We start from the raw sequence: 113,868 nt of genomic DNA, 5'->3' as shown, positions 1-113,868 counted from the left end.
AAACAGTCAATAAACAAATGTCTTAAGAGCACCCCTTAACCGAGTCATTTATTTATTTGTATTATTGTTTTCTTTCTTTCTCTTTTTATTTTCAATTCTTTAAAACTGCATGATGGTCTGCTGTGGGCATTGAATCCATATGTCTTACTTGCTTTGATGGGTTATCAATCTAGATGAAAGAATTTAAGAGGTACTAATCTTCCAAGGAAAATCGATACTAGTCTATCTCTTGTACTTGAAGATGCATTTTAAGGTGGATTTGAAAAAGAAATGCAAAGAATTAGTTGAGATGTATGTGTCAAATAACTTCTTTGGCCAAACCGAAGAGTTCAGGTTTTTCTAGATACAATTAATAAGTATTACAAGTAAACTAAAAAATTATTTCAATAATAAAATAGATGGTAAAAAGAAGAGAAAAAAAAAGTTATATGAAAAAATACACTTGATTTAAGTCCAAGAGTTTATTGAAAAGCCAAATATGATAATAGATTATACAATAATTTTAAAGAAGTGATTAAACTTCTTTTAAATATCATTAAAATTTTGATAATTGTGTTTCAATAATTTTAATTTTAATTTTTTTTAAAAACCCTTGGTAAAATTTTCACTTAAAGCAAATTGTGTTAATAATTTAAATGTAGTCCTAATGAGTCACATGACAAAATTATGTTATACAATTTGTAATACATATTGTGGGGGGACGAGGATCCGAGAATACAAACAGATGGATTAAGGACAATGCCGAGAGTACGAACCTCGGAAAGCACCGATAGAATGTCCATGAGAAAACACAAGTGACCTTATGCAAGTGCAGAAAGACTACAATGCCTGAGAACTCCGAGGATGCCAACATGCCCTCGAGAAACCAAGAACCAAGGCTAAAGGCTGTTGGGTGCAAACTGAGGGCGAAAAGAAAGATTTGTCTTCAAGCTAGGAAGAAAGGAAAGAGGATGGACAGAGCATTCATCACCTTCACATTCAATACTCTGCAACCACTTAGCTGGCCGCATTAATGGGAAAATAACTTATGAACAGTGTCAACCCAGCTCATATTCCAGTGTGGAAAACTTCTAGTAAAGTCTTGATGGGACAAGTATTAGAAAAATTTGACCCTGACCTTCCAAATGTAGGGTTCAGATATATCTTAGCTGACTATATAAAGCTGAGAAGCCCTTGGAGGAAATGGACTTTTTGAGACTTGAAAACCATTTGTAATCACTATCTCGGATTAAACCCGAGGACCCCAATATAAACTTTTCAAGGCTATTTCTTATCTGATATCATTAACTTACACTTGGAATTAATTCAAACACACCCACTTTAATCATTTCATCTTGTTAAGGGTATTTAAGGTTGATTAAGCATCCTACCTCTTAAAAAATTAATTGTGTGAGTAAAAGTAGTAAGTTTGTACCTGACATAAACCTGACTTACTTTTTGCTTGCCACACATGTATTAAGCCGGATGGTGTGAGCAAAATATGTATGTTTCTCCCTTTTATAGTTAAAACTAAAAAAATTATGGTTAGTTATTAATATAATATAAAATTAATAATGAAAATTATTTAAAATTTTCTAAAAACTCTTGGTAGTAGAATTTTAATCAGGGTATTATTCTTTGAAATTATGGCAACAGAGCTTCACTTAGAGTAGATGTGTTAAATATTTTAATACACTTTTATTGCATCACTGCCACGGCCTAGGTAGCTTGCCCACAGGAGCTGCCATGACCTTGGCTGTGTGCCCATGCTGCATTGACATTGCTTTGGCGGTGAGCACACAAGAAGAAAAAATGGAAAAAATAATAATAAAGAAATGAGATAGTGTCCACTTGGTGCAATCACCACATATAGCATAAAGTTTTTAACTTTTTGTTATATAATACATGATACAATATTATAAGATTTGGATGTTAACTGACATAATATGTAACTTTATTATGAATATTTTATTTACACTAAATGATTGGTTAATAAATAATTTCATAACTTGAAGCGTAGCAAATGTTTTATAATTTAACATAGATATTTTTTTCTTTCTTTGTTTTTGGATAGATGATATCAGCTCTATGATGGTACCCTTTACCTTCTTGTAACATTATTGATGGATTTCATTTTGATTTAGGTGATATTCAAACCAAAGTTTCTTATTAGTAACAACTTATATGAATTTCTATTAATAATTTATTTATTAGAGACTCGTTGAGAGTGTGAATTGAAACTATTGAAAGTTAGTGATTTTAATTTAATACTATAATTTATTTTTAAAAATTTTGAACTATCTTAGACCATTAGAAAAATTATGAAATTTATTTAAAATTTTAATTTAATAAAGGAGATTGTACCAATGTATTGCATAAAAATGATGAATTCTTGGCATAGTTATGATTTATAGTACTCAACTTACATTATATGTTCCCTCAAAAAAAAAAAAAAAACTTACATTATATTATATACAATATTAATTTATTGCTCTACATTGCATCATGTCAAGATTGTCATTCTCAAAAAAAAAAAAAAAGGATAATTTAATAGTTGGAAGGAGAGATTTGAATTTTGACGTAATCTTTGAAAATATTAGAAAATGTTGGTTTAGTTATAAGACTCTTAACACCAGTTGCGACAGTCAATACAACAGTTAATGCAAATTGTGCTTTAACGCAGCAGTCTGTGCTCTCTAACTAAGTTTCCATTTTCTTTTTCAGTTATTTGAGGTGATGTGATGAACCAGTCTTGAATTGACGCAATTGCTATACTCTGAAACATCCTGGCCAATTAAAGAAAAAAAATTCCATATATTTTTATCAAATTATTATTCGTTCATTTTTCACCGATTGAGACGAGAAGGGAAGAATGCAAGATTGTATACACATACTGACATACACAAGCTGCTCTGCTTCTCATTCTTTAATATATATAATCTCTGTGCAGGCTTGCGTGTATGTTTCTGAAATTTGGATCTCGTGGGGTTGTTAAGAAACTAGTAGAAAGAAAATTATTCAGATAAGATTTTGTCTAAGTCTGCAATTACTTCCATCAAGAAGAAACTATATTGAACGAAGAATCTTTCCCAACTGTTGGACCAATTCTGGGCAATTTTAATTAGCAGAATTTCTGATTAAACAATCTCAATAATGAAACCTTAATAAATTGCCATTGCACACTACATGAGCTTAGATTATCGCAAAATGTGCATGAAATAGATGATAGGTGGTACTAGTACTCCTCAGTTTCCACTAACAATTTTTTGGTTTTCTCTTTTTGAAAATAGGAGCCAAACAAAAATCTTGTCAAAATTGTGTTTTGAAAACTAGTTCCAAATACAATTTTAAAAAACAGTTTTCTAAGTTTTTGGAAAACAAAAATTGGATGACCAAACAGGGCCACAAGCTCTTATATTAATGTTTTAGTCTTTGTTGGCATTTGGGTTGGCCCAAGCCCAATGGGACAGGGTTTGATAAGATCCTAGCTCAAAAATTCTTTGCATTAATTTATAGGATAAAGTTTGTATGCAAACCAAATGGAGGAATTCTTCCAAACTAGGTTAGGTGACATCTTATAAAATTGACATGTGTTTTGATCCAAAATTTTCTAACCCACTAAAGTGTGCGAACTATGGTTAAGTGAGTTAACCAGTTATGTAATTTTTAGTCAAGACATATGTCAGTTTTATAAGGTGCCACCTAACCCAGTTGGAGGAATTTTTCTAAATTCTTCCAAATTGAGTTGCATACAAACTATGTATTATTTGACAAGAGAGGTATAAAGGGACCATAGGAAAGAAAACAAAGGTAAAGGGGAGAAACTAGTGTAACACCAGGATTCCTCTTGGCTCCCCCTCAAAAAAAAAAAAAGGATTCCTCTTGGCTTTGATCCCTTGGGTTGGCAACACAAGTTGTTATACATGGATGTGTTTTGTACATTCATTTCGCATTAATTGGGGTGTTGGTGGATAAAATTAGCTATGTTTACCCAATCATGATCTGAATCTATTTAATCTCAACTTATGACCTGTTTATAAACAGGCTAGTCATGTCAAGTTTGTAAGTGTCAAATTTTGCCACCATAAGTAAAATAAGGATTCATTATTAATTATCTGAATTCTAAGATGTGATTGTGCTTTTTTATTATTATTATTATTATTATTATTATTATTTATTTTCAGTTCTTTAAAACTGCATGACGGTCTGCTGTGGGCATTGAATCCATATGTCTTACTCGCTTTGATGGGTTATCGATCCAGACAAAAGAATTTAATACTAATCTTCCAAGGAAAATCGATACTAGTCTATCTCTTGTACTTGAAGATGCATTTAAATGTGGATTTGAAAAAGAAACGCAAAGAATTAGTTGAGATGTATGTGTCAATAATTTCTTTGGCCAAACCGAAGAGTTCAGGTTTTTCTAGATACAATTAATAAGTATTACAAGTAAACTAAAAAAATATTTCAATAATAAAATAGATGGTAAAAAGAAGAGAAAAAAAAGTTATATGAAAAAAATACACTTGATGTGAGGCCAAGAGTTTATTGAAAAGCCCAAAATGATAATAGATTATACAATAATTTTAAATAAGTGATTAAACTTCTTCTAAATATCTTTAAAATTTTGATAATTGTGTTTTAATAATTTTAATTTATTTAAAAAAACCCTTTGTAATATTTTCACGTAAAGTAAATTGTGTTAATAATTTAAATGTAGTCCTATTGAGTCTTGTGAAAAAATTATATTGTACAACTTGTAATACATATTGTGGGGGGACGAGGATCCGAGAATACAAACAGATGGATTGAGGACAATGTCGAGGGTACGAACCTCGGAAAGCACCGATAGAATGTCCACGGGAAAATACAAGTGACCTTATGCAAGTACAGAAAGACTACAACGTCTGAGGACTCCAAAGATGCCAACATGCCCTCAGGAAACCGAGAACCAAGGCTAAAGGCTATTGAGTGCAAATCGAGGGCAAAAAGAAAGATTTGTCTTCAAGCTAGGAAGAAAGGGAAGATGATGGACAAAGCATTTATCACCTCCGCATTCAATACTTTGCAACTACTTAGCTGGCTGCATTAATGAGGAAATGACCTATGAACAGTGTCAACCCAACTCATATCCCAGTGTGGAAAACTTCTAGAAAAGTCTTGATGGGACAAGTATCAGAAGAATATGATCTGACCTTCCAAATGCAGGGCTCAAATACATCTTAGTTGACTATATAAAGCAGAGAAGCCCCTAGAGGAAAGGATGGACTTTCTGAGACTTGAAAACTATTTGTAATCACTATCTCGAATTAAACCCGAGGACCTCAATATAAGCTTTTCAAGGCTATTTCTTATCTAATATCATTAACTTACACTTGGAATTAATTCAAAAACACCCACTTTAATCTTTTCATCTTGTTAAGGGTATTTAACGTTGATTAAGCATCACCACTGCATACCCTTGATGCGATGGTCACTCCACAAGTATAAGTGCTTGTGGAGTGTGGAGGGCAAGAGCCGGGGTTTAAGTCTCTAGAGGGAGTTTCACACACATATACACTTAGATTAGACTAGAGTATAAATTCTATCTTGTATATATATATATATATAATAAAATAAAAAAGGTTGATTAAGCATCCCACCTCTTAAAAAATTAATTGTGTGAGTAAAAGTAGCAAGTTTGTACCTGACATAAACCTGACTTACATTTTGCTTGTCACACATATATTAAGCCGGATGAGCAAAATATGTATGTTTCTCCCTTTTATAATTAAAACAAAAAAAATTATGGTAAGTTATTAATATAATATAAAATCAATAATGAAAATCATTTTAAATTTCTAAAACTCTTGGTGGTAGAATTTTAATCAGGTTATTATTCTTTGAAATTCTGGCAATAGAGCTTCACTTAGAGTAGATGTGTTAAATATTTTAATATACTTATATTAAAATACTTATATTTTAATATACTTATATCACTGCCACGGCCTAGGTGGCTTGCCCGTGGGAGCTGCCATGGTCTTGGCTGCATGCCCACGCTACGTTGCTATGGCTTTGGCAACGTGCACATGAGAAAAAAAAATGGAAAAAATAATAATAAAGAAATGAGATAGTGTCCACTTGGTGCAATCACTACATATAGCATTAAGTTTTTAACTTTTTGTTATATAATATATGATACAATATTATAAGATTTGGATGTTAACTGACATAATATGTAACTTTATTATGAATATTTTATTTACACTAAATGATTGGTTAATAAACAATTTCATAACTTGAAGCGTAGCAAATGTTTTATAATTTAACATAGATATTTTTTTCTTTCTTTGTTTTTGGATAGATGATGTCAGCTCTATGATGATACCCTTTTCCTTCTAGATAAACATTGATGGATTTCATTTTGATTTAGGCGATATTCAAACCAAAGTTTCTTATTAGTAACAACTTATATGAATTTCTATTAACAATTTATTTATCAGAGACTCATTGAGAGTGTGAATTGAAACTATTGAAAGTTAGTGATTTTAATTTAATACTATAATTTATTTTTTGAAATTTTGAACTATCTTAGGCCATTAGAAAAATTATGTAATTTATTTAAAATTTTAATTTATTAAAGGAGATTGTAGTGATGTATCGCATAAAAATGATGAATTCTTGGCATAGTTATGATTTATAATACTCAACTTACATTATATGTTCCCTCAAAAAAAAAAAAAAATTACATTATATTATATACAATATTAATTTATTGTTCTACATTGCATCATGTTAAGATTGTCATTCTCAAAAAAAAAAAAAAAAAAAAAAAAGTATAATTTAATAGTTGGAAGGAGAGGTTTGAATTTTGATGTTTTCTTTGAAAATATTAGAGAATGTTGGTTTAATTATAAGACTCTTTAACACCAGTTGCAGACAGTCAATACAACAGTTAATGCAAATTGTGCTTTAACGCAGCAATCTGTGCTCTCTAATTAAGTTTCCATTTTCTTTTTCAGTTATTTGAGGTGATGTGATGAACCAGTCTTGAAGTGACGCAATTGCTATACTCTGAAACATCCTGGCCAATTAAAGAAAAAAAATTCCATATATTTTTATCAAATTATTATTCGTTCATGTTTTCATCGTTTGAGACGAGAAGGAAAGAATGCAAGATTGTATACACATACTGACATACACAAGCTGCTCTGCTTCTCATTCTTTAATATATAATCTCTGTGCAGGCTTGCGTGTATGTTTCTGAAATTTGGATCTTGTGGGGTTGTTAAGAAACTAGTAGAAAGAAAATTATTCAGATAAGATTTTGTCTAAGTCTGCAATCACTTCCATCAAGAAGAAACTCTATTGAACGAAGAAACTTTCCCAACTGTTGGACCAAGTCATGGGCAATTTTAATTAGCAGACTTTCTGATTAAACAATCTAAATAATGAAACCTTAAAAAATTGCCATTGCACATTACATGAGCTTAGATTGTCGCAAAATGTGCAAGAAATAGATGATAGGTGGTACTAGTACTCCTCAGTTCTACTAACATTTTTTTGGTTTTCTCTTTTTGAAAATAGGAGCCAAACAAAAATCTTGTCAAAATTGTGTTTTGAAAACTAGTTCCAAATACAATTTTAAAAAACAGTTTTCTAAGTTTTTGGAAAACAAAAATTGGATGACCAAACAGGGCCACAAGCTCTTATATTAATGTTTTACTCTTTGTTGGCATTTGGGTTGGCCCAAGCCCAATGGGACAGAGTTTGATAAGATCCTAGCTCTAAAATTCTTTGCATTAATTTATAGGATAAAGTTTGTATGCAAACCAAATGGAGGAATTCCTCCAAACTAGGTTAGGTTACACCTTATAAAATTGACATGAGTTTTGATCCAAAATCTCCTAAGCCACTAAAGTGTGCGAATTATGGTTAAGTGGGTTAGCCGGTTAGGTGATTTTTAGTCAAGATATATGTCAGTTTTATAAGGTGCCAATTAACCCAATTGGAGAAATTATTCCAAATTGAGTTGCGTACAAACTATGTATTATTTGACAAGAGAGGTATAAAAGGACTGTAGTAAAGAAAACAAAGGTAAAAGGGAGAAACTAGTGTAACACCAGGATTCCTCTTGGCTCCCCCTCAAAAAAAGAAAAAAGAAAAAAAAAGGGATTCCTCTTGGCTTTGATCCCTTGATAAAATTAGCTTCATCAATCCGATTATGATCCGAATCCATTTAATCTCAACTTATGACCTGTTTATAAATAGGCTAGTCATGTCAAGTTTGTAAATCGTGCCAAATTTTGCTACCTTAAGTAAAATAAGGATTCATTACTAATTATCTGAATTCTAAGATGTGATTGTGCTTTCTTTTTATTTTTTATTTTATTTTTCAGTTTTTTAAAACTGCATGACGGTCTGCTGTGGGCATTGAATCCATATGTCTTACTCGCTTTGATGGGTTATCGATCCAGATAAAAGAATTTAAGAGGTACTAATCTTCCAAGGAAAATCGATACTAGTCTATCTCTTGTACTTGAAGATGCATTTAAATGTGGATTTGAAAAAGAAATGCAAAGAATTAGTTGAGATGTATGTGTCAAATAATTTCTTTGGCCAAACCGAAGAGTTCAGGTTTTACTAGATACAATTAATAAGTATTACAAGTAAACTAAAAAAATATTTTAATAATAAAATAGATGGTAAAAAGAAGAGAAAAAAAAAGTTATATGAAAAAATACACTTCATGTGAGGCCAAGAGTTTATTGAAAAGCCAAATATGATAATAGATTATACAATAATTTTAAATAAGTGATTAAACTTCTTCTAAAAATCTTTGAAATTTTGATAATTGTGTTTTAATAATTTTAATTTATTAAAAAAAAACCCTTGGTAATATTTTCACTTAAATTAAATTGTGTTAATAATTTAAATGTAGTCCTATTGAGTCACGTGACAAAATTATGTTATACAACTTGTAATACATATTGTGGGGGGACGAGGATTCGAGAATACAAACAAATGGATTAAGGACAATGTTGAGGGTACGAATCTCAAAAAGCATCGATAGAATGTCCACGGGAAAATGCAAGTGACCTTATGCAAATACAGAAAGACTACAACGCCTGAGGACTCCAAGGATGCCGACATGCCCTCGGGAAACTGAGAACCAAGGCTAAAGGCTATTGAGTGCAAACTGAGGGCAAAAAGAAAGATTTGTCTTCAAGCTGGGAAGAAAGGAAAGAGGATGGATAAAACATCTATCACATTTGCATTCAATGCACTGCAACCACTTAGCTGACTGCATTAATGAGGAAATGACCTATGAACAATGTCAACCTAGCTCATATCCCAGTGTGAAAACCTTCTAGTAAGGTCTTGATGGGACAAGTATCAGAAAAATCTGATCCTGACCTTCCAAATGTAGGGCTTAAATACATCTTAGTTGACTATATAAAGCTGAAAAGCCCCTGGAGGAAAGGATGAACTTTTTGAGACTTGAAAACCATTTGTAATCACTATCTCGGATTAAATCCGAGGACCTAAATATAAGCTTTTCAAGGCTGTTTCTTATCTGATATCATTAACTTACACTTGGAATTAATTCAAACACACCCACTTTAATCTTTTCATCTTGTTATGGGTATCTAAGGTCGATTAAGCTTTCCCACCTCTTAAAAAATTAATTGTGTGAGTAAAAGTAGCAAGTTTGTACCTGACATAAACCTGACTTACTTTTTGCTTGCCACATATATATTAAGCTGGATGGTGTGAGCAAAATATGTATGTTTCTCCCTTTTATAATTAAAACTAAAAAAATTATGGTAAGTTAATAATATAATAGAAAATCAATAATGAAAATTATTTTAAATTTCTAAAAACTCTTGGTAGTAGAATTTTAATCGGGGTATTATTCTTTGAAATTTTGGCAATAGAGCTTCACTTAGAGTAAATGTGTTAAATATTTTAATATACTTATATTGCATCACTGCCACAGCCTAGGTAGCTTGCCCACGGGAGCTGCCATGGCCTTGGCTATGTGCCCACGCTGCATTGCCATGGCTTTGGCAGCATGCACATGAGAAGAAAAAATGGAAAAAAATAATAATAAAGAAATGAGATAGTGTCCACTTGGTGCAATCACTACATATAGCATAAAGTTTTTAACTTTTTGTTATATAATATATGATACAATATTATAAGATTTGGATGTTAACTGACATAGTATGTAACTTTATTATGAATATATTATTTACACTAAATGATTGGTTAATAAACAATTTCATAACTTCTTTTTTTTTTTTTGTTGAGAAAGAACAATTTCATAACTTGAAGCGTATCAAATGTTTTATAATTTAACATAGATTTTTTTTTTCTTTCTTTGTTTTTGGATAGATGATGTCAGCTCTATGATGATACCCTTTACCTTCTAGTAACAACATTGATGGATTTCATTTTGATTTAGGCGATATTCAATCCAAAGTTTCTTATTAGTAACAACTTATATGAATTTCTATTAATAATTTTATTTATCAGAGACTCCTTGAGAGTGTGAATTAAAACTATTGAAAGTTAGTGATTTTAATTTAATACTATAATTTATTTTTAAAAAATTTTGAACTATCTTAGGCCATTAGAAAAATTATGTAATTTATTTAAAATTTTAATTTATTAAAGGAGATTGTAGTGATGTATCGCATAAAAATGATGAATTCTTGGCATAGTTATTGTGGGGGGTAAAAAGATCCTGATGGGAATATGGGCCTTTTGGGCCGTGTTAAGGAAGGCCGACCTGACCCTGGGTTTAGAAGTTGTTAATACTATGGGTCGGCCCGTGCGCCGAGGATCCGAGGACCCAGCCGAGGGTGAACTTACCCTCGGATGAGCACCGAAGAACTCGGGATTTCATAGTAAAGGTTAGGGGATGGCACAGTTAAGGCCAATGGTTAAAAGGGGGAAACCCTAGAACGCCCCAGAAGCACCGGTGTTGAAGAAATGTCAAAGATAAAGGCTGCTACCTCCACATTAAAGACCTTGCACCTACCACCCTGGCCGCATTAATGAGGAAGTGACACTTGAACAGTGGAAGGGAAGCTTCTAGTTACTGTTCAAAGGCACTAAGAAAAGAAATATCTAGGCTAAGGGAGGAAATGGGGCAACACGTGTATAAAGTATTAGAAAGAGGAGTATTTAAGGGAGGACCTGAGACAGAAAGGGGGGAGACTTCTTGGTAACCTAAAAAAGAAAAGAAACAAAGAAAGATATAATATAAGGATAGCCCTTGGCTCATGTCCGAGGAGGCCAATTTTTGCAATATTCCTTGTTGTTTCCAATTATTTACCACCCTTAGTTTGTTATTTGGTTCCCACACATTCCTAATCTAGGTTTCAAGCCCACGCTCTACAAATTCGTATTGTTTAAGGCTCATTGGGCCTGAGCCCATAACTGTTCTTGGGTCCAGGTGCAATTGTGCACTTACAATTGGCGCCGTCTGTGGGAAGCCTAGTCTAGAAGAGGTAGAGATATTATGGCAGGCTTAGGCTCTCACCATGCAGAGTCACAAGGATCACAACCGGAAGATCATTTCGAACGTCTCGAACATCGTAGGGATCGTGAAGGAAGCGTCCATACAGAATACCCAGGGGCTAGCCATGCTCATGGAGGAGGTAGCACTACTCACGATGAGGGTTCTAAATCCATGCAGAAGGAAATCAATCGTTTGAAGAGGAAGTTACGCCGTGCTAAGCGTAAGGTTTCCCCATCCTCGTCTAGTTCTTCCTCAGAGAAGGATAGGGAACTTGGCTACAATTCAAGGTCATATTCCCCCACCAAAGGCAACATCCTCTCGGTGAGGAGAACGACCAGCCAACCCGTAGACGTAAGAAGCTTCGTTCTAGGGGCTTAGGCAACGATACCATGAGTAGGCGTTGCACCAACTCTCTAAATCTCCGTTTTCACGGAGGATTGAGAAGGGAAGGCTTCCCGTGAGGTTCACCCAGCCCCACGTTTACCATCTATAATGGCCGGACTGATCCGGTGGAGCACGTAAGTCACTTCAACCAAAGGATGGCAGTGCACTCTCACAACGAGACCCTGATGTGTAAAGTCTTCCCCTCCAGCTTGGGACCGGTGGCTATGAGATGGTTTAACGGTCTCAAATCGGGGTCTGTAGGCTCGTTTGGGGAACTAACTAGGGCATTTGCTTCGCGGTTCATCACGTGTAGCAGAGTCCCTCGGCCATTGGACTCGTTGCTATCCATGGTCATGAAGGAAGGGGAGACACTGAAAGCATACTCCGACCGATACTGGGAGATGTTTAATGAGATAGATGGCGACTTTGATGAGGTGGCGCTTAATACTTTTAAGGTGGGTCTCCCTACTGACCACGACCTAAGAAAGTCCTTGACGAAGAAGCCTGTCCGCAGCGTACGCCGTCTTATGGATCGTATTGATGAGTATAAGAGGGTAGAGGAAGACCAGCAGCAGGGGAAAGGAAAGGAGAAGGTTATCCCGCAGGAGAGAAGGGATTTCAGGTCGGACAGATATCACAACAAGCCGAGGAGGGATTACTTCGGACAATCCGGCTCAAGAAGACCCCAGGCTGTAAATACTGTGTTCCGAGAACCAGTGCATCAGTTATTAGAAAAGGTTCGTAAAGAGCCCTTCTTCAGATGGCCTGGCAAGATGGCAGGGGACCCTGCTAGAAGAAATCAAAACCTTTTCTGTTAATACCATCAGGATGTGGGCCACACTACCGAGAACTGTCGGACCCTGTGGAACCATCTAGAGCAGCTCGTCGGCGAGGGAAAGTTAAAGCAGCACTTGTGTCAACCCACCGGGCAGGTTAGTCAAGTTGGTTCAAACAATCAGAGGAACAGTTCATCTCGGCCAGCATTGGGAACAATTAATGTTATCTTCGCTACACCTGGTAGGACCGGCTCAGGTCCCACTAGGGTTATGGCGGTTTCCCATCCGCAGGCCGAGGATGTCGGTAGCAGGCCGAAGAGATTAAGGAGCACTTTACCCGTCTTGGGTTTCTCCGAGGAGGATAAGGTAGGGACTATCCAGCCCTATGACGATGCTTTTGTGGTTACCCTCAGAATAGGCAACTATGATGTGAGAAGGGTGATGATAGATCAGGGTAGCGGTGCAGATATCATGTACCCTGATCTGTTTAAAGGGCTAAGATTGGAGTTGGAAGATTTAACCCCTTATGACTCCCCACTTATAAGCTTCGAAGGAAGGGCCGTTATGCCGAAAGGACAGATCCGTTTGCCTGTTCAATCCGGCACCGAAACGGTTGAGGTAGATTTCATTGTGGTTGATGCGTACTCTCCATATACCGCCATCCTCGCCAGGCCATGGTTGCACGCCTTGGGAGCTGTCTCCTCTACCTTACATGTTAAGGTGAAATTCCCCTCGGGGAGTATGTTGAGGAAATCCTCGGCCGTGTGGTGGCTAGGCAATGCATATCCGCCGCGGTGCTTCGTCGCCGAAATCGAGTCATCAACCTTGCCCATCCAGAGTCATAGCAATTAACGGCCCGGAGGCACTCGGAGCGATGGCAGGAGACGAGGCTACTTGTGAGGATTTAGAGAAGTTTGTAATAACAGATGATCCAGAGAGGTTTTTCCAAGTTGGCGTACTTTTGCCACACCAAGAGAAGATGGAGTTGTTGAAATTTCTGAAAGATAATTTAGATGTTTTCACGTGGGACCCCTATGAGGCTCCAGGTGTAGATCCGAGCTTTATTTGTCATCGTTTAAACGTCAATCCTGCCATTGTTCCGAGGAGGCAGCCACCTCGGCGATCTTCCCGAGAACATTCTGAAGCTGTGAAGGAAGAGGTTCTTAAACTGAAAAGGGCGGGGGCTATCAAAGAAGTTTTCTACCCTGAATGGTTGGCTCATACAGTTGTTGTTAAAAAGAAGAGCGGTAACTGGAGAGTATGTGTGGACTTTACTGATCTGAACAAGGCCTGTCCTAAAGATTCGTTTCCAATGCCACGGATTGATCAACTGGTAGATGCCACTGTTGGACATCCTCGGATGAGTTTCTTGGACGCCTTCCAGGGTTACCACCAAATTCCCTTGGCGTTGGAGGATCAGAGAAGATCGCTTTCATTACTCCAACCGGGAACTATCATTATAAGGTCATGCCGTTTGGATTAAAAACGCCGGGGCTACTTATCAAAGAATGATGACCCGAATGTTTGAACAAAGAATCGGGTAAAACCATCGAAGTATACGTGGATGATATGGTGGTGAAGAGTAAGGTAGTACCATCGCACATGACAGATCTGGCCGACACCTTCCAGATGCTAAGGAAGTATAAGTTGCGCCTTAACGCCTCCAAGTGTTCTTTTGGCGTGGGATCTGGAAAGTTCTTGGGATATATGATTACTCATAGGGGCATAGAGGTAAACCCGGTGCAGGTTAAGGCTATTCAGAATTTGCAGCCGCCTAGGAACCCAAAAGAGATTCAGAAATTGACAGGGATGGTGGCTGCATTGAATAGATTTATTTCTCGGTCAGCTGACCGGTGCCGTCCGTTCTTTCAGTTGTTGCACAAGTGGAAAGGGTTTCAATGGACTGAGGACTGCGATTTGGCTTTCCAACGGCTTAAGCAATATCTTTCTTGGCCACCTATTTTATCTCGCCCTGAGGTGGACGAGGTTTTATTCGCTTATCTGGCCGTGGCTATTCACGCGGTGAGCTTAGTCCTTATAAGGAATGAAAGCGGAGTACAGAGACCGATCTACTACGTTAGTAAGTCCTTGAATGAGGCCGAGGTGCGCTACTTGCCCTTGGAAAAGGCACTTCTGGCTGTGGTCCACGCCACGCGCAAACTTCCTCATTATTTCCAATCTCATACTGTATTTGTTTTGACCCAGTTGCCTCTTAAGGCTGTGTTGCGTAGTGCTGATTACTCTGGCAGGGTGGCAAAATGGGGAACCATTTTGGGAGCCTTTGATGTTAAATACAGGCCTCGCACATCGGTAAAGGGACAGGTCCTCGCAGATTTGGTGGCAGAGTTTACTGAACCATTGATAGAAGAAACTTCAAAAGAAGCACACATGGGTGAAAAATCAGTTGGTGTGATCACAGACGTATCGCCCTCGATTTGGAGGGTTCATGTAGATGGGGCTGCTAATCAAAGAGGGTCTGGTGTTGGACTTGTTCTAATGTCCCCTGAAGGAATTGTCTTCGAAAAATCTTTGAGATTGGCATTCTCGGCTACTAATAACGAGGCCGAGTACGAGGCAGTCTTGGTAGGCATGCAAATGGTACATAAGATGGGTGGCAAGGAAATCCACGTGTTCTCGGACTCTCGCTTAGTGGTCGGCCGTGTCATGGGAACCATGGAGGCTAGAGACCCGAATGCACGTAGAATATTTGGCCTGTGTCAAACGCCATCAGGCTGAATTTGACTCCTTTTCCTTAGCTCACGTTTCTAGGAGTGGAAACACTCATGCAGATTCCTTGGCTACGTTGGCAACATCCTCGGCTCAAGGGTTACCAAGGGTTATCCTCGTTCAGGATTTGGTACAACCTTCTCTTGTAACTGCTAACGCACCTCGCATCCATCTAATAAGGCCTGGTCCTAGTTGGATGGATTCGATCATATCTTTTCTTAAAAATGACATTCTTCCCGAAGCCAAGGTTGAAGCGGAAAAGATACGTTGAAGGGCGCCGCGTTTCGGTTGTCCGAGGACTAAGTTATACAAACGATCCTTCTCAGGACCGTATTTGTTATGTGTGCACCCTGAATCAACAGAGGCATTACTGGAGGAATTGCATGAGGGAATTTGTGGGAGCTACACTGGGGGAAGGTCTTTAGCCCATAGAGCCCTGACGCAGGGTTATTGGTGGCCTAATATGCAGAGGGAAGCTCAGGACTATGCTAGAAAATGCGATCAATGTCAGAGGTTCGCCCCTAATATCCACCAACCTGGAGGGGTTCTTAACCCTCTCTCCAGCCCTTGGCCTTTCGCGCAGTGGGGCTTGGACATTGTAGGGCCATTTCCGAGGGCTGTTGGCAACAAAAGATGGCCGCCGCGGGAACAGACTACTTCACTAAATGAGTTGAAGCTGAGCCCCTAGCCAATATCCGAGATGTCGATTCGAAGAAATTTATATGGAAAAACATCGTTACCAGATTTGGTGTACCACACACACTCATCTCTGACAATGGTGTCCAGTTCGATAGTAAGGCTTTTAGGAAGTATTGTGGTGACATGGGTATCATAAACAGATATTCCACCCCTGTTTATCCTCAGGGAAATGGACAGGCCGAGGCTGTTAACAAGGTCATAGTTAACGTGCTCAAGAAGAGGTTGGACGATGCGAAAGGTAGATGGGTAGAGGAGCTCCCTCATGTCCTGTGGACGTATCGGACCACACCGCGCAGATCCACTGGAGAAAACGCCATTCTCCATGACTTATGGAGCCGAGGCGGTGATACCTTTGGAATCTGGTTTTCCTACTCTGAAGACAAGTTCTTTTAGCCCAGAGAATAACGAGGGACTTCTAGAGAAAGATCTTGATTTACTTGAGGAACGGCGTGAGGCAGCTATGGTCCAAATGGCCTATTATCAGCAGAAGCTAAAACGAGGATATGATGCCCATGTGAAGCTAAGACCACTTGCACTTGGTGATCTTGTACTAAGGAAAGTTGTAGGCACTTCTAAGAACCCGGCTTGGGGTAAGCTGGGACCTAACTGGGAAGGCCCCTATCGCATTGTTTCGCAGTGTGCATAGGGTCATATAGGCTAGCCGACCTAGACGAACGGATTGTACCACGTCCATGGAATGTAAATAATCTTAGAAGGTATTATTATTAATAAAATGAGCTTTTGTCAGTTTGTATTTCAAAGTTATGAGTAGTTCTGACGCGCGAAGTAATAATTTTTAAGAATCAAACAGAAACTTGGTTAAGTGCAGTCCTCGGATCACAAACCTTGTGGAAATTGATGTCTTGTCATTTGTTAAACAGAACCTTAGTTATGCCGGGTCTTCGGACCTCCTACTTTGGGAAAATTAACATTTGAAGTGATAATTTTTAAGAATCAAACAGAAACTTGGTTAAGTGCAGTCCTCGGATCACAAACCTTGTGGAAATTGATGTCTTGTCATTTGTTAAACAGAACCTTAGTTATGCCGGGTTTTCGGACCTCCTACTTTGGGAAAATTAACATTTGAAGTGATAATTTTTAAGAATCAAACAGAAACTTGGTTAAGTGCAGTCCTCGAATCACAAACCTTGTGGAAATTGATGTCTTGTCATTTGTTAAACAGAACCTTAGTTATGCCGGGTCTTCGGACCTCCTACTTTGGGAAAATTAACATTTGAAGTGATAATTTTTAAGAATCAAACAGAAACTTGGTTAAGTGCAGTCCTCGGATCACAAACCTTGTGGAAATTGATGTCTTGTCATTTGTTAAACAGAACCTTAGTTATGCCAGGTCTTCGGACCTCCTACTTTGGGAAAATTAACATTTGAAGTGATAATTTTTAAGAATCAAACAGAAACTTGGTTAAGTGCAGTCCTCGGATCACAAACCTTGTGGAAATTGATGTCTTGTCATTTGTTAAACAGAACCTTAGTTATGCCGGGTCTTCGGACCTCCTACTTTGGGAAAATTAACATTTGAAGTGATAATTTTTAAGAATCAAACAGAAACTTGGTTAAGTGCAGTCCTCGGATCACAAACCTTGTGGAAATTGATGTCTTGTCATTTGTTAAACAGAACCTTAGTTATGCCGGGTTTTCGGACCTCCTACTTTGGGAAAATTAACATTTGAAGTGACAATTTTTAAGAATCAAACAGGAACTTGGTTAAGTGCAGTCCTCGGATCACAAACCTTGTGGAAATTGATGTCTTGTCATTTGTTAAACAGAACCTTAGTTATGCTGGGTCCTCGGACCTCCTACTTTGGGAAAATTAACATTTACAGTTACAATTTTTAAGAGTTAAACGAAAGATTTCTTGATACATTACTGTTTATTAACTCAAATCGTAAAGTTAATTTCTGATTGTGTAAGGAATGGTCCTCGGCTCTTACATCTTACTAAAAATAGAGCTATGCATTACAAAGGTTTAATCGTTATGTGAGGCCCTCTCTTCTTCTTAATCGAGGCATTATACAAATGAATTAACCATGTCACCTTGTATTAAATCTTTAATAATATACGCATGATTATGTGGAAGTTATGATTGTGCAATCCTTGGAGTTAGATTTTTATGCTCTGAGAAACTTCTGATATGACTTAATGGGAAACTTTTGTAATAAGTACAAAAGGAATAAAGTAAAAGCAGACACAATCGAAGTGAAAAGTAAACGAAATCGTTCTTCATTAATCAAGTTGAATATACATTACAATATATAATTCAAAAACAAAAAAGAATGGAAAAAGAGAAGCCCTAAGCTAAGTCCTAAGCTGTTGGAGGAGGATCTTGCTGAGAGGTACTAGTGCCCTCGGTCTTTCTCAACTCTAGCTCAAAAGGAGTCATAACCTGCTTTCCTTTATCCGCTGTCTTTGTTGGAAGGACGTTGGGTTCCACTATCTGGTTCAAGTCCTTCTCTGCATCCACTCCTCCTTCCTTTTCTTTATTGGAACCGGAAGGTTCTGTAGGATCAGGAATTTGCTGTGTGACCACTGGAGGTAGATCAGGAAGAATTGTCTCAAGGGTAGGAGTAACAGCAGGAGTCCCTTCAATCTCCTGTATTTCTAGGGGAAGCCAAACGTTCTCGGACTTCCTCAAATCCAAAGACTGGGGAACTCCTGCTACGTTTAAAGCTTCCCCCCATACTTTTTGACAGTATTCGCGGCATAAAGCCGCGAACTCCTCTGTCAGCTGTTCCTCGGTGGTTGCTACCCCTTCGTCAAAACTTGCCTGCTTGGCAGCTTGAAGAGAGAGTTGGAAGGAGCTGGCTTCTTCCTTCATCGCCGCTGCTTCTTCAGATCCGAGCACTCCTTTTGAGTTTGGGAGAGCTCTTCATCTCTTTCACGAAGGAGCTTGCGCTGTCCTTCTATCTGGGTCTTCATAGTCTTCAAGTTTGACTCGACCCCATTCTTCTCTCTCCTCAGATCTGCCACCTCTGAGGTCAACTTCTCATTCGCAGAAAGGGCTTTGCCCAAAGACTTCTCGGTTTCCATCCTGATTTCGAGCTCAGTCCTCTCTACTTTCCGAGCGTCTTCAATAAACTTTTCAGCTACGAAGACCTCCTGAATAGCCTGTAACAAAGTATGATGAAGTTAGGAATAATAAAAAAGGAAACTTGCCTATAAACATTGTTAAAAGTGGAATCTACCTAAAAAAGGGAGGAAAACTTACCAGTGCTAAGTCTCTTTTCAGTGAGAGGAATAGTTGTGGCTGGCCCATCTTTTCCAAAGTCTCCATGTCTTTGGGCAGCAGAAGAGGGCGTTCCAAGACCTCGGCCAGGTGGTGGGCATGGCCTTGTTGAACAGCCCTTATACTGGACTGGCAGGAGATGGGTACGCCGTCCAGCCTTAGATCGGGGGACCAGGTGGTCGGTGCTCGTCGCACTTCAGCCTCGTCCCTGATTTCCCCAATTTCAGCTGAACGGGCTCTACCCTTGCCCTTGTCCGCTTCTCGCCGGGCCGGTGGGAGTTGTTGGCGCGGTTTCTTGGGGTCTTTAGTAATCGTCCCCTCGTTATCCCCCTTTCTCTTCTTCTTGGGATCCTCGGCTGGCAGTTTTGGCTCAGCTAGAGGAGGAGGAGGAGGTAAAGCTGGGGGAACTTGGGACGTCCCCGTTTTCTTCTTCTCTGCGACCTTAGCAGCCCTATTAGTGAGAAAACCCTCCATTCGTCCCATGTCTTCTTCAAATTCGTCCTCGGGAAGGGCAACTACAAACCCTGCAATTCCAGAGGCCTCGGTGGCTTCTTCCTCCTCGTCGGAAAGTACCACAACCGGTTTCCGCGAGGTCTCTCGGTGTCTTCGAGGTGGAATTGGTCTATCTCGTCGTCAAGTGTGTGTGAAGAAGACACCTGCTCTTCTGGAATGACAGTCGCTTGTGAGTGCACGGCAAGTGGGACTGCTGCTATCGGCCGGTTGTACAAAATGGTGTTAGGAGCGTCTGGGAGGTCACGGTCGTCCAAAAAGTGGGGCCGAGCTACGTTTATCCTCTTTCGTCTCCGGTCGCTCGCAATTATGGCGCTCTCTATCTCCTGGAAGTCTTTGGAAAGAGGGGTGTACCCGGGAATAAGGTGAGCAGCCCGGAGTTGTAGGTCTTCACTAACGAACACCTCGGAGCGAAGTACCCGGTTTAGATCTGCGACGTTACAATGACTCAGACGAGGACGCACGTGTTGCTTATCTGCAAAAAAACATCAATACAAACAAACTTGGTCAGATTTACATAGATGTTTAACAAATTTAAGCAAGTATGAATACGGTTTTGTGTGTGTGTTAGGAGAAGTGGTGTTGTGGGGAGGTTAATCCTACGGCGTCGCACCTGGATCTCCCCACTCAACCGGCGGGCGGTGGAAGCCGTCGTGCCGGTTCCGGACACGATCAAGTAGTCGTCCTTCATGCCTTTGTTTGATTTGGGCAGACAGGAGATTAGCCTAACGGTGCTGGACCGAGATTTAATGTAATAACCTACTTTAGAAAGTTTGTGGGACTCATATAGGAACACGACATCGTGCCATGTGAGGTTTAAACCCATCTGCTCGTTTAAAGCATCTACACTACCTAGAACTCTAAAAACGTTTGGGAGGCATTGATCGGGACACAACCGGTGGTTGCGAAGGTACTCCCTAGTTACAGGTTTCATTGGAAGGGTCATCCCACCCTCTAGAAAGGCTATCATAGGAATGATAACCTCTCCCTCTTTCCTAGAACCAGCCACGGCTGTCGCCGGGCAGTATTTTAGTCCTACATCGCTGGGAATACGGTACTTGGCTCTAAAGCCTTCCATACCAGCGGCGGTATCAACTAGACACTTTAATTTTCCCATTACAGAGGAACGATAGACTAAACTCTAAAGGGGAGGGTGTTTACGAAGACAGCCGAGGACTGTATCCGAGGAGAAAGGGTTAAGAATAGAGAGAGAGCAAGAACTTACAAAGTTGAAGGTACAGTTTCCACGGTTTTCGTGGTAAAGAATAATTGTTGTTGTTTTGATGGGATTGATCCCCGAAGACTTAAATGAAGGCGCGAGGTTCCGAAGCGTCACGACGTGCGAAAAGGCGGCCTCGAAATTATATTTGTCCCGCCTAAAATTTCGTGGAGTGATGAGGGCCGTTGGATGTCCATCTCACCGTTAAACGTGAGGGACAAATGTAACTGGCAGTAATAAATACGCGCGTTGTTCAAAATAAAACCGCCAAATGGCATACTTTGGGAGGCGAAACGATTTCCACACGTGCCATTACTCGCAAAGTGAGTAGAGCAGGTTCTCGTCGGATCAAAACCCTATTTTTCTCCTCGGACGTTGAAAATTAGAGTTTTGAGGGGCTATTGTGGGAGGTAAAAAGATCCTGATGGGAACATGGGCCTTTTGGGCCGTGTTAAGGAAGGCCGACCTGACCCTGGGTTTAGAAGTTGTTAATACTATGGGTCGGCCCGTGCGCCGAGGATCCGAGGACCCAGCCGAGGGTGAACTTACCCTCGGATGAGCACCGAAGAACTCGGTATTTCATAGTAAAGGTTAGGGGATGGCACAGTTAAGACCAATGGTTAAAAGGGGGAAACCCTAGAACGCCCCAGAAGCACCGGTGTTGAAGAAATGTCAAAGATAAAGGCTGCTACCTCCACATTAAAGACCCTGCACCTACCACCCTGGCCGCATTAATGAGGAAGTGACACTTGAACAGTGGAAGGGAAGCTTCTAGTTACTGTTCAAAGGCACTAAGAAAAGAAATATCTAGGCTAAGGGAGGAAATGGGGCAACACGTGTATAAAGTATTAGAAAGAGGAGTATTTAAGGGAGGACCTGAGACAGAAAGGGGGGAGACTTCTTGGTAACCTAAAAAAGAAAAGAAACAAAGAAAGATATAATATAAGGATAGCCCTTGGCTCACGTCCGAGGAGGCCAATTTTTGCAATATTCCTTGTTGTTTCCAATTATTTACCACCCTTAGTTTGTTATTTGGTTCCCACCCATTCCTAATCTAGGTTTCAAGCCCACGCTCTACAAATTCGTATTGTTTAAGGCTCATTGGGCCTGAGCCCATAACTGTTCTTGGGTCCAGGTGCAATTGTGCACTTACAGTTATGATTTATAATACTCAACTTACATTATATGTTCCCTCAAAAAAAAAAAAAAAAAACTTACATTATATTTTATACAATATTAATTTATTGTTCTACATTGCATCATGTTAAAATTGTCATTCTAAAAAAAAATGTTGAGATTTCAATCACCCACTCTATCTAAAAAAAACCACAAAAACAATCTCCCTTTCTCACACGAGGCTATGTCATTTTAGGGATTGAGGCACTCTTCTTGATACTTCATTGATCTTTCCATCTTAAATGGTGCAAACAACATACATTTTTTGTGGATAATTTAATAGTTTTTTTTTAATAGTTGAGAGGAGAGATTTGAATTTTAACGTAACTTTGAAAATATTAGAAAATGTCAATTTAGTTATAAGACTTTTAACACCAATTGCAACAATTAATACAACAGTTAATGCAAATTGGGCTTTCACGCGGCAGTTTGTGCTCTCTAATTAAGTTTCCATTTTCTTTTCAGTTATTTGAGGTGATGAACTAGTCTTGAAGTGACGCAATTGCTGTATAAAATTTCATATATTTTTATCAAGTTATTATTAGGTGATGAACTAGTCTTGAAGTGACGCAATTGCTGTATAACATTTCATATATATATTTTTATCAAGTTATTATTCGTTCATGTTTTCACCGATTGAAACGTGAAGGAAAGAACGCAAGATTGTATACACATATTGTCATACACAAGTTGCCCTGCTTCTCATTCTTTAATATATATATATATATATATATATATATATCTATAATCTCTGTGCAGGCTTGCGTGTATGTTTCTGAAATTTGGATCTCGTGGGGTTGTTAAGAAAGTAGAAAGAAAATTATTCAGATAAGATTTTGTCTAAGTCTGCAATCACTTCCATCAAGAAGAAACTATATTGAACGAAGAAACTTTCCCAACCGTTGGACCAAATCATGGGCAATTTTAATTAGCAGAATTTCTGATTAAACAATCTCAATAATGAAACCTTAAAAAATGGCCATTGCACACTACATGAACTTAGATCATCGCGAAATGTGCAAGAAATAGATGATAGGTGGTACTGGTACTACTCAGTTCCACTGACATTTTTTGGTTTTCTCTTTTTGAAAATAGGAGCCAAACGCAAATCATGTCAAAATTGTGTTTTGAAAACTAGTTCCAAATACAATTTTTTTAAAAACAGTTTTCTAAGTTTTTGGAAAATAAAAATTGGATGACCAACCAGGGCCACAGGCTCTTATATTAATTTTTTACTCTTTGTTGGCATTTGGGTTGGCCCAAGCCCAATGGGACAGAGTTTGATAAGATCCTTCTCTAAAATTCTTTGCATTAACTTATAGGATAAAGTTTGTATGCAAACCAAATGGAGGAAATCCTCCAAACTAGGTTATGTGACACCTTATAAAATTGACATGTACTTTGATCCAAAATATCTTAACCCACTAAAGTGTGTGAACTATGGTTAAGTGGGTTAGCTGCTTAGGATATTTTTAGTCAAGACACATGTCAGTTTTATAAGGTGTTGCCTAACTCAGTTGGAGGAATTCTTTCAAATTGAGTTATATACAAACTATGTATTGTTTGACAAGAGAGATATAAAGGGACCATAGGAAAGTAAACAAAAGAAAAAGGGAGACACTTGTGCAACACTAGGATTCCTCTTAGCTTTGATCCCTTGGGTTGGCAACACATGTTGTTATGCTTGGATATTTTTTGTACATTCATTTCCTATTAATTGGGGTGTTGGTGGATAAAATTAGCCACATTTATTAAACGAATTAGCTGTATCAACCCAAACATGATCCAAATTCATTTAATCTCAACTCATGACTTGTTTATAAACAAATTAGTTATGTCAAGTTTGTGGATCGTGTTAAATTTTGCCACCCTAAATAAAATAAGGATTCATTACTAATTATCAGAATTCTAAGATGTAATTGTGCCTTTTGATTTTATTATCAATTTTAAGTTCTTTTAGGATGGATAAAATCAGATCTAGATCAAAAAAAAAAAAAGTGACATGGCAGTTAGGATGGTGTTGAATGCTGATTGCAACCTGTGATGATGTGCCATAGCTAATGCGGTACCCAGGGTTGACGTGTTGGAATCTGGTGTCGACATGTGGCAGAGCAATGTGTTTAGCTCATATAGATGAGTTTGACAGGGCACATGTTGATTTGTGCCTCGAAGTTTGTGGCATGTGAGGCATTTATCTTTAAGAGACAAAACTTTAGGCGGTGCATGTAGGCACATAGTTGGTCTATTTGCAATGATTTCTTCGACGTTTTGTATATCGATGATGAGAGATCTTACAAGTGATGATGTAGGAAGAGCATAGGAAAAAGGGAGAAATGTGATAGAGTTTTATAATCTTGGCTTTAATAACAAGTAAAAACCATAAATATTTGAATGAATATAATACTATTTTTTTTTTATAGAAATGTTTATATTTTTATTTTTCTGAATAAAAAAATAAATATTTATCACTCCATGATAAATATTCTTTTTTATCATTAGGCTAAAACTAAAATTAGTTTTTGTTAGGTAGAGTTAAATTTTTTTTTTTTTTTTTTTGGAGAAGAAGTTAGAATTTTAACCTAAAATACCTTGTTTGACGACAAATTTTTTCCAATTGGAGTCGGCGGCTTTCCGAGGGATCCCGTGAATTAATTAGAACGTACAACTAAATACTCCTATATTAGTGAATGATATAGAATATTGTATAATGGTGTAACACTTTTTTGGTAAATAGATATAGTTCGGATTTTTTTTTGGAGAAGAGGATATAGTACAGAATTAAATTTCGATTCTTAAACATGCATTAATTCTAGAAATCACCACATTGGATGTAGATATAAACAGACCCAAACTTGAATCGTAGAGATCATCCCAAAAAATAATCAGTCTCAATCAAAGCTCAATATAAAAAGTATAAACCTTTAACGAAATCAAGGACTCGTACACATTATTGGCATATAGGCAAAATGATTTAGTACTGTCACGACATATGTGTTTCTTAAATAAATCTGGTAACAACATCTAAATAAATATGAATTTCAATAAGATAGTAGCTAGTAATATATAATCAGAAGAATACTGGAAGAAATGCAATTGCTAAGCCAGCAGTAAAAGCTAGGGTGAACCCTAAATTGCTTGAAGCTCCATTTTTCCCTGATATGGGGTTGGTTGCTGGTTCCATTCCTGGTGATAATCCTTTTTTTTTTTCCAGGAAAAAATAAAGTTAGGACATTGTTAAGCCAATGAAAGTAAAAGCATATAAGCAGCTCAGTGCCCAAGAATGAATTAGAGATTGGACTGAGTTTTATGATCTCAATTAAACGGCCCAATAATTAAGGATCTAGACAAATAAGCCCATGTAATTAAAACAAGAAAAACATAATGCAAGTAAAGAGAAGTGATGCATTAATAATATTTTACACAATAAATCATACGTGGTAAGATGTTATTGATTCTAATTTGAATCAACCACCTAAATTACTTTTTTGACAACCTAATAACAGTCAATAGCAATTTGCTATTAGGATTTGTTATAAAAATGTTGTGTACATTTTTTGTAAGTAAAATAGGAGAAACATTATGTATATGGTATTTACATAAATAGTTTTGTATCAATTTTAGGTGGCAAGCTATTATTGATGGAGTAAAAAAATGATATTAATGATATGCCCAGTTTAAAATCAGTAAAAACTTATCACTTAAAATTTGTTGTAAAATTATCATAAAAAATATATAGTAAAAGTAGCATTGCTAGTTTAATAACTATTTTGACAGTCATGGTATTAAAAACCGGATAAGGGGTAAAACCAATTTGCCTCCGGTTCCCAATTTTGACTGATTTTTAATATTTTTATCGAACCGAATTGGTATCCAGTTTCCGGTTAGACTGGTCGGACAGACCAATCCGATTCAGTTTTTAAAACCATACTAAAAGCTATCGTGCTGCCCATTTGTAGTAGGGTCAAAATAAAATGCTGAATGTTGGAAGAGGTCCACAATGGTGTTTGTTTCTTTTGTTCTAGAAACAGCTTGTACATTATTTATATAGATCCAACAGTCCTCTGTATCCAACTACGAAAGTGCAAATTTGGCAGAAATACAACCGAAAAATAGAATAAAAGAAAGTCCTTAATTATACTGAATTTCAAGCTTTTTAGACATATACTACATACAAGTCGAATTAGCACAAATTTTGCAATGAAATCCTTTCAGGCCATCTTAAACTTTAGAGTGCGTTTGCCATCCTCATTTTTTAGTCAACTTATTTGCTTAAATTTACTTTTGAGTGCTGTATATTTATACATACAATTTATGTGCAAAATGCATTGAAATCATATTTGAAAGTCATTATTCTTTCTCCATTTCATAATTTTAGTGCATTTGGCATGTACGTGTAAGTTTGTGTGAAATAAGTGTGTGCATACATAATAGTATTTACCTTTTACTTTTTATTGAGATTAGTTTAACAACTATAAATTATTCTACAATTTTTTTGTTAAAATTTTGACATAGCAGAATGTGAGTGATTAATTATTACTTACACATAGACTAATCATACCCTATCACGTTACAGTTGTAGAAAAGAATGGTGAAAAATTATGTGATCCTAGACTTTTTCCTTTTTATTTCACATTTTAACAAATAAACTATTTCTTTAAAGCCAATTTTTTTGCTAACCTTTCAACAAATAAACTGAGATTTTTCCTGTAACACATAAGAAAACAAACAAAAAGTTTAAAAAGATGGAGGAATTACCTGGTGACTCACTCGGTGATGGACCTCCTACAGGGCCAGGCACTGGGTATCCCACAGCTGTCAAACACAACACAAAAATTAATTTTAGTATTTATATCATTTCAAAGCCTTTAATGCACTAATTTTAGTATCTACCTACACTGAATGCCAATCACCATTCACCAACCTAGAAAGAAAAAAGGGTGGTTCGTATGGACAAAAGTTGGACACATTAAAAGTACAGGCACGTCAGTGTACTTAACAACTCGTTGTCTTGAAAAAAAAAGTAGGAACAGAGTCTATTCTGCCACAATTTTACCCTGATTCTATTGAGGTATATGCCGGGTACAAGATATAAAAATTGATTGAGGTAGAGGCAATATAATTTCACATTAAAAAATGTTAATAAAATATTGATTTACTTTATATCGAATTAGAATTTTACTTAAAGAAACTAAATTAAATTAATAACACATTAAAGTTTTACTTAAAACAAACTATATTAATAATTTTAAGAGTAAAATAATGTTATGGTCTTTAAACTTTATTAAAAGTATGTTTTTTATCCATCAATTTTAAAAATTTTTATTTTTCATTCTTAGTTTCTCAACTATTAATTGTGTCAATTTAGTCTATCAACTATAAAAAACAAATCAATTTGATTATTGGATCTCCTCTCCATTTAATTTTAACCAAAATAATTGATGTGGAAAATGTAACACCCACTATAGGGTTAATATGGAAAAATTAAAAGATCAAAATCAAGTTAATTTCAATTATTAATTCCATTAAAATATAACTAGGGAGGAGATACAAAAATGATGTGTAATTTTCACTAAATTGAACTTTATCCAATAAATGGAAGACTACATTAACAATTTAGACACTCATATAAGGTGGTATTATATGATGTGACTGAATAACCAACAAAATCTAAACCACCATGGCATGAATGACACTTATTATTTATCTACATAATTTAACTTTCTCATGACTTTCTTATGCACAAAAAGAACAATCAACTTCCAAAGAATCAAAGGTGTGGACTGTGAAGTGTACCTGAGCAAGTGCTAACTGGGAGTGTTTGAAGACCACAAAGAGAAGGAAGCTTGAGAGCCCTTTTGACATCAATGTTGATTCCATAACTTTCAGTAATGTTGCTCCCAAGCAACTCACACAAGCAAATAGGGTTGCTTTCAAGCAGCCCAGCAAGTTCAGGGCAGCAAGCCTTATCAGGCTTTGTAGCATTACTTGCAGCCTCCACAAAAGTCAGGCAGTCACTCATGTTCAGCAAATTATTAAGGCAAGGATCCATTGCTGGTGCTGAAGCTGAAGCTGGTGATGAACCTGGTGCCTCTGCCTGAGCTGAAACACTAAGAAAAAATGCAGAAAACAATATGACTGAGGCTGCAACCATGGCAAAAACTTTGGCAGTGGCCATGGTCATTTTTTTGTGATCTATTCTTGTGTCTCTCTTAGCTCAAATTTCTCTCTGTTTTTCTACTTTGCAATACAACCACTAATAAAAGTTGTGTGTGTAGAGGGTAGAGAGTAGAGAGTTGTTGTAGGAGTTAAAATAGAGGCCTTGGGAAAGGGGGTTCCCCATCTCTTTTTGGTAGCCGAAATTATTGATTGTAACTACCAACTAAATATGTTATGCAAATAATAAATTGAACTTGAAAGCTCTCTCTCTCTCTCTCTCTCTCTCTCATTTTCCTACCTGGATGTGAAATAATATAATAGGTCAATGTTAACAGGTGCTCTTAGAGCAATTGTTAATAAATCATATTAGAAAAATTTTAGCATAATTTTTATGAGAAGAAAAGAATTATAAAAAAATCAACAAAAAATTAATTGTTTTATCATATTCCCATAAAAGATTTCTAAAAATAATTCCTAAAACAATGCTCTTAGAGTGTCCGTTAACATTTCCCTAATATAATCAAATGTCCACTGCAATTAGGCAAATGGAACCGCTGTGATATCAATTTTTCGGATGAGCATGCATGATAAGCTATCTATTTTCTATTCTCTATCATACAATTTCCGAAGGACATATTGTGGGGACTAGGCACCTTAACTCTTTCAAATAAATAAATAAATTTAGCTTAGTCATGCACAATTTTCTTATTATAGAGCACAAAAAATCCTGTATATGTGATGCACAATTGTCTCGAATCCTGTATATGTGATGTTTGAGTTTTCTGGCTATATTTATTGGATGAGTCAATATCAAGTTACATTCGTTGTATGTAAAGTTATGATCAATTTAATGTGATTTACTACCTTATACTTGTAAAATAATTTCTAACCAAAAAATTCATGGGTTCAAATATCCATAACCAACGATGTTTGATTATAGTTATTTTTTAAATTGGAATATCTCATGTACTTCGTAGTTTTTTGGCCAATGGGTTTTAGGCTTGTGAGAGAAGTGAAGTGTATGATTTTGATTTATTGGTTAGAGCTTGTGTTTGTATTTGTCTTTGTGTTTGCAAGTGTTTTGTATTTGGTGAGGTTTATGAGTGTCGTGTGTATCAAGGCATAAATGACCTATCGCATAATCAACATTAATAAGATAGCTTAGAACACTCAAAGAAAGCAATGCTGTTGGTAAGTGAAAAGTGCGATCTTTTTCTGAGTTGTATTTTTACGCGCTCAAATCCCAGTGAATTGTAGGGATTAAGAGCATTCACATCAGTTTATATAAAGATTTATATCTATTTTAACATAAGAACCTACTATTTCTATTTTATTTACTCACTTTTCAAAACACTTTACATTAAATTATTTATTTTACACTAAAAATGACAACTTAGGTACAACACTTTAGACATTGTTCATTAAGTTCTCATCTTAAAATTCAGTCATGTAGCTACTTAACTAAAACATATATTTCGATCTCATAAGAAAAAATTCACATGGCAGAATTTTAAAAGGGAACCGAAGGAACAACACCTAAGTGTTTTACCTAAGTCTTGCTAGAAATATCACATTTTCTTGATTTTTAAATTATTTATCTTTCTTAATATACAATAACCACCATCCACTTTCTTCCTTCAACCTTGAGAAACATAAAGAAAAAATAAAAAATTATATGCAAAATAAATAGTGTCATTGTAAATTTACACAACTACTGTAGCAACTTTGCAAATTTACACATTTTTAATTTGATTGATGTGGATGATTTTGGAGATTAAATATGTAAAATTGATACATTTTTCTATTTTGCATTAATTGATGCAAATGTTCTAAGTCATGCGCTTATAACAAAGCGTCCATTTTTATCTGGTTCCAACATTAAGAAAGACATACTTTTTTATATATATATTTAAAAAAAGGTAGCTAGGTATGTATCATGTATGTAGGAGAGAAAATAAAAACCCCAAAAATACAAGATCACAAAAAGGAATGACAACTGGCCCATAAGCCATGGCGATAAGAAAGACATACTGTATTATTACTTTACCGTGTTTAAAGCAACTTCATTTTTTCTATTCATTGATCAAAAGATAAAGAAAACTATTTGAGTCCCCACAGGACACAGCTCGGTAGCTAGAGTAGAAGTAATAACATACAGGCTGGCAACACCCCCTAACAAGATAAATTGATTAGAAGATCACAAAAATACATGTACCCATGTCACAAGAAAACCTAACTTCTCCACCATGTTTGTCTAAACACATGGTTATATATATATATGGATCAAAATTCTCACACGCAAGTCACAGTTCACACTTGACTTGACTTGCTTTGTTTTCTTTGGCAAAAGCCTTGGGAGACTTTTTTAATGGGTCCAATATTTCATCTATGTGGTTGGAATTAAACAAAAGATGCTGATGGAAGCTGACTTATCAAGTACTTAAGTAAGGTGCCCTCCATAATGTCCTGGATGCATGTGGTGGCTATGTGTTGGATTAGTATCCTCTATGATTTCTACAAATCTTGGGATAACTCTACACTGGGCATTAATTTTGAAAAAAAGTTAGCGGATACCCTAATGTTATGTTTGGAAGTTTTGAGAGAGAGGAGAGTAGAAGGGCGTAGAGGGAAGGAGAGTAGTGGAGAGGAGAGTAGAGGATAATGATTATCCTCCATCTTATTTGGATGTTTTTAAAATTAAGTAAGGAGAAGGAAAATAATTAGTCTTTTCATTTGTAATTTTGTTAATATGGTAAGGGTAAATTTGGTCAAGCAATTTTATGCTCCACTCTCCTTCCAAATTTCTCAAATTTGGGGGAATTAAAAATGAGAGGTTAGAAGTAGTTTAAATCCCTCCAAATTCCTCTCCCTCATTCTTTAAAAAAATCCAAACAAAGTAATTAAATTACTCTCCCTCCCTCTTCTCTACTCTCCCTCCTTCACCCAACATCCAAACATAGCATAAAAGTATTAGTTTAAAAACTATTTTTGGAAATTTTTTATGAAAAAAAAACAACTAACTTCTTTTATTATATATTTTTTAATATCTATAATGAAAATGGAATTAAAACTTTTCATAAAATGATCTATTAACAAATGTTATATGAATTAGATTTTATCATATTATCAATAATTTAAATAAATTTCAAAATATTGAGATAATCAATGCCCTTTTAAAGATAGAAATTTTAGGAATTTTGTAATAAAATTAACCCTTTTTTTTTTTTTTGAGAAAGGGTGGTTAAATTAACCTAAGAATTCTAAATGATATTAATTCTGGTGTTTTCCAAGTTTCTTATAGGAGGTTGGAAACTTTAGTATGGGTTCTTGTGGTCCAGCATCTGTCTGTTTATAACTTGCTATTAATGCTTGCATATCAAAAAAAAAAATTGCTATTAATGCTTGGGTTTGAGTAGTATGGGACACATTATTAGTATTGGCCTGTAAGCCAATGAGAGAATCCTTCGGTATATCTTGCCGTGGAGGGTGTGATTTACATCCATGATCTTCCTTTTTTTTATTCATTACACACAAAAAAAGAAAAAAAAAAAAGGAGGCACTACAAAAAACGCGGGTCTTAGGCCGCGTTTTTTTCAGTCGCGTTTGCAAAAACGCGGCCTAAGACCCTAATTGGGCCGCGTTTCTAAGAAACGCGGCCACAGCACCTGATTTATAGCAGCGTGGAATGAACGCAGCCCAAGCCCAAGTCTGTAGCTGCGTTTTTTGGGTCTTAGGCCGCGTTTTGTGATTTATGGGCTGAAGCCGCGTTTTGTGATTTAAAACGCGGCTTCAGACCCATCTGAAAATTTTGTTTATTTATGTCTTGAAGCCGCGTTTGTAAAACGCGGCTCTAGTTCTGTCCTAAGGCCGCGTTTATTGAGAAACGCGGCCATAGTTCCCCTGAAGCTGCGTTTTTTAAACGCGGCTTCAAGATTCCTGTAAATTAAAAATCTCGCTAAAAAGAACAACAAATCTCCTTAAGCTTAAACAAAAAAATCCCTTGCTCTGTCTAGCTAAAACACTTCGAACCCAATTCCCTCAAAACCCAAACCAAACTACTCTCGCTCACCTCTGAGCTAGCCACCATCCCAGTCCTCTCCTTCACCGGCGGCAAAATCGGCAAGACCCAACTCGAACTGAAGTCCGCCCCACCCGATACCGTCCGCGCCACCCTCACCCGCATCGTCACTGACCTCCAGACCAAGCGTCGCGGCACCGCCTCCACCCTCACTGCCTTGGGTCTCTCCAACTCTCAATCTCACTCAAGACACTGACAGGGCCGAGTAACAGTAAGTTTTTACAATTAATTGTTTTGATTTTTGTTTTAGGGTTTCGATTTTTGGTTTAGGGTTTTTGATTTTAGGTTTAGGGTTTTGATTTTGTGATTGTAGGGTATCGATTTTAGGTTTAGGGTTTCCATTTGGGCTTTAGGGTTTCGATTTTGGTTTAGGGTTTTGATTGCAGGGGTTGATTTCAATGGAATCCCCTCACTCTGGACCAATCAATCGACACTTAATTATTCAATTGCCCTATAGCAAATATATGAAATTGAAGGACCTGTATTACCAGAAATATATACAGCTTAAGCATGTTGAATCATGGAGATTCCTGTGCTCAAAGGAGAGATTGTGCTACCCAGTAAGCGCAAATCCATTTCCCCCAAAGGAGGGAAAAAGAAGTAGTACCAGTAATTACTAGATTGAGTTTTGGGTTTTTGTTTTTGTCAATTCTATGTTGTAGACCTTGTTCTGAATGAAATTCGTGTTATGTGTTTGTGGATATGTCTGCTTTGATATTGAGTGACAGGTTTCTAATTTTCTCAAACTTAAGACATCGTTTCGATTTGAAACACTTGTTACCTTTATATCTATGTTATTCATTTGTGAAAGTAGAGAAAACTAATGATAGAAAGTACCATCTTTGTTCAATGGCGACCAAATTGATTTATGAACTTATTTTTTGATAGGTGAAGAGTAGAGTTTGACAAATGGTTTTCAGTTTTTCTCTACTCTGTCAACATGATTGATGAAGTGTAGAAATGAGCAATGGAGATTGATAAAGGCTTTATTTAAATTTGGGATTATAACTGCCTAAATTTAAACTTGGGAATTCATCTCGAGAAATGTTATAAACTCGAGCCTTTATGTAACCTCCCTCAAAAAGAAAAAGAAAAAAATGTCTTGCCATATATGAAAATGAAATGTTTCTTTTTAGCAAGGAAAACTGAAGTACCACTGCTCAGGTGCTAAAGCTTAGGTTCCCCCTATTAAATTCATCCATATGGTTGCATTGCCCAATAAATCACATGGTAAAATTTAATTTTCCTTAGAAAAGATATCACTATCTTTGTTGCAGTGGTTAATACAACCATGATGCTAATTTCAATTGGGGAACCTAATTCAAAGCACCTAAGGAATTGTACCTAAACTGGCCCTTTATTAGCACTCAAAATTTGTCAAAATTGTTCCAGAATTCCAAAAACCAAATCCAAATAGCCCAAGTCTAGGGCCTCCAGGCTTCGGTATTATTAACCTAAATCCACTAAACTATATAAGCTAGACACTAGTGTGACGATAGAACCAAGCTCTCTCAACTCTTGAATATTGGGTACTCTTATATTCCCCCCCCCCCCCCTATAAACAGGTTTTCACTTTTCTATAACAATGACACTAAAAATTATACAATTATCACATGCAAATCTGATAGCTTAACTAATCCCACTTCACCATTTCTCTTCCAACTCCACCTGGTATGGTAACTACAAAATACATTAAAATCTCTGTTGTCTGAAAACAACGTTGTACTAATTATGTACTTTTTGCTTTTGCTATGGTGACCAACTAGGAATGAAAATAGACAAATATAGTACTTACTTTATTATTATTTTTTTTAATTTTTTTTGTTTTAATGAGAAAAGATTAGGAATTTCAAATTTAATTTGAAGTAATGGGAGTAATGTAGTTTAGTTTCTTACTTTCTTTTAATTTAATTACTTAGAAGTTGGACCTAGCAGATGCCAATGTGAAGCGGCTTCACCAAATCAAACATTTAGCGTGGACCCAGATGGTGATCTTCTTCTAACTAGGCGTAACAGTAAGTTCTTGTCTACAATACATTTATTTAATGTTAATGTTAGTATTATTATTAGTATTATTATTATTTTGTGAAGTCCAATGTAACGTCAAATTTGATATTGTTTACTGTACAATTTAAAGCCCGTTTGTTTTACGACATTCTCAAATTGGTCTACCAAATACATGCTAGCTATAATTGGTAACCCTTTATCGTATATCGTAAGTCGTATATCGTAACTTATTTCTTTTGTATTTTGTGCGTGAATTGTTTAGCTAACAATGGCCTACGTTATTTGGTTCTTGTGTGATAACAGAAACAAATGACTGAAATTTTGGCACGTGGGAGCTCACTACAAGGATCACGACGCGAAGGAATCCTATGGTCAAAGGATGATGCTTTTGCCCAAGTGATGGGGGCAGAACGCTCTGGACGTGTTCGTGGGGTGGGTTTTGGACCAACTCCATCAGGAAGAAATGGGTCCAACCGTTCATGCTACACACTTCCATCGTCGTCCATCGAAACAGCCAATAGAATGACTGAATTGGAAACTTCGCACCAAATTTTGAAAGACCAACTTGCCCAGGTAGAGCAGAGGCATCAGGAGCAAATCGCGGAGTTACATGAGCAGCATAAGGCGGAACTCACCTCAGCAATTGCCCAATCAGAAGCAAGGCATAACGAAAAAATGGCAGAGGTGATGAAAGTAATGGGAGAGATGGTACGTGATTTACGCAGTGATATAACTGCTTCACAGCTGCAATCCCAGGTACTAAAAATGTTGTGTTTAGTTTAATTTAAAGGAAATAGTGGTTTATTGCTATGAATTGTTACGTTAGAAATAACACGATGTGTTTAATGTATTCAGGGTAACACTGCATCGAATTGAAGACTCTTCGTGGATATTTTGTGATTGTATATTGTATTATCTACAGAGTGACAATATTTTGGCTGTTCATGAAGGAGTATGGTAGACATTATTATTATTTTGATATTATACACATGTCAATCATGTCATTCAAAAATGGCCAATATTTTTTGTGCACACACGGCCTTGTAGTTGTATCTTTTGTATATGTAGACAACTACATTAATGCTTTAACAACATAGAAGACCAAGAAGATTAAATAGTGAAGCCATGCATTCTCATTGTAAGTTTGAAATTTGAACAATACCATTTCATAATTTTTGGTTTGATTTGTTTTCTATATTGTTATTTTAGTACTTTTTGCTGGTTCAATTTCTGTAATTTTGTTGTATAGGAAAGTTTTCATTATCGCTCGTGTTGATAATGGCAATTCCTACCTTTGCTGACAGGCTTTTGGAGCGCACTAGGACCATTAAGACAGGACATGGTCAGCCTCAGTACTTTCGCAAGTTTCAGGTATGACGTCGCTTTTAAAAGATTTGTTGTTGTTGTTGTTTAGAAAGAATTTGACCTTTGGTATTCAAAGGAATTTGTATTGCTTTTCAAGTGGGCTAGTTTAAGAGTGATGAGTGAAATTTATACTTGTCACATTGTCTAGGAAGAGACATGCATAGGGAATGATATGAAATTATTATTGCTTTTGAGTGTATGACAACTGAGAAGTTCTGAATTTTTACTATTTACTTCGAAAAAGTGGGTAAAAAGTTGCAAATCTTGTCTAACTGCTGCCATTATATTTTTGTAGCGCCATTGAAACATAAACTGTATTCTACCTGGAAGGCAGCAAGGGTATTCACATGTAGACAAGAGCTTGGAGATGGAAGGAACCCCTAGAAGCATCTATGTAACGTTTGTAGTTGAGGATGGTTGAAAAATCATATGTTGATGCTTATTTATGTAGACAAGAGCCTGTATTCAACTGCATATTCCTTGAAGGTTGATAATTTTCCATAGTCTTTAAAGCTTGATTGAGATTGTGACAGATTTGAGATTGTTATTTTGTTGCATGTGTTGGAATTTTGAGAAGTTGGAATTGTGTATGTGACAGGTTGAATTGTGGATGACAGGTTGAATTGTGTATGTGACAGGTTTTTTATAGTAGCGTTTCTATAATTTATAGCAGCGTTTGTTGCTGCATCTGAATATGTACAAATTTAAAAAAAAAAAAAAAAAAAAAAAAAGTCTATAGCCGCGTTTTAAAAACGCGGCTATAGAAAAATTCAAAAAACGGTACAGGGCTTATAGCCGCGTTTTCAAAACGCGGCCATAGTAATGGGCTGGAGCCACGCTTTTAAAAACGTGGCTACAGGACATACTGTAGCCACGGTTTCAAAACCGTGGCCATAGGCACGTTCTATGGCCGCGTTTTTAAGAAGGCTATGGCCGCGTTTTAAACGCGGCCAATCTTGCTTCAGGGCAAGTTACCCATTGCCCTATAGCCACATTAAAAACGCGGCCATAGAACGTGCCTATGGCCGCGGTTCTGAAACCGTGGCTACAGTAGGTCCTGTAGCCACGTTTCTAAAAGTGTGGCCATTGGTCTGTCTATAGCCACGGCTACAAAAAAACGTGGCCATAGGCCTATAGTTACGCATTTTAGGCCACGGTTAAAAACGTGGCCTAAAAAAACGCGGCTATAGACCCAATGGTCCTATAGCCACGTTTTTTGGAGCTATAGCCACGTTTTAAAAACGCGGCTATAGCTCCTTTTTTTTGTAGTGAGGTAAGGTTAGAGGTTGATGCCTTTTAATGAACGCGGAAGCATTGACCACGAGTTATGGGAAAGAATTAATGAATTATACTAGTTTGTTGAAAGCAATTCTATTTAGGTTGGCCCGGTTTAGCTTTGGGCTCAGCAAAGCAAAATCTCAAAAGAAATATTAAGTTAAAAAGTTTGTATATATACATGCCTAAACAAAAATGAGCACAGTAGATTGTCGATGGACTTCAAGGATGATTTACCCATTTAGTACTAATTGCCGTTGTGTGGTTTTTCTTTATTAAAAATAAAAAATAAAAATAAAAACTTTAAGTCGGTGATAGGCATATCAAACTTGGACCCAACCTGTCAACCCGACTCAATTCAAAAGAAAATGTTTGATCTAAACTTTTACTAAAAATAAAAACAGATTGACTCATGATCCGATCCATATTTTTTGAGTTGGGTCAACTTGTTTGACACAAGGCTCAATCCATTTTTAATTTTTTAAATATGAGACGGACTCTAGACTTTTCAGACCTTTTTAGTAAGAGATTTTTAGTAGCGTTATTTAAGTTTGGTGAAAATATGTGTGGATTAAAAAGTTTTGTGGAAATACATGTTGTGGTGTTTAAAGTTTAAACACTGAAAACTGTTGTTTAAAACAACAATACCAAACGGGCTCTTACACTCCGTTTGTTTTAATGGAAAATCTTATGTAAAGATAGTTTTTTGTATTTTCTAGTATTTGATAGCATCAGAAAAAATAAGTCAAAGAAAAACTATCTTTGGTCAACGGAAAAAGTATGGCATATTTTTAAAGATTTTTTTTCCAATAATTTTTTTTTGGAAAACAACTATATCTCACAGCAAGCTAAATAAAAGAAGTTTAAAGATTGATTTTAACTCATTCAAGGTTGCTACCAAACATAGAAAAATGAGATAGTTTTATAGAAAATATTTTTTGGAAAATATTATCGCCCAAACAAACAAAGTGTTAAAATTTAAAACCATTGACCCATAAATGCATATGGAAAAGGATGTATAGACATGGACACATGTATAGGTACAATATGGCAACACAAGCAATTGATTACTGTTACATTATCTACGGCTAATAGAATACTGTTACAACACAAGATCAACATGGATACAACATCCCAAATAAAGTGTTCGTGTATCCTATCACATGGATGCTTGCGAAGCACATACCAGTCATTAGCTTGGTGGGGTCACTTTATAGTTTATAGAGAAGACTAAGCACATGTTGAGACAATTTCACAGCTGTACACTTAAGGCAGTTCGAAGGGATATTAATTTAGCAGAACATTGTCTTGCTCGTCATACTGTAAATGTGGAAGGGGAGATGATGCCCACCGTTTCTTTCTTTGACCAATAGTATTGGCTGATGTAAACCTAGACCATGCTTTGAGGTTTTTAATTTCATTAGTGAAAGTCAACTGTTTTGGATTCAAACAAAAAGAAAATAAAAGAAAAGGTTACTTTTTCTGAAAATGATTACTTTTGCGGCAAGTATGTCTACATTTGATATATGTTATATGAAGACTATAACTAGTGAAATAGGGCAAGGTACATATATGAAATAATAGGATCAATAATGCTATTATAGACTGCCAAATTTGGCACGTATGAAAGAAACAAAAATTAAAGGTGATGAAAATTTTTCTCAATTTTGTAATATATGATCCATAACATGTGCAATCTTATCTTCAACCGATTGAGACATCCCTCATGAGTAATGAGACATCTTGACATTTAGTTTTTATTTTATTTTATTTTATTTTATCATGATGATATCATTAATAAATAGTAAAATTTGAATTGTTCAAACTTAAAAACCTAAGTATTATTTAACTTTTATTTTTCTTAGTATTTTCATTATTTTTTACATTTAGTATTGTGTTCATTTTTTTTAATGTGAAAATATAAGAATCAATCCGTAGCTTGATTGATTTGAAACATTTCAGGTAATACTTTTTCACTTAAACCCGATTAACTTGACCCAACCATACCCATTTGCCATGTCTAATGGTGAATAAATCTGACACTCAAAAGAGTTCTATTGACCAGGCACCCTAAGGCTTGTGTTAGACATCATTAAGCAGCCGCAAGAATCACAAATTTGGCCATGCTTCTATTAGTTTGAAATTGCTCCAAAATCATATCAGTCATCCAAAGAAACTAACAACTAAAGTTACATCAGATTCACACACAGCCAAAATTAAAGCCAATTCAAGTCTGTTCACATCAAGGAGAAATATCGAAAGGCATATTACAACCCAAAATAGGTAAGTTTCCTAGAATTATTTACAATCTGATCATACATCATATTAGATCACAACATGAATGTGAACTCTCAACTTCAAATAGCTCCACTTCAGCCACCAAACTCATATATGTACTTCATGCCTCTTACTTGAAAATCGTTAGATGATATTTGGGTGAGCTACCACATCTTAGTAAGTAAATAACTCCATTATCTGAATGATAAGGAAACAAGGTTTCTTAACAAAAACTGAATTCATAAGACATGGTTACAAAAATTTGCAAACTCAGAATGAATCAGACACTACAAATGAACGAAGAAAACTGAAACATAACAACATAGTCCGATATGAATAAAACATCATAAAGAGAGATTTATGATTCCCCAAAATATAACCTGTCCAAGATCTAGTTGAAAGAAGATCAGAAGAGATCAACATACAAAGCTTATTAAGGTAGACTTGTGAATACACTTAATATAGGGAGTGAAGTGACCGATCGGTATTGGGCACTAACCCCATCACAGGAGAAAGCAAAGGAAAGCGAGAGCAAGGAGGATGGCGAGGCTTTGAGGAAAGAAAGAGTTCATTGGAATAGACAACGTACAAAGCTTATTTAGGTATCATAGTGCAAATGATTTAAGTTCATATTCATAGCAAAATTGAATAACAACAGACTTCAAAGGTACCAAATGTCAGGGTAGCTCACATTCCATATAGAACTAAATTTCAAAGATTATGGAGATTATATGGCTCAAGAACCAATAGGATTTCATATACCTTGGATTCATCTCAAAGTTCAAAATTTCATACTGAAATGTCCAAAGGTAACATATATGATGTAGGACAAAATCCTCAAATTAATTTATGTAATTTGTTATTTTTGGTATTTTTATGTTATTTTAGTTATTTTAGGTGTAAGGCATTTATTTCTTTATTTTTAAGTGCTTTTAAAGTTTTTTAGGTTAAATTTGGTTCATGTCTTATGGTTAGTATTAATTAAAAGTTATTTTAGCATATATTTTATTGTTTGTCAAGTTTTATAGAGTTCTTGAATAGACCCCTTAAGTCTGTAAACATTTTTCAAAAATTATTACCAATAAAATACAAACGTTTTGTCAATTTCTTTCTCTAGTGGATCCAGTTTATCACATTGTCAATTTAAAGAACTCCTCATAAATTCGAGATTTACTACTAAAAATTAACAGTTTAGTTTTTGTCCATCAAACAAAGTATCGTGTATGCTTTTTTCAAACTTTTGCGACATCAATATACCATTCACATTCTAACGAAATAAATAATGAGCAATATATTCATAAAATGATAAAAGTTATACAAATTCTCATTAGCAATCTTGGAAATGGCTCAAATATACTTGCCTCTCATTAAAAGGCAAGGTCCAAAGTTCACATATCCAAATACTGAAATACCCACGATCCATTATCAATTGGATTCCAACCCAACTGTTGGCCAGGGTTCCAAACATATCACAAATGTAGCAAAATAGCTCATCGGTAAACCGAATGAGCCAAATATATTCCCAAGATGCTTAGATTACAAAGGTGATAACAAGAAACATAGATCAAATTAGAGGAGTTTAGAATGTACGAACTTAGCATTCACAAGCAAAGCATAAGAGACATCTGCAAATCTAAGACAAACAAAAAAGGGTACTAGCTTAACAACTTCTCTTAATGAAGTAAAGTGCAAATGTGCTTTTATAGCATGTAACATAAACAACAAACATAGATGTAAAACAAGCAGCTGTGAATGCATGAGTAGAAAGTAAGATACTTAAATTCCAAAGGACGCAATGGAAAACATGTTCAAGTCTAGGTCCAAGGGTCCATTACCATTAGGATTTACAAGTTATCTATCAAATGCATGCTTAAATGAAGCTAGAGCATCAGCAACGAAAAGGCTAAATTCCAAATTTAAGCATAAAGAATCCATTTAGCCCAAAATGCTCCCTCCATTGAATGTTGTAAAAGGTAAATATTGTAAAAAAAAATATATATAATTGAGCTCCAATGCGGTTCTACATTTAGAACCGCACTGTAGCTCAATTGTAAAAAGGATATTAATATTTTATTTTTAACTTTTCTCCCTCCACGGTCTCTCATCTCTCTCTCTCTCTTATTCTGACTCTCAGTTCCTCACTCCCTCTCTCACAACAGCTCCTCCCTCCTCACTCCCTCTCTCACGTCTCTCTCATTCGAAGCTTGCACTGGTGTTGGGTTTTGGATTTTGGAGGTTGGATCGGCGTCAATCGGTGGGCTGGGTTTGGATTGGCGTCTCCGCGTAGGTCAACAAAATGTGGGAGATCGCGGTGGGCTGGGTTTGGATCGGCGTCTTAGCGGGTTGGGCTGGGTTTGGTTAGCGATGGAGATCGTGGTGGGTTAGTGTTGCGTCGTGTGGATTTTGGAGGTTGGATCGGCGTCGATCGGTGGGCTGGGTTTGAATCGGAGTCTTCGCGTGGGTCAACAAAATGTGGGAGATCGCTGCGGGCTGGGTTTGGATTGGCGTCTCGGCGGGCTGGGCTAGGTTTGGTTAGCGATGGAGATCGCGGTGGGTTAGTGTTGGGTCGTGTGGGTTGTGATCTGTGTGGGAGTGGGTTTTGGGTCGGTGGGTGGCAGTGGGTTGAATTCAATAGGTGTAATTTTGGTGGGCTACGACGTGGTCAGTGGATGCAGCGATGTTGGTCTAGTGGTGCAACGACTTGGGCAATAGGTGTGGCAGCGTGGGTCTAGTGGTGCAGTGGCGTGGGTTTGACCATGGGTTGCTGTGTTTTTTTTTTTTTTTTTTTTGTGGTGTTGATGATCGGAGAGGGTGGTGTTGATGGTTTGGTTTTTTTTTTTTTTGGTGTTGACAGTAGATTACGGGTTGCTACTGCTAATGGTGGTGGTGGTGGTGGTGGTGTCAGGTGTGTGTGGTGCAGCGGTGGTAGTGATTGTGGTTCTTGAGCAAAAAGAAAGAGAGAGAAAGAATAAATAATGTTGTGGGATATATTATTTTAATGAGTAGAATAAGAAAATAAAAGTTTGGATGCTGGATGTATTGTAAAATTGTATTGTATAATTGATAAAGTAGTTTTTTGGATGGTAAAATAGGATAGAATTAGGATAAATAAATGCCGATGCTCTAAGGAGCCTTTTTCTTGAGTTTCATGCTTGAACTAACTGAAAACAACAATGAAATAGTCATAACACAGCAACTATGATCAAGAATTACTACTTAATTTCAAGATGGTTTCTTAAGGGTACTTTCACCAAATCATTGCGCTTAGGACGCACTGACACAATTTAGAACTACCTCAAGAGATAAACCAACGTAATTAAGCTCCACAAAGTGCCTAACATTAAGTGACAATTTAGTTTAGACCAATGAAACCTTAAGGTATGGCCAACACAACTTGTGCAAAAGGTGTCACTAGGAGTCATTAACGTGACATAATACTAGAACTTACTTTACCACAACTCAAGATACTCAATAGGTTCAACACTAAGGAGTTAAAGTGTTTTTCCAAGTATTAGAAACAAAGTACATGACCAAGAGAACCTATAAAGGTGCAAAAAAACTATCATTTACATTCAATATTGATCATGAAACAAGAATCAAAACAACATATCAGTAAGTTGAAATCATTGAAATACCTCAAGGAATTCCTAAGAAATTCATACCATGACAGGAATGATGAAACATGAAGAGCGTTTCTTACCAAAAGCCCAAACCAAAACTGGCATACAGTTCAAAATCAAATTAAGGTTTTGATATATGTATAGTACGTAAAGTCTTTTTTTTTTTTTTCTAAAGTTAATTATTTAAAATTATACTCAAAAAATTATAGCATTCATCATTATTAACTACCGCTATTATTATTATCTCTATATATTAAGAGGATTAAGAAAGTCACCTCTATATATTAAGAAGATTCATAAAGTCATTTATTGCATTTTTTACTTACAAAAATACCTATAATTTAACTAACTTATCCTTATTCCTAAAACATATGAAATGAGGTTAAAACCATAAATAGAAAGGAAAAAAAAATTAAGAACAAAAAAGTGAAAAATCTACAGGGTAAAAACACTCCACTAGATAGTAGATAAACACAAATTTACTACCCAATGTTTATCAAAAAATAAATAAAAAAGAGTTATCACTACCTCATACACAGCCAAAAATACCCCACCTTTTCCTTTAAAAAATAAAAATAAAAAACTGAAAAAACTAACCTCACTTTCTATATAAAAAAAAAAAATTATTACAAAAAAAACCACCACACATTTTCTATTAAAAAAAACCTATCCCAATTTCTGTCAAAAAGAAAAACCTACCCCGCGCGCCCACCCCACGTTTTCTATTAAAGACAAACTATCCCAAGTTCTAAAAAAAAAAAAAACTCATATCACATAAAAAATCATAATAATAACTCACTAGAAAACCAATTGCAACTTCTAAAAAAAAAAAAAAAAAATTGTCTCTCATTTGTTCCTCTCTTCCCCTTTCTAAAGTTATGGTCCCTCAAACTAGAAATCCACAATATTCTTTCAATTTCTTCTTCTTTCATTCTATTCCTAATAGTCACTATTTAATTTCTTCCACACTCTTTGTTTCATATACTGAATTCTTCTCAATGGTTAAAAGGTTGTTTGGATGGGTGATTTCTATAACTCATAACTCAAAAATGGTGAAACCCACAACTGAGAAGTCTATTTGGCATCACATAACTCTGTTTCCAATTTTTTTGTTTCCCTCACTCAATTCTCTGATTTTTGAGTTATGAGTTATGGAAACTGAAAACATATTTTAGCTGTTTTCAATTTTCATAACTCTATTTTCAATGGCATTTTTGTAATTAAACACACATGGAGGGACCCACTAGTCAGGTTAGCCACACCTTTTGACCTTTTTTTTTTCCCTTTCTTCTCCCGAATTTGGTCAGTTCATTCTTCCTTTTTCTTTTCTTTTTTGGTTCTTCATCACCTCTAATTTTCGGTCTTCAGGTCTTTCTTTCTTTCTTTTTCTTCTTCTTTCACTGGGTTCAGGTTTCTTGGTTTTTTTTTTTTTGACTGGGTTCGGTGAGTTTGGGAACTGGGAAAAAAAAAAGCTACATCGAGTGATAGGTCTGGGGCCCACAAACAGTGTGAAAAATATTGAGTGATGGTGCCAAACGAGTAGTGTATTTTAAAGTGATGAGTGATGAGTGATGAGTGACCGGAATTGAGTGATGAAAAAAAAATATCCAAACAAGCCCTAAGTGTTTTCCTGTCAAAATTGGTAAGCATTTGAACAAAATTTATATTCTACTTTCTCAACTATATATATTGTGAATTGATAACTCTCTGACATGTAGAAAATTTGGTTATAAATGTAAAATTATGAGACTAAATCTAAAAAAAAAAAAAAAAAAAAAGAGTAATGCTATGATACATAAAAGGCCACAACTTTGTGTCACAATTTGCTGCATGATGGCAAGTTGTGAGTGAGAAAAGTGTGTTCTCACATGACCCACCATCACATCTCTATCACTTACAATTATCTATATGGCAAATTGTAACACAAAGTTATAACTTTTTATATGTCCACAACATTACTAAAAAAAAAAAAAAAGCCTCGTCCCATGTGATCGGATGATAAAACTAGTTATTATTAATTATTATTACGTAAAGCCGACGTAATTTTTTTTTTTTGGGTGATTTCTAGTTACACTAGGGCCAATTCTGATTTATATATTTTTTTAATTAAAAAAAATCCAAATTGGAGAATCTAATATGACATGAGTGCTTGGCTCCACAACACAACATGTCTGCCATATGTGTGATAGGCGTGCCGCACGCAGTACGTGGCATTGACAAACAACTTAAAAAGGGCCCCAAAAAAAAAAAAAAAAGGTTGAATGGTTGATTGTATTAGGTATGTGCAGTGAATCCAGATTCCCCACTTTGCTATTTCGGACTTGTTGTACTTCTGAGGCTCCTCCTCTGTCCTTCTTCCACTCCAATGTTCTCTGTGACTGTGACTCCCACTCCCACTTATCTCACAAAGTCACTACCATTATCTATTCTGAAAGCTGCTGTGAGCCGGGCCCCCCGCAGATAGTGGAGATCATCACTGATTATTCTTCTTACTACCCTTCAAGAGGTAATTAAAATTAACCATCTTTCATTTTCATTCTCTCACATAACATTATCATCATACTTATTATTATTGAGGTTGTCTTATGGGTTTAATATCTTATTAGGAAATCTCAACTAACTATGGATATACTTTGTACATTTTTTTTAATCCCCTTATGAGAGTTACTTTAAACTCTTGTCACGGATTTTAAACAGTTATCATTTGTGTGAGAAAAAATCGGATCTTCACGGTGGAGTTACAATAAGATCTACACATTATTAGTACACCCTCCTCTCAATGCTTATAAGGCAATAGTGGAATGCGTCTCTCCCCAATATGGGATTGAGCAAATTCATGTGGATGAGAGTAAGGGTCAACCCTGCTCATTTCAAAGTGGACGATACTTGATTAGGAAAAGATTCATTACTTCCATGAAAACCAATCATGTGTATATCCAGCATATTCACTATTCACGGTATTATGGCACTTGTTTAGTAAAGAAAATGAATCATGGCACTTTTTGCGTCACCTATTTATTGTTTTTTCAGCATTTCAGTTTATGGGCCTTATATTTTACTATATATATTTTAAATCCTACCCCTCTTTTTTATTTGAAAAGATATTTTAAATCCTACTTAATGTCTTTATTATACTGGAATAATTCTTAGGTACTCTTGGAGCACAAAGAATGGTGCTCCCTCCTCTCACATTCATGGTGGGATCCGCTCATTAAATTCATGGTGAGGTCCACCATGAATGTAAGAGAAGGGAGCACCATTTCACTATACTCCGGGAGTACCTAAGAATTTTTCATCATACTGTACTAAATCAATCATAGAAAAATGAAAGCTTGAATTCTACATTTTTTTTTTTTAAAGCAAACGAGGTAGAGTGAAATGTTATACAATTTTACCGGAATATTGCTATATACTCTTAATACTTATTTTCTCAATTTAATTTATGGAACCAAATTAAATGCTTAAATTTTGTATATTAAGACTAATCATTTAATTTGATTTTTAGAAATTATGAATTGGTTATTTTTGTTTCTTTATTTTAATGATATGAAATATACTTATTGAAACTATAGAGAATCTTGTGCATAACAAAGGAGGTTCAAATTGAGTTCTAAATGATGAATATGACAATTATAGTTGTTTACACTTCACAATTATTTTTTTATTAATATTGATGAATATTTTTTTGATTCTTTTTATTTTAAGGTAAATTTCATTAACCCCTTTGAAGTTTGGGCAAATACCACTCAGGTTCAAAATATTTCAAAATTAACCAATTAAGTCCCTAAAAGACATATAAGCCCCCTAACACACTTAACACCGTTATCCCTCCGTCATTTTTCTTTCCCTCACTCAGAACTCTCTCTGGTCTCTTCTCTCTTGTTCCTCTTCCTCTTTCAATCCTAGCCAAAGCCATAACAAAACAAAACAAAACAAAAAAAAACCCAAATCTTACCACAGGCATACCTGGATAGCAAGGCAGTGAAGGAGACAAAGTCTTTGATCTCAGAATTTTGCTGCTAGTTCTACAATCTTGGTTGGGTGTCTGGGACAGGTGGTAGCATCACCATCAAGGTCCACGATGACTCCATCCCTAAGCCTCACCAGTTCATCGTTATGTGACTCATGTCCCCCTCTGGTGTGTTCCTCTTCCTCAATCTTTGTTACCACTACTTTTTTGGGTTTCTGGGTAATCTTCATTCTTTGCTCGCCAACTTGTGTTCCGATTTTTTATTGGTTTTCTCGGATTGTGTTGTTCAAGCTAATTGCACACTTGGGGTTCTTCTAAATCATTTTGGTTTCTGGGTATAGATTATCCATGCTCATCCGGTAATGATGTGTAATTCAAGTTTTAAACTTGTTGTTTTGTTTGTTCTTTTGGTTGTTTCATTTCTGGGTGTTGGTAATTTATTTTTAGTCTGGATCTTTGTGTTGTTTCTTGAATTATGTTTTGCGGTAAGATTTGGGTTTTTTTGTTATGGCTTTGGTTGGGATTGAAAGAGGAAGAGGAACCAGAGAGGAGACGAGAGAGAGATCTGAGTGAGGGAAAGAAAAAATGACGGAGGGGTAACGGTGTCCAGAGTGTTAGGGGCTAATATGTTTTTTAGGGACTTAATCGGTTAATTTTGAAATGTTTTGAACCCGTAATATTTGCCTGAACCTCAGGCAGGTTAATGGAATTTACCCTTCTTTTTTTTTTTAATATTGTCTTTCAATCTTGCCCTAGACAAAAATCCAAGCTCAGCCATTCAGCACAAGCTTACACATGACAGACGCATGACCCAACACCAATCATACTATAGCCCCAAACAGGGATGTTTGCATCTGTGTTTGGAGTAAAGTCACACTTCTGGTTTTTTTTTTTTTTTACCTGTGTTATGCACTGTTCATTGGCCATGAACCGTGTATTTAGGTTAATGAACCTTGGTGAACAGTAATAAACAGTAAAAAAAAATTTTTTTATTTTTTTCAGTAAAATAAGCCGTATCTAAACGCACACTATACCTATTCCTAATTTATATAATATAAAATTAAGTTTAAATTCAGTAAGGATGGAGTATTAAAACACATGTTTTACACTATCTAATAAGAGATTGTCACATCAGTTTTTTACTTAAAACTCAATGCGTCCTACCACACCAAATAACATCTTAATAAACTCCCAAAATCCTAATTGGAGTGTGTTGTGTTTATTTTTTAATATATGATAAGTTGATATGGCATATTGGGATTTGAGAGTGTAAAACTTGAGTTTTTCATCACATCCTTATAGAATTTAATCTCTATAAAAATCTATAGTCTCATTCTTAACATTTCATTTTATACTCTACTAATCACAACTTATTACCCGTTCTTCTCTCTTTCCTTATAAGATAACCTAAGTTTTTTAAAAAGAAAATAATCACATGGCATATAATAATGAATAAAGCATAAAGTAGAACACTTTAAAGCCCGTTTGGTCCTAGAGTTCAAAAATTGTTATTTGAAAATATGTGAAAACTGTAGTTTAAAAAGTATTGTTAGAAAACGTGTTTTTGGTGTTTATAAAAAAAAAAAAAAATGTGTTTGATATCATGATTTAAATAACATATTTTATTATTTAAAAAGCATAAATATGTGTCCGGTACATGTGTTTAATTTTGTGAAAAAAAGCCGACCCCAGTACGAAATAATTGTTTTTTTAATTTTGTGAAAAGCTGACCCAAGGCAAGATGTGGGTTGCCTTGCACTTGAATTCGGCGTGAATCTTCAGAAGAGAGGAGACAAGCTGGGAAAAAAGCTGACCAGGTGGGCCCGTTTTGTTGTCCAAATAATTACTCAAATGCCACTCAAAACTTGTGTTTATGTTTTAAAATGTGGCCGGAGGTGATTTCAAAACAGGCTTTTCAAAACATGGTTTTTGAACAACGTGTTTTCAAATACTGGGTTTACAGATGGCCCACCAAACCGTGTTTTCAATTTTTGGACACTAGTGTTTAAACACTATGACCAAACGGCGCCTGAAAGTGCAATATAAGATTTTTACTTGTGTGTATACGGCAAAATTTGGGAAACAGTACAGGATGGGAAAAATTTTAGGACAAAAGCATGCGTTCGAACTTAATTAGTAAGTTGGACTCTTTTTGGAAGTCGAGTTTACTATACTCGACTTCCTACTAAAAATAGTTCTGACGTGGATTAAAAAAAGAGGAAAAAAGCCAAGTTGGAATTCTATAAAAGCGAGTAAACCATACTCGACTTATGAAGTCGAGTATAGTGTACTCGACTTCTAATGTATAAACAGCAGAACGTAGTAAAACTACTAAAATCGAGTACAAGAGCTGAAAGTTTTCTTTGCTGGGATAAAAAAAAAAAAAAAAAAAAAAAAACAGCACATCATTATAATATAACAGCCCATCAAGTTCATGTTTCTTGAATCACTATAATTTACAATGTTTTATTAAGAGAGCTGAAAGTTTTCTTTGCTGGGATCAAAAAAAAAAAAAAAAAACAGCACATCATTATAATATAACAGCCCATCAAGTTCATGTTTCTTGAATCACTATAATTTACAATGTTTTATTATTAAGAGAGCTGAAACTTTTCTTTGTTGGGATCAAAAAAAAAAAAAAAACAGCACATCATAAAAAAAACAGCACATCATAATGATAATAAACTACCATTACAAACAACACACACACACACACACACATATATATATATATATATATATATATATATATATATATATATATATATACAGCACATAAACTACCATTACTACCATTATAATAAAAAAAAAATTTCAAGAACGTTGAATAACCAAGTATTGAAGAAGAAAAGTTTAAAATGTTTGAATAATTTACCTCCCTTATTGAAGAAGAAGAAACAACCTTTTTAATTTGTAGAATGTGATGTGTGGTGAAATGGAGAATTTTGGACGTGGGAGAGAGCTGGGAGAAGTGAGAGTTGTGAGAGTAAGGGATTAAGAGTCATCAGAGTAATAATCTGAGGCAGTTGAGGTGGTTGCAGAATTAATTGGAAATCGAGTACAGTAAACTCGATTTCCATTTAAAATTTTTTTACCGTGTAGGGGTGAATACCCAGAAGTCGAGTAGGCTGTACTCGACTTTAACTGAAAGTCGAGTACAGTAAACTCGATTTTATGTGAGTTCATACACCTTCTTAAATTGGAGTTCACTGTTGACTTCTAAAAGTCGAGTTTAGTGAACTCGACTTCTACGGGAGTTTTTGACACTGTGGGGACCTTGAAGTCAAGTTTAGGATAATCGACTTATGAAAGTCGAGTTTTTTGAACTCGACTTCTACGGGGTTTTTTTTCCCTTTTTTTAATCCACGTCAGACAGAGAAATAAGCGGTGGTATGGACTGAAGTTACCCGGAAGTCGAGTATAGTAAACTCAACTTCCAAAAAGAGTCCAACTTACTAATTAAGTTTGAACGCATGCTTTCGTCCTAAAATTTTTCCCATCCTGTACTGTTTCCCAAATTTTGCCTGTGTATACACAGTTACACACACACAAGTAAAAATTTAGACTATAATAGGTGAATGTGGCGATTTTAAAATGGTATGTGCAGAGTAGTTTCCAACATGCATGAGAGCCAATAAACTCTGTGTCCCCATTAGCCAGGCAGATTATATCAAGTTTGTCATTTTCAACCCTCTCCCCCAAGCTGGCATCTGCAAAATAAGAGGGTTGCAATCTTCACCATTTGTCTTCTTTAAAAAACAATTAATCTCCATATCAAATTCAATTCGATTGTGATGCAGCATATCTAGGTATAATACCAGGCATCTACCATGTCCTTTTTGGCATTTCCAAGAGAAAGAAAACCATGCACACCCCACTTTCAGTCTTTCGCTATATGCATGCAATGCAAGCACCAACCTAGGATCAAGTTATTTGCCAACTTCAACTTCCTTCTTTAAATAGTGAAGGACAATTACACTTTACTCTTTTAAACTATATCTTTTTTTACACTTATCCTCTTAAACTATCCGAATGCATATTTACCTCCCTAAACTATACACTCTTTCACACTTATCCCCCTAAATTATCCTCATAACATGAAATGACAAATAAGTATGTGAATAAAAAACCGAACTGAAAGTTGATTTGTGTATAAAGAAACAGTGGAAATTTATTGAGCTTACTGAGAACCCAACAGGTTTGAACTTAAAAGCCATAAGAAACCAAGAGAGAATTCATCAAGGCATCCAAGCATTGCAGAAATGGAAAGCAGTGGAAAGCATGCAGCAGAAAGGTACACATTAATATATTTTTCAGTTGCTTTCACATAGCAGCTAGCTAACCTTTTCTTGACAAGAACCACACTTCTTTTTTTGTAGGTATGCGGTGGTTACAGGGTCAAACAAGGGCATCGGTCTTGAAACTGTGCGGCAACTTGCATCTCAAGGTGTGAAAGTTGTTTTGACAGCTCGAAATGAGATGAGGGGGATGGAGGCTTTGCAGTCGCTCCATGAGTTGGGTTTGTTGAATGTAGTCTTCCATCAGCTCGATGTTTTGGACCCAGTTAGTATCAACTCCTTGGCCAATTTCATTCAGGAAAAATTTGGCAGGCTTGATATCTTGGTAAGGATGAAACCTTTTTATTTTATTTTATACATCAAGTAAGGGAGAGGGATGCGAACCTTAATTCTCTTCATAAAGAGTAGTGTCACTAAAATTCTTTAAGGATGAAATTCTTTCCGATTTGACTCTTATACCAACCATTCAATTAAAATGTATAGCCAAATTATGATAAGGTACGTCGGATTTTTTGCTAAAATGAAAATGAGATGCAGTGACTTCACAGTCAATTATTGCCACCAAAAGTTACGTGATGAAACATTTTCTTCATAGATCATTCAGTATGTTGCCTCAGTTGTTATCTTTTTTTGTCCTTGCCATTAACTCTATCCCTCATGGAAGTCAAATATCATGATCAATCGGGATAGGCATACTGAAAAATAGCTCAAGATGTGAAGACCTTCAACCATATAGATCACTCACTATATATGTTAGAATTATGTAATTAGTGGAACATAAAGTGGAATGCAAAAAGTAGTAGAGAGAAATTGTGTTCTTATATAAGTACTTACAATTTGCCGATTTTAATTTTAAAATTACAATATTTTATGATTTGTTTTTCTCAGCTGTAAGTACAAGATATAGAATTATAAAATTTAAAAAAGTTTACATGAACTTCAGTTTGTGTAATGACTCACTATCCATCTTTCATTAATTAACAAATGTAATATGACCTTCGTTTGACTTATACAGGTTAATAATGCTGGAGTTTCTGGGGTTGTGGTTGATGAGGAAGGCCTAAAGGCCTTAAACATAGACCCCTCGGCCTGGGTAAGTTCATAAAAATAAACACAGTAATTTTGATGCATGCCTTGTTCAGACTGATACCCATAACTAACTACTTCAATGCAGCTCTCAGGGGAGGCTTACAAGTTGATTGAACTTCACGGAGTGATTAAAACAAATTATGAGAAAGCAGAAGAATGCTTGAATATTAATTACTATGGTGTGAAAAGAGTAACAGAGGCTCTACTGCCACTATTACAGCTTTCCCCTGCTGGTGCAAGGATAGTAAATGTGTCCTCTCTCAGGAGTGAGCTAAAGGTGAAAAGCTGATCTCCTATACCTACAAATCTATTCATTTGCTGCATAAACCCTATTCTGCATAATATGCTACTTTGGCAGCCAAAACAAAAAGAGAACAAGCTTAGAAGGTAAATATCACATTGGCTGATATTGCTTATTATGATTAGGGCAACATCACTTTCGTATGTGTCTAACATTAATATCACTTTTATTATACACTAATCACAACTATTCATATCAACTATTGTGAAAAAATAATGTGTCCCTTGACTTATTAATTTCTTTTACCCCTTCTAGGCAGAAATGAAAAAATCCATACCTTTTAAATTTTTAAGAAACTAAATTGAAACTTTTTTAAATTTGAGGGACAAAAATTGAACTTGGACCACATGAGAAAAAAAAAATTCTTCAAAAGCCTAAAATGACAGTGAAGTTCTTGTGGTCTGCTCTTTAAGCAAGTGTGTGTTACGGGATGTATGAGCCCCAATATAATAGCCTATTACTTAGATTTACCTCCAGCATCATAAGAGGAACCCGTTTCATTCACGTAAGAGTATTATAGATTATATACAAACAAGGCATGTATTAACATCTGCTATGAACACAATGATAGAGTGAGTTTAGACCAGTTCGCAGTATTTGCTTAAATCAATAAAAGGAGTTACAAGAACAATTTGTTTGGCAGCTATCTAATCCTTGGATAATCCACTAATCACTGCCACATTTTATCAATTATTTCATTGAGGTCCTAGCACCACATGGAGAAAAGATGTGTCATATTAGTAAATTATCTAACACAACTACAAGCATCACTTTATACAGAGGATACCTGGTGACCATATAAGAAAAGAACTAAGCGACATAGAGTCTCTAACCGAAAAAAGAGTGGAAGCGGTTTTAAGAAGATTTTTGCATGACTTGAAAGAAAATGCACTTGAAGACAACAGATGGCCATTGATGCTACCTGCTTATAGCATGTCCAAGGTCACCCTCAATGCCTACACTAGAATTCTGGCCAAGAAGTTCCCTAACATGTGTATCAACTGTGTTCATCCTGGCTATGTCAAGACAGATATAAACTGGAATACAGGGATAATGACTGTAGAAGAAGGAGCTAGAGGTCCGGTTATGCTGGCTCTTTTACCTGATGGAGGACCTAATGGCTGCTATTTTGATCGTACTGAAGTGGCTGAGTTTTGATTCAGCTGACAGTCAGGATTTAACTTCTGCTACTTGTTCTATGGAAAACTACAACGTTATGCTTCAAAGAAAAGATTTTGGATAAGAACTACCTTCATTTTTTCTTTATGTTGGTAAAGAATGAGATTGCTTTGGTTTTATCTTTGAAAAACAAGAAATGCATATCACTCACTTTCTTGCTATTTTGAATTGAACTTTACAACCTGTTGTGTTCCATTCTTTTACTCACACTCTGAACTGAAGACTAAAAGCTACGAATAATCAACTTCTTGTGAGAATTTCCTAATCCAATATAGCTAATTGTTTAGACCCTCAAATTTTAATTACGACTAGGTTAATTAAGGCCAATCTAAGTTTTTTTTTTATTTAAAAAAATTTTGGGGATTCCAAAATGAGTGCTGGGCTCCACCTCCATAATGTGTCCCAGGAAAGATAAAACACTTTCTATGGAGAGCTTGCTCTAATGTGCTGCCAACTAAGAGTAATCTCCACAAGCGTAAAATCATACCCGATGCTCTGTGTTCTCGCTGTTTTAAGGAACCTGAGACTGTGATGCAAGCTCTCTGGTCTGGCGAAGATGTGCAGGTGGTGTGGACAAAATATTTCGGATGGATGGACAGGAGCATTGGTGCTGTGTGTTCCTTCTCATACTTGCTAGATATGGTGAAAACTGAACCACATTTGCTGAATATTTTTGCTGTGACAGCTTGGAAACTTCGGAATGGTAGAAACAAGACCAGAGTGGGTGAGGCGGTGATCCCTATTGAGATTGAGGCAGATTCTGCTTGGGCATACAACTCTGACTACCAGAAGGTGTTTAAGCAAAGAAAACATACTTCTAGACCCCACGACGTCAAATGGAAGCCACCAGATGATAACTGTGTCAAAGTGAATTATGATGGTGCAATGTTTGACGACATAGATGAGGCTGGTTTTGGGGTTGTAATTCGTAATGCACATGGCGAAGTCATAGCCTCCCTTGCTGAGAAGATTCAGAAACCCACCTTGGTGATTGCTCTGGAGCTGCTGGCAGCCAGACGAGCTGCCCTCTTTGCTCAGGAAATTGGTCTTCACCATGTGGTATTTGAGGGTGATTCTGAGTTTGTCAACAACTCCCTGAAGTTTGCTACAAATCTCGGCTCAATGCATGGTCACTTGATTAAGGATATTCTCTCCTATGTAAACTCTTTTCAGAGTATTTCTTTAGGTTTTAGTATATTAGTTATAATTAGAATTTACAATCATCTAAAGTTCTTATCAGAAATTTATTCTTAAAATCTTATATATCCATTTTTGGAATGAGTTGATATTACTACATTTATAACATTTAAATAAGGATTAGTTTGGATTCGCTTATTTTGCTGAAGCTGAAAACTTTTTATTGAAAATACTGTAGATAAAGGTAAAAGTTAGCTAAAATAGTATGATGGGGTCTATGAATAGTATCTAAAAATGTAATGGGCCCATGAATAGTAGCAAAAATAAGCTAAATAGTAAAATAAGTTAGTAAAAAATAAACTATTCAAATAGACACTAGATATTGATAATTCATTACAAGAAAATAGCCTTATTGCAATGAAATTTTTTGTTGCAATAAGCTTCAATGCTTCATAATGTTGCAATAAACCTCTATTGCAAAAAAAAAATTGCATTGCTCATTGTTGCGCTAAAGTATGTGGCAATAGTCTATTGCAACAAAAAAATTTTGTTTGCCTTCAAAGACTCTTCTTTAATTTAAGTGCGTTTCTAAACGTTGGTACAAGCTTATGTCTGACCGGTCCTTAATCCAGAGTCAATTACAAAAGCAAAAGCCTACCGTATCGGGATTCATCTTCCAAGGGAAGTATCAATGGTGCAATGAAGACATCAGAACAGTTAGCTACATTCCTGTCATTGAATCACAAGGTGAAGGACGGTGATGAAAAAGTGCAGCAAAAAGGGTTTGATTTCCTTCCTGAGGATGTAGTGATGTTAGCATCATGCAATGAGATTGTATGTTGCCGGAGTTGCTTTCCTGATCAAGCTCAAGACCCTGCTGTCTATGTATGCAATCCAGATTTTTGCTGCAATAAGTTTGTTGCAATAAAATATTTTTATTATTATTATTAAAAAAACCTTATTGCAACAAAAAATATTGTTGCTATAATTTATTACAACAAAATTTTTGTTGTAGTAGGTTACTGTAACAATAATTTTTGTTGTAATAAAGTACCTCTGGAAATTTATTGCAACAAATCTTTTTAAAATTGGAGAAAATAAACGCTATTAGTCTATTGCAATAGTAAGTTATTGCAATAAAAAAAAAAAAATATATATATATATATATATATATATATATATATATATATATAACTCATTTACTTGCATTAAATAAGTACCTCTGAAAATTTATTGCAACAAATCTCTTTAAAATTGGAGAAAATAAACCCTATTAGTCTATTGTAATAGTAAGTAAGGATTCGGATCATCTAAATTTATTAGGGTACTCTACCAGTAGATTTCTTTAAGTCTTAACCACCCTTTTAAGATTTAAGAGTCTAAATTCTGTCATATTAGCATTCTACTAACAATACTCTTAATTGTTTTGTTTGCAACATTATTTTATTATTTTAAGAGTATTGTTAGTGGAATGCTGACATGACAGAATCTAAACCCTTAAATCATAAAAGAGTTGTTAGTATTTAAAGAAATCTACTGGTGGAATACCCTAGAAAATCTAGAGAATCTGAATCTTAGTAAGTTATTACAATAAAAAATATATATATATAAAACTCATTTACGTGCATTAAATAACATGATCATTAAATAATTAAAACAAATCAAATGACAATTAAATAAGTCATTTAACTAAAAATAAACGTTTCTCATTTATTTAAGATGCCATGTAATATAAGTTGAGGGGCAATAGAAATCCTCAAACCCAGAGTCTAAAAGAGAAAGTGAGAGTGAGAGAGAAGCAACTACTCTCATGTTACATTATAAAGTAGACAAACAACTAAAATTCCCAATATATATAGTTTAGAATCTTGTCTGAAAAGACCCTCTACTGAGCTCAAAATCCAAATGCCTCCTTAGCTATTTCATTCTCTGGTGGTGGTGGGAGTGGGTTGACGACTACATGTCTAGCCCAATTGCTCTTCATTTTGTGTGTCACCCAATGGCAGAGAAAACACACAAGAGCAATGACGAGAAGGGCAACCAATATGATGAAGATGGAGATCTCCTTTTGGGAAAGATCATCAGAGGGCGCGAATTGTGTTGATGGAGTTGGGGGAGCGATTGGTATAGGGTGAGAGTTGTTGGAGGTAGAGACTGAGAAAGGAATGTTTTGGGAAGAAGAAGAAAAAGAACTAGGTTGTGGAAGTGAGGGAGAGTGAGGAGTACTTTCTACATGTAATAGAGCAAGTCTACGTTGAAAAGCTTATATGAGGCACAAAAGGAAAGGGATACAAGAGCTATATATATAGCTCTTAGCTATACGAACTTTTTCCCAAACGACGAGCATCAGGCTACTGGTGTTGGGCTTGGGCTTGTCTCTACTTGGTTGTCTTTGCAATTTGCTGACAAGAAGCCCAAACACACCATAAAAGGGCCTCAGTTGTTTCACTTTCTAGGTTCAAGAAAGACACCTATATAAGTAAATTGCAACTTTAAAGGACCAGGTGTTAGCATGGCCGACTCACTCGCTTTGCCTGAATGAGGCCATTATAAAATGTACCCAAACCAAGTCTAGTCTAATGTTTAACCATAAGTAAAATGCAACATTTTTAATATTTCATTCATGTAGCTCAGTTTGGATAAGTTGACAATTTAGACCTAAGATTTGATCAAATAGGGTACCCAAACGCTATAACAAGTGATACATGATATTGGACTGAACTAAACATAACCCAAAAAGTCCAAAAACTTGAGGTTCCACTACAAGAATTTAGCCTTATTGCAATAAAGTATTTTGTTACAATAAGCTTCATATTGTTGCAATAAACCTCTATTGCAACAAAAAAAATTTGTTGCCCATTGTTGCGATAAAGTTTGTGGAAATAAACTATTGCAACAAAAAATTTGTTGCAATATATTTTTGTTACAATAAAAGATTTTTATTATTATTAAAAAACTTTATTGCAATAGAAAATATTATTGTTATAATTTATTGCAACAAAATTTTTGTTGCGAAAGGTTACTGCAATAGTAATTTTTGTTACAATAAAGTACCTCTAGAAACTTATTGCAACAAATCTCTTTGAAATTGGAGAAAATAAATGCTATTAGTCTATTGCAATAGTAAGTTATAGCAATAAATAAAATATTGATGCAATATATTAGTATTTTAAGTTCTTCTTGCAACAAAAAGTAATATACACACATATTTATGCTTATTGCCACTATAATGTCTTTTTGTTGCAATAACTTTGTTGCAAAAGAGCCTTTTTCTAGTAGTTTAATCACCATTTCAATATCAATTTAAATTATGGTATAGTAAAATGATCAAATTCAGTCTTATCAAAATGGATAGGACATGAATATGGATGAATCCAAATCTTGTGTCACACTCTTTTTATTCCATCCCATTCTTCACCTATCAAGATAAGCCAGTTGTCCACTTATTCTTAATTTTAATTTTACTTACCTAAAATTAATGATAAAAATAAAAGAAAAAAAAAAAAAAAAACTTGAACCATATTCATCGCATCTCCTCTTATTTGCTTCTGTATTCCTAACATGTCCTAATAACATTTTTCCACGTACAAAACTACTATGAGATTAATTACTATTAACCAAAATCATAGATGATCACAAACATACATAATATATTATTGACACCTAATGTATCTAAAAAATAAAAAATCATTTATCTTATTTGAAGTGTTCCATTTTATACTCTAGCAATCTAGCCTGCCACATGTTTTTTGTTATTTTCTTATAAAATAACCAAAGTTTTTATTTTATTTTATTTCAAAAGACACATAACATATAGTAATTGGTGAAACATAAAGTATAATACTAAATGTGGAACATAAAATTTTATATATATATATATATATATATATATATAAAAGTTTGTCATTTTCATCCTCTTTCCCCAAAACGGCACCCGCAAATAAGAGGAGTGCAATCTTCACCATTTGTCTTCTTAAAAAACACTAGTAGTTATAATAACAATCTCTCCACACATCATATAAGGCTGTGATGCGGCATATCTACTAGATATTATCTAGGAATAATACCAGGCATCTACCATATGCTTTTCGGCATTTCCAAGAGAAAGAAAACCATGCACACCCCACTTTCTGTCTTTCACTATGCATTGCATGCAATGCAAACACCAACTAGGTACTAGGCTCAAGTTACTTCCCCTTCTTTAAATAGTGAGGGTGTAATATCCTCTTTTTTCATATCTCATCACTCTTGGATCACCAGCATCTCAATATATATATGCTCGACTCAACACTAATATTGTTTCCTTTCCTAGCTGTAAATTGTAAGTATGATTGCCCTTTTCTTTTCTTTAACTGAAAGTTGGATCAATACTAGTATTTAATGGAGCATTTACGGGGTTTGGCTGCAAGTAATTAATAACACTGTGTGCATATACTGGTTGATACCTTTTGATCTTTCAAGAATAATATTGGAAAGTTATTGAGCTAACTGAGAAACCAACAGGTTGAGCTTACATAAAAGCCAAAAGAAAGCAGGAGAGAAATTTATCAAGGCATCCAAGCATTGCAGAAATGGGAAGCAATGGAAAGCATGCAGCAGAAAGGTACATTATTATATTTTTCAGTTGCTTTACACATAGCAGCTTAACTTTTCTTGACAAGAACCGCACTGTTGGTTATAGGTACGCAGTGGTTACAGGGGCAAACAAGGGCATTGGTCTTGAAACTGTTCGGCAACTTGCATCTCAAGGTGTGACAGTTGTTTTGACAGCTCGAAATGAGAAGAGGGGGATGGAGGCTTTGCTGAAGCTCCAGGAGTTGGGTTTGTCAAATATAGTCTTTCATCAGCTCGATGTTTTGGACCCAGTTAGCATCAAGCCCTTGGCCAATTTCATCCAGGAAAAATTTGACAGGCTTGATATCTTGGTAAGGATGCAATTCTTTCCATTTTTTTTTTTTTTATATTTCTAATTGTTACATCAAGTTAGAGAGGGTGTTCAAACCGTTATTCTCTTCGTAAAAAACACTGTTACTGAATTACAAGACTCTTAATAATTTTTTTCCTTAGAACCTTATACCCACCATGCAAGTAAAATGTATTGCCAAATTATTAAGTGTATGTGGGAATTTAGGATGAAATTAATTCTTTCCAATTTGAAACTTATACCAACCATTCAATTAAAGTGTATAGCTAGGCAAGTTATTTCAAGGGTACATGGGATTTTGCTGAAATCTCTTTAGGCACAGTACTTTGTGTATAGATATTTGTATGAAAATGAGATGCAGTGACTTCACAATCAGTTAATGCCTCCAAAAATTCCTTGATGAAATTTGTATGAACACTTTCTTCTCAAATCATTCAGTATGTTGCCTAGATTTTTATGAACACTTTCTTCTCATAGACATTGGATATCACGAATAATCGTGATAGGCTGATAGGCATACTTGAAAATTAGCTCGATGTGAAAACCTCTGACCATTTAGATCATTTATGAATTCTGATAATTTATAATTTTGTGATTTGACACTAATTTATAATGCCTTTATTATGAATTCTGATATTTAAAAAAGTTCACCAACTTTGGGTGTAGTGAGTGATCCATTAACTATGTACAAAATGTATAAAAAAAATAAAAAATAAAGTTTACATAAACTTTAGTTTGTGTAATGACTCATTAACCATCTTTCATTAATTAACAAATGTAATATGACTTTCCTTTGACTTTTACAGGTTAATAATGATGGAGCTTCTGGAGTTGTGGTTGATGAGGAAGGCCTAAAGGCCTTAAACATAGACCCCTCATCCTGGGTAAGTTCATAAAAATAAAGACAGTAATTTTGATGCATGCCTTGTTTAGACCGATATCCGTAACTACTACTTCAATGCAGCTCTCAGGGCAGGCTTACAAGTTGATTGAACTTCACGGAGTGATTAAAACAAATTGTGAGAAAGGAGAAGAATGCTTGAATTCTAATTACTATGGTGTGAGAAGAGTAACAGAAGCTCTCCTACCACTATTACAGCTTTCCCCTGCAGGAGCAAGGATAGTAAATGTGTCCTCCCTCAGGAGTGAGCTAAAGGTAATAGGTTAACCTTCCTCTACCTATACATATATTCAACATTTAGCCTTGTACCAATTGTCATATATCCATAAATAGATAAAAAGGAGAGTATAAGGTAAGAAGGTAACTAACACAATGGCTGGTATTGTCTGTTGTGATTAGAGCAACATTACTTTAACCTAGGTCTAACATTGACATTGTTTTTACTGAACACCAATAACAATAGTACATATCAACAATTGTGAAAAATGTTGTGTTCGAGACTTGTTAAAACCCATGTTGGTAGAAATGACAAAATTCATCCCTTGAAATTTTTAAGAAACTAATTGAAGCTTTTTTATTTTTAGGGGCAAAAATTGAACTGGGACCTAATTTGCAAGATGAAAATTGCATTTTAGGGTCCGTTTGTTTCGACAGTAAATCACTTCCGGAAAATATTTTCAGCATTTATGGGTGTTTGGCAACACCTAAAAATTTGGTCAAACGGAAAATGAAATCAGTTGACCGGAAAATAAACCCTCCCCACCCGGAAAACGTTTTCCATGTCTATTTTACCTTCAAATTGAAATTTTCCGGAAAATTATCACACAGAGTACGAAGAGAGAGAGAGAGCACGAAGAGAGAGAGAGACAGAGCACGAAGAGAGAGAGAGAGAGCACCCAGATCGCGCCGGCGAGATCGCGCCTTCGCCATCGCCATCGCCGCGCCGGCGCGATCTCCCCTTCGCCATCGCCATCGCCGGGCCGCGCGATCTCGCCTTCGCCATCGCCAGTCGCCGCGCCGCGCGATCTCGCCTTCGCCATCGCCAGTCGCCGCGCCGCGCGATCTCGCCTTCGCCATCGCCGCACCGCGCCGGCGCGATCTCGCCTTCGCCATCGCCGCACCGCGCCGGCGCGAACTCCCCTTCGCCGTCGCCAGTCGCCTCTCTCTCTCTCTGTCTTCGTTCTATCTGACCGGATTTGGTTTTTGATGATGAGCTTTTTTTTATTTTTGGGTTTTGTTGTGCTTCATTGAGAAAATTTGATGAGTTTTTTTTTTTGGGTTTTGTTGTTCTAGATCAGGAAATGATATTTGTTTGGAAGTTGAGAAAATGTGAGAAAATGTGAGCAACAAATACAAAATGTATTTTCTATAATATTTTCAAGATGACAACCAAACACCTGAAAATATTTTTCAAAGTGTTTTTTCAAATGTTACCAAACACCTAAAAATATTTTCTTTTCCCGAAAATATTTTCAGCTGAAATCATTTTACACCCGGAAACCATTTACTGCCGAACCAAACGCAGCCTTAATCCATGAGAAACAAAAATCTCCAAAAGGACAAAATGACAGTGAAGTTCTTTTGATGCACATTTTAAGCATGAGTGTGTTATGACATGAATGCTCCCCAGAATACTAGCCTATTACTTAGATTTACCTCCAACATCATAAGAGGATCTCATTTTCGTTCACATTAGAGTCTTATGCATTAGATGCAAAGAAGGCACGTGTTATCATCTGCTATGTACACAATGATAGAGTGAGTTCAGAACAGTTCACTAGGCCGTTGCCTAGGGCCCTTATTAGAGAAAGGCCCCAAATTCGCAGGGGGAGGGGGGAATTTTTTTTTTTTTCTTTTTTTTGGAGATGTTAAAAAAAAAAAATAGTTTACATTTTTTTTCACTATTAAGAAGGCCCAAAGAATTAAGTAATGCTAAATCTAGAGATAGGACAAATTTAAATAAATAGGCCTTATATATAGATGTATTACTAATCACAAGTAATTAAAATAGGAAAATATTAAAAATACTATAAATTTTATAATTTGATGTAACAATGTATATGATAGGTGAGCTTCAATAAACTATTAAATGCATTTTTGAATGAATTTTTGTGATTGGTGATATATCTTTATAATTCTCATATTGTAAATTTTATAATATCTCTAGCATTTTTGTAAGCTTCATGTCACTAATTGCATCCGTTACAACATCAGTTTGTAATAAAATTTGATATAATTTTAACATTTTCTCAAAAAAATCATATCAAAAAGTAAAAAGAATGGATTTTTTTAAACTCTTATATAAAATGCTAGATAAATATTATTTAAATAATAACATAAAGAATTGTTTGAAGACTCTGCCTTAAGCCTCCAAAATGTTTGGGCCGGCCCTTATTGAGAGTATCAATTTTTGCTTAAATCAAACAGAGGAGTTAAATGAGCAGTCTGTTTGGCAGTTATCGCATCCTTGGATTATCCACTGATCATTGCCAAATTTTATCAATAATTTCATTGAGTTCCCAGCACCACATGGAACAAATGTGTTATATTACAAATTATGTAATACAAGCATCACTTTGTGCAAAGAATTCCTGGTGAGCATATAAGAAAAGAACTAAGTGATGTAGAGACTCTAACCGAAGAAAGATTGGAAGCCGTTATAAGAAGATTTTTGCATGACTTGAAAGAAAATGCACTTGAAGGCAATGGATGGCCATTGATGGTGCATGCTTATAGCATCTCCAGGGCCACTCTCAATGCGTACACTAGAATTCTTGCCAATAAGTTCCCTAACATGTATATCAACTGTGTTCATCCTGGCTATGTCAAGACAGATATAAACTGGAACACAGGGACAATGAGTGTAGAAGAGGGAGCTAGAGGCCCAATTATGCTCTCTTTTACCTAATGGAGGCCCTACTGGCTGCATGTCAAGATTTAACTTCTGCTGCTTGGATTCTGTAAATTTTGGATAAGAACTATGTTTCTTTCTTTATTAATAAACTTAAGAAGATAAAGATGATTTTATCTTTATATTTGATAAGAATTAGATTGCATTAAGATAAAGATGATTTTATCTTTATATTTGATAAGAATTAGATTGCATTGGTTTTAGCTTTGGAAAACAAGAAATACTTTTTTTCCTTTTTTTTGATATGGTGGTGTTGAACTTCCGGCTATTCTCACCCATTTTGAAGTGAACTACACAACCTACTGTGTTTCATTCTTTTATGCACACTCTGAACTGAAGACTAAAAGCTATGAATAATCAATTTATTATATGATTTAATTGGGAATCAAGCGGATTTTTAATGTCCAGATTGACAGAAATTGAAGAGATTTTTCTTACTCTGCCACTGTCAGCATTAATGAACAGAGGATAGAGAAAGGAAAATAAAGAAACTAACGAAATGAAGAAATGGGAAATATGACAATTTTGCTGAAATGACAACTTTGCTGAAACCAATATAACATTTGGAGAGATCATTTAAAATAAATGTATTTGAAGAAAAATTACTAATATAAACTAGTATCTAGTCCGTCTATCTACACAAATACAATTAAAAATAATTATAATTATACTATTTAAATTAGCATTTTTTTAGAAGATGTTCAAATTATACCTAGTATTAGCTTATTTTTTTTTTAAATATACATATCTAAAATATACGATGATTTCTTATTATATATATAATTTAAAAATTAATTAATTTTAAACTTTTTTTATTTTTACACCAAATAATTCATTTTCTACAAAAATTAAAAACTTAGGTGGATATATGACAAGAAAATAGACTTTAATTGAAACCTAATTTAAAATCTAATTAGATTCAAACTCATCAATTTTTACACTTATTATTTCATTTGATACAAAATTAAAAATTAAATAAGACTCGTGATACAAAATTGAAATCAGTTTGGGATTTTTTTTTTTTTTCTCACAGTAACCAATTTGATTTAAAAACTATTTTAAAAAATAAATAAAAAAATTTGAGAGTCCAATATGATATGAGTGCTCGGCTCCTCAATACGATATGTCAGCCACATGTATTGATAAGCGTGCACACTCAGTTATCAAGGCAGGCCTGGCATAGAGAAAACAAGTAAAAAAGGCCAAAAAGAGGTTGACTGGTTGATGGTTTCTACAAAGGTATGTGCTGTGCGGCGGTTCCACTTTCCTCACTTTCCTTAGCTATTTCTGACTTCTTCTACTTTGAGGCTCCTCCTCTGTCCTCCCCAGTCCCATGTTCTCTGTGACGCCCAGTCCTACATATCTCACAAAGTCAATACCAATATGTAATCTAAAAGCTGCTGTCAGAGCCCCCTGCAGAGAGTGGAGATCATTACTGATTATTATACTTCTTACTACCCTTCAAGAGGTAAATTAACCATCTTTGGGAAATCTTAACTCTATGGATTCTTTGTCCATTTTTTTTTTTAGAGAAATTATATAAATTACAATATTTTTATAATAAATTTTTAGTAATGAATTATTATTAGTTGTCATGTGAGTGTAGATAAAAAAATAATTTAAATTATGAATTAAAATTAAAATCAGTAACCTAACCACTTACCATTCCTATGATTTGTTGCAGGCGTTAATCAACCTTCCTAGAGTAACTTTAAACACTTGTCAATTGTCACAGCTCTTAAAAAGCCATCACCTGTGAGAAAAATATTGGATCTTCACGGCGAAGTTACTGTAAGATCTCTAAAACAATCTTAACATATCCCGTTGTATGTTTCCTTTTCATTTCAAAAACAGATTTAATATCAATATTTTCCTTTCTCTTTAGGTTTGAGAATTAAGATGGTTTAAACTACTCACGAGAAATCCATTATAAGATTTTAAAATCTTATATACCTATTTTGAAATAAGTTGTTTAGATTTTACTATGTCACTAATATATAAATAAATATTGACTCTCACCATTTCTATATCGATTTTATAATAACATGACAAAATCCAAACTTAGTCCTACCAAAATGAAATCACAGTTCACGTACACTTTCATAGGCATAATCCAACACCAACCATACTATGTGTTTTACACCTAATGTTCAGGGGTGTGTATCAAACCCACCAAATCGAGGAAATCAACTCAACTTGATGCCTTAAGTTGGTTTATGTGGATTGATGGATTTGATTGGGTTAAAATTTTATTTTTAACATTGAGTCAAGTCAAGTTCGGATTGATAGCTTGTAAACCCATTTGACCCAGCCCGATCCTCGATGTATATAATATAAGTTTATTTTATTATTATCTTTATTTGAATTTTTTTGGTTTGATTTATTTTGGAATTTTGAGAATTAGTTTTGATTTGAAATTTTTTAATACAACTTAAGCATATTATATAAATTGTTATAATTTATTGAAAAAATATTTAAATAATTGATGACATAATTTTTAATAACAAGATATAAAATATGTATATACAACTCACCAATCTGACCGCTGCAATCCAACCATGTGGGCTGGGTTGGGAATTTTTCAACCCAATAAAGTAAAGTTGGGTTAAAAACACCCTCCAAGCCGACTTACCAACCCAACCCGATCCATTCTAATATATATAAAATAATAATTCTTTATCCTATTCTGCATCCTTTTTTGTTTCCTTATGAGATAATTAAAGTTAATATATTTTTCAGAAATGGGAAGCAATGGAAAGCATGCAGCAGAGAGGTACATTGATATATTTTTCAGTTGCTTTTACATAGCAGTTAGCTAACATGTTCTTGACAAGAACCACATTGTTGGTTATAGGTATGCAGTGGTTACAGGCGCAAACAAGGGCATCGGTCTTGAAACTGTGCGGCAACTTGCATCTCAAGGTGTGACAGTTGTTTTAACAGCTCGAAATGAGAAGAGGGGGATGGAGGCTATGCTGAAGCTCCATGAGTCAGGTTTGTCGAATGTAGTTTTCCATCAGCTCGATGTTCTCAACCCGGTTAGCATCAACTCCTTGGCCAATTTCATCCAGGAAAAATATGGCAGGCTTGATATCTTGGTAAGGATGAAACTCTTTCATCCTTTTTCTTTTTTTCAAATGTTACATCAAGTAAAGAAGGGAGAGGGATTTGAATTAGGGATGTCAATTCTAGTTAGCGTATTATGTTGAGGTAGGGATATTTGATTAAATGGCTCAACCTAAATCTGACTCATTTAATAATCGTGTCATGACTTTTCAACACTAACACAACCTGTTAATAAAGCGGGTTAACATGACATGACCTACTCGACACGCTTAAAAATCGGGTCATGTTGGGTTAACACAAATGTGATACGATCCATTTCAACCTGCCTAATATTAAACATGTTGGGTTGACATAAATTCAAGTCATTTAACCTGCTTCAAAAAAACACCTAATTAATATTATTATAAAGTTTAATAAACAACAAATTTAATACAAACTCATAACATCAAAATACCTATAAGGCATACAATTTGAAAGTCAATAATAACATCAAATACTTAAAATACATCGTCCAAAAGTTCAAAATAACATTAAAGTACTTAATAAATATTAAGTCAATAATGTAATATCATCCATCTAGAAATAAGTTCTTTACATCCCAAAATAAAGTGTATACACTTCAACCCAAATCAAAATAACATAGTTCAACAAAAATATAACATTCATCTAGAAATAAGTTCTTTACATCCAAAAAGAAGTACGTACACTTCAACCAAAATTCAAAATAACATAGTTCAACAAAGAATATAACATCTACAAAACTCGCCAAATGCTAAGTATCAATATTAAAGGAGTTAAAGTAACTAGTAGACTGATCATGACTATGACTATGAACATTATTCATAGAATTTTTTGGGTTTGTAAAGTTTGAACTTACAATTATATTACTTATAAGTTTTTGTAATTACTCACTTTTCTATTTAATTAGAATATAAAAGTTATTTGACAAATATAAAATAAAATAAATATTTATTTATTATATGAGTCACGTTGTTTGACCTGCTTATGACACATTTTTTATCGTATTGTTTTTGGGTCGATCCGTTTATGACCCTGAACCCGCTAAGGCTTTACTCTTACCTATAAATACCCATGTCATGTTCGTATCACAGACCGTGTCAAACATTGACACCCTTAATTTGAATCTTAAATTGATTCCAAACTTAACATTGTAACCATTCAATTAAAATGTATAGCCAAAATTTTATGGATGAAATTCTTTCCAATTTGAATCTTATACCAGCCATTCAATTAAAATGTGTAGCCAAATTAGATAAGGGTTATACTTCGGATTTTGCTAAAATGAAAATGAGATGCAGTAACTTTACAATCAGTTAATGCCTCCAAGAGTTACGTGATGAAATTTGTATCAACATGTTCTTCACAGATCATGCAGTTTGTTGCCTCAGTTGTTATCTTTTTTGTCCTTGCCTCTTAACTCTATCTCTCATAGCGGTTAAATATAACAAACAATAAGGTTAGAGTGTTACTATGGTCATGCCTAGGTAGATAAGTCACAATGGTCACTCCCTCTAACCATTTTTTATTTACCAAAAAAACAAAATAAAATAAAAAAGCTTGAACTTCGACCAAATAGATCATTCACTAATTATGTTAGAATTATGTTATTTGACATAATAATTTCTAGTGCCTTTATTATGAACAAATTATTAAACTTTATTTGTGAAATTATTAATTATATTTTTGTGGTATAAAATAGCGATGTCTTGAAATAAGTCTACTGGATTTAGTGGAATGAGATTTTAACTGAACTCATATATTATATATTGTTCTAGACTTGACCATGTCTATCAATAATATACACTGTTACTAATTTACTACAGATATACGTTTTAATTTGGATAACTTGGATTACGATGGAAATGAGGTGCAAGATTAACATAGTTCAGAAAGACAGAAGGGTAGTCTTCATTTTGCTGGTCAATGCATAATAATTTGGTAGGCCTTCTATAATAAGAGATCTCATGCCGCAATGGCCTTATGACCTTATTGCATGTTTACCAATTACCAAACCACAAAAACCGCACTAAAACCGCTTGTAAAATAGCATAATTGCACTGTATAGTGCAGTGTAATTTGCGGTTTTATAATAAGAAAACTGCGCAAATCACACCACACCCTCTGTATATATTAATATTTTTTTTTAATATTAAATATATTTTTAATATTTTAATAACTCTATTTTTCAAGAAAAAAAATTTTAATAATCCTAGCAAGTGTTGATTAGAAAAGCCAGCCCAAAATAAAGAAAAACTTTCTTAATAGTTTAAAACTTCACCCAAAACAAATAGAAAAATCAGTTTTGAGCTAGGTAGGAAAAGCCCAAAATTTGAAAAATATACCGGCTTCAAACCATATCTTATATACCGCACCGCACATGTGACCGCAAAAATTAAGTTCAGAGCGGTTATGGTTTTGGCTGAACTTTAAACCGCACCACCGCATCGCACCATACATGTGACCGCAAAAATGAGGTGCAGTGCAGTTATAGTTTTGACTAAACCGCACCGCAAAGTACGGTGCTAAAAATGGCCTAAAACCGCATCGCACTGCACTGCGAACACCCCTAATCATTACCCCAAGTACTTGATAATAATAAGATACAAGTACTTACAATTTGCTGCTTTTAATTTTTTTTTTTTTTAAATTACAATACCTTTTATGATTTGTTTTTCTCAGCTGCAAAAGTACAAGATATAGAATCCTAAGATTTTTAAAAAGCTTACATGAACTCTAGTTTGTGTAATGACTCATTAACCATCTTTCCTTAATTAACAGATATAGTATGGCCTTCATTTGACTTTTGCAGGTTAATAATGCTGGAGCTTCAGCGGTTGTGGTTGATATGGAAGGCCTAAAGGCCTTAAACATAGACCCTTCATCCTGGGTAAGTTCATAACATAAAGGCAGTAAATTGTTGATGCATGCCTTGTTCATACCGATACCCATGACTACTTGAATGCAGTTCTCAGGCCAGGCTGACAATATGGTTCAACTTCAAGCAGTGGTTAAAACAACTTATGAGAAAGCAGAAGAATGCTTGAATACTAATTACTATGGTGTGAGAAGAGTAACTGAGGCTCTCCTGCCACTATTACAGCTTTCCCCTGCAGGAGCAAGGATAGTAAATTTGTCCTCTCGCTGGAGTCAGCTAAAGGTGAAAAGCTAATCTCCTATATCCACACATTTATTTAACATTTAGCCTTGTACAAATTGTCATAGTGTTTGCTGCATAAACCCTATTCTAATTAATAAGCTACTTCGGCAGCCAGAACCAAAATTTGGTGGCCCACAAAAAAAATAGAAAATAAGGTTAGAAGGTAAATAACATACAGGTTGATATTGCAGTTGTGATTAGGATAACATTACTTTCATCTGTGGTTAACATTAACATCACTTTTATTATACACTAATCACAACTATCAATATCAACAATCGTAAAAAATGTTGTCCCTACGTAGAAATGACAAAATTCAAGCATTTTAACTTTTTAAGAAACTAAAATATAACTTTTTTTCAAAATTTGAGGGACAAAAATTGAACTTGGACCAAAGTCGAGATGAAAATTGCATGTGTTCTTGTGACAGTAAAGTTCTTGTGGCATGTTTTTTAAGCATGTGTGTTGCGAGATGTATGAGCCCCAAAATACCAGCCTATTACTTAGATTTACCTCCAACATCATAAGAGGACCTCGTTTTCATTCACATCAGAGTATAATAGATGATAAAAACAAGGCATGTGATATCATCTGCTCTGAACACAATGGTAGAGTGAGTTTAGACCAGTAGTTCACAGTATTTGCTTAAATCAATAAGAGGTTTTACATGAACAATCTGTTTGGCAGCTATCTCATCCTTGGATAATCCGCTAATCACTGCCACATTTTATCAATTATTTCATTGAGGTCCTAGCACCACATGGAAAAACTGTGTCGTATTAGTAAAAATTATCTAATACAACTACATGCATCACTTTATGCAGAGAATTCCTGGTGAGCATATAAGAAAAGAACTAAGCGATGTAGAGACTCTAACCGAAGAAAGAGTAGAGGGCATTATAAGAAGATTTTTGCACGACTTGAAAGAAAATGCACTTGAAGGCAATGGATGGCCATTGACGGTGGCTGCTTATGGCATGTCCAAGGTCACCCTCAATGCCTACACTAGAATTCTTGCCAAGAAGTTCCCTAACATGTGTATCAACTGTGTTCATCCTGGCTATGTCAAGACAGATATAAACTGGAACACAGGGACATTGAGTGTAGAAGAGGGAGCTAGAGGCCCAGTTATGCTGGCTCTTTTACCTGATGGAGGGCCTACTGGCTGCTATTTTGATCGTACTGAAGTGGCTGAGTTTTGATTCAGCTGTTTTCCAATTGCACCTTGTCCAGATTTAACTTCTGCTACTTGGATTCTGTAAATTTTGGATAAGAGCTACGTTTCTTTTTCTATTAATAAACTTAAGAAGACAAAGATGAACTTGTCTCTATATTTGATAAGAATTAGATTGTATTGGTTTTAGCTTTGGAAAACAAGAAATGCATAATATGGTGTTGTAGATGAACTTCCCACTATTCTCTCCAATTTTGAAGTGAACCTTACAGCCTATTTGGCCAGTTTGAATTAAGGGAGAGAAAATGGGAGTAAAGTAGAGTTAGCTGCAAATTGACTACAAATGTCCGGCCAACTCTATTCTATGCACACTTTGAACTGAAAACTAAAAGCTATGAATAATCAATTGGGAATCAAGTGGATTTTTAATGCTCAGATTGACAGAATTTGAAGAGATTTTTCTGACTCTGCCACTATCAATGGTAATGAACAGAGGATAGAAAAAGGAAAAAGAAAGAAATCAAAGAAATGAAGAAATGGGCAATATGACAGTTTTTCTGAAACCAATATTACGTTTGGAGAGATGATTTCAAATTAAGGTATTTGAAAAACAATTACTAATATAAATTATTTGATACAAATTTAACACCACATAATAGTTTGAGCCTCTGGAGATTTTTCTCAAACAAATATTCTTGTGATATTATGAATTTGAAATGACTTCTTAAACCTAACCATTTCAAACACACATTTATTCTTGTGATATTATGTATATATTTATTATTTCAGTCCAATTCGGTCCATTTATTCCACCTCAGTTCCATTTGGTCCAATTCTGTCCACTTTGGTTTCATTCGGTCCACTTAGGTCTTTTTGGTCCAATTCGATCCACTGCTGCTCAATTTGGTTCATTCAGTCCACTTTGGTCCATTTTAAACTAATTAGGTCTTAAATTGATAGAAAAAGTATTTGGAGAAAAATCTTTCAAACTTTTTCTATATTTTTTTTATTTGATACGAATTTTGAAATTCTAACCGTTGAACTCCATATCCTTATTATATCTTCACTCTTTGCAAAATTTCAAGAAAATCAATAACTATATTATCAATTAAATGTTTAAATTTCAAGTTGTGGTCTAAAATTGAGCTAAAAAATTAAGTTTATTAATCAAATAATAATATCTTATTTGAATGAAATTTGACATGCATGTTAATGACATAAAGAACACAATCCAATAGTTAAATTTTCAAAATTTACATCCAATTAATATATATATATATATGAGGAGTTTGAAGGATTTCTAAAGAGAGACCTTGTCCTTGGAGAGAAACCTTATCGTTCAAAAAATATATCAAACATCTTTTTAACTCAAAGTTAGGTCAAACATTAATTTTGAATTCACTACCATTTCTTCAATAGTTTAGGAGGGATAGTTTCTTCAGGAGGCAGTATCGTTTGCTGAAACATCAAATGAGGTTGGTGTAGTTTGCCCTAGGATATATATCATGGTAATGGGCATTAAACTTAAAGTGTACTCTCTTGCCAAACACCAACAAGGCAGTATGCTGACAATACTAAGTAAAATGCATCTGCACCGAATTTCGGTTGATACATGAACTCGCGCATACAAACATTGTAGGCAAATTGACCTAACTGCAAGTGGCAGCTTTCCAAGGAAATAAATATTTATACTATTTTTCCCAAATATTGCCAACACTTGGTTGCAAGTGGCAAGTAACATTCGTATCACCACTGGTCCCAAGTTTCTTCTACATCAGCCACAAAAGATTTATTTTTCAGGAAATAAATCCTGGATATCAAGAATATCAGCAAGAACTCCAGCTGCTGTAGTATCATTACCAGCTCCAGCACCTTGAATAACCAGTGGCTGTTCAGAATAACATCTACTGTATATCTCCAACTGCATTTACATCAAATGAAAATTAGTCTTTACATATTATGACTCAACACAAGTAACCAGGGCCATATGTAGCTAAAAGAACTTCAGAATGTAGGCTAAGTAAGATGTGAAATGAGTGTCAAAGATTTGACTAGGTATGAGCTATTTCATAGAGACATCCTGGTTGTAGATGCAGTATCTTCTGATGTGCTAAAATGCGTTTTCAGAATTATACTTACCTTCATTAGCTAACCAGCAAAAAAATAAAACAGTGAGAAGAAAGAACACAGTACTTACCACATTGTCACTTCCTCTCAGTCTTCCCAATGGAGAATCCTTGGGAAGCTCTTGAATTCCAACTTCACATCTACGAATGAAAAAAAGTAAATATATAAGGGCAATGGCAAAGCCAAGACTTTGAGTGCGTAATCATTTTAACCACATCAATGTGTGAAAATTTAACAAGGTGAGAAGAGAAAAGAGATGGAAGGAAACAGACCCCATTATCCAAAATTGGATGCTTTTGGGGAGAAGTGGAAGGTTGTGGTTATGTACAACACTTAAAGCATATTGCACAAATTAACTATAACATATTAACACAACCTCAGTGAAACTACTTTCTTTTTTTTTTACTTCTTTTCCTTCCATATTACCAAACAAAAAAAGTGTTTGAAACTTCATTCCTCATCATTACTTCTTTTGTCTGTAACAAAATTTCCAATCACACTGTTAGGCACCAAAAAATTTTCCCCCATCATGACACTTTTCACCTTCACTCATAACACCTCCTTAGATCATTATCCTAGGAACTTTAACAAAAGTGACAAGGGTTTCTACAATGATTCCATTAAGATGCATATATTCTACTGCAATATCAAAACCACCTTTGCTTTGTTCCTTAATGAAAACTTTAACATTGTGTGACTTTATGCTTCTTATACAACACACCTTCAAACATTTAGTAAAAAGTAATTTAGATAAAATTGTCCATATCTTTCTTAGAGTGAATAGAAAAATTACCTTGATCCCTCGATCACACAGACGTAACGCAGCACATTCCCATTTAAAGAAGCCTTTTTAACCCTCTCTTGGATATCTTTGTCAAGCAATAACAACCCATTGTCCAGGAAGTCTTCAACAGACATTACATTTGATCCCATTACTTCAGGGTACAAGCTCTCAATCTGAAAACATATGTAACCAAATTTATAATTAAAAATAAATAAATTAAAAGACGGCACTAATATACATCAATTGAGCATCATCATAATTATAAAATAATGATATTTCAGTCTGAAAGATTGTGATAATACAAAATAGAGCATTAACCTTAATGCTATCCAAGTTAATGCGCCAACCAAGAAGCCGAGCAAGGATCAATCCCTGCATGTGAATATAAAAGAAATAATTAGAGCAAGGGGAATAAATCATGGTTCTGCATTTCAAAAACCACGACATCTATATTCTCATCACAGAGAGATCTGCTATGTAGATGATATCTACATGACTATTACAATCACTTTACAGTTTACATCAGGAATATGATGGGGGTTGTACATAAAAATACTAATTAAATATATGTACAAAATAATTTATAAATCAATGATAACATGTCAAACTAGAACAACCATATTGATTCACATATTACACAAAAGAAACAGGACAGCTTGGAAGGTTTCATATGCTAAAACACTAACAAAATGGATGATCATTACTTTTATTTATATATATATATATATACACACACACATACATATATATATATAAGTATAACTAAAGCTTTTTCATTGAAAAATGACTACTTTCATATTCATAATGAACACAAAGAAGCCTAAAGAATTACAAAGAATAAGAAATCATGTACAGAAGTAGGAACCTGTATTTTTAGTTCGAGGGGGCAAGTGGTGATGGTATTCATTTTTGGTATGATTGCTGGTGCAGGGACATGAGTCTTAAAGGATACTTTTCCTTTCATATTCCAATTTACCAGAGATTAAAAATTTAAAAAAAAAAAAACTACGATGGCAGATTTATTGCATGAACAGAATGGGACTGTTTTTTGGAATGTGGTATTTACAAGATCCTGTCAAGACTGGGAGTTGGAACTCCTGCATTCTTTCTTCACCCATTTATATTCTGCCAAGATTGAGGGGGCCAGAGAGGATCGCTTAACATGGCTCCCGACTACAAGCAGAATTTTTGAGGTAAAATCTTAGTATAGAGCTTTGACTCCTAGGGGACATCATTCTTTTCATTGGAAGCGTATATGGAAGGTAAAGGTCCCAAACAAAGGTGGTTCTTTGGTGTGGACAGCCACTAAGGGGGAATTCTAACCATAACCTCCGTAAGTGAGGATTGTGTGTGGTAGATTGGTGTTTCATGTGTAAGCAGAGTGGTGAGTCTGTTTATCACTTGTTATTCCATTGCCCTGTTTATCACTTGTTATTCCATTGCCCTTTGCGTATGAAATTTGGTCTATGGTGTTTGGCATGTTGGGGATAGTTTGGGTGATGCCCCAGAGCATTTTGGCCTTGGTGGAGTGGACAGGTTGGTTTGGTCGGCATCAAAAAGCAGAAATTTGGGGTGCTCTACCTTAATATTATGTGGCTTATCTGGAGAGAGCATAATAATCACACACTTGAAAGGCATCAAGTGTTTACCCTTGGATCTGAAATTGTTACTTCTTCGCACTCTTTTTGATTGGATGGCTGTTCTGAGTGGCCTGCTGATTTTCAAATTGGCTAGAATTTTTGGATCTATGAACTCCTAGCTGATTTCAATTCACAGCCTCTGTACACTTCCTTTGTATAGTGGATGCACTGTTTCTTTTTCTCTCTGTTCTTAATAAAGTTTCACATTTACTGATCCAAAAAAATAAATATATAACAAAGAAGTATAGCGACTCTTTACAATCAACAATGGAATTATTATTGGTAAAACCCCACACATGACACTAGTCAAATAAGCTCTAATAAACAATGATTGCAATGAAGTCACCGAACTTTCTGCATCTTTAAAAGTATGATGATTTTGTTCCCTCCACAAAGTCCGCATCAAGCTGCAAGGAACTAGATTCCAAATATCCAAAAAAAAATGTTTTCCAAACCAATTTCTCCAACCAAACAAGAGATCCATGACTTTTCAGTAACACAATAGAATCCCGCAAGAGATTCATGAATTTTTCTGGTAATATTGTGGACCTAGGGTAATGGAATGAAGGGTTGGGATAACAAAATTGCACTAAAGGGCATAGATGTGGGTACTGAAAGCTCGATTGATTTGGTGTAGGCCACCATAAATGGTTGGACAGCTGCAGAAAGCGGTAAATAGGATGGCCGTTTAGTGGTGGTGGTGGGGCACTATGCATGGTGAAGAGTTTTAAACGGTGTCAATAGAGTTTTTCTTTAAGCTATCTTATCAGAATTTTGTCTTGTTTGTTCTTCTTCAAAAACCATGATTGTCACAATTGAAAGATTATCTCAAAAGGTAAAAGTTTCAAATCAAAATGAATTTACCAAGTCAAAATTGAAACATGCATTATGCACTACCAGTCCAATTCAAGGTCTCTGTAATAGGAAGCATGTTTTTGATACTAATGATGTTGAGCTAGAAGCCTATATAAATAAATAGAAAAAACATAACAATAATATTGGACACAAATAAAATAGACCATGTCCAAACCTTTCTTGCAACATCCATTCCACTGAGGTCATCACGTGGATCTGCAAAGTGGATATCAGGTCAGTGATAATCATAGTGTCAGACACTTCACAATTAATTTCCAAGACCTGACTTCTCATTGCAAGTCAAGAGACAAAGAAGAACAGAAGTCACTTGAAATAACAAGAATCATATAATAATAAATAAATAAATAAAAGTGAATTTCACAGGGATACCAGCATCCCTGTTTTTCCTTATAATTTATTCAAGAATTACTACGAAAAAAAAACATTACGAGGAAGAAAGGCAAAGAACACTTAGAATAAAAAACAACCAATTAAGTAATTAAAACGACTGAAAGCAAAAGTCCTAAGTATAAATACAAAAAATAAAAAATAAAAACAGCATTGAGTATTTGTTAAAATTCAAATTATTCCAAATAAAAATGTAATACATAACACAATTGAAAGCCAAAAGTCATGCAGGTCCTCACTTCCTCTATCAGATAGCAAACACAAGTTTCATAGACTATGAGTGTTTGTTTATTTTTCTTTTTTTGATAAGTAAGTGTCATAGTTGCCAAATGCAGTTTATAGGAAAGCAGAAGAATTATATGAACCTGGTTCAGTGTACCCCAGGCTTTTAGCAGCTTTAACAACTTGGCTCAATGGCTTTCCATCTTCTACCTCACTCATAACATACCCCAATGTACCTACAACAAATACAAGAGATAAAAACCATCATTCACATACATGTGATCCCCCAGAATACAAATGCAAGCAATTCTCTATGAGACATTATGTACTGTAACCATAGAACAATGACTTAAGAAAATTTCGTACCACTTAAACTCCCAACAATACGATGGACAGAGTCTCCGGATGAAAGTATACGGTTTAAGGATGCTATGACTGGAAGACCAGCACCAACCTAGCAAGAAAACTAAAATCAATTCAGTGGAAATTGCTTAAGCAAATTTCAGGTATCTTTTTTTTTTTCATATAGGTAATAAGACTTTTATTGAATGAAATGAACATCATGTTCACGATGATGAACACTCTGAACATGAATTGCAGGTATCTATATAAGCCAAAAATAATAAATCAGAATCCAAGAATGCCAGTTGCTTAGCAGGACCAAAAAGGAGGCCATTAATAATAGATCAAACAGCTGATAGTACAATATTGATCATAAAAATTCCTACTTCACAGCTAGCATGGACATACTTTTCCCATTCATAACATATCTTTCATCTTTATACTTTAGTTTTTTTTTTTTTTTTTATTGGATTGAAAAAAGGCTCCTCGCTGCATCAAGAAAAAGTGACTTACAGTTGACTCATGTCGAATGCGACGTGGATGTGAGACCAGTTTGTCATAATCCTCCTGCAGGTCAGCAAATACAGAGTTCTTTTTAGATACCTCATTTTACTAATTGGTATTTCAAAGAAAAATTTGTCATGCAGGAATGGTGAACAAGGAATAAGATGAATCAAGGACACTTTCACTTTAAATATACATATTAATTAGAATGGACCTTATTGGCAGTTTCTCCCAGTAAATACGATGGCAATCACAAAAATGATAACATAACAACAAATCCATAATAATGTTCCTTGCATCACATTTAGAAAGATAATTACTTCAATCTACCAAACCTACTAGTCTAAGTTTATTACCATTGTAGAAGTAAGAGGCTTTTTATTAGCCATGACAATGCAACAGCCCAAATCAACCACTTGTTTCATTACTCCAATAGTCTCAGAACTAGCAGAGCAATCCACTAGGGCCAAACCTACAATAAATCAAAAATACCAAATTCGAAACCAAGAGCATGAAATCAGGCCCCCAAAAAAAAACCCAATTTCTAGAATTCAGTGAAACATAAAAGAACACACACGTGCATACCACATACCCATTGATTTACCCAGAAGAGCTGCAATGTCTATAAGTTTTGTTGCTGAATCTGAACTGGTTAGTACTTGATATTCAGCTCCTTCAAAGAAAAAAAAACATACAAATAAAATTGTAAATCCATTTTAATGAGTAAAAGCAAAGACATAGATATATATAGTAATGGAATTACCAGAAGTAGTAGAGAGTGTGAGGAGAGAAGAACCATTGGACTTGAGTTGACAAAGTTCCAAAAGAAACTTGTCATCAAATTCCATGGAGAGGACATCAGACACAAAAATGGATGACTTGCTATCACATACTCCCACAACTCTCAAGTGAACACCCTGCCAGTTCCAACCAAACATGTCAGCTCAGCCCAGCACATAAAAATTAAGAATTTTGACAGTGGAGAAGAAAAAAAAAACCCATTTTGAAAAATGGGGTGAAATTTGAGAATGGAGGATGGATGAAAGAGAATGACCAGTTGGGCATGAAGAGATCGGGAGGAGACAATGTGGTGGAGGAGTTGCCGCCCAACGCCGCCGCAACCCATCAGAACCACCGGAATTGTCTTCATTTTTTTTTTTTTTTTTTTTGGGTGTGTACAGCGTTTGTTGCTGGCTGTTTCGAGTTTCTAAAGCCAAACAAACGAAACAAGCGTGTCTCAATAGACAATGATAGTCTCGATTGATAGAATATTACGTGTATTAGTATATATTCAATGAATCGGGTAATATTACCGTACTATTGTCATTGGTCCCTACATAATCCGGGTTTTTTTTTTTTTGAGAATCAGGGTTGTTTTATAAAAATATTAAGAAATCAAAGGTTTTAATTTCACTGTATAAAAAAAAAATTGAATCTTTAGAGGGAATATTATAATGTAACGGTAGATACTATAAAGAAATTGATAGATTTAGCACCAAAAGAAAAAGAGAAATTGATAGAATTTATACTCAATTAAAAATATATTTGTTAAAATAATTTCATTTTTTTATATATTACACATTATAGAATCATATATATATATATATATATGCAATGACTATAAATGAATTTGTTAAGGACATATTTTATGTAATAAGCTAATCATATGACAAAATGCACTTTTTTGTAATTGAGTAGATCTCGGATAATTTTAGTACTTCAATAAATATGTTATTCAAGCCAAATATTAAAACCATGAAGATAGGACCAAGAAACAAGTGAAGAAAAACTGTTCACTAAAGCTCGACAAATACCTCGATAGAAACAGCATTTATCGAGACTTAAGAACGAAACTCGACAGAAACTGAATCTATCGAGATCTACAAAATCAAAATTTCCAGATCTGATTTTCGGCTCATGTTAACATGTATATGTAGGATTTCTTTTCTCACAATCCTAGACATATATAAGGCTTATTTTAAAGGTCGTTATATATAGAGAACACATGCAGAAAGTGACCTAGTGCCTTATTCTCTCTGCAAAAATTACTGCATCTTTTACGCCCTTGGGTTTTGTAACCAAGTACTTCTTAATCTTCATTGTTGATGAAGTGAAGAATTTTGCAGCCAACAACATCTTCAAGTTGCTGGAGTTAGTCACGTACTGGGATCAGTGCAAAATTGTAGCGTTCATATATTGAAGAGTTTAGAGATTCTAAAACAGTAGAAGGTTTTTGTTGCAAGTTCATCTACAGGGATTGTAGAGTCTAGGGACAAAGGTTTTGTACTAGATCTGAAACTTCTCTTTACTATAGTGAATTGTTTTTCGGGAAGGTTTTCCTGCAAGTTTTTTACTGTGAAACTAGTTTATTTCATTGATTTTCTTGGGTCATCATATCTTATCTTATTTACTATTCCAATGTGCATAATATTGATGTTTATTTGTTTTAACAAGATTTATTCATAATAAATCTAATTAACAATTTGGGTTTAAAACTTGTTGATTCTATCAATCGATGTCTAAATTTCTCAACATGTGGTATCAAAGTAGGTTCACTCTGATTGGATTAATTTCCTAAGTATGATCCTTGACTCATGTTGTCATGAATCATGGACAATCTCTTTTAATTCCTCCTTTATTTGATGGCACTAATTATGAGTACTGTCAAAGTTGGTTGGATTAAGCCAAAGGAAGCACCGGTGGTTTGGGATGAAGCAACAATCAAAGCGGTAAATTTCAACAGTAGGGCCTTAAATGCTTTGTTTAGTGGAGTGACCAATGAGAAATTCAAAAAAATATCATTCACAGAAGTTGCCAATAAAGTTTGGACCATTCTTGAGACCACCTATGAAGGTACCAAGGCAGTAAAGACTGTGAAGTTTTAAAAACTCACTAGTAGTTTTGAAAAAATAAGGATGGAGGAGGATGAGACCTTTGATGAGTTTTATGCTAAACTCAAGGATATTGTGAATTCTGCCTTCAACCTTAGAGAATCTATACCAGAATCCAAAATTGTTAGGAAAATCCTTAGGTCATTACCAGAAAAATTCTATGCTAAGATCACTACCATTGAAAAAGTGAAGGATATTGATCAAATTCCTTCGACTGAGCTTGTAGGGAACCTTCAAACCTATGAGATGGGATTAGGTTTAATGGGAAAATGTGGAAAGAGTAGAAACTTTGCTCTTAAAGGTATAGATGAAGAGATTGATGACTCTGAAGATGAAGATGAAAGCGAAGATGAAAATGAAAGCAAAAATGAAGATGAAGATGATGATGAAGTTGAGGATCTAACATTCATAGCTAATGAGATTATAAAGCTTCTTCAATATAGGAAAAAGGATAAGGACAAACCTACTAGGAAATCTAAATCCTCTAAGAATGGTAAGAGTGAGAAACTTCTTATTCAGTGCCATGAGTGTAAAGGTTTTAGTCATATGAGGTTAGAGTACCTAAACTACCTTATGAAGGAAAAGACCAGGAAGTCAAAAGATAAAGGGTTGGTTGCTACCTTGAGTGCTACTAAGAATGACTCTTCTGATGAGTATGTGGATGAATGTGGTCACTTTATGGCTTTTGCTACCACAATCGATAAGGTAATTGTAGAGAGTGTTAGTGACAGTAAGGATTCTTCTGATGATGAAGTACTCAAGAAGTTGAATCTTCAAGAAGCCTATAATAAGCTATGCACTAAGTTTATAAAATCTGAAAATGAATTACATCTTTGTAGAAAAGAGTTTAATGAGTTAAAAACTGAAAAAACTGATATATTAGTCAAATTAGATGAAACTACAAGGTTGGTTGAGACTCTTGTTGTGGAGAACACCTCATTAGATGAAAAGGTCAAGAATCTTGAGGTAGAGCTCAGTCAAGCTAGAACTCAAATAAAGAGGATGCCTAGTGCAAAGCTTGATGAGGTCTTGAGTGCTCAAAAGTCTAGTTCTGATAAGGCTGGCTTAGGATATGTTGACTCTTTCGGTCCCTCATCCTCCATGGTTTCTAAATCAAAGACTGTCTTTATGCCCTAATCTGAGAAATGTGATAAAGGTATGAAATCCAAAACTAATGTTGAGGACAAATTTTTCACGCCACATGGCTTTATTTCATTGGCAATCCACACCACGTCAACATTATCATGAATTTTGGAAAAATTTCTTTTAAAACCCAAAAGAACCTATATTTACATAAAAAGGTGTCAAAGCCCATGGTTCAAGCTCATAGCACATCATCTCATTTTCAACTCATGAGTCTCATCGAAGGAATTTTAGGAGTCGTGGTTTGAAAGGCCAAGAAGTATGTTCAGTAAAGCTCCAATGGTTCAAAGTTGATAAAGGAAAACATGTTGCTTGGCATGTTTTTCACAATTTCCTGAACTCTTACGAGTCAGTGTGCAATAGGTAGTATCTGGTAAGTCTCTCATATCACATAACACTTAAAATGATAAAACTCATCATGCTCTTTATATAAAAAATTAATGTTCATCATATAATAGAAATGCAATCATATTATTTCATATAAATTATATTTTTATTTTTATTTAAATCAATCCCAAACACACGACTAAATCTATATTAATATCTCATATCTAGCATTAAATGCTCTCTTTGCTGTCCAAGATTTGGTCAAAACACAAAGAGACCATAATTACATCTCTAAAACTTCATCAAATATCAACCAACTAGTCTACTACTTAACAAAATTATATATGGACTAAACATATAATTTTTCAAAAAATGAAACTTAGCCAAAAATACCAACAATAGTTCTAGCAGAAACTGTCTTAACTTCAGTAGAAGCTGCAGCAGCTCCAGTAAAAACAGCAACAGCTCCAACAGAAGCTACAGTAGCTCCAGCAGCGGCTTAGGCAGCTACATGTCCAAAAGTAACATCATCAACCCATTAATGACCAATTTCAGCAACTTGCTACCATACCCAAAGAAGCAGGGGTTTTATAAAAGAAATTATATCATTTTAAGCTAAGATCCTTAGCCTCCAACTGCAGTACTAGAAATAGGAAGATCCCATAAAGGTTATCTTATCATTTTTAGCCAAACCCATGAATTTAATACAAAATATTTCTCTCCAGCAGAAGACCTTACACAGCTGACATCCTCCAGTTGTGTTAGGACAGCTACTGTTGTAGACCTGACAGCGGCAGTAGCAGCCACTGTTGTACTACTGCAGCAGCAGTCTTAAAGTCTCAAACTTTATTCTTTTGGCTAAAAAACAAAAACCTACTAATGAAACTACTTACTTTGTCAAAAACTTTTTCTTATTTGCTAAATTTCCCTTCAACTAATTCTAATCTAGTTACATACTTGGCTCTATATAAAGAGGACCAAGCCACACACTAAGACAAACATTCATCCCTTTCTCACCTCCTTATTCTGAAACTTCATTCATTTTGCTACCCATATCTCTAAACACTTCCATACTTCTCCATCTCTCTTACAAAAATATATTTTCTTAGATAACACCATTACAACACACCTATTACACCACACAATTATCCATTACCCATCTTTCTCACACTCTATTATTCTGAAATGTCATCATTTTGCTGCCTATAAACACATCTCCATCTCTTTTTCTATTTCTCTTACAATACCTCTCTTCTTAGAAAGCAACATAACCAATGTCATAATACAAAAAAAAAAAAAAAAAAAAACAACTCCAGTAGCAACTATAAGCTTATGTATTTACTATATTTAACATTCATATTATCTATCTTATACTCCCATATATTTTACAAATACATTCCTCACAAACTATCCATACATACTTCTCACATATATTTTTAATCTATCTTACAAACATCATATCTCACAAAACAAATATATTTCTTAGACGTAAATGCACTTTTAGTCCCTACATTTTGGCCATATTTCTATTTTGGTCCCTACATTTTCATTTTACCACTTTTAGTCTCTAATCCAATTAACGCGTGTTATCTTAGTCCCTACCGTCACCCAACTAACAGAAATTGCTGACGTGGCTAACGGAGGGATTAAAATATTAATTAAAATCCACCGTGGCTCCTGTCACCCATGCCACATGGGTTTCCCGCCCCATTTATGTCACACGTGACCCCCACGTGACCCTCACTACAACAACATCAGTACCAAAAACCCAAAATTCCCCAAATCAGTACCAGAAACCCTAAACCACCATAGCAGACCAACAAACCACCATCGCAGAGGTACAAACCATCATCCATCATCGCAGACAAACCAACCCAGAAATATATATACCTAAACCCATTTTTCTTGGAATGGCAGAGAAGAGAAAAGTAGTGAGATCTCTATCTCTGTGAAACCAAACACACATGTATTAGCTTTCTCTGTGTGTATGTCTTTATATATAGCTAGCTTTATATTATGCGTAGGGGCCACAATGTCCAATTTGTATATTCGTTGTTGGGTTTTGACTTTATTATGTTTGTTTAGTGACTTTTGACTGTTTGTTGGTCCTTGTCTGAGCATGTGTTTCTTTGTGGCTTCCAATGTGGTCCCTGTTTTCCTCTGTTGAAGATAATGGCTGATTGTATGTGTGATGTATACTGAATTAGTGGGCCAAAATGCTGAGTCATTATTAAAGTGATTTTATGATATATAATGTTAACATGTGTTTGTTTGTGGATTACTATGCATGTGTCTATATTTTATGACATTGTTGTTTACTATGTTTCAGTTTGTGCTTTCCAAACAATGTTGGAGATAATGTGCATTACCATATTATATAATTCGAAACAGCTGAGGTGGATTGTGGAATGATGAGTGCTGATTTGGCAAATAATTAATGTGTGATATTTTGTTAACGAATGAGTGCTCTTTTGGAATGTAATCAATAGTATTTAAATGGTTTATATGTGTTTTGCATGCAGCATGAGTGAGCTATTTAGCTTGTCTGTGCATCATGGTGGGTATTTCACTGATAACCCTAGAAAATATGTGGGAGTTGTAGTGGATGTAGTGGATAATTGTGACCCTGATAGGTGGTCGAAGACAGAGATTGAAGGTATATGCAGGGAATTTGGATACACCTCTGTGAGTAGGCTTTGGTATAAAATGCCTGGTAATGATCTAGAGAAAGCTAATTTCCATTTGATAGTTGATGATGATGATGCCATGTTTATGACAGATTTAGTGATAGGTCATGAAGAAATTCATGTGTTTGTAGAGCACCCTGTGGATAATCCTATACTAGTAGATGAAGGTGAGCATATTGGGGGCCGATGTGCGGCCATTGGCAGTGGAGCAAAACCTTTTACCTTATGGCGGTAATGATGATGCTGGCCATGATGAAGGTAGTGAAGATGCCGACAATAGTAATTCCGCGTTGAAGATGATGATGATATTGTTGAGGTTGATGCCGCAGGTGTATTCTAGGAGAAAGAGGTAAGGAACCCGTGACTCGTGGCCAAAATGAGAACAAGGATGTAGCTGATAGCAGTGACAGTGGAGGAGGTGATGATGAAGGAAGTGGCCTAGAGGATGAAGATGTAGTGAATCCTGATGAGAGGGAGTTTGTGGAGGATAGTAGTGATAGTTGGGATGGTTCTGATGAGGATATTACTGAACCAGTACAAATGGGGCTGGTGTAATGAACTCTGATTATGAGAGTGAGGAGTTGCACAGTCTTGAGGAATCATCATCTGATGATGATATTGGGGATGATAGTGGTGATGGCTCTGAGAATGAACTGAAAACACCTATGGAAAAGGGAAGGGGACAAAAGAGGACCTTCCCAGTGTTTAAGCCAGTTGCTAAGGCTGAACATATCAAATTTGAGAAAGATATGTTGTTCATAACAGCTAAGCAATTCAAAGAAGCTATAACTGATTATGCAGTTCATGGTGGCTGGGGGATCAAATTTGCAAAAAATGATTTGCAGAGGGTAAGAGCAATTTGCCAAGAAAGCTGCAAGTTTGTGGCATATCTAACAAAGGTGCCAAGAGAGAAAAGCTACCAACTAAGAACATTGAATCTGGAACACACATGCACTAGGAGTTATAAGAATCCAAGGTGCACTTCTTCATACATTGGGAAGAAGTTGATGAAGAAGGTGAGAAGACAACCTAACATGAAACTAAAAGACATCCAAGATGTCAGTATACATGAGAAGTTCACACTAAACATAACCGCAGGAAAAGCCAGGGGCTAGGGAGAAGGCAAGAGAGTATGTTGATGGGCTCACACACAAGAAAGATAACCGCCTTTGGGAGTATTGTGAGGAGTTGAGGAGGGCTAGCCTTGCGTACCATACCATGAAGGTACATACCTTCAATGAAGGTGATTTGGCTGCCGAAATGGACTTGGTCTGTGGGTTCCTTATTTTGAGAGCCGTACATATGCCTAGAAGGTTGCAAGAGAGGTTTATGGCGGATGCAGCCAATAATTGGTTTGGATGTCCGCCACTTGAAGACTAAGTCGGTGGGCAATTAATCACGATTGCAAGAGACCCTAATGAAGAGTACTTCCCACTTGCATATGCTGTAGTGGAGGCTGAAACTAAAGACTCCTAGACTTGGTTCATAAATTTGCTACTTGCAGACATTGGTCAGAACAGAAGGTGGACATTTATATTAGACCAGCAGAAGGTATGTATCTTTATTACCATATCTATATGCATTACCATATTGGATGTATAGAGTTACTAACACCATAATTGTTGTTGTTGTACGGAGGGGTTGGTGTGCGGACCTTCATTGATAATTGGCCACAATATGAGCATAGAATCTGCAGACACCTCTACAATAATCTCGGAAGAACCATCCCGGTATTCTCATCGAGACTTCTTTTGGAAAGCTAAAGCTACTTATAAAGCTGAGTTTGATAGGCTGATGGATGAACTGAAGGGAATTGGTGAGGATGCACACAATTGGTTGCTAGATCATTCAACCACCATATGGGCCAAACACATGTTCAGTGAGGATAGGTTGAGTGATACAGTACTGAACAACATGTGTGAGAGTTTTAACAGTAGGATTTTGAAGTTTAGATCCAAGCCTATAATTACTATGGTATGAATCTAAGCCTTTGAGTAACAGTTAGTCAGATACATTGTTTGATACATTGTTTAATTAATGTTTGTGTGTGCTTGAGTCTATCGGGTTATATCTTATGACCGGATTTCAAGAGAATAGACAAAAAAAATCAGCGAGAGTGGAATCGAGATATGCCCTAAAGTGCTTAAGAGGTTGCATAGAGAAAAGATCGCAAGCAGCAAGTGGCTTGCTTGTTGGGCATGTGTGATACACGGTTGAGGTTAAAAATGGACCGCAAAGCTTCACCGTGGACTTGGCCAAAAGACATTGTAGTTGCAGGAAATGGGATACAACATTGTGCATACCATGTGCCCATGCAGCTTTCTAGCATATTCTTCAACGGCAAGATCTTGCCGAGTATGTGCACGTTGTTTTCATGTCTCCACATATAAGGCCCGTTATGAGCCGAATTGCACCTATCAATGGGCGTAATATGGAGGCCCAAGGTGTTCAACCTCGTTGACCTCCTATCAAAAGAAGGCCACACAGCGAGCCCAAGAATAAGAGAGCAAGGAGCCTGGTGAACCAATAGGTAGGAGAGCCGGTATCTCCAAACGGTTGTAGGGCATGTGGTAAAATAGGACACAATAAAAGAAGTTGCAAGGGTGAGATTGGAGGAAACTCTTCCCTACTGTGCACCACAAACGTAACCAAAGGTACCAATAAGGTAACATTCTACCATATCCGTCAAGTAAATGTGTGAGAGTTTTTACATATTTAATGTGGATTTCTTGTTTGCAACTCAAACAGAACGAAACTCTTCCAACATCAATCAATAACAAAGGACAAGCTCAAGCTCAACCAAGCTCGGCCACCCCATTTACACCACCTCGGCCATTTGTATCATCCCAATCCAAAGGCATGCACAACTTCACTCCCGGTGCGGTGACTCAGCCATGGACAAGCTCTCCCTCCATTTCCATCATTCTAGTCCAAGATGCACAACTTCACTCCTTGTGCATTTCCTCACCTGTGCCAAGTGCACCATACTAAACCAAAGATGCACTTCTCATCCGGCCCCGAGTGCGGCATACCAAGGTACACCATGCACAAGATGCCACACCTTTTCCACCACCCCAATCCAATCCAAGTGCACACCAAACCAGCATGCACTTCTCATCCACCCCAAGTGCACCATTCCAGACCAGTATGCACTTCTCATCCACCCCAAGTGCAGCATACCAGTACACCATGCACAACTCTGCCACACCTTTTCCACCACCCCAGTCTAGTCCAAGTGCACACCAGACCCCCACAGGATCATCCAATCCAGTTTAGGCCAACTCCAATCCAATTGCACCACCCAACTTAGGCAGCAGACCAACTCCAAGACTGAGGAGGAAAAGGATGGTCACATCAGAGACCCTAAATGCTTCCAAGAATGCATCTAGATACATGGGGGCTATCAAGAATGCTGGGAGTCAGTCATCAAGGCATGCTCCAAAGAAAAAATGAATAGGATGTTGTGTTTTATATCTTTTGATGAATGGCTTGTGTTTAGGTTAAGTTTGGCAGTATGTTGGAATATGTTATCTGTTCATACCAGTTTTATTTGTTGCATGCACTTGGCAGTATATTAAGTAGTGCTTTATTGGAATATGTTATCTGTCAACAGACTATGTTACACACCAATACCAATTATGCTATTTCCAATCCACACATCCACACATTGAATGAGAAAGGTATTCATTTATTTCTCAACAGAAAGAGTACAAAATAAGTAGCAGGTGTGTCATTGCTAATAACTAATCCTACCAAAACAGAACACACTGCCAACCCTCTACACATAAACACTGCAGCCCTACATGCACTACCAACCACAGCAACCCTACCTAAGCAAACATAGAACTACAAATATCACCATTAATAATGCCACAACTACAACTAAAAACTTCTCTCTCTTCTTGCAGTGTGCAAGCTTAGCCTCAAGTTGGATGATCCTTTGCCTTTGTTGTGGGATAAGCACCTTACCACGTTCACATATCTCATCATCACGCCATTGGAAGAACCTACACTTTCGCCCTACCTGAAACACAGATAATGCTCAGAAAAATGAAAATCCATAAAACCATTGTAGTAACAAATTGAAACAACATACTGAAATTAACTAAAACCCACTCAAACAATTTACTGAAATTGACATACCCAGTAGTTTGGACAACCATAGAACCTTCTGCCAGGGTTCTCTACTGTCCACGCCACAACTAGGACAGGTTTTTTATTACAGTAGCACATCATTTGTGCTCTCCTCCTCACGCTGGAACTTGTCGAAGAGCATGCTTCCATTGGGCTTTGAAGATTGTTTGTTTTGATCGTGGTTTGGGGAGATGAGGCTTACCTGTGTGGGTGGAGGTCCAAGCTCGATTTTTGATTTGGGAGTTTAGGGTTTTCGGTACTGATTTGGGGAATTTTGGGTTTTTGGTACTGATGTTGTTGTAGTGAGGGTCACGTGGGGGTCACGTGTGACATAAATGGGGCGGGAAACCCATGTGGCATGGGTGACAGGAGCCACGGTGGATTTTAATTAATATTTTAATCCCTTCGTTAGCCACGTCAGCAATTTCTGTTAGTTGGGTGACGGTAGGGACTAAAATAACACTCGTTAATTGGATTAGGAACTAAAAGTGGTAAAATGAAAATGTATGGACCAAAATAGAATAGGGCCAAAATGTAGGGACTAAAAGTGCACTTACGCCTATTTCTTACCATCTCCACACATCTTAAAAGATATTAAACATTCTTTCAAAAACATAGTACGAAAACCCTTTCGCATGGAAGGCATATGAACATTAAAGACTAAAAATCTTTCTCTTAGAAGGCACAATGATTTCGTATTAAAGTTATTCTCAGGAAAGATATAAATTTTTAGTACTAAAAGTCCTTTTGATAGAAGGCAATAACATTTATATTTGACTAAAAACTAAAAGAGTATTATACGGGGAAAATCATTTAAGTGCATGATAAAGAAGATAAACTTAACCAACCTATGCACACAGCTGGACATGTTCTCTCTCCCTTCAGTTGCACCAATTTTTCCCCTTCAATCATGAAGTCACCATGAAAGGACTCATAATATCATATTGTACCGCTGGACTCATTTTATCATGTTGATGAGATGTTATAAGTCCACTGCTGCTATACGGCTGAAACTACAAACTGTAAAAATAAGTCATTACATTTTTATCTCCAAAATTATACTATTGAGTATATTTTAATTTATTATCATTGTACTGTTGTACTCATATTATTTGCCGCTGGAATATTATCAGTTCACTAACGCTATGCGGCTAGAGCCCCAAATCATATAAAAGAATAAAGTGATGTTGTACAGCTGGAATCAGAAATATACAAGATAAGTCAAAATCTCTCTATCTTCAAGATTACATTATTAAATCTACGTTAACTCATTACTATTGCACCGCTGGATGCAAGTTACTTTAATATCATCTCACTACTTAATAAAACATGGTCTCACTAATACTTCATTAATGAACATACATATTAATAAATTGATCTACCACTGTTAGACATATATTATTTGGACATGAATCACCGCTGGACATATATTATTCGAACATAAACCACCGCTGGACATGTATTATTTGGACATATACCACCAATGGACATATATTATTTAGACATAAAACATTGTTGGACATAACTTATTTAGACATAGACCATTGCTGGACATACCTTATTATATTGGATATGAACTATACCACAGTTGAATATGGGCTATTGGACTCATCTCATTATTGGATATATGCCACCTAATTAATTACTTTCAAATATTGGACATTACTTAATAAACATAATAATACGTTCAACTCATCATTTAATCAAATCTATTATGCTAAACATATTATTTATTTATTTCAATCATTATCACGATTCTAAGACTTTAAGCTTTTTCTATTTTGTAGGCTTAAAAATGCATCGGAAGTCATTGGTCTATGCGGCCCAATGTCGAGTTCCGGGTTGAACTCCCCGAGACAAATTCGGGTTTAGCAGAGAGTCACACCTCCAACGGAAGATACGTGGCTATGCGCAAAAATCGCCCCCGACGACTGATTTGGCTAATTCTAAATTCTTTGTTAGACCTTACTCTAGGAAGTCTAGTAGTTCAAAAACTACTCGTGTTTGTCACCATTATGGTGTTTCTGGACGCATTTATCCTAATTGCTTCAAGTTGTATCCTCATAAGCAAATGTCCAAATGGTTACAGGTTCCCTCTCAAGGTTCAACGTCTTTATTTGAAAAATTATTAAAAATTTTGAGCTTTTTAACTCAATTTTAGGAGAATTCTAATTATTTTTATGTCATTTAGTAAACATACTAGGACACGTGCCTTTTCATCTTCACAACCAAAGACTCGTGTTGTGTGGGTAAAAAAGGAGCCTGAGACTTAATTGTCTTTTCTGTTGTCCTCTGCTTTAATTCTTTCTATTTAAAGTAGGACTCTCTTTGCTTGATTTCTTATCTGCTTTTGAAATCATGCTTTCATGCATCTGCATCTTTCTTTCATACTTTCATGTTGTTTGTCTGTTTTTGTTTGGTTATTTAATTTTTGTTTTGTTTTTTAAATAAATAAAAAGAGGAAAAAATACAAAAAAAATACAAAAACAGTGTGTGTTTGTATATCTTAGTACTTGTGTACCTTGGATGGTCATTGAAATAAAATTTCTAAACTTTGTATCTCTTGTAATTTAGATGAGCATTTTAATACATAACTAAGCAAGTGAGCTTTGTGGCTCGTGTTGGTGATGAGTACGATTAAATAATCTTTTATACTTAATACTCATATCACTCTTTTTGACGGGAAGAACATGAAAATCCTAAGAGAAATACATAAATAATCATCTCATCACTAAAACCCATCAATCATGTATAACATTTGTGTACTTCGGCATAGTAAAATTGTGATGTTTTGGCATACATAATTAGGTATTTCTTTTCTCTATTATATGTCCATGCATGACATGTTCAAAAAGAAAATATGCAAAGAATATAAAAGTAAAAAGAATCAAAATGTTTTTAAAATGTTTTAGGAGATGTGGGAGTTATAGGATATACCTTGAAGGTGATAGTCCCCATCAAATAGTTATGATTGTGTGTGAGTGTATTAAATGTTCTCATATCTCAAATCGTCATAATATGAGATACTTGTGCACACCGGTCTTGTGACCATCTTATTACATACGTTGTACTTTATTTTTATATATATGATAATGATGTATATTTTCTTCACCTACCTCTACATGTGTTTTTTTTCTCCCTCTTTATACACATATTTTTTTATGTATACAATCTTTATTTCTGTTTCACACACGATGCATTGATGAATTTTGTTTAAGTATTTCAGAATGACAAATTGTGAAAGTCTATCTTACCATGAACTCTCTTTTTGCAAAGTTTTTCAGGAGTTTTTAGTAGGGATAGATTTATTTTGCAATACAACAAGTGATTATGAGTTGAGTAATTTAAGACTTCTCTCATGATTATTTGTTTTGTTGTGGTTTTGTCACGGATTGCCAAAGGGAGAGATTGTTAAGGACATATTTTATATAATTGGCTAATCCTTTGACAAAATGCATTTTACTTGTAATTTGGTAGGTCTAGGATGGGTTTAGTTCTCCAAGAAACATGTTGTTCAAGCCAAGTATTAAAGCCATGAAGGTTGGACCAAGAAACAAGTGAAGAAAAGTTGTTCATTAAAGCTCGACAGATACCTCGACAAAAATAGTATCTATTGAGATTTAAGAACGAAACTCGATAGAAGTTGAATTTGTCGATATCTACGAAATCAGAATTTCCAGATCTGATTTTCAGCTCATGCTGGCATGTATGTGTAGGGTTTTGTTTCTCACAACCCTAGACATATATAAGACTTATTTTAAAGGTCGTTATAAATAGAGAACACATGCAGAAAGTGACCTAGTGCCTTATTATCTCTGTAAGAAGTTATCGCGTCTTTTGCGTCTTAGGGTTTTATAACCAGGTACTTCTTGATCTTCATTGTTGATGAAATGAAGAACTTTATAGCCAACAATATCTTCAAATTGCTGGAGTTAGTCACGTACGGGGATCCGTGCAAAAGGGTGACGTTTATATATTGAAGAGTTTAGAGGTTCTGAAGCGATAAAAGATTTATGCTGTAAGTTCATCTACGAGGACTGTAGAGTTTAGGGATAAAAGTTTTATACTAGATCTGAAACTTCTCTTTACTATAGTGAATTGCTTTTCAGGAAGGTTTTTCCTCAGGTTTTTTCTCAAGTTTTTTACTGTGAAATTAGTTTGTTTCATTGGTTTTCCTGGGTCATCATATCTTATCTTATTTACTATTCCGTTATGCATGATATTGACATGATATTGATGTTTGTTTGTTTTAACAAAGTTTATTCATAATAAATCTAATTAACAACTTGAGTTTAAAACTTGTTAATTCTATCAATTGAGGCCTAAATTTCCCAACAGAATTGAATATTTATCAATTTTATTTTGGTGTTTAAAATGGAATAGATAGAATAAAAGGTAAGATTTTTTGTATTTTTTTTAAAGAAATAGATTTTCATTAAGCACCAAAGAGAAACAAAATTAATTCAAACTCACATTTATACTATTTGGATTGAAATTTTTGACAGGATAATAGACAATAATGAGATTAAGGATTCTATTCTATGTTATTTAGATTTTTTTTTTAAAGATAAGGGCAAAAATACCTCCAATCCCCCTTTTTAGAACCAACTGTTATGAATTTTTATGAGCCCTTTAGTTCAATTTTCTAATTTCTTCTCATTTTTAGTTCAATGAGTAGTCTTTATATTATTACCCTTAATATTATAGTTTGGAATAGAGGATAGGAGAATAAAATGATTATCTATTTTCATAAAATTCTTATCTATCGTACGAGTCCTTATTATAAAAATTATTCCCTCAAAAAAAAAATTTTCTAAAAATGAGAACAAAGAAAAAACTCTTTGGCTAAACCAAGAATTTTTTTTTTTTTTTTTTTGAACTTGGTCTTGTCATCAAAACACTTGCAATGTAAAGGGGGCCCACAGCTGAGACCGATTTCATAGTGGTGTGATAAAAGTGGGAAGTGTTTGTTCCGAAGGAACACAAGCCGTCTGATCAAAATCGAACGACGGATAACACGCGTGTGTAGTAATGTCCTCTGCAATCTTTGCGACACGCACTCCCTTTCTCTCTCTCTTTCTCCGTCTCTCTCCGACTCTGCTATCGCCCGGCGCTGCTTCCCAAACCCTAATTAAATCCCTTTACAAAACGCTGTCGTTTTTCACTTTCTCTTCAGGTACCACTTCTTTATTCACTAATTTTTTTTTTTTAAAATTTTTTTTTGGCCTTAAGCTGAAAATTGAAAACCCTAGAAATTCATATTCTATACTATGTTTGTGTTGTATATAAATTCTAGGGTTTTGTTTTACTCTCTTTCTGTTTCTTATTGCTCTGTATGTAATATACTACTATATATGTGAGTATGGAATGTGTGATCACAGTTCATTTTTACATGCCAATATTGATTTTCAGTGTTTCATTGGTAGTGGCCTAGTGGGTGATGAAGTTTGATTATATTGAAACTTAATACGTGCAATTCAGAGTTTAATGGTATCTATCAGTTTTTACTTTCCAAAAATGAGTGGTTGGCTTTTTGTATTGAATTTATGGTGCTTGGAGGTGACAAAAGTGGTTTGGCAATATGTGTGTGTATGCGTGCGCTAGGAAGCACGGACACTTCATTTGGGGTAGCGTTCTGGTGTTATAGCTGCCATGTCATGTTAAAATACCAGTACCCGTGTTCGTGTCCATGTAGTGTCATATATTTTGTTCACAACCGGTACCAAGCTCGGAAAAAGGAGAGTCTTGGTAGTTTAATGGCTAGTGTAAAATTTAGTCACTCCATAAAACGGCCCTGGCTAGTCTGTTAAGGATTTATAGCCGACTCCAAAATATTGACACCAAGGCTTTGTTATTGTTGTATAAGTGTGTGTGTATTTATGCATATGTATACTTGTCTGAGTTAATATATATGGATAGAGCTGCTTGGGAAAATTGAGAGTTGTTCTATTTTGGTTTCTTAGTTCATCATATTTATATTTTTGAATAAGATTTCTTTGTTGGTTGAGAATGATGCGATGAATATTGATATGGATTCTTTCAAGGAATTGATTATGGCATAATACGTTAAGGTTTGTGTGGCATAAAAATATTTGTGAATATCAGTTATTAACTGTTCCTTTTGTTTTTGTTTTTGTTTTTTTTTTTTCCCCTCCTTTTAAAGTGCAATTTCTTGGCAATCAAATGGAGGTTGCTTCTTTTTCTTTTTTCTTTTTTTTCGGGGCATCCTTTCAATTATTATATAGTGAATCAATTTGTATGGTTGGAGACTTGGTGCAGATTGTGTCTCCTTTGGCTTTAAAAGCATTTGGTGCATTGCTATGTAATCGGTCTGTAAATTGGACACTCAATTACTAAGCATTGTTACGGTAGATTAGTATGGATGTTCAAGTGATAGATGTGGAAGAAGGGATGGGTCATCGGGGTGTAGCAAATGATGGAGATGCTGAACTCAACGAAGGTGAATTAAATATTGCTGAAAATTCCACAGCGCATGACGAGGATGGGTTTGCTGAGCCTTATGTGGGTATGGAATTTGATTCTGAAGATGTTGCTAAGACTTTGTACGATGAGTATGCCAGACATTTGGGTTTTAGTTCCAAAGTTGGTCAGTGTAGTCGTTCTAAATCTGATGGGACAATCATATCTCGGGAATTTGTTTGTGGTAGAGAGGGTCTGAAAAGAAGGCATGCTGATAGCTGTGACGCGGTGCTTAGGATAGAGTTAAAGGGTCAAGAAAAATGGGTTGTAACAAAATTTGTAAAGGAGCATAGCCATTCCTTGGTGAGTCCAAGTAAGGTGCATTACCTTCGGCCTCGTAGACATTTTGCTGGTTCTGCAAAGACCATGGCTGAAACTTACCAAGGGGTGGGAATTGTTCCGAGTGGTGTTATGTATGTCTCCATGGATGGAAACCACGTTCCTGTGGAGGCAAATCGTGGAGTTAGGAAAACTCCTCCTGCAGAATCAAATCGCCCAGTTAAAAACACAGCAGTAATGAATTATGTTGTTAGGCCTTGTAATCGAAAGAGGACACTTGGGAGGGATGCTCAGAATTTACTGGAATATTTCAAGAAAATGCAAGCTGAGAACCCTGGATTCTTTTATGCAATACAACTTGATGAAGACAACCGCATGGCTAATGTATTCTGGGCAGATGCAAGGTCAAGGACAGCTTACAGTCATTTTGGTGATGCAGTCACACTGGACACAATGTACAGAGTAAATCAGTATAGAGTGCCGTTTGCTCCCTTTACTGGGGTGAATCATCATGGTCAGACAATTTTGTTTGGTTGTGCATTACTCCTAGATGATTCGGAGGCTTCTTTTATTTGGTTGTTTAAAACATTTCTTACAGCAATGAATGATCACCCTCCTGTCTCTATAATCACCGATCAAGACAGAGCGATACAGACTGCTGTCTCTCAGGTGTTTCCAGAAGCCCGCCACTGTATTAGTAAGTGGCACGTCTTAAGAGAAGGCCAGGAAAAATTGGCTCATGTATGTCATGCGCATCCTAATTTTCAGGTGGAATTGTATAATTGTATTAACTTGACTGAAACTATTGAGGAGTTTGAGTCATCTTGGAGTACAGTCCTTGATAAATATGATCTCAGGAGAAATGATTGGCTTCAATCATTATATAATGCTCGTGCTCAATGGGTCCCTGTATATTTTCGGGATTCCTTTTTTGCTGTTCTATCTCCTAATCAAGGATTTGAGGGTTCATTTTTTGATGGTTATGTGAATCAGCAAACCACATTACCTATGTTCTTTAGGCAGTATGAAAGAGCTTTAGATAGCTGGTTTGAAAAAGAAATAGAATCAGATTTTGATACAATTTGTACCATGCCAGTACTAAGGACACCATCACCAATGGAAAAACAGGCAGCAAATCTCTATACGAGGAAAATTTTTGCAAAATTTCAGGAGGAGCTAGTTGAAACATTCGTGTATACTGCAAATAGAATTGAAGGTGATGGAGCTATTAGCACATTCAGGGTTGCAAAGTTTGAGGATGATCAAAAGGCATACATTGTGACATTAAACTATCCAGATATGAGAGCTAACTGCAGTTGTCAAATGTTTGAGTATTCTGGCATTCTTTGTAGACATGTTTTGACTGTCTTCACCGTGACAAATGTGCTTACGTTGCCACCCCATTACATCTTGAAACGATGGACTAGAAACTCAAAAATTGGAGCTGGATCAGATGAACGTGGTGGTGAATTACATGGCCAAGAGTCTCTGACATTACGTTATAACAATCTATGTCGGGAAGCCATTAAATATGCTGAAGATGGAGCTATAGCTGTTGAAACTTATAATGCAGCAATGGGTGCTCTCAAAGAAGGTGGGAAGAAGGTTGCTGTTTTGAAGAAAAATGTTGCCAAAGTAGCACCTCCTAGCTCTCAGGTTAGTGGGATTGGCTATGATGACAAGAAGAACTCTACATCAGCTGCAGATATGACACCACTGTTGTGGCCACGCCAAGATGAGATGACACGGAGATTTAATCTAAATGATACTGGTCCTCCTGCTCAATCAGTTGCTGATTTGAATTTGCCTCGCATGGCCCCTGTGTCTCTTCACCGAGATGATGGTCCTACTGAAAACACGGTATGAAGGAAAATTAATTTTTGCTATGTTTTCGTAGTTTCATATGTATTTTATTCATTATTTATTTTGGCTCACTTATGAATTCTATTTTTTCACATCTATTTGCTTCAAGTATGAGAGCATGAGACTGATCTGGCCCTTATTTGGACCTTTTGCATAGGTTGTTCTTCCTTGTTTAAAGTCAATGACTTGGGTCATGGAGAATAAGAATTCACCACCAGGGAATAGAGTAGCTGTAATTAATCTGAAGGTATGTATTATATGAAGTGGAAGCACAAAAAAACCAGGAACTTTTATGTCATTAAAATGCTCAAGTTGGAAAGTGTTCTAGCAGATATTTGATCTCTTAAGGATCACTGCTTAAATAGATGGAACTTTAAATTTTCTTAGTTTATTTAGGTAGTTTTTCTGCTATCTAATTTATTGAAATAATTGATTTTGACCAGAAGCATTGAGTTAGTTGAACAGTTTCTCTTATTCTTCCTAAACTTAATTTAACACTGTTCTGGAGGTTTATATTACATATATGTTATTCTTAACCACTGCAGTTGCAAGATTATAGCAGAAACCCTTCCGCAGAATCAGAGGTTAAGTTTCAGCTGTCAAGGGTATCACTTGAACCAATGTTGAGGTCTATGGCCTACATCAGTGAACAGCTATCAACACCGGCTAATAAGGTTGCTGTCATAAATTTGAAGGTATGTGAATTCAAATTCTTGACCTTTGTCTAAAATCTGTTGATGAATCACTTTGCTGTATCATGATGTTGGAAGTTAATTCTTAAAGGTTCATTTCAGATAAGGTTTACACATGGAGACACCAACCCATGTGTCTATGCAAATATTAGTAATACATGCAAGTCTGAGTGCTATGCTAGACCACCAATATGAAAGATTGGGTTGTGTTTAACTTATCTCTTTCTCTGGCTAGCTCAAATATGTACACATTTCTGCAATGCAAGCACCTGACCCTAAAAGGTCATTGTGGATTTTAAACTTTGAAGATAAGAGTGGTTTTTAACCTAAAAACTGGGTTTCACCTCTCTCTCTCTCTCTCTCTCTCTCTCTCTCTCTCTCTCTCTCTCTCCCCTTATGACAAAATACTGACATAGGCTGGGGTTTGGGGAGGAAATGAAGGAGTGAAGGAGCTACCTTTCAGGTTGTGACATGTGCAAGTACGAAGTTCCTAAGGAGTCTGCAATGTCTATTGTCAAATGCATATAGATCATGTTTAGGAAAATCCTTGACAACAAATCTATGGATGGCATTACTTCTGAAATTGGGGGTGCCTAGTATTTGTCGAGGCTCAGGCATAAGCACTCCATCTGGCAACCATCTCCATCTTTGCTAATTTCAGGCATTAAGTACTTTACATCTACACATGCTACGCTAACAAATTATGGTTCCTGTATTCATTTTTTATTGGTTAAACTGGAGGATTTCATGATTATCCTCCAACCTTGTTGTTTAGGTTGAATAGGTATTCGAGCTTCTTTTTTCTGTCTGTGGAACAAAGGAGATAGTTTATTTCCTTAAATGAAAATTCCTTGAGCTGTGGTGCACTCCAGAGTTTCCTTCCTTCCTAAAAAAGCAGTTTCAAATTAGATTCTGAGTTTGGAAAACATTTTGGAGAGGCCCCAAGCAGGGGGCATGCTTTGTAAAGTGGATTCCGTAAATCATGTGTGCACTGCCCCTTTTCGTCTTAGATTTGAGATTGTTATTAGAAATGCTTTTAAAGCTTTGAGTAGTGCCTGCCTGGTAAGTGGTTTGGTTGCGGACTGTCACTGAGATGAGTGAGTTATTTGGCAGACACGCTTGTTGTATTGAGTTCCATTTGGAAAGAAGGGGTGTATTTCTAATGGAGAAAGGTGGTTCAAGATGTGGAGTTTAACAATGTTACACAAGTTGTTTTTATCTTGTATTACTTATAGGAACTAGGATGCTCTTTGTGTGAATGATGATTAGTTCTAGTTCTAGCATGAATAGACAGCTAATTTGTAGTTTATGGGGTTGTCCTTATGTTGATTGGGCTGTCTTGGAGGCTGATCGGACTGCTGGTGGTATTTTGCTTATGTGGGACAAAAGGGTTTTGGATAAGGTGGAGATTATGGTTGGTACATTCTCAGTGTCGGTAAAGTGGAAAGGGGTGGGGGATGGGTTTATTTGGGCTTGCTCAGGCGTTTATGGCCCAAATGGGAATGTTGAGAGGGGTCTCATGTGGGATGAGTTAGTGGGAGTTCAGCAGTGTTGGAGGATTCCGTGGTGTTGCTTTGGGGATTTTAATATAGTTTGCTTTCTTAGCGAGCGCAGGGGCGAGACTCGTTTGACCACGGCTATGGAAATATTTTCTGAATTTGTTGAGGACCTTAACTTGGTTGATTTGCCTTTGGAAGGAGGTAGCTTTACTTGGTCCAGTGGTTCTGATCAACCTATGATGTCTAGGATTGACAGAGCTTTGGTTACCCCAGATTGGGAGGATCATTTCCCAGATGTTACTCAAAGGATTTTACCCCGTACTGTCTCAGATCACAGTCCAATTTTCTTGGAGGCAGGGGGAATGGCAAGGGGAAAAAGTCCATTCAAATTTGAAAATATGTGGTTGAAGTCGGAGGGTTTTGTGGATAGAGTTCAAACCTGGTGGAATCGACAATCCTTTGTAGGTACTCCTAGTTTTGTGCTTGCGAAAAAATTAAAGGCTCTGAAATAGGATATTGTGCAATGGAATCGTCGAGAGTTTGGTAATGTAGCGCGTCATAAGAAGCAACTACTGGAGGAGTTGATAACATTAGATGCTAAGGAGGGGGATTTTGGTCTCTCCGATGGGGAGAAAGTTCATAGGGCTGGTTTGCGGTCCCAGGTGGAGCATCTTCTATCCTTAGAAGAAATTTCCTGGAGACAAAAATCTAGGATGTTATGTATCAAGGAAGGGGATAATAACACCAAGTTCTTTCACAAAATGGCTAACTCCCATAGAAGGTCTAATCATCTAAGGAACTTGGAGGTGGATGGGGTGGTTTTTGAGGAGGCCTCCGAGGTAACTTATCAAATTGTACAATTTTATAAAAATTTGTACAAGGAGACTGAGGAGTGGAGGCCTTTGGTGGAGGGTTTGAATTTTGATCGTATTGGCAATTTGGAGAGGGTTTGGCTTGAAAGGAAGTTTGAGAGAGAGGAGATTCTTCAAGCTGTTAGGGATTTGGAAGGCGACAAAGCTCTAGGGCCGGATGGGTTCACTATGGCGTTCTATCATCATTGTTGGAAGGTAGTGGAGAAAGATGTCCTAGCGGTCTTTGAAGAGTTTTTCCATCATTGCAAGTTTGAAAAATCCCTCAATGCGACCTTCATTGCTTTAATTCCTAAAAAGAATGGTGCCTCCAATATTAGAGATTTTTGACCTATAAGTTTGGTGGGGAGTGTGTATAAAATTTTGGCTAAGGTCTTGGCAAATCGCTTGAGAGTGGTTTTAGATCAGTTGATTTCTGAGAATCAGAATAGCTTTGTGGGTGGGAGACAAATCCTTGACTCGGTTCTTATTGCGAATGAGTGTGTGGATAGTTGTGGGAAGAGCAGGGTTCCTGGAGTCATTTGTAAGCTCGACATGGAGAAAGCTTACGATCATGTGAGTTGGGAGGCGTTGTTGTATCTGCTGAATAGGATGGGTTTTGGAGTGAAGTGGTGTAAGTGGATTCATTCTTGTATATCCACAGTTCAGTTCTCTGTTTTGATTAATGGGTCTCCAGCTGATTTCTTTGGCAGCTCAAGGGGTTTAAGACAAGGAAATCTGCTATCTCCTATGCTGTTTTTGATCTTGATGGAGGTGTTTAGTAGGATGTTGAGAAGAATGGAGGGAGCTGGATTAATTCGCGGTTTTAATCTTGGGGGTAGGAGGGATGGTGGGGAACGTGTTTCACATCTATTATTTGCAGATGATACTATCCTCTTTTGTGATGCAGATGCGGAGCAAATTCTTCATATTCGGTTGTTGCTCCTCAGTCTTCAGGCGGTAACAGGTTTGAAGGTCAATGTGCATAAGAGCGAAATAGTTCCTATAGGGGAGGTTGGTGATGTGCATGCTCTGGCTGATATTTTGGGCTGCAGAGTTGGATCTTTACCTATGTTGTATCTTGGCATGCCGCTGGGGGCTTCTCACAATTCCCCTTCAATTTGGAATACAATTTTGGAAAATTTTGAGTGGAAATTATCTGGGTGGAAGAAGTTGTACCTGTCTAAGGGGGGTCGATTGATGTTACTCAAGAGTACGCTTTCTAGTCTTCTGACTTACTTTCTATTGTTATTCACAATTCCTACTCATGTGGCTAATAAAATTGAAAAGTTGCAAAGAGACTTCCTATGGGGAGATAGCAAGATTCATTTGGTAGGATGGGATAAAGTTTGTGCGCCTATAGCCATTGGTGGCTTAGGGATAAGGAAACTCTCTACCTTTAATAAGGCTTTATTGGGGAAATGGTTGTGGCGGTTTGGTAAGGAAGAGGGTCGGTTATGGAGGCGGGTAGTAGCCTCAAAATATGGGGAAGACTGGGAGGGATGGACCTCAAAGCTGGGTAGGGGAGCTCATGGGTGTGGTTTGTGGAGAAGTATCCGCATGGGTTGGGAGGATTTTAGCAAAAATTGTCAGTTTGTGGTTGGGTTGGGGAATAGGGTGAGGTTTTAGCAGGATGGGTGGTATGGGGATCAACCTTTTCAATTGGCTTTTCCAAGGCTGTATGGCATAGCCATTGATAAGGAGGCTTCTGTTGAAACTTCTTTGCATAGGCAGGGGGCGGAGGATAGAAGATCTTGGAATGTTCGTTTTAGCAGATTTTTTAATGATTGGGAGATGGATGAAGGGCTGCAATTTCTTCGCTTATTGGGTGCTTTAACCCCTCCTATGGATGTTGGAGACCGGATGAGATGGAAATTGAAGTCTAATGGGGCTTTTGACATCCGGTCGTACTATTACAAATTAAGAAACTCTCATTCAACTATCTTTCCTTGGAAAGCTATTTGGAGAGTAAAGGCCCCCAGGCGAATTTATTTTTTTGTTTGGTGTGTAGCTTGGAATAAGATTCTAACGGGAGACAATCTGAGATTGAGGAGATTGGATTTTGAGGATTGGTGCATTATGTGCCGTCATTGTGGAGAGACGGTAGATCACTTACTTCTTCATTGTGAGGTGGCCTATCGGTTATGGAGCTTTGTTTTCATAACTTTCGGCCTGGCTTGGGTGATGCCTAGATCGATTCCAGACTTGCTTTTTGGATGGTGGAATTGGCTGGGGAAGCATTCGTCTCAGATCTGGAATTTAGTCCCGTTGTGCATCCTTTGGTGTATTTGGAAGGAGCGGAATCGGAGGACTTTTGAGGATTTGGATTGCTCTAGTGATCAGTTGCTTGCTTCTTTTAGTGGATCTCTTTTTTATTGGTCTCGGGCGTGGGGACTCACGTCTAGTGATTCCCTCCCTTCTTTTCTCTGCTCCCTTTTCCTTTTGTAATTTCTTTGTTGTTTGGTTTTCTCTCTTGTTTCTCTTTGTTTTTTCTTCTTGTATTTTCTGGGTTGCTCTGTGTTTTTCAGGCATAGAGTAGCCGTTCGTATATATATAATTTTTACTTATCAAAAAAAAAAACAAGTTCTCATATTACTTCTAGGGGTAGTATATTTCTTTTTCCTTTTCCCTCCAAGAGATGATAATGATATTTTCACTAGGATGATTACTGATCCAAAAAAAAATCACTAGGATGATCAAAATTATGCAATGCATATGATTATTATAACCTGCCCTGGCCTTCTCTTTTACGGTAGGTGGGGTGTGTTCTGGCTCTCTGCATTTTTTTTTCATGTGATTCAATTTCTTACTGTAGTTTGGTTTGATCTTTTATAATATTAATGATTTCCTTTCTCTTTCATTGTGAAGAGTATAACCTTATCCTTTATATTTTCCCATCTTTCTTTACCATGATTTAAGAGAATTTATATGGGGGGAAAAACTCATGTGAAAAAAAGTTGGGCAATCCACTAATTCATTGATTTCTGATTTTATTTTATATTCTGTAATTTTAGAAGACCATTTTTTTTTTTTGATAAGTAATAAAGAAGTATATTCAAAAACACTACCTTATACAGAAAAACATAAGGCATAGAGAAAATTACATAGAGATAAGAAACACAAGAGAGGAAAAGAGAAGGAAAAGAAACTAATTATAAAGGAGAGAGCTAAGGAACATGGGGAGAGAATCACTAGAGGTGAGTCCCCAAGCCCTAGACCAGTCAAACAGAGAGCCCACTGAAAGAAACCAATAACTAGTCATCCGAACTTTCCATGTCCTCAAATGTCCTCCTATTTCACTCCCTCCAAAGATACCACATTAAGCACAATGGAGCTGAATTCCAAATGCTAGACCGGTGATACTCCATGATACGGAATGTTGGGATGTTAAGAAGTAATGTTGTGTAAATTAAGCATAGTTGAAATGAGAATATTAAGATGGATGAATAATAATACTAGAAAATATTCTCTCTCTCTCTCTCTCTCTTGCGTGAGCGCACGCACTAAATTAAGTGATACACAACTGTTTCTATGTCCCTCTTCCTCCCTCCCTACACCAGCCCACCTTCCTACCCCCACAAGCACACAGAAATATAAAATGAAATAATAATGTAAAGAACTTTTTGTGTACCATCCATATTTGTTCAGTTATGATTGGAGTGGCAATCCATTAGCCTACAATAGTTTTGTTGCTTGATTTTGTTACATAGTTGTACTTCTTAAGTCATTCAAAATGATGTAAATGTTTTCTTCTTCCTGTCATTCCAGCTTCAAGATACTGAGACAACTTCAGGAGAGTCGGAGGTTAAATTTCAGGTGTCCAGGGATACATTAGGTGCCATGCTGAGATCAATGGCTTATATACGTGAGCAGCTTTCAATTGCGGTAAGCATTCTCTATTTACCTTTGTGATGAAATATATTCCTTTTAATGCATGGGTTACAACGTTTTTGTTTCAATGGAAAGCATGAGATACCTTCTATTTCAAGTTCATACTTTTCTTTGGTTCCTTTAACAAATAATCAAAATTTATGATCGTCACATTAGTGAATGAAACCGTTTGAAATGTAGAAAGACCAATAGTGTTTGAATGGATAGCAAAGCACTAAAATTAATATATCAATAAAGTTGAACATATAGTAACGATGCAGACATGTTATAAGGACTTGACTTTAATTACATATACTTGCAGCATATTCAATAAAATCTGAACATAATCAAAGATTTAAAATAAATATGTGAAGTAAATGAAGCAAAGGAGATTTAATTTCAAATACAAAGTGAAACTTGGAATTATTTATGCATTCTTATAACTACAAGAATATAATGTACTTAGACCAGGATCTATTCTGTTTCAAACATTTTTTATTCAGCTTAAATGAACCCCCCTTGAATATATAAAAACATTTTGGTTATTGTTGATAAATTACCACTTGTCTTTGGTGTAAATAATATATATCACAGTTCAATGGATTTTCAGTTGCTAATTTGATAGGAAATACCGATGCGGAATTACTGATATGGGATATGTATACAATATGGTATGGACATGACGATATGTCAACACCTAAAAATATAGGATAATGCGGGATGGTACTTTCATTGATTAATATGTGAAAAAATAATATTTAAGTATATATTAAGGGGTATATATTAAGGGGTCAGACTTTGGTGCAATGATAAGTGCCTTTTGCCAAAGCGATTTTTTGTAGTTTGACAACCTCTTCTAAGTTGGGGATAAGACTGCCTATCAACCACCTTTCCCCGACCTACACAAGTTGAAGGTGTATCATGCAGTCTCCGAGAGTATGCGTATTGATACATGTCTGATTTAAATATGATTGCTATTTCAAAGATTTTATACTTTCTAACAAGTTTGTCTTTTATTAGTATAACAATAAAAGACTTACTGGTGGATTGTTAGTGTTACCTGCCCAAAAAATAATTATTCTTAATAATTATAAAAAATTTGATTTATTTGCTCTGTCCATCATCCTCATGAATCACATTTTCCACTTTGATCTTTGAATTTAAGATTTGATGTCATTTTTTTAAAATCCCTGTTTAGATTCTATAGATTATTAAAATCTCTCAAACCAGCACAGACTATATGCAGACAATAACAAATAGGCAGTTGTATTAATAGGACAGACGTTTGCTGAGGATTTGTCTTTCATGTCCCTTTATGGAAATATAGTACACTAGGGACTCCCTTAAAGTGGAGTAAATGAAACGGGATGCATGATAAGTTGAGTCTACTAAGTACCAACACCTGGAGCATTCCCACTTATTAAAAATTAAAAAAAAAAAAATCCTTTTCTTTTTTTATTTTCTGTAATAAGATGTTGCAGCTGCTTAGAGTGGCTGTAACTTAGATGAACCAACGTATTTAGCCACTGTTTTGGAAGTCAGGCTTTGTTCTGAGCAATTGACACTAAATGGCTGAATCAGCTTCAATTGGCTGATTCATCTGTGGATCCTCTATAATTCCGTCATGTACATTTGTTCCTTTTGTCATTTGACTATTTTGATAGTAGTATCCTATACATCTGGGATTAGCCTGGCATCTGTGTAGAAGGTTGTGTGCGCTTGAATTTTGTTATCAATCAAACTAGACATTCGCATAATGCTTATATGTTATGTTGAATGACTACATTAGGATCTTATTTTGTCTATTTAATCACGGGTTTTAATTTGGCAGGCTGAGACCCAGCCAGAACCTTTACCAAAAAAGCAAAGGAAGTAAAGCATTGTAATTGTGTGCTTCCAGTTTCATACCCAGGGGGGGAGAAGAGATCCCTGTGGATGGAAAAGTGGGTATCTGCTCAATGTGCTGGGATTTCTGTAATTATTTGGTTTATGTTGGATAGCTTCTCTTTTCCTTTCTCTGTGAGCTTGTTGTCCAACATATTTGTACATGTAATGTACCAAATTCAAAAATTCAAGGCATCGAAAAGTTTTTCCTAGGTATGATATTGTCCATATTGTCTCACCCTTTTCATTGATAGATTACACCATTTTAATAAGCTTGTTCAAGTTTTTCTTCCATGAAAATTGGTAAGGATCAATTTTTAATTTTGGTTGCTGTGAATTGTTGTGGTTTAATGCGTGGAGTGACCCAAGGGAATTGGGATGTTACTTACAAATTGAAAATAAGATTGATTTGTTTCCATTGCACTTACAGTGGAAATTGTGTAATCGTTAGGTGTGTTGCAATATTGTGTTGTAATATCTGCTTGATGTGCGAAGCTTGAAGAAATTTTTATTTTAATTCAATTTTGTTTAATTTTCAAAATCAAGTGTATTATTATTGATGGATTGGATTTAATTATAGGCATTTTTAGTTAATTAGGTTACTAATATAAATTAATCGAAATTTATAATCCAAAATTACCAAGAAGTGGTTAATATAATGAGAATTATAAATCTTAACACATAGCGAGGAATTGCAAAGGCCAAGAGGCAAATCTGTCACTCCTTGCAAGAACTGTGAACGAAAGAGTATCTTAAGAGCATCTTCATTTTTTCACCCAAATTTGAAGGGAGAAAAGTCATCTCTACTATTTTACGGTGAGTTTGGTTCAACTTTTTAAAATTGGGCTTTTTGAAAAAATGCAGTATGAAAAATGCTTTTTAAAAAAGCAGAGTGTTTGGTAAAAACTGTTAAAAAGTGTTTTTTGAAAAAGTTGGAGTGTTTGGTTAGCACTTATAAAAGTGGTGGTTTGAGGAGTAAATTACCAAAAAAAATAATGTAAATATAAAAGAGTTTGTTTCATACTTAATTCAACTACTTCATAATACTTAATCAATTTTTCTTTTTGTAAAAAAATTATTTTTTTCTCACCAATATTAGCTAATAATAATGTACCACTTAAGATTTATTGTGAAAATATTGTGATAATTGATACTAATTTTAATTTGAACGTACTATTACAATTATTTTTTTCTCTTTCTAAAGAAATTATTTTTTTCTCACTAATATTAGCTAATAATAAATTACCACTTAAGATTATTGTGAAAATATTGTGATAATTAATATTGATTTTAATTTGAACGTACTATTAAAATTATTTTTTTCTCACCAATATTAGCTAATAATAACCTACCACTTAAGATTTATTGTGAAAGTATTGTAAAAATATTGTGATAGTATTTCCTACTTTTTTCCTTTCTTTTTTTCCCTCTTTATTTCTCCTTCAAACCGTACCCTTAGTCTTTTCTTTTTTTTCCTTTTCTTTTTTTCCTGCCACTTCCTCCAATCTCCAGAATGTTCCACAAAGCTCTTCCTTTCTTCTTCTTCTTCTTTTTTTTTTTTTTTTTTTTTTCTCTCTCTCTCTCTCTCTTAAAACTTCGTCTGTAACACCCAGCTCTTCCTCTTTCTTTTTTTTTTCTTTTTTTTTTTCCCCTTTCTTCATTTCTTCCTTTTCTCTTAGCACTTCATCTGTAACACCCACGCACTTCTTCACCTTGATCTTCTTTATTCTTTTTTTTTTTTCTCTCTAAATTCAACTGGAAGATTCACCTTAGGTAATTTCTCTTTTAGTTTCACCAAAAATCTTCAATACCTCTCTCTCTTCAATACCTCTTTAATTTGAACGTACTATTAAAATTATTTTTTTCTTACCAATATTAGCTAATAATAACCTACCACTTAAGATTTATTGTAAAAATATTGTGATAGTATTTCCTACTTTTTTCCTTTATTTTTTTCCCTCTTTATTTCTCCTCCAAACACGTACCCTTAGTCTTTTCTTTTTTTTCCTTTTTTTTTTCCTGCCACTTCCTCCAATCTCCAGAATGTTCCACATAGCTCTTCCTTTCTTCTTCTTCTTTTTTTTTTTTTTTTTTTTCTCTCTCTCTCTTAACACTTCGTCTGTAACACCCAGCTCTTCCTCTTTTTTTTTTCTAATAAGATAAAAAGTTTTGTCTTTTTCTATTTTTATTATACTATTTATTCTATAAGATTCTTATCTAAGAGCAGATATAAATAAGATCTTTAATCACAATTAATGAGTCGTTGAAACTAATTTATTAAGTTTAAAATTTATTTTGTAATTTTCTGAACGCTCAATCGCTTTTATAAATCATTATCAATATATAATATATCTAAATATTAAATATATTTAATATGGTGGGATTTCGATAGAAATTGAAACCCTTTTATTCTATGATTGAATGTACAGAAATGGTTATAACAGAGTTTCTGTTATTCGTATTAACAGCTACTCTAGGAGGAATGTTTTTATGCGGTGCTAACGATTTAATAACTATTTTTTTTCCCCTTTCTTCATTTCTTCCTTTTCTCTTAGCACTTCATCTGTAACACCCACGCACTTCTTCACCTTGATCTTCTTTATTCTTTTTTTTTTCTCTCTAAATTCAACTGGAAGATTCACCTTAGGTAATTTCTCTTTTAATTTCACCAAAAATCTTCAATACCTCTCTCTCTTCGTAACCCCAAAAATTTTCAGGGCAAAGGGTAGAGCAGAGAGATGAGATGAGAGGAATGAGGAATCTGGTGTGAGAACTAAGAACATCTTCTGATTTATTGAAGGGTAATTTGGTAATTGCCCACAGAGTCCAACGGATATATAAATCAACACGCAGGGGCTTTTCCAAAATGCACCTCACAGCTCCATTCTGCGAATGCGCATTCTGTTCACAAACCCAAAACGCAACTTTTTCCAAAAAGTTGTTTTTTATACCTAACCAAACGGGTTTTTTGTATTTATAGTTTCAAAATGAGCTTTTTGGGTTGGGAAAGCTGAAACAAACGGGCACTACATCACTTTCCCAACATCCTTCCAACAGCCTCTAAATCTTTTCTTTACTTCATTTAAATAATATTTTTATTATTATTATTATTATTACTATCTTCGCCCAATTCTCATACCCATGAACACACTTTAGTTTTTGCTTAAAAAAATGGTAAGATATAGTTAACACTCTTGAGATTTGGACTAGTGCCAGCTAGGTCTAAGACTTTTCAAAACTGGTCAACTTAGTATCTAAATCCAACCTGAACCCTAAATCGTTACTCATTTCATTCCTCTCTCTCATGGTGATTAGGGTTAAGTTGGTCAGCTTTGAAAAGTATTGTATCAGACTGGCATTAGCCAAATCTCAGGGGTATTAATTATATTTTACCAAAAAAAATCTTTCCCACTAGGGAAAGAATATGCAGGTTCCAAAATTTGCTCTTGAGCTCAAATGGCTAAGACCTATTCTAGATCATAGCTTAAAGCCAAGCCTATCTTTGAAATTTTCTAAAAATTTAAACGCTTGAAATTCAAAGTTGTATGATTTGAGTTTAATATTAGAATTATTGTTTTTTTTTTTTTTTTGTGGTGTTGTTGGTGCAATTTGATTGGATCAAGAGAGAGAATATTAAAATTGGTTTATTCAATATTTTTGAAAGAAACAATAGAATTTCAGCGTATGGCGTCCACTCCATGATGATTGCTCTTATCATCAAGCTAAGATATCAATAAGTTTTTAGTGTAAACTGGGTTCGAACCCCATATTTCTTATTCAATTACAAAAGATTCTAGCAGTTGAGACACTGTAACTCTTTAAAAAAAAATTACTAATGTGCGGACTTGTTTTCCTAAGGTGATTGGTTAGTCCTAAGGTCAGACTCTCAATCTGTTTATGTAAAGTGGGTAATGAGATTCTTACAATGGGAAGACCTCCTGAGGCCAATCTAGCGGCCCAAATGACAGAGTTTATGGTCCCACCCGTGTCCTCCTACCCCTTTTGTGTATCCCCCGAGAAGTCCCAAGCTTAATGGTGAGCTCCTCCTCTTCTGTTTTTCCTCACAATTTTCTCTCATGTATGTCTCTCCCCCTAAATTTTCCCAACCCCTTTTCTCACTCCTTCGGCCCTTATTTATAAACTTCCCTTAGTATGATTGTCATGATAATGGGGAAGCTTTCTAGGCTGGTGTGGCCCTTCTATGACATATTCTTAACCAGATGGGACCCACTTTTCAAGATAGATGTGACAGTTTGGAAACTTGCACCCACCACAATTTGGTTCTCGACAGACAATTTCCCCTAAGGCACTGTCGTTGTTGAACAATCTCGTCCTCGACATGTAGTAGATTTATGGGCTAGCGTGGCCTACTTCTTGTTATTACGCTCGAGGTTCTCGGTATATAGAAACTAATGGGTTAGGCCTCTATATCGCGCTTGTACAATGGGCTGGGCCTCCATATCATGCCTATACAATAGCCCCCCATGATTCCATTCTCATGCCGTGGGGATGGGATCGTAATTTACCTCTACCTATCGATGGGGGATGGTCAGGATTAAGATCTCATGTGGTTAGCCAAGCTTAATGGTGAACTCTTTCTCTTCTGCTGTTCCTCACAATTTTCTCTCATGTATGTCTCTCCCCTTAAATTTTTCCAACCCCTTTTCTCACTCCTTCGTCCCCTATTTATAGACTTCCCTTAATGGGATCATCATGATAATGGGGAAGCTTTCTAGGCGGGTGGGGCCTTTCTGGGACATATTCCTAATCAGATGAGACCCACTTTTCAAGACAAATGTGACTATCTTGAAACTTGCACCCGTTGCCATTTGGTTCTCGACAGACAATTTCCCCTAAGGCACTACCATTGCCAAAGAGTCCCGTCCCAGACATGTAATAGATTTATGGACTGGCGTGGCCTACTTCTTGTTATTGGGCTCGGGTTCTCGGTATATAGAAATTGATGGTCTGGGCCTCTATATCGTGCATGTACAATGGGCTGGGCCTTCATATCATGTTCGTACAATAGCCCCACACGATTTTAATCTCATGTCATGGGCATGAGATTGTGGTTAACCTCTACCTATCGATGGGGAATGGTCGGGATTAAGATCTCACCTGATTAACCAAGCTTAATGGTGAGCTCCTCCTCTTCTGTAGTTCCTCACAATTTTCTCTCATATATGTCTCTCCCCCTAAATTTTTCCAACCCCTTTTCTCACTCCTTCCTCCCCTATTTATAAACTTCCCTTAGTAGGATCATTATGATAATGGGGAAGCTTTCTAGGTAGGTAGGGCCCTTCTAGGACATATTCTTGACCAGATAGGACCCACTTTTCAAGACAAATGTGACTGTCTTGAAACTTGCACCCGCTGCCATTTGGTTCTTGGCAGGCGATTTCCCTCAAGGCACTACCGTTGCCAAACAATCCCGTCCTCGACATGTCGTAGATTTATGGACTGATGTGGCCTACATCCTATTATTTGGCTTGGGGTTCTCGGTATATAGAAACTGATGGGCTAAGCCTCCATATCATGCCCGTACAACCAATTTAGAGAATCGGTTAGAAATTAGCTTTATAGATTCACTCTCTAAAGGTGAAAACACGATCTATAATCCATTCATGGATTCGTTGTGATAATATGGTGGCTTCTTGGATCTTGAATGCAGTTTCTCCATAGATTGTATCAGGCATAATCTACAGGAATACAGCCGTGAAGATTTAGAATGATCTTAGAGAAAGGTTTTCTCAAAAAAAGTCCTAGAGTCTTTCAATTGCAGAAGGACTTTGCTGCGATCTCATAAGGTGAATCCTCAATCCAGTCTATTTCACTCAATTGAAAGCATATTGGGATCAATTGCAGAATTATTGTCCTTTTCCAACTTGTTCTTGTGAGAAATGTACCTGCAATTTGACTCAGAAGCTCACTAATCTTCAACTCCAAGATTCAATGATGCAATTTCTCATGGGTCTTAATGAGTCTTTTGCTCAAATCAGGGGGCAAATCTTGTTGATGGAGCCAATTCCATAGATCAATAAGGTTTATTCACTATTGATTCAAGAAGAAGCACAGAGAAATGTAGGTCATCATGCACCCATTCATGTTGAATCAACAGCTTTGGCTACCAAAGCTTTCACCAAGGGAAAGGAGAAATCAATATGTAGCCATAGTAGTAAAATGGGCCATACAGTGGAGACATGCTACAAGATTCATGGCTTCCCTCCTGGTTTCAGGTTCCATGGAAAGAACTCTGCTGTGAACCAAGTGAGTGTTCAAGATGAGTCTACTAAGAAGACTTGGAGTTGTTCTAATTTTGCTTAAGGGGTGTCAGATTTCCTTATGGCCTTTGTTGGAAGAATACATAAATACCTATTTAGAACAATAACAAAAAAAACAGACCCAATTTTGAATGCCGAAAAAGATAATAGATTTAATCTCAAACCTGGAACCTCATTGTTCCTAAAACTTTTCAATTTCATATATAATACAGGCACAAGGTAAAGAGGTGACATCTTGTGAATAGTAAGGCCAAATCCCTCTACCAAGTTGATATCTTCCCTCTTAATCCCATTTGGCACTTCCCAATCAAAACAGTACAAAAGGTTTGCAATGTAACCATGACAGCAGTGAATCTCATTATCATGCCAAGACACATTCTAGATCCTACCGGACCCAAATGGTATGAGTTCAAAATTGTGACCCTTAAAATCAATGGCATTGTCCTCAAACCTCTCATGATAAAACTCATTCAGATTCTTCCAGTGTTTAGGTTTATCCCAATAGCTCAAGCATTAATCAAGATTCTTAATTTTGTGTTAATATCATAACCAGCTATCTTACAAAGCAACATTGTCTCATGAGGAAGTAAAAGGGTAAAGGGCAGATAGAGGGTGGAACCTTTTAGAGTCTCCTTCACCACCAATTCTAAGTATTGAAGCTTTTCTAACTCGTTTTCATACACATTCGGTTTCCTTCCAACACAACTTCTAATTTATGCTCAGACTTGCGGCTGAATGGTTGTATTTCCCAAGAGAATTGCAGTGGTTTCATCACCTAACGGTGATACGACCGATGAATGAAAAGATATTGTCAAGATGCTATTTCACTTGCATGCAGCTAAATTTGTGTATTTCTAAAGAGAATTGCAATGGTTGGATTGCCAATTGGTTATATTTCGGATGGCTGTGATCGGAAATGCAAATGGGTTGGAAGTTCTATGTGGAGGGGTGGAAGATAGACAAAAGGTTCAAGCGATGG

The 113,868-nt window shown here is 35.7% G+C and overlaps 8 protein-coding genes across 10 annotated transcripts; 6 read left to right on the top strand and 2 right to left on the bottom strand.

The window, feature by feature from the left end:
* Positions 1 to 25,143: 25,143 nt before the first annotated feature.
* Positions 25,144 to 28,597, bottom strand: LOC142606645 (uncharacterized). The gene is made up of 3 exons (XM_075777972.1): positions 28,017 to 28,597; positions 26,979 to 27,035; positions 25,144 to 25,418 (listed from the first exon to the last, which is right to left on the bottom strand). Exons 1-3 carry the CDS (start codon positions 28,402 to 28,404, stop codon positions 25,291 to 25,293), a joined length of 573 nt encoding a protein of 190 aa, XP_075634087.1. The 5' UTR covers positions 28,405 to 28,597; the 3' UTR covers positions 25,144 to 25,290.
* A 6,176-nt stretch (positions 28,598 to 34,773) lies between these two features.
* On the top strand, positions 34,774 to 35,455 carry LOC142606741 (uncharacterized). The gene is made up of 2 exons (XM_075778076.1): positions 34,774 to 35,220; positions 35,320 to 35,455. The coding sequence occupies exons 1-2, from the start codon at positions 34,774 to 34,776 to the stop codon at positions 35,338 to 35,340; spliced, it is 468 nt and encodes a 155-aa protein (XP_075634191.1). The 3' UTR covers positions 35,341 to 35,455.
* An 11,466-nt stretch (positions 35,456 to 46,921) lies between these two features.
* On the top strand, positions 46,922 to 54,082 carry LOC142608440 (short-chain dehydrogenase/reductase 1-like). Of its 2 annotated transcripts, XM_075780218.1 has the most exons (7): positions 46,922 to 47,139; positions 48,698 to 48,788; positions 51,170 to 51,265; positions 51,351 to 51,594; positions 52,285 to 52,362; positions 52,444 to 52,635; positions 53,440 to 54,082. In XM_075780218.1, exons 1-7 carry the CDS (start codon positions 47,127 to 47,129, stop codon positions 53,815 to 53,817), a joined length of 1,092 nt encoding a protein of 363 aa, XP_075636333.1. In that variant the 5' UTR covers positions 46,922 to 47,126; the 3' UTR covers positions 53,818 to 54,082. The 2 variants fall into 2 exon arrangements, with proteins under 2 accessions (XP_075636333.1, XP_075636335.1); XM_075780220.1 differs by lacking the exon at positions 48,698 to 48,788.
* Positions 54,083 to 59,546: 5,464 nt separating this feature from the next.
* LOC142606778 (short-chain dehydrogenase/reductase 1-like) lies at positions 59,547 to 63,708 on the top strand. Its single transcript, XM_075778117.1, has 5 exons — positions 59,547 to 59,578; positions 59,657 to 59,900; positions 60,706 to 60,783; positions 60,864 to 61,055; positions 63,370 to 63,708. Exons 1-5 carry the CDS (start codon positions 59,547 to 59,549, stop codon positions 63,706 to 63,708), a joined length of 885 nt encoding a protein of 294 aa, XP_075634232.1.
* Positions 63,709 to 64,879: 1,171 nt separating this feature from the next.
* On the top strand, positions 64,880 to 71,371 carry LOC142605503 (short-chain dehydrogenase/reductase 1-like). The gene is made up of 7 exons (XM_075776900.1): positions 64,880 to 65,179; positions 65,396 to 65,502; positions 66,451 to 66,484; positions 66,566 to 66,809; positions 69,608 to 69,685; positions 69,764 to 69,955; positions 70,780 to 71,371. The coding sequence occupies exons 3-7, from the start codon at positions 66,453 to 66,455 to the stop codon at positions 71,155 to 71,157; spliced, it is 924 nt and encodes a 307-aa protein (XP_075633015.1). The 5' UTR covers positions 64,880 to 65,179; positions 65,396 to 65,502; positions 66,451 to 66,452; the 3' UTR covers positions 71,158 to 71,371.
* Positions 71,372 to 72,630: 1,259 nt separating this feature from the next.
* LOC142608383 (uncharacterized) lies at positions 72,631 to 79,269 on the bottom strand. Its single transcript, XM_075780159.1, has 12 exons — positions 79,066 to 79,269; positions 78,775 to 78,928; positions 78,604 to 78,684; positions 78,368 to 78,483; positions 78,021 to 78,074; positions 77,532 to 77,619; positions 77,309 to 77,401; positions 76,711 to 76,751; positions 74,359 to 74,412; positions 74,050 to 74,213; positions 73,327 to 73,396; positions 72,631 to 73,050 (listed from the first exon to the last, which is right to left on the bottom strand). The coding sequence occupies exons 1-12, from the start codon at positions 79,159 to 79,161 to the stop codon at positions 72,919 to 72,921; spliced, it is 1,143 nt and encodes a 380-aa protein (XP_075636274.1). The 5' UTR covers positions 79,162 to 79,269; the 3' UTR covers positions 72,631 to 72,918.
* Positions 79,270 to 85,613: 6,344 nt separating this feature from the next.
* On the top strand, positions 85,614 to 87,039 carry LOC142606269 (uncharacterized). The gene is made up of 4 exons (XM_075777651.1): positions 85,614 to 86,075; positions 86,158 to 86,419; positions 86,564 to 86,610; positions 86,698 to 87,039. Exons 1-4 carry the CDS (start codon positions 85,614 to 85,616, stop codon positions 87,037 to 87,039), a joined length of 1,113 nt encoding a protein of 370 aa, XP_075633766.1.
* A 7,126-nt stretch (positions 87,040 to 94,165) lies between these two features.
* Positions 94,166 to 107,052, top strand: LOC142607469 (protein FAR1-RELATED SEQUENCE 3). 2 transcript variants are annotated; one of them, XM_075778978.1, is made up of 6 exons: positions 94,166 to 94,369; positions 95,473 to 97,812; positions 97,973 to 98,062; positions 98,361 to 98,510; positions 104,623 to 104,739; positions 106,556 to 107,052. In XM_075778978.1, exons 2-6 carry the CDS (start codon positions 95,572 to 95,574, stop codon positions 106,598 to 106,600), a joined length of 2,643 nt encoding a protein of 880 aa, XP_075635093.1. In that variant the 5' UTR covers positions 94,166 to 94,369; positions 95,473 to 95,571; the 3' UTR covers positions 106,601 to 107,052. The 2 variants fall into 2 exon arrangements, with proteins under 2 accessions (XP_075635093.1, XP_075635094.1); XM_075778979.1 differs by having other exon boundaries at positions 95,462 to 97,812.
* Positions 107,053 to 113,868: the final 6,816 nt, after the last annotated feature.

This window comes from Castanea sativa, chromosome 8 (assembly GCF_040712315.1).
Source record: "Castanea sativa cultivar Marrone di Chiusa Pesio chromosome 8, ASM4071231v1".
Taxonomy (NCBI): domain Eukaryota; kingdom Viridiplantae; phylum Streptophyta; class Magnoliopsida; order Fagales; family Fagaceae; genus Castanea; species Castanea sativa.
Note: the sequence above shows the minus strand (reverse complement) of the source record. Positions and strands in the feature narration are given on the sequence as shown.

Bases quoted from the DNA above. Each gene is read 5' to 3' on its own strand.
- LOC142606645 (XM_075777972.1), bottom strand. From the start codon at position 28,404: ATGACCATGGCCACTGCCAAAGTTTTTGCCATGGTTGCAGCCTCAGTC. The intron at 27,036-28,016 runs GTACACTTCACA...TGTGTTTGACAG, and splicing joins CCCAGTTAGCACTTGCTCAG to CTGTGGGATACCCAGTGCCT. The intron at 25,419-26,978 runs GTAATTCCTCCA...AAAAAAAAAAAG, and splicing joins ATCACCGAGTGAGTCACCAG to GATTATCACCAGGAATGGAA.
- LOC142606741 (XM_075778076.1), top strand. From the start codon at position 34,774: ATGACTGAAATTTTGGCACGTGGGAGCTCACTACAAGGATCACGACGC. The intron at 35,221-35,319 runs GTACTAAAAATG...TAATGTATTCAG, and splicing joins CTTCACAGCTGCAATCCCAG to GGTAACACTGCATCGAATTG.
- LOC142608440 (XM_075780218.1), top strand. The intron at 51,266-51,350 runs GTACACATTAAT...CTTTTTTTGTAG, and splicing joins GGAAAGCATGCAGCAGAAAG to GTATGCGGTGGTTACAGGGT. The intron at 52,363-52,443 runs GTAAGTTCATAA...ACTTCAATGCAG, and splicing joins ACATAGACCCCTCGGCCTGG to CTCTCAGGGGAGGCTTACAA.
- LOC142606778 (XM_075778117.1), top strand. From the start codon at position 59,547: ATGGGAAGCAATGGAAAGCATGCAGCAGAAAG. The intron at 59,579-59,656 runs GTACATTATTAT...TGTTGGTTATAG, and splicing joins GGAAAGCATGCAGCAGAAAG to GTACGCAGTGGTTACAGGGG. The intron at 59,901-60,705 runs GTAAGGATGCAA...TGACTTTTACAG, and splicing joins TTGACAGGCTTGATATCTTG to GTTAATAATGATGGAGCTTC.
- LOC142605503 (XM_075776900.1), top strand. From the start codon at position 66,453: ATGGGAAGCAATGGAAAGCATGCAGCAGAGAG. The intron at 66,485-66,565 runs GTACATTGATAT...TGTTGGTTATAG, and splicing joins GGAAAGCATGCAGCAGAGAG to GTATGCAGTGGTTACAGGCG. The intron at 69,686-69,763 runs GTAAGTTCATAA...ACTTGAATGCAG, and splicing joins ACATAGACCCTTCATCCTGG to TTCTCAGGCCAGGCTGACAA.
- LOC142608383 (XM_075780159.1), bottom strand. From the start codon at position 79,161: ATGAAGACAATTCCGGTGGTTCTGATGGGTTGCGGCGGCGTTGGGCGG. The intron at 78,929-79,065 runs GTCATTCTCTTT...TGGAACTGGCAG, and splicing joins GATCTCTTCATGCCCAACTG to GGTGTTCACTTGAGAGTTGT. The intron at 74,214-74,358 runs GTTAATGCTCTA...ATATGTTTTCAG, and splicing joins TTAACTTGGATAGCATTAAG to ATTGAGAGCTTGTACCCTGA.
- LOC142606269 (XM_075777651.1), top strand. From the start codon at position 85,614: ATGAACTCTGATTATGAGAGTGAGGAGTTGCACAGTCTTGAGGAATCA. The intron at 86,420-86,563 runs GTCCGCCACTTG...TGCTACTTGCAG, and splicing joins AGCCAATAATTGGTTTGGAT to ACATTGGTCAGAACAGAAGG. The intron at 86,611-86,697 runs GTATGTATCTTT...TGTTGTACGGAG, and splicing joins TTATATTAGACCAGCAGAAG to GGGTTGGTGTGCGGACCTTC.
- LOC142607469 (XM_075778978.1), top strand. From the start codon at position 95,572: ATGGATGTTCAAGTGATAGATGTGGAAGAAGGGATGGGTCATCGGGGT. The intron at 97,813-97,972 runs GTATGAAGGAAA...CCTTTTGCATAG, and splicing joins ATGGTCCTACTGAAAACACG to GTTGTTCTTCCTTGTTTAAA. The intron at 98,511-104,622 runs GTATGTGAATTC...CTGTCATTCCAG, and splicing joins TTGCTGTCATAAATTTGAAG to CTTCAAGATACTGAGACAAC.